This window comes from Accipiter gentilis, chromosome 9 (genome assembly GCF_929443795.1).
Source record: "Accipiter gentilis chromosome 9, bAccGen1.1, whole genome shotgun sequence".
NCBI classification, from domain to species: domain Eukaryota; kingdom Metazoa; phylum Chordata; class Aves; order Accipitriformes; family Accipitridae; genus Astur; species Astur gentilis.
In genome coordinates this window covers 24,793-146,688 of record NC_064888.1, presented here as the reverse complement: position 1 = coordinate 146,688, position 121,896 = coordinate 24,793, and the positions used below count along the sequence as shown (strand labels likewise).

General features: G+C 47.2%; 1 protein-coding gene and 3 long non-coding RNA genes across 4 annotated transcripts; all 4 read left to right on the top strand.

The window, feature by feature from the left end:
- Positions 1 to 19,853: 19,853 nt before the first annotated feature.
- Positions 19,854 to 20,413, top strand: LOC126042794 (uncharacterized). The gene is made up of 3 exons (XR_007507294.1): positions 19,854 to 19,946; positions 20,032 to 20,204; positions 20,337 to 20,413. It is a non-coding gene; the product is annotated as an uncharacterized LOC126042794 (long non-coding RNA).
- Positions 20,414 to 21,568: 1,155 nt separating this feature from the next.
- LOC126042792 (uncharacterized) lies at positions 21,569 to 74,798 on the top strand. Its single transcript, XR_007507292.1, has 3 exons — positions 21,569 to 21,660; positions 47,806 to 48,175; positions 74,762 to 74,798. It is a non-coding gene; the product is annotated as an uncharacterized LOC126042792 (long non-coding RNA).
- On the top strand, positions 26,382 to 30,858 carry LOC126042791 (ribonuclease H-like). The gene is made up of 4 exons (XM_049810466.1): positions 26,382 to 27,454; positions 28,463 to 28,639; positions 29,212 to 29,450; positions 30,795 to 30,858. Exons 1-3 carry the CDS (start codon positions 27,008 to 27,010, stop codon positions 29,275 to 29,277), a joined length of 690 nt encoding a protein of 229 aa, XP_049666423.1. The 5' UTR covers positions 26,382 to 27,007; the 3' UTR covers positions 29,278 to 29,450; positions 30,795 to 30,858.
- LOC126042793 (uncharacterized) lies at positions 52,076 to 54,143 on the top strand. Its single transcript, XR_007507293.1, has 6 exons — positions 52,076 to 52,157; positions 52,246 to 52,301; positions 52,509 to 52,555; positions 52,679 to 52,770; positions 53,955 to 54,014; positions 54,102 to 54,143. It is a non-coding gene; the product is annotated as an uncharacterized LOC126042793 (long non-coding RNA).
- Positions 74,799 to 121,896: the final 47,098 nt, after the last annotated feature.

Genomic DNA, 121,896 nt, shown 5'->3' with positions numbered 1-121,896 from the left:
GTATTGGAGCAGGTTTACTTCTGAAGGGACTATGGCTGTGGGTAAGGCCATGCTGGAGGAGGTATATCTCTGAAGGCATTGTGGCCCATGGATAAGGCCATGCTGGAACAGGCCCACCTCAGGGCGACTGTGGCTGTGGATAAGTCTCTGCCACAGCAGGTATACCCCTGAAGAGGCTGTGGCTCATAGTTAAGGCTCCATGTAGAGCAGGTACACCCCTAAGGGACTGCAGTTTGTGGATAAGTCCAAGCTGGATGTTGTGGTTTAACCCCAGCCAGCAACTAAGCACCACTCAGCTGCTCACTTACTCCCCCCCCTCCCCCCCCCCGCAGTGGGATGGGGAGAAAATCGGGGGGGAAAAAAAAGCAAAACTCGTGGGTTGAGATACGAATGGTTTAATAGAACAGAAAAGAAGAAACTAATAACGATAACACTAATAAAGTGACAACAGCAATAATAAAAGGATTGGAATGTACAAATGACGTGCAGTGCAATTGCTCACCACCTGCCAATCAACACCCAGCTAGTCCCCGAGTGGCGATTCCCTGCCCCCACTTCCCAGTTTCTATACTAGATGGGACGTCACCTGGTCTGGAATACCCTGTTGGCCAGTTTGGGTCAGGTGCCCTGGCTGCGTCCTGTGCCAACTTCTTGTTCCCCTCCAGCTCTCTCACTGGGTGGGCATGAGAAGCTGAAAAATCCTTGACTTTAGTCTAAATGCTACTTAGCAACAACTGAAAACATCAACAAACCAACGGAGGCCGAGCCTTACAAGAAGCAGTGCAAGCGCAGCAGTGACCTGACCTGAGATGCCTTTGGTGCCCAGTAACTCCATGCAACACACCACCTCTGCTGTCCTGAGTGACCACTGTAACAGATGGAGCCCGAAGTCATGGACTAAATGATCTCAATGGACATTCTGTGGACATTTTAGAGGGGTGGTCCATAGACTAAGAGAATGATATCTGTATATTGTATCAAAGGATGGGAAGGGGGTGGTGGTGGTTAGTGAGGATGTGTTGGATAGTGTGAACCTAAGCATGGCGTAAATGGTGTGGAATAAGGTGTGGAGAATGTGCTGGTTTTGGCTGCGATAGAGTTAATTTTCTTCACAGTAGCTGGTATGGAGCTTTGTTTTGGATTTGTCGAAAACAGTGTTGATGATACAGGGATGTGTTAGTTATAGCTGAGCAGTGCTAACAGTGCTGAGGGCTGTTCTGCTCATCACCCTGCTCTGCCAGTGAGCAGCTGGGGATGCACAAGGCATTGGGAGGGGGACACAGTTGGGACAGCTGACCCCAGCTGACCAAAGGGATATTCCATACCATATGATGTGCTCAGCAATAAAACTGGGAGTGGAGGTTGGTTTTATGAAGCTGCCTATTGCTATATTTTAATTATTGTCTGTCTGTCATGTAATTCATTGCTTTTAAAATTTTCTATGTCTACTTTTATCCAGTTCACTGTCTTTATTTTTTCATTTTTTTCTTCTCTATTCTGCACCCCATTGGTTCTAAATTTCTTTTGTATATCTCAGTTTTAGTTGACTGTCACTAGTTTTTAAATTTTTCCTGACTGTCCTGTGCCCATTCGCTTTTAAAATTTTCTTTCTGTCTACTTCTATCAAGCTGCGTACTGCTGTTTTTTAATTCTTTCCTTACTATTGTCTACTGTGTTGCTTTTTACATTTTCTTTCTATGTCTACTTCAACCTAATCACTGCCTTTATTATTTCTTTATTTCTTTGTCGCCTCAGTAAGGCGTGGCGACCTGGTTCAGGAATGGCATGGCGACCACCCCAAGGTCGCTCGGTCCATCAGCTCACAGACACCAATGTGGTAGACGGCAAATGGCGTTTATTGGTGAGTGACACGGCATTATATAGCTTGGGTTTACAACGTCACTTCCGTCCGCTTACATCATAAACTAAGTGCCATTGGCTATCAGGAGAGAGGCCCTGTCTTTCCGTACAGCGCGATATCTTCCGGCCGCCTGGCCCTAACTGCCTACATTTTCCCCCCTCCCTATGCGTATTTAAATTAGCTAAAATATAACAATCTTAAAAGAATATATATATCATAATCTTAGGTAGAAAACAATCTAAAAAGTATATACATCACAAACTTGAATAGAAAATGTAAGGCACACTAAGCAAGAGGTAGCTGGAGGGGGGGTGTGACTGGAAGTAACAGGGTGTAATCGGGGACAGTTAAGGGAAACTTTGAACTAAAGCTTTTTGAAGAAGTTGTCGGCGTTCTACCAACATGATGTTAACCTGCTCTAGCCGGCTCTTAACAAATGACACGAGCTTATTCAATATACAGGGTCCGAAGATCAATGCCACCACGATCATTGTGATTGGCCCTATCAGGGTAGATATCAGAGTGGTCAGCCATGGAGAATGGTTAAACCATGATGTGAACCAACTTTGTTGTGCCTCTCGTTCCCTTTTTTGTTTTTCCACTCCCTCTCGCAATTTGGCCATGGTATCCCTTACTATTCCAGTGTGGTCCGCATACACACAACATTCCTCCCTTAGTGCAGCACACCCTCCCCCTTGCTGTAAGAACATTAGGTCTAATCCTCTTCAATTTTGCAGCACTACTTCAGAAAGTGATCTAATTGATTGTTCTAGTGCACTTATTGATTGTTCAATTCTAGTCAGGTCTTCATCTACTGCCATTCTCAAGGCACTGAATTCTTTATTCTGTTGCACCAGGGATGCTACTCCCGTGCCTATTCCCGCACCCCCTATGATCATTAGTGTAGCTATTGTTAGTGCTGTGTTGTGATATGTGTTGTTGTGGTGCGTGTGGTTGGGATGTGTGTTGTCGGGGTGTGTGTCGTTGTGGTGCGTGTTGTTAGGATGCGTGTTGTCATGTAGTTTTTTGTTGTTACTTCCTGGTTGTCGGTCTTTTTAGTCACATAGTTTTGGTTAGGAGTAATCTGGGCTGCTTCCTTGACAACTATTCGATTGGGACCTACTGGTGGTGGATCGTTTGGGACAACCTCCTTTTTTATGAGGATTAGGCCACCCTTGTCTGATCCCGGTTCTGTATATCTGACTCCCCAAACTTTCCCAAGCAACCAACTATCTTCATGGGGTCTGGTAACATTCAAGAAGAGGTATTGACACTTCCCACGTCCTTGCCATCCTCGCGGTGGGATGCATCCATATGGACCCCACTGAACTTTTAGGTATCTGTCTCTACCGCTACCCGGTATCCAAGCAGGGGCTATGGTCTCACACCCCCAGTAACCACAATAGTACTGGTTGGGAAGGTTACAATACCCCTTCCCGGGATTAGAACCGGGACACATATAAAACCCTAGGTATTCCCAACACCGATCTCTCGGGACTAGCTGACATAAAGAAGCATTGAAACTCGGTGCACCTGATGTTATCTGAGTTGCGATGACTTGGTGACTCTCAAATTGAAGAAGAGACCATTTAAATGGCTGGTGATGAGAGTGGCCTGATTCTACCTGTCCTACAGTGAGAAGTTCTAAGATCAGGATCACACAAAAGCACCGCAGCCCTCCTCCGTGGCGGTCGCGTTGCCGTTGTCCGGTTTCTGCCAGTGTGGAATTCTCAGGCACGGACAGGGTGTTTGTTGGCCTGTCGTCCTGACTTGCCACCGGGGTGTATGGATTACGAGGATGTCCGATGATCTGGTCCTGTGGATAGAAACTCACAGTTTTCATTAGTTTTATTCTGGAGGTCTGGTTTGGTGGATTTAAGCGGGTACCACTTAACTTTTCCATCTTTTTTAACAGCGGCGTACCCTCGTCCTGTAAGAATTAGTCTCCACCCTTGCTTCCATTCTCCCAGCTCATTTCTAATTATGACCAGCGGGCTGCCTTCTAGTGCTCGGGTGGCCCAATGTTTTTGGGTGGGGCTATTCACCTCTTCCCCTCTGGGGAATTGGTTTAGTGCTAAAAGAGCGGTCGCTAGCAGGCGTGTTTGGTCTCCTGGGGGAATGGTGTTGACAAAACCTTCCGTTTTTGCCAACACCTCTAGTTTGGATTTCAGAGTTTGATTTGCCCGTTCAACTATATGGAATGCCACGTGTTGGGTGATACCCCATTTCAAATCGAATGCCTGGACTGATTTAGAGACAAAGTTTGGACCATTGTCTGTTTTGATCTGGTTAGGGATGCCGAGCCACGCCATGACCGTCAACCAATGTTGGATGGTTGCTTTGGAGTCTGTTTTAAGGTGCTGTGTGGCTACAATCACTCCGCTATATGTATCTACAGTCACTGCTAGCCACGCTCAGGGTTTTAACAACTGACAAAGTGTAAAGTCTGTCTGCCACACTTCGGAGGCCTTAAGGCCTCTGGGGTTAACTCCACTGGACCACAATGGTGCTTTCTGACAGTGGGGACACGTGGCTACTATGTGTTTTGTGTCAGTAACTGAAATCCCGCATTTCTTTGCTAGCGCTTTAGCTCCGATGTGTAAAGACTCATGTAGCTGACGGGCGTCCCTTAGCGTCCACAATCCTTTCACAGCGGCGTCTGCTTTGTCGTTGCCGATTTGGAAAAACCCTTTAATTGGGTCGTGGCTGTTGACATGGATGACCGATATGGTACCCTTTCGGGAGAAAAGTGCTTCTTCCAGCATGAGCGCAGTTGTGGATGTAGATACACCGGGTCCTGACATGGCTAAACAAAGTTTGGCCACGAACATCGAATCGGTCACTATGTTAAGGTGATCCATTGGGAACAGTCCACAGGCCAGTACTATGGCCATAGCTTCTAATTGCTGAACTGAAAGCGCATGATCAGTCAATTTAACACAGTGCCATCCCCCTCCCGATTGCCACACTGCCGCCGCAGTTGAAGTCGCCGAGGATGCATCCGTAAAGACTGTTGGTCCCTGTTGGGGTCGATCCATGATCTTTTGTGGGAGATCAATGTTGACAATTGTCAGCATTTGAGTACAAGGGGCTTTTGTGGCATATTGGACTTCCCCACCAAATCCAACAAGGGCTATTGCCAGGTATTCTGATATTGCCACTGATTGTGTTGGGAGCTGTTTACAGAAAGGTAGATATATCCTGGCGGGTTCGATACCTAGGTGTCTTAGGGCGAGTTTTCTGCCCTTCATAATGAGGTTACTCAGGCACTCTACTCCTGGAGAGAATGCACGTGATGGTTTTCCCAGGACTATCCATTGTATTGGCTGAGCTTTTTCAGGGGGCCCCTGGGCTAGTGCCCCTACTCCCCCTCCTTCTGTGAAATGTGCATACAGATCGAGTGGTACGTCTGGATTCCATCTGGCGAGCGTGCTCGACGATACTCGTTGCTCAATAAAGTCAAGAGAGTCCATCGCTTCCGCCGTCAGAGTTTTCTGTTCCCATGGGTTCTTTCCTTTCAGAAGGTCATACAGGGGGGTCATGATTTCGGGAGGGACCAGGACAATGTTACGGAGCCATTGCAAAGACCCCACTAACTGTTGCATATCGTGGAGTGTTCTGATGTCACGACGGATTTTTATTTAGGGGGAGGTTATGTAAGAGCTCGTGATCCCTACTCCCAAAAAGCTTACACATGGTCCTTTTTTAACTTTCGCGCTTGCGATTTCAAACCCGTTTGTTTTTAAAGTTTCTGAAACTGTCAATACCAGTTGGTCTACCTGATTTCCTGACGGCGCAGCGATCAAGATATCGTCCATGTACTGAATTATAGTCGCGGTTGGGTCACTGCGGTGAACTGGTGCCAACGCTCGATCCACTGTAATCTGGCAGATGGTAGGCGAGTTGATCATTCCTTGAGGCAGCACTTTCCACTGGAAATGCAGGTTGGGGCGTTGGCTGTTGGGGAACACAACAGAAAAAGCAAACCGCTCCTTGTCCTCCTCATGCAGGGGTATTGAAAAGAAACAGTCCTTAATATCAAGGACAGCACAAGGTTGTCCCTTTGGTATCATAGAGTTCATGGGTAATAGTGTTTGGACGGGGCCCATTGGTTGAATTCTCTTATTTACTGCGCGCAGGTCATGGAGGAGGCGAAACCCCTCACCAGTTCGTTTGGGTATTATGAAAACCGGGGTGTTCTATGGGCTAGTGGAAGGCTCTATGTGACCTCGTTGTAATTCACGGTCGAGTAGCTCAAGAAGAGCGTCCACTCGAGGCTTTGATAGGGGCCACTGCTCGACCCACACCGGGTCAGACGATTTCCACGTTAATTTAATTGGCGGGAGTGGGTGTACGGCAGTGGCCCTTATGGTAAATTTGTCACCCTGGCTTTTAATAGGGCTGGAGCATCCCTTCCCAACAGGGGTGGGACCTTTGACATAACATATGGGAAGAGAGTAATAGTTTTCTCTGGTCCTTTTTCAGTGTGAAGCGTGACTGCTATTAATTGAGCACTCTTCCGAGCTCGGGATAATCCCCCAACTCCACCCACCAAGGGGGCATCTTCTAATTTCCAACGTGGGGGCCAGATCGTCTCAGGGATAACTGTAATATCTGCTCCGGTATCAATCAAAAAGGGGACGCTAATGGTGATATCATTTAGGGTATTATAGAGGGAGCAAATCCCCCACACCACCGGTGGATCATCACACTTTACTGTCAGGGCCACCCCGGCGTCTCGCCCCCAAAGGGTGGTCCGTGCTGTCCCTGAGGTGATGACATGTTCTGCTGCATTGTCAGTTGAACCATAAAGTTGGTCGCTTCTTGAGGGGGCAGTGGGTTCGGGAGTGCTTTGCCCCATTCGGGGTTGGCATAGTTGGGCCGCCTCGTATCCCAAGTGGGAGAGGGCTGTGTGCGGCCCGGATGCCCCCTCCCCCTCCCATTTCCCTGAGTTTTAGATTTACATTCCTTAGCAAAATGTCCTTTCTTTCCGCAGGCCCAACACGGTCCTCTGGGTCGACTTTGGCCTCGGGGGGGGGGCCGTGTTGGCTGATCCCCCAACTGAGGGCAGTTTGCTACCACATGGCCCGCCTGGCCACATTTAAAACAAGCCATCACACTAGCTATTGCGGTACGAATGGCCGCCTGAATTGGGGCTAACTGCTCTTCCTTTGCGACATGCTTAATCATGTCCGCAATACCTGACCCCACCGGCAATGATCGTAGGATTTCTTTGGTTGCTGAATTACATTGCTGACGTAAACATTCTGCTACGACCGGGCCTTTTGCCCCTGCAGGCAGGGCTGAAGAGTCGACCGCTGCCTGGAGACGATCTACAAATTGCGTAAAGCTCTCACTTTCACTTTGCTTTATTGTGGACCATGGCGATGGCTTGGCAATAACTCTAGAAGCTGTGCGGATGGCTTCTCTGGCCGCATGAGTAGTTGTCATAACTTCATGGGCCCGCAGGCCCTGTGCCTGTGCCTGAGGGGTGATCATTGTTGGGTCTGTACCCATCAGTCGCTGCAGGCTGGAGCCATGTAGCAGGTGATCCGCCCCAGCTACTTGGGCCAGTTTTCCTGCGCAGTTCTCCTCCCATTCTTGTTTAAAAACAATCATACCTGCCCTGTCAAAGATCAGTCTACAAGTTTGCTTTATATCGAACGGGAGCATATCATCTCCCCCAAAAACACCATCTATGAGAGTGGAGACCATAGCAGAATTAAGCCCTTTATCCGCAATTTCCTTAACAATCGCTTGTATATCCTTAGGGTTTATGGGCGAGTGAACCCTTTGTCCTCCATCTGTCACCCTGACCGGGAACACTAATGCAGCTGGTCGACCCAGTCGGCACATGCGCTCTTTATTTTCCTCCAGTCCATGAGAGGGATTTCTCCCCCTCGCGGTTTGTCTTTAATTTGGATTGGGATGCTTTGGCTCTTAACTTTGTCTGTTTCCGTTTCATCTCCCTCTGAGGTTGAGTCAGCTGCGAGCCACTCGTCCGAGCTTGTGCCTGATCCGAAGTCGGAACTCGACTGACTAGTTGCTTCCGGTTCCCAGTACCTTTTTGTCAGGCTCCGGCCCTGCCCGCTTCCCTTGCGGGCGGGCTGTTCCCTCCCTCTTGGCTGGCCCCTCCCTTTTGGTTCGCCCTTCCCTCTAGGTTTACCCCACCCCCTTGGTTCGTCCTTCCCTCTGGGTTCACCCCGCCCTCTGCTTGGTGGGGTGGTTCTTTTCTGATAGCTACTCTGATTGGCTTTCCTTCCTTTGCTCGCGCTCCCCTCCCCCTCCTGGTCACTTTCACTAACTTTCTTGTTCTGACTCTCCTCCCCTTCCCATTTGTGTGTGCTTGTTAGTGCTAGCGCGTCCTCCCTGTTCCCGCCACTGGCATCCTCGCCCCGCCCTTCTTCTTTGTGCTCGGTGCATTTTGGGGTGCGTAAGGCAGTGGTTTAGCCCAGACTTCCCCAGACTTTGCTTTCTCTGCAGCGCCCCTGGCCTCCTCAGCTAACCCACCCCAGAAAGATTCAGCTCGTTTCTGTCCCTCCGTTAGTGGGTCGGGGTTCGGAAGCTGAGGGGACACACCACCCTCTTGTAGATCTTTAGGCTTAACAGAATCATCATTGTCTGGGGGCTGAGAAGTCTGCGTGGCTGCCCCGACTCCCAATTTTGGGGTGACCGGCAAGCAGTTCTTCGCCGCCCTCCAGGTATCTTGTTCTTGTATGGCCTTTCGCAAGGCCTGTATGACTTTCCCCCACGATTTAAGATTTTTTGCACAACCTGAGGACATCGTCTCCTCGGCTAATGCTTTAGTGCATTTATCCCATGTTTCGGGGTGGAGAATATCCACCGGATCATCAATGACCCCAATTTGCACAAGCCTCGCAACTGCGAGAGTGAAATCTTTGGGTTTACAATCGATACCCCACTGCTTATGTAATTGTGATACGACCTGCACAAGGGCTTCCATCGTCCTCGTTGGTCCGGGAGCGTCCTCCCCGCTGGGCTGGTCCTGCCGCTCCAGCCGCCGTTCACCTGTCCAGGCGACGAGTCCCGGGTTTTGGCACCACTTGTCGCCTCAGTAAGGCGTGGCGACCTGGTTCAGGAACGGCACGGCGACCACCCCAAGGTCGCTCGGTCCATCAGCTCGCAGACACCAATGTGGTAGACGGCAAATGGCGTTTATTGGTGAGTGACACGGCATTATATAGCTTGGGTTTACAACGTCACTTCCGTCCGCTTACATCATAAACTAAGTGCCATTGGCTATCAGGAGAGAGGCCCTGTCAATATCTTCCGGCTGCCTGGCCCTAACTGCCTACATTTCTTTAATCACAGTTGCTTTTAAAAATGTGGTCTTTATTTGCCTACCTTTTTTTATTTATTTCTCATCTTTGCTTAGTGCCCTCGCTTTTTTAATGTTCTAAGTGTCTGTTTTAGTTCACTGTTCTTTTTTTTTAATATTTCTTTTATTTCCCTAACCCCCTTTACTTTTTAAACATTCTTTCTGTGCCTGCTTTTATTCCCTTTGCTGGCTTTTTTATAATTATTTCTTGTCTTTCCTTAGTGCCCTCACTCTTTAAATTTTCTTTCTGCATCTATTTTAATTTGCTGTCCCTATTTTTTATTTTATTTCCTTTATTTCCCTAATGCTCAACACTTTATCAATGTTCTTCCTATGCCTACTTTTTTTCCCTTTGATGTCTTTATTTTTAATTATTTCTTGTCTTTCCTTAGTGCCCTCACTTTGTAAATTTTCTTGCTGGATCTATTTTAGTTTGCTGTCCTTATTTCATAATTTTTTCCTTTATTTCCCCAGTTCCTATTGCTTTTAAAATGTTCTTTCTATGCTTACTTTTTCCTGTTGATGTCTTTATTTTTTTAATTATTTGTCATCCTTTAGTGCCCTTGCTTTTTAGATTTTCTTTCTATATCTGCTTTAGTTTGCTGTCCCTATTTTTTAGTTTTTCCTTTTATTTTCCTAATCTCCCTCGCTTTTTGAATGTTCTTTCTATGCCTACTTTTATTCCCTTGGCTGTCTGTTTAAAATCTTATCTTCTCTTTCCTTAGTGCCATCGCTTTTAAATTTTTCCATCTGTTTGCCTTCTATTTTGCTATCTCTATTTTTTAGTTCTTTCTTCTCTCAATCCCTCTGCATTCCATATTTTCTACTCTTATCTCACTCGCTTAAATTTTTTAAATATTTTTTGTGTTTTTTAGTGCCATAACTTTAAAAATTTTTTTGTATGCCTCTGTTTCAGTTCATCGTCGCTTTTTTCCTTATTTTGTTAATCACCATTGCTTTTAAAATGTTCTGTCATCTTTTCTACCACTCACTGTCTTTATTTGCCTACCCTTATTTTTCAATTATTTCTTGTCTTTCTTTAGTGCTCTCACTTCTTAGATATTCTTTCTACACGTTTGTTTTAGTTTGCTGTCCCTATTTTTTAGTTTTTCTCTTTATTTCCCTAATACCCCTTGCTTTTAAAAAGTTCTTTCTATGCCTGGTTTTTTCCTCTTTGCTGTCTTTTAAAATTATTTCTTCTCTTGCTTCTTTCCCATCACTTTTTAGATTTTTTTTCTACGTTTTCATTTTAGTTGTCACTAACTTTAATTTTTTCCTTATTTTTTAATAACTGTTGCTTTCAAAGTTTTCTGTCTACTTTTGTCCTGTTCACTGTCTTTATTTCACTATCTGCTCTTTTAATAATTTCTTGTCTTTCCTCAGTGCCGTTGCTTTTAAAATTTTCTTTCTACATCTGTTTTAGTTCACTGTCCCTATTTCATAATTTTTTCCTTTATTTCCAAAATGCCTTTTGCCTTTTAAAAGTTCTTTCTTTGGCTACTTTTATTCCCTTTGCTGTTTTTTGTAATTATTTCTTGTCTTTTCTTAGTGCCCTCGCTTTTAAATTTTTTTCTATGTCTCCATTTTAGTTTGCTGTCACTCGTTTTTATTTTTTTCTGTTAATTTTCCTAATCCCTTTTGCTTTAAAATTTTGCTACTTTTATTCCATGCACTCTTTACATTGCTGTCTTTTCTTTTAATTTTTTCTTGTCTTTTTGTTGCACTGTTGCTTTTAAAATGTTCTTTCTACATTTCTGTTATAGTCTGCTGTCCATATTTTAGTGTTTCCCTTTATTTCCCTAATGCCCGTTTCTTTTTAAATGTTCTTCCTACACTTACTTTTTTTCTTCCAGGTCTTTATTTTTTAATTATTTCATATCTTTCCTTACTGCTCTTGCTTTTTCTTTCTTTCTTTCTATGTCTCAATTTTACTTGGCTGTCCCTATATTTTAATTTTTTCCCTTTATATCCCTAATCCCTGTCACTTTTAAAATTTTCTACTTTCATCCCATTTTCTGACTTTATTTTGTGGTCCTTTCTTTTAGTTATATCTTGTCTTTCCTTAGTGCCGTTGCTTTTTAAATGTTCTTTCTACATTTCTTTTAGTTTGCTATCCCTGTTTTTTATTTTTTTCCTTTATTTTCCTAATGACTATTGCTTTTTCAATGTTCTTTCTATGCCTACTTTTTTTCCTTTTGGTGTCTTTATTTTTAACTAATTCTTCTTGCCAACGATTTTTAAATTTTCTTTCTACATCTCTGTTTTAGTTCACCATTGTCCTGGTTTTGGCTGGGATAGAGTTGATTTTCTCTCTAGTGGCTGGTATAGTGCTATGTTTTGGATTCAGTATGAGGAGAATGTTGATAACACACTGATGTTTTCAGTTGTTGCCAAATAGCGTTTATACTATACTAAATCAAGGATTTTTCAGCTTCTCGTGCCCAGCCAGGAAGAAGGCTGGATGGGCATGAGAAGTTGGGAGGTGACACGGCTGGGGCAGCTGACCCAAACTGGCCAAAGGGGTATTCCATACAATGTGATGTCATGCCTCGTATATAAACAGGGGGGAGTTGGCCTGGGGGGGCATCTCTGCTCAGGAACTAACTGGGCATCGGTCAGCAAGTGGTAAGCAATTGCATTGTGCATCGCTTGGTTTGTATATTCCAATTCTTTTATTATTATTTTATTGTTGTTACTATTATCATTATTATTTTCTTCCTTTCTGTCCTATTTAAACTGTTCTTATATCAACCCACGAGTTGTACTTTTGTTTCCCCCCCCCCAATTCTCTCCCCTATCCTCCTGGGTAGGGAGGAAAATGTGTGAGCGACTGCACGGTGCTTACTTGCTGGCTGGGGTCAAACCACGACAGTCCTTTTTGGTGCCCAACGTGGGGCACAAAGGGTTGAGATAACCGACCAGAGCATGTTAAAACAAATTTGTTACAAGCAGTCGTTACATTCGTTTAATATTCACCGGTCACAATGTTGATTTATTGGCTCTTAGAGTTGTGGCGCTCATTTTCTAGAGTTTTGTTATGTACCACCTCGCTTGCTGTATATAGTCTCTGTGCTGCTGCATGTCATCTGTGGATTAAGGTTTTTGCTTTGATGTACTATGTAACACTGGCTTACGGTATGATAAAATTATCAGTCATGGGACTAATCCAATATTTGTACTTGGCATGGTTGTCACCTCTATACTTCAGGAGCCATCTGTGGGAAACTGTTAATAATTACACCATTTACCTTTTCTCCTCAGAGAGCCAATCTATGGGTGAGACGCCTTTCTTTCCCCAACCCTTCTCCTCCAGGCTAATTACAACAGTGTTTGAGAATTTTTTAAAATGTCAATATCCTTAGGATATGGTCCTCTTGCTAGGAACTAGCATGTTCCTGAATATGGTTCCAGTCTTGTTTAGGGTTAAACAACTATTTAAGAATATCAGCCAGAGATCTGCCCCAAAGCTGGATAATGATGAGTGGCAGGGTGTGTGGGATAGTATGAGCAAATGCCTAGGGTGGTGGGCAGCTCTAGTGTTTTGGAACTTCATCCTTGAACAAGTGCAGAATTCTGAAAAACTAGTAGAACATTTGGAAAAAGTATGCTGTAACCCCACCAATTCCAGGGAGACACAAATCGCTGCAATGTGTTGGGGCCAGGCCCATGCTTATTGAGCCCTGTTCAACACTCTTCAGTACCCTCAAAGGGAAGAGAAGGTTTCTGGATCTGACAACTGCAGTGAGTGAACAGCGGTGAGGTGCTTAGTTGCTGCCTGGGGTTAAACCATGACAACCATTGCTAATTTTTACTTTTTTCTTATTTTAGTCCCTGTTTCTTTTAAAATTTTCTGTTTACTTTTATCCCATTTGCTCTCTTTATTTTGCTGTCTTTGTTTAATTATTTCTTGTCTTTCCTTAGTGCTGTTGCTTTTTAAATTTTCTTTCTACATCTGTTTTAGATTGCTGTCCCAATTTCCTAAGTTCTTCCTTTATTTCCCCAATCCTATTGCTTTTTAAATGTTGTTTCTATGCCTACTTTTATTCCCTTCACTGTCTTTTAAAAATTATTTCTTGTCTTTTCTTAGCACTGTTGCTTTTTAGATTTCATTTCTATGTCTCTGTTTTAATTTGTCTTTGCTATTTTTCCTCATTTCCTTAAACTTTCTTTCTTTCTATCTTTATCCTGTTGGCTGTTTTAATTTCTTTACTATTTTTTGTCTTTCCTTAGTGCCCTCCTTTTTAAAATTTTCTTTCTATATCTGCATTTTCATTTGCTATCAATATTGTTTAATTCTTTCCTCTCTGAATCCCCTGGCTTTTAAAATGTTGCTTCTATGTATACTTTTATCTAGTTTGTTGTCCCTGGATTTAATTCTTTCCTGTCTGTTCTGTACCTCATTGCTTTAAAAATTATTCTTCTATGCCTACTATGCTCCCTATCCCTATTTTTTAATTGTTTCCTGCCTTTCACGTACCCTGTCACTTAAAATATTTACTTTATATGTCTCTGTTTAGTTTGTCTCTATACCTTAGGATTTTTTTCTTCTCCTAGCCTTCTCACTTTTTAAAGTGTTCTAGGTCTGCTTTCATCCTGTTTGATGTCTTTAGTTTTGAATTATTTCTTGTCCTTTCTTTAGTGCTGTCTCTTTTAAAATTTTTATTTCTACCTTCTAGTTCCTGTCCCTATTTTTTAATCTTTTCATCTCTTAATCCGTTGGCTTTTAAAATTTTGTTTCTATGTCTACTTTAACATATTTTGGTGTCCCTATTTTAATTTTTTTCCTGTCTGTCCTGTACCTCATAGCTTTTTAAAAGTGTTCTTTCCATGACCACTTTTATGAACAGGCTTATGCTTAGTTTTTAATTTTGCTGTCATTTAACGTGTCACTTTTAAATTATCTTTGTGTCTGCTCTTATCCAGTTCACTGTCCTTATTTTTTATTATTTCTTGCATTTCCTTAGTGCCCTCACTTTTTAAATTTTCTGTGTCGTTTTAGTTCGCTCTCCCTATTTTTCATGCTTTTTCTCTTACTCCCTTTTGTTTCTATGTCTACTTTTATCAAGCTCCCTATCTCCATATTTTTTCTTTCCTGTCTGTCATGTACCCTGTTCCTTTTAAAATGTACTTGCTATATCTCCATTTATTTAGTTTGCTGTACCTATTTTTTATTTTTTTTCCTCGCTTAGTCCCATGGCTTTTAAAGCTTTTTTTAATGGCTAGTTTTATTTAGTTTTCTGTCTCTATTTTTCATTTTTTTCCTCTTAATTGCCACCACTTAAAAAATTTACTTTCTATGTTTCTGTTTTAGTTGGCTGTCCTTATTTTTCAATTTTTTCCCTTTATTTTCTTAATCCTTTTTTAAAATCCCCTTTTTATGTCTACTTTTATCCCATTTGCTGTCTTCATTTAAGTGTTTCTTAGTGCCGTCACTTTTAAGATTTTCTTTTTATGTCTACTTTTATCAAGCTCTCTATCCCTGTTTTTGTAATTCTTTTTTGTTTGTCACATGCCCTGTTGCTTTTTAAGTTTTCTTAGTGTCTTTTTTTTCTTTTCTTTTCTCTCCTTTCATCCTAAGTCTTTAGAGGATCTCCTCAGCATGCTTTTACCTCTGGAGTGTCTTTTGCACCCCTCTCATTTTGTCAGAACATCGCCTCTTCCTCAGAGCAGTCTTTTTGTCCTCTCCTCCATCTTGCTTGAATTCAGGGGGTCAGTGTCTCCCTCATGACATCTGTACTCTGTTCAAATCTCCTCCCGAGTACCTTTGTGCCCTCGAGCCTTCTTCTGTGTCTCTGGCCACCTCAGCACCCCTCTATTTCTGTCACAATGCTTCCTGCGAGCGTCCTTGTGTTCCATCACTATCCTTGAGTTCTGCAGCCGGCTTTGTTTCTTTCTTATTCAGAGAAAACTCGTCCTCAAGCTTTCATTGTGCCCCAGAGCACTCTTACCTTATTCAGTGCCATCTTGGATGTCTCCATTCAGTAGCTCATCCCCTGAGGACATCTGTACATTGCTGGGACACCTTCTTGAGTTTTGCATTGTGTCCCAGAGCCACCTTTTGTCTTTCACTCTCAGCACCCTTCTTCCATCATCATGCCTCTTGAGGCCATCCTCATGCCCCACAGTCCTCTTTTGGCTCTGTTGAGCACTTTGCACCCTTCTCCCTCCCCGAGGACCTTTCCTGATGCCATCTTTCATCTCCAGAATGCTCGTGTTCTCTATGCTAGCTAGGATACTTCTGTTCATTCCCTGGTCCCCTGAGGACATCTGTAGTCTGTTCAAATCCTCTCTGGACCGCTTTGTCACGTCCTCAAGCCTTCTTTTGTCCGTCCCTTTCAGAAGCCCTCTGCTACTGTCACAATGTCTCCCAAGGTCCTAGATGTCCTCTGCAGCACACTTTTAGATCTGTAAGCCCCCTTTAGACTAATTTTGTTGCAATTGCACCTCTCCCAAGATCTCTGTTCCCAAAAAAAGAGCATTCTTTTTCTTCTCTATGCCACCTAGGATGCCTGCCAGACCTTCCTTGTGCCACACTGCATTTTGGTAGCACTTCCCTTTCAATCTCTCTCTCTTACCTAACTGTGCCTTTCATGACCCCTCTGCTCCCAGTCATTGTGCCTCCTGAGACCTTCTTTGTGTACTACAGTCCTATTTTCGCTCTGTAGCAGACTTTGATCCTCTCTTGTTCCCTCAGAGACCCATCCTTGGCTCTCTTTGCACTTCAGAGTGCTCTTATCATCCTCTCTGCCATCTAGGGTGCCTCTATTTGGCCCCCAGCCTCCTGAGGACATCTGTATTCTGTTCAAATCCCCTCCAGACTTCCTCCTTGTGTCTCTGAGCCTTCTTTGGTGTGTTTGACCCAATTGGGGCCCTTCTAATGGTGTCACAATGCCTATTGATGCCTTTGAGGTTGCCCTTAGCACACTTTTGGCTCTGTAGGACACCTCACATCCCTCTCATTTACATAATTTTTGTTAACAATATTGTTACTGCATTTAATGAACTACTTACATAACTTAGTAGGACATCTGTATTTCTCTATGTACGCCCCAGAAAAGCTAAATGGAATTACCCACCCAGTTACACTGCAGATGCAATAGATGTAGCTGTAGTACAAGAGCAGGTATCATCATTTCCAGTAAGGGTCACTTTCTCTGTTCAGTGATTTGCACAGTGCAAAATGAAGGCAGAGGAGAAAGCACACAGCTGCTCTTGTGCCTGCCATCATGCCTTATGGTGGTTTGTCCCTCCCCTTTCGCAGGTGATTCAGGGAAGGGTGGTGGGCAGGGGCCTGGGGTATGTGAGCCACAGCCTCTCCTCAGGGAGCTCATGCTCCTGGGCTCTGTTGGTATCAGTGCTCTGCTGCTCCTTCACTACTTTGCAGCTTTTGAGCTGGCTCAGCCCTTTGGGAAACAGAGGTGTCTGTCTGAGGTAAGAGCTTCAGGACTGGTCAAGGTTCAGCAGCATGCGTAGTAGAAGGTAATGCTTTTATGCAGGGTTCCCCCACCCCCGTTTCAGTAATTTTGTATTGAGTGTTCATGGTTGGCAAGATGGTTTAATATTATGCCCCTTTTTTCTTTCTTTCTTTCTTTTTTTTTTTTTTTTTTTAATTCTAGATGTATTGCTTTTTACCGGAATTCCTGGAAAATGGAACCTTGTTTATTTCACCAGTTCTGCTGTACGCTGTGTAAGTTGCTGATATTATCTCTCTTATTAGGACCGATAGTGACATCATTTAGCAGGGGTTAGGGTGAGCATCTTGTATGCATCTGTATATGGAGTTTTAGTTATTTCTCAAGAAAGCAGCAGGGCCATGAGGTGCAGTGTCTTTCAGGGTCTGGGATGCCTCGTCGCCTTTCCTCATTGCCCACAGAATGCCATGTTGTCCCTAGAGCCTTTGCAGCTTGTGGCAGGCCCCTCACAGATTATAAGCCTTGGGACTTGACTGTATTTTGTGGGCATGTAGCAGAGCCCAGAGTCTCTGGGAAGCTGTAGGTTAGGAGGTTTCCCCAGAATTTGGGATGTGGCTCCTGAGGAGTAGCCACTGAAGGGGGTTCAGGGGTGCAAATTGAGGGCAGGAGGTGTCAGGAAGCCATGGCTTTCCTTTCCTGACAGCTGAGAAGAAGAAAAGGGGTTTCTAAAGTTTTGGGACTGCTGGGGAAAGGGAGGAAGGTTCACCAGCTTTTCTCAGATGAGTTTTGCGGCTGGATTTGAATGTCATAGAATCATAGAATGGTTTGGGTTGGAAGGCACCATAAAGATCCTCTAGTTCCAACCCTCCTGCAATGAGTAGGGACACCTTCTGCTAGACCAGGTTGTTCAAAGCCCTGTCCAACCTGGTCCTGAATGCTTCCAGGGAGGGGGCATCTGCAAATACTCTGGGGAACCTGTTCCAGTGTCTTGCCATCCTCATAGTGAGGAACTTCTTCCTTACACCTAAAGTAAATCTACCCTCTTTCAGATGAAAGCCATTACCACCTTGTCCTATCACTATATGCCCTTGTAAAAAGTCCCTCTGCAGGTTTCTTATAGGCCCTCTTTAGGTACTGTAAGGCTGCTGTAAAGTCTCCTGTGAAGCTGTATGCCAATAAGTGGTCCAAAAAGGTGAGGCAGTTGTTGGCTGGGTCAGTGTTGAATAGCAAAGTATTAGGTGGCTGCTCGGTTAAGCATTTACCTTTTGTTTTGCAGGTGCTGTGCAGGCCACCTTGGAATTGGATGAGCATTTGAGGTGAGCTGTGGAGTAGCGAGGAGGAGCATGGGGCCGGTGACTTTTCATGGGTGCCATGCTAATTTGATGTCTCTTGGTGTGTTAGGTACCATGAGCTATGGCAGCCGCAGGGTCTGACTCTGGAATGAGCAGGTAAGTGTAACACGGTGGCGCTTGTGAGGAGCAGGAAGGCCGATGGCTGTTGGCCGATGGGATGCTTACTCCCTTTTCCGGTTTGGTTTGGATTTTTTTGTTTTTATTTTTTCCCTGCAGATGACGAAGAGGAGCCTGGCGACTGCAGGAATATCCCAATTAGCCCGTGTGGTTTTTCTGGATGATGGATTCAGACCCTTGGCCCTCTGAAAGCTAAGTTGAGGGACCAGGGCTGGGGACAGGTGGGAGGAAGGGACACAGCTGGGAATTGCAGGGAGGGGTTTTAAAATTAGTGCAGGAGAGAGGGCTGTCTAGGAGCAGTCCGGTTTGGGCAGATGAAGGGATCGGGTTGCTTTTGAGCCCAAGACCAGCGTGTGCGGGGCAGGGCAGTTCCAGCCTGTGTCCGCGGTGGTGTGCAGTTTGTGTAGTGTGTCTTCTGCGCCTTAGACCTTCCTCAGGTCTCGATGGCCTCGTCACGCTTTGTGCCGGAGGAGCGCGGCATGCGCTTCAGGTGCTGTCCCTAGCATCTCGAATGCCCATACTCATCAGCCCGGTGCCAATCGGGTGCTTCATTTCTTGTGCTCGGAGCTCTAAAGTGTGGATCAGTCTCGGTGGGTTCTGGTCGGTCCTCTTTAGCGGTGTTCTTCTGGGCTGCATCGGCAGCTCTGCTCCCTAGCCATCCATTTTCTCAGACTGGGACTTCTTCCCCGCATCTTGACATGCCTAGGTGTCGATGCCAGGCTTACGGCGCATCCTTCGTCTGGGTTTTGACAGTATCATCTTGTAACAGGCCGTTCCGTTCGACTCCTCGGGGTCTGCCATAGAGCCTCCTGGCCTCATGGTGGTGGTCCTGTAGGTCGTCTTGCCTGATGTGGCCTCCCGTCCGGGGGTCATTCTTCTTGCTGGGAGTTTTCTCTCTCTTTGAATCGCCTTGCTGGTAGCATTCCACGTGGTGAGGTTCTGCGCACGGATGTGTTTTTCTTGGAGCTGCTCTGCCTGGGGATGTAGAGTCAGGGGTAGGTGGAACAGCAATAAGAGTCTATGGGTGAAATGTTGATTTGCCTTGATTGTTTAGGCAAGGGTTGTAAATTAATCTGAGATTGTGTAGCCATTGGTAGGCTTTGTGGACAGCCACATTGATAGTGTTTTATGGAGACGATTGGAGCTGTGTGGCATGGGCTGTTGAGGGGTAAAGAAGGAGATTTGATTCTCTAAGGTGTTAAGGTTTCTGTGTGATGGACTTAGTTTGGCTTTTTTTTTTTTCTCTAAGATGGCAGGCTGTAGTTGGACTCCATATGGTATTCCTAGATGGAATCAAGACCTCTGGAATTGTTAAGCTCTTGCTCTGCATCTTGGTGACTCGTTCAATATGGTATTTTTCAGATGCAGAGGGACAAGTTGCGTGCCACAGAGCGATGGAGGAGGGGAGCGAAGCAGCATAAGAAGATGGGTCCGTGAATGGAATCAGAGGGAAGATGTGGCCGGTGGCTCTATGACTAACTGGTAGGGTTTTTACTTTTATTTTATTTTGAAGGTATGAAGCAAGGAGCGAAGAGGGCTATTGCTACCAGAGCGGACTCAGGCAAGGTGAGTCATGATTACTGGGTTAAAGGAACTGTTCCTTTGGAGTGTTGTATTGTTGGCAAAGTTGAAAGCATCCCCTGTTTGTGTTTTTGCAGACGATACGCATGCCTTGAGGTGGCAAGCTCTTGATGACAGAGCGGGGTAGTTGAGCGGCCAAGAGAAAGGAGAGGGAGTTGCGAATCGGTCCGGCCAGGCTGAGGTTTCGGGCGGCCTCTCAGCATGCGTCTCCTGCTTTGGTTTTTGCAGGTGGCGCACGCAGCCTCGGAGGGGTGAAGCCACAGGCCGATGTGCAGTCTGAGGAGGTGAGGTGGTTGTGGGCTGGGTTGGTGTTGAATATTGAAGTATTAGGTGGTTGCTCAGTTAAACGTTTACCTTTTTGTTTTGCAGGCCCTGCGCGGGCCAGCTTTGGAATGGGATGAGCCTTTGAGGTGAGCTGTGGCTTAGGGAGGAGGAGCATGGGGCCGGTGCCTTCTCGCGAGTGCTGTGCTAATTCTGTGTGCCTTGCTGTGTTGGGTACCCTGAGAGATGATGGCCGCAGGGTGTGACCCTGGAAAGAGCAGGTAAGCATAACGCTGTGGTGTGTGTGATTAAGTAGGCTTTAGGGAAAGTAGCTGGTGTTGGCTGATGGGTTACTTACTGCCTCTTCTGATTCTGTTGGCGGTGTGTTTTTTTTCTTTTTGTCTTCACTGCAGATGATGAAGAGGAACCTGGCGACTGTCGGATCGTCCCAGTTAGCCGATGTGAGTTGTGCGGAGGATGGATTGGTACCCTCGGCCCTCTGAAAGTTAAGTGGAGGGACACGGGCTGGGGAGCAGCTGGGAGGGAGGGACAGAGCTGGGAATTGCAGGGAGGGGTTTTAAAGTTAGAGTAGGAGGGCAGGAGCAGTCCTGTGTGGGCAGGGGAAGGGATCGGGTTGCTTTTCAGCCCGAGACCAGCGCGTGCCGGGCAGGGCAGTTCCAGCCTGTGTCTGCGGTGGTGTGTAGTCTGCGTAGTCTGTCTTGTGTGCCATTGACCTTGTTCGGGTCTTGATGCCATCATCAGTCTTTGCGCTCAGGGAGCATGGCGTGTGCTTCGGCAGCAGTCCATGCCCTTACTCAATGGCACTGTGCCAATCGGGTGCTGCTTTTCTTGAGCTCGGAGGTCTAAAGTGTGGATTGGTGTCGGAAGGCTCCCGCCGGTTCTCTTTTGCGGCACTCTTCTGGGCTGCTTTGGCAGCTCTGCTCTCTAGCCGTGTGTTGTCTTGGAATGGGAGTTCTTCCCTGCCTCTTGATGTTCCTAGGTCTTGATGACAGGCTTCTTACGCGTCCGTGATCTTGGTTGTGACAGTACCATCTTGTAAAGGGCCGTTACTTTTGCCTATTCTTCTTTGGGGCTGTCGTAGAGGGTCCTGGCTTCGTGGTCTTGGACACTGTAGGTCATCTTGCCGGCTGGCAGCTCCCGTCTGGGAGTCATTCTTCTTGCTGAGAGTTTTCTCTCTCTTTGAATCAGCTTGTTGGTACGTTTTGTGTTGTGTGTGTTGTGTGCATGGGTGTGTTTGCTTGGAGCTGCTCTGCCCGGGGATCTAGAGTCAGGGGTAGGTGGAACAGCAATAAGAGTCTATGGGTGAAATGTTGATTTGCCTTGATTGTTTAGGCCAGGGTTGTAAATTAATCTGAGATTGTGTAGCCGTTGGTGGGCTTTGTGGATAGCCACATTGATGGTGTTTTACAGAGGTGATTGGAGCTGTGTGGCATGGGCTGTTGAGGGGTAATGGAGCAGATTTGATTCTCTAAGGTCTTAGGTCTTGTATGGGATGGGCTTAAAGTTTTGGCCTTTTTCTACTTTTTTCGTTTTCTAACATGGCAGGCTGTAGTTGCACTCCAGATGGTCTTCACAGACGGAGTGAAGACCTCTGGAATTGTTTATCTCCTGCTCTGCATCCAGATGACTCATTCAATATGGATTTTTTTTCAGATGCGAAGGGACAAGCTGTGTGCCACAGAGCGACGGGGGAAGGCAGCAGAGCACTGTAAGGAGGTTGGTCCATGAGTGGACTCGGAAGGAAGAGGCATCCGGTGGCTCTATGAGATTGCTTTGCTTTGCTGTGTTTTGCAGTTTTCTTGCATTGTATTGGTCTGTATTTGCCTTTGCCTTGTGTTGTTTTGTTGTGTATTTGTATTGACTGTCATGTTGAGACTGTCTCGCATTGCCTGGCCCTGCATTGTGTTTTGTATTGCAGTGCTCTGTACTTGTATCGATTGCCACCTGAGACTGCCTTGCCTTCTATGGTTCTGTATTGGTTTTGTATTGTTTTGGTCTGTACTTGTATTGACTGTCACGTGAGAGTCTCTTGCATTGGCCCTGTTCTGTTTTGACTGGCATGGCAGTGCTCTGAGTTGTTTTGTCTTGACCGAGGTAAGATTACTGCCTTGTACGGAGTTATATTTGCGTGTGAATTACATGGCTCTTTGTTTGTTTGTGTGTATTGTATGGCATGGTAGAGACAGGCATATAATGTTTAATTTCTTTGGGCTCTTTGCATGCAAAGAGTTGAGGGGATCGCAAATGGACTGTGAACTAGCATTGAGTAAGGCAGGAACTGGGCAATGGTGTTCGTCTTGTTTATGCGGATGCTTTGTGGCAAGTCTCTAGAAATGGTCAAGGTCTCGAGGTCTGAGTAGCAGTGTGATGGGTCTCGGAGTGATCGGTAACTTTGGGATAGCTCTGTGTTGGTGATGCTCTGTTTTATTCAAGTGCCATGGAGGACACTGACTGTGAGGATGTATTATTTTTGGAATAGGTGGGAAGCAGGGTAGGGGAACGGTGGAGGACTTGGCTTCTCTCTCAAGGATGAAGTGTCTATTGACAAGCTTTGTGTGTTATTTTGCAGGTAATGACAGGGCATGAGGTGCTTGAAGGAACCTTGCGTTTAGGTGACATGGCTGCTATGGGGGTTGGACTGTGACATGTGGCACTGTGAAAGCTAAGTATCAGGCTGAAAATGCGCGGATGGTGGAGATGATGGTGTGTGTTGAAACATTGGTGTAACGGAAGGGCAGTTTGTGGGGAGGTTGAAAGGAGGTTGGGCTGGGGCCCGGGTTTTTGCAGATAGGGTGATTTTTGAGGCCCCTGCTGCCGCAGGCACGGGGTGACGGCCTCTTGAGGCCTGTGGGTGGTAGGATGGATGAGTTGAGAGTGAGGGCTGGCGTGCATGTGATCTGAACGAGTGGTGTGTTGTGAATGTGTCTAACCTTGTAGAGTTATGTGGTTTAGACTTTATTTTTTTTTCCTTTCAGGCTGGATGTAGAGTTGAGATGGTTTTTAGGGAATTAGGAAAAAACCCCCAAAAACTTAGAATAAAAAAACCCAGCTGGGATCTGGGTTGGTTTTTGGTGTGTCCTCCCCTGCCCCGGGTTTTTTTTTTCCCTGGTCCCAGCTGCTCCATGAGGCAATGTTGATCGCCTGTGTTTGGACAGTGGTTCGGCTCGGGCCCGGGTTTTCAAAGGCAGGGTGATTTTTTTCAAGGCTCCCGGGAGCGGCATTCCTCTGGAGCGCTCCCCTGGAACCTGGTAATTGCCAGTCGGCACAGGGACATATGTTGTTTGGTGGATGGTCTTTGGAAGACAGTTGAGGATTTTGCGGGCGAAGGGTGGGGGGAGTTGGACTAGATGGCCAGCATGGAGTAGGCCAGGGTTGTGAAGTGCGTGACTGTAACTGTATTTTTCTGTGGTGGGTTTGTAAAACATTTGGGTGGTCTTTGTAGTTTGTGATGTAATGATATTTTTCAATTTCTGGTTTTGTGTCGAGGTGTGGAAGTGGATAGTGTGTCAAGATGAGCGGAGCTCCCTCGTTTGCTGCCTGGGAACAGGGATCGTGCAGGTAATGTCACCTGAGGGAGTAAAACTTCTGGATGTGCAGTGATGGATGTAATGGGAGCGAGGAATTTGGAAAAGACCACTCCGTAGAGCATTGCAGGTACTAAATAGTGGCATTTTTTCTTCAGGTAATGCTAGATTTTTTGGAGTTTACATGTATTTGTAAAAATAATGATTAAAAGAGGACTAGAACTAATAGTGTCAAATATTTGACGAGTGAGGCCATAAGTCTTTTCTGTATATTGTAGAAAAAGTACATTGTAGAATTGGATTGAAACACTGACATAGCTGAAAGTATGTGGAATGAGTAATGGACCAAATGAAGCACTAAAAACAAAATGAAAAAAAGAGAGGTAATTAAGTGTCCTTGTGAGAATCGCAGTACTAATGATAGTCAGAAGAGCAAGTGCAGAGCGAAGCATGTGCGTTTAGTGCCCATAGGTAAACTTAGCTGTTGACGTGAGTGAAAGTGTCTGTTGGAATTAGGCATCCAAGGGCGAGTTGTAGATACCTTGAGGTAAATGTAGCTGCTGCTGGGTTAATGGAAAGGGGGTGCATTCCTGCCTCTAGTGATTGCACAACTTTGAAATTGGAGCTGTAGCTAGAGAACCGTGAAATGGGCTCGGGCGCGGTGCGGCGCCGAAATGGGCTCAGGCGCATGTGTTAATTTTCTTAAAGGGGCTGAGGTACTGTGTAACTCTGAAATGGGCTTGATGAGTGGATAAGATGTGTGTAATATGTGTTTTTTTTTGTATTCTGTATTTCACTGTGCTTGTTGTCCTTCCTGTTCTTCTCTTTCCCTGAGCCTTTCTGGTGCTCCCTACTCTTTTTATTCATGTCTTCTCTCTCTCTCCAACCTCCTGTGCTTGTCATAGTCTCTATCTCTTGTCATTATTCTCATCTGTTGTGCTATCTTACTTCCTGTCCCATCGTATCATGTTGTATCTGTTCCTCTTGCTTTTTTCTCCATCTGTCCAGATCCCTGTCCCTTTTTTCTTCTCTTGCTGTCCCTCTGCCCTGCTTCCTCTTCCCATCTTTTCTGTATTTCTCTCTGTTCCCTTCCCTCTTCCATCTTTTCTAACTGTATCCCCCTCTCCAGCTAGCTGTCCCTTCTCTTTTCTCTTTTCCTCCACATCTCTCTCACAGCGTATCAATCACAGTTGTTTTTTCCTCCAGTGCTGTCCTGCTCTGTCCCTTGTTTCTCACTCTCATTCTGTCATGCTCCCTGTGTCTCTTTTGAACTCCTCCATCTCTGTCCTGTAGCCTATCATTATTTTTTTCTTCTGCCATCCCTTTGTTCTTCTTCCAGTCTTTGTGTCTCTCTCCCTTTGTTCTCCCTCCCTTCCTTTTTTTCCTTTCTTGCTACATCTCTCTTCTGTACCACAAAAGCATGGAGGGTGTTTAGTAACAGAGAAGAAGGATATAGGCAAGGGCAAAGGAAATTAATGGCTGTTATTCGGGAAGAAAGAGGAAGAGGGCCTAGACGAGACTCGCCCCGACTGGGCAAGGATCAATGCGCTTTGTGTAAGAAATTCAGTCATTGGAAAAGGGAATGCCCAAGGAACAAGGAGCATCAGAGGGCTCAAACAGGAAGAACGGTAGCCTCTGTGAAGGGAGACTGACGAGAACCTGGGGAATCTACCCTAGCAGATGCACTGGTTTTAATTAAGCTAGGGAAAACACACCAAGAGGTAGAATTTTTGGTAAATACAGGAGCAACATACTCAGTTTTGAATCAGGCTTTGATGCCCCTGGGAAATGATTATGTCACGGCAAAAGGAGCGACTGGCCAAAGTGAAAAGGCATATTTTTGTAAACCTTTAGAATATAAATTAGGAAAACAGTGGGGCATTCATAAATTTTTATATATGCCCAACTCCCCAAAGGCACTTTTGGGAAGGGACTTGTTGGAACCATTGGGAGCAAAAATTGTATTCAAGAAGGGAGAAATTACTCTGGCGGTAAAAGATCAGCAAAATATTCAAATATTGAGCCTAACCTTAACCAGTCTCCCCCTAGAAGGAAGCATTAATGAGGACATCTTAAAGCAAGTGTACCTGGGGGTATGGGCTACCGATGCACCTGGAAGAGTGAAAAGTGCTCCACCTGTTGAAGTTAGGATCAAGGAAGGCCAAAAGCCGGTAAGAATTAAACAATATCCCCTAAAGAAGGAAGACAGAGAAGGAATCCGGCCGGTGATAGAAAAATTTTTGCAGTTGGGACTATTAAAAGAGTGTGAGTCTGAATTCAGTCCCCCTATATTACCTGTTTGGAAGCCTGATGGGTCATATCGGGTGGCCCAAGACTTACGGGCAGTGAATAAGATAACTGAAGATCTTTACCCGGTAGCGACCAACCCATATACCCTATTAAGCGTACTAACACCTGAATTGACTTGGTTTAGTGTTTTAGATTTGAAGGATGCTTTCGTTTGCCTCCCTCTCCATGAAGCCAGGCAAAACTTATTTGCATTTGAATTGGAAAACCCCAAGAGCGGTCGAAAGACCCAGCTCACTTGGACGGCCTTGCCACAAGGATTTAAGTATAGTCCTACCGTTTTTGGCATTCGGCTTGCGAAAGACTTGGAATCCTGGGAAGCCCCGTCTGAGAAGGGGCAGCTGTTGCAGTATGTGGATGATATCCCGATCGCCACCGAAACAGAGAAAGATTGTATGACGTGAGCGGCGAGTCTGTTGAATTTCCTGGGACTTCAGGGGTACCGGGTATCCAAGAAAAAGGCACAGGTAATGCAAGGCAAAGTGAATTATTTGGGCTATGAAATTAGTGCGGGACAAAGAACTTTGGGACAGGCCCGTAAAGAGGCAATATGTCAAACTGGGAGACCTCAGACAGTAGAAGAGTTATGGACTTTTCTGGGAATGACAGGGTGGTGCTGATCGTGGATCGATAATTATGGATTGCTTGTTAAACCACTGTATGCGTTGACAGCCACTGAGCAGAAACACCTTGAGTGGAATAAGGAGACCGAATGAGCCTTTGAGCTACTGAAAAAGGCTTTAATGTCGGCCCCGGCCTTAGGACTCCGAGATGCGAGTAAGCCGTTTCTTCTTTACTCCCATGAGAAGCAGGGCATTGCCCTGGGAATATTAGCACAAAACCTGGGCCCGTCTCGATGGGCAGTTGCCTATCTCTCTAAGCAGTTAGACATGACTGCAAAAGGTTGGCCTGGACGCCTGCGGGCGGTTGCGGCTGTGATACTAAATACACAGGAAACCCGAAAGTTTACTCTGGGCCAGAAGATGACTGTTCTGGTGTCTCACGCAGTATCAGCAGTACCAGAATCAAAAGGCGGACACTGGCTCTCTCCACAGAGATTCCTGAGATATCAAGCTATATTGGTAGAGCAGGATGACGTGGAGATTGTAGTCGCTAACATTGTCAACCCAGCTTCTTTTCTCAGCGGGAACACAGGAGAACCGGTACATCGTGACTGTTTGGAAACCATCGAAGCAACGTAAGCCAGTCGCCCAGACCTGAAAGACGGCCCCATGGAAAACGGGGAAACTCGCTTCACAGACGGAAGCAGTTACGTCCTAAACGGTAATCGACACGCGGGATACGCCGTCACCGCCAGCCAAGAGGTAACAGAATCGGGGGCTTTGCCCACGAACACCTCCGCACAGAAGGCAGAAATAATTGCTCTAACCCGCGCCCTGAAATTGGCCCAGGGCAAAGTTGTGAACATTTATACAGACTCAAAATATGCCTTTGGAGTTGTACACGCACATGAAGCAATTTGGAAGGAGAGAGGACTAGTGAGTTCTCAAGGGAAAAATATCAAACAAGCAGAAGAAATTCTGAAGTTACTGGAAGCTGTCCAGTTCCCTAAGAAAGTGGCAATTATGCATATTAAGGCACACCAGAAAGTGAGCTCAGATTTGGAAAAAGGGAACGAGCTGGCGGACAGAGAGGCAAAACAAGTGGCCAAAACACAGGTAAAAACAGAAGGGGCCTTAATTCCTGATAGGCAGATTTCCCTAGAAGGTAAGCCAGAATACACTAAGGAAGATCAAAAGCTCATTACAGGTTTAGAAGGGTCATATAATGAAGAGGGGTGGGCTCATACCCCACAGGGAAAGCTAATTGTTCCCTCTTGCTTAGTATGGCATTTGATACGGGAGGAACATAGGAAAAGACATTGGGGAACAGAAGCTCTGCATAATCATTTGATAGGAGAAATTGTGGCTAGGAATTTATACACCACACTGAGACAGTGTGATCACACAACAGTGTGATCCTTGCCTCCAGACTAATCCTAAGAGCACCCCCAAGCTGGAAATGGGCCAGATTGGAAAAGGCAATGGGCCTCGACAACAATGGCAAATTGATTTTACAGACCTTCCAAGAAAAGGGGGGGTATCGATATCTATTGGTATTAACTGATACCTTTTCAGGTTGGCCAGAAGCATTCCCAACAAGAACGGCTAAAGCTCGGGAGGTAACTAAAATACTGGTACAAGAGATAATACCACGTTTTGGGGTTCCAGCAACCATATCCTCTGACAGAGGACCACATTTTGTCTCAAAAATAGTACAACAAATTAGCCGCCACTTGGGTATAGATTGGCAGCTTCATACTCCATATCACCCCCAGTCGAGCGGTCAAGTGGAAAAAAAGAACCCCTTAATCAAACCGCAAATTGTGAAATTAGGACAAGAAGCAAATTTGACATGGCCTCAGTCTCTCCCTTTAAGCCCTTCTGCGTATACGAACGAGACCAAGGGTGAAAGGAGGACTGAGCCCCTTTGAAATTCTGTATGGACAACCCTATGGGATACAGAGAGGGGTGTCTGTACAAGCGGGGGATGAAATTATGACTTCTTACATGGTGGCGTTAGGTAAGCAACTTAATAAAATCAGGAAGCATGCGGTAGGGTCTCGAGGGAGAGGTTTGGATGGGCCTGTGCATAATATACAACCAGGAGATTATGTGTATATAAAGTCTCTTACAGAAAAAACTCTGGAGCTGCCGTGGGAAGGACCATTTCAAGTACTACTTGCCTCCTTCACCACGATTAAGATCAAGGAACGGAACACCTGGATCCATCACGCTAGGGTGAAGAAGGCACCCAAAGGACAATGGACTTCACAAGAAAAAGGACCTTTGAAGCTCAAATTGGTGAGACGTTGATTGTTACGTTCCCGAGTTGGACCTTGTGCAAGGGGCAGGCTTGGGGTCGAAATACTTGTTTAAATATGACAGAGAGTATATTGATGGTACTAAATTGTTGGGAATTGGCTTGATGAAGAAGGACATGGATGTATAGAAAAGTTGTGCGAGCAGAGTTCTGTGTGAAAGAATGTCAGTTTGAGCAACAAGACTAGGCCTTGGCTGAAAATAGCTGGCTTTGCTGATATCAGGAGAAAAACAACAGCTGGTCTCGCTGTTATCAGGAGAAAGACAGGGACGGTGTGACCTTGGCATAACTTCATAAGTAACTTTTGAAGAAGTTCCCATGAGAAAGTTACGGAACATGCATAGCTGCAAATCACAAGTGGGTGTGTTTTAGTAATGAATAAACATTAGCAATGTACCAATCATATTAGGACTAGTAGGCATAATTATTGCAAACTGTATAAATATGAGCTATCTGTGCAAATAAAGTTGAATCACTTCTATCACTCATATTGGGTCGACTTATGTGCATTCCTCTGCTGCTCCAACAAATGGCGCCCGAACGGGGACCGAAGAAAGGGGAATTGGAGCGACGGACACTGAGAAGCACCGGTAGCAGCGGCCGGGGGGCAAAAGATTAACCGAACGCTGATCGTCTTGGTTGGTGTGTTAACTCTTGTGCCTGGACCGTCCAAAAGGGGTTCACCGCCAGTGAGGGCTACTGGAAAAAGGCTGCAAAGACTTTTTAACCGAGGTGTCTTAATCAAGGTAGCACCCAGGAGTATCAAGAAGCCGGCCGGCAATGGATCAAGAGGTAGCCCTAAAATTATTACTGTGCTTTTTAGAAAAGCGGGGGGTAAATTGTGTTAAGCAAGTTTTGGGATTAGTTGCTTTAGGTCGTGTTAAGGGATGCTTTAAGAATCCGGATTTATTATTTGAGGAGACTGAATGGTGTAGATTAGGAGACGTATTATGGGGTATGGTAATTGACGATGATAAATCAGCTAAAAAACTAATGAAGCAAGGACAGAAACCTTTCAATTAGTGTGGGTACAGCTTTTGAGCTTAGTACCTGGAATGCTATCGGAACCTCCCTATGGGATGAAATTAGTGACGGGTCTAAAGAAGTTAAAGGTCTTGCAACTTTATGGAAATCGATTAGGACAACTCTGTAAGAAATGAAAGCAGATCGCAAAGCGTCTGCGTCTGCTTTTGCTGCTCTCTCTCTCTCCAACCGCAAGCCAAAGGGAAAAGCGGGGAGAAAAACATAATGCAGCGAGAGAGACTTTTTGGAGCTTGTTTGCCTGCTCTTGTGCCCTTGACTTCTGCTCCACTCCCTGGGACTGCCGATATTAATCAGCCATCTGACAGTTCCCAAGCCTCCCTAACCGTACTATTAAAGGAAACCCTACAGAATCAGGGAGTGAGTAAAAATCTGCCTACAAAAAAACAGCCCCCGATACCACCGTTCAACGTGAACAAATTATACCTAGCATACACCCTGATTCAAATAATGCAAACAAGGATTTGGTTACTCTAATAATAGAACAAAAAGAGACAATGTTAGAATTGTTAAAGGAAATGCAGAAAAGAGACGGGGAAGCCAACCGCACCCATGATAGACACGGAGCTGCTTGTAATAGCCGCTGCAGAAGAAAGGCAGAGACATTGGAGGGGTGTAATAAAAGATGCCATTATAGAAGGGACTATGCTCCAAGCATTCCCAGTTATTGCATCAAATGGACAGAAAAAATGGGAGGTGTTTGACTGGAAGGTTATTGAGAAATTAAGGAATGCTGTGAGTCAGTACGGAATCAAATCTGTGTTAACTCACCAAATACTGCAATTCATTTTTTCTGCTGATACGCTGATACCTCAAGATATTAAACAGCTAGCACAGTTGATTTTGACACCCACCCAAATGTTAGTGTTTTTCCGGCAGTGGGAGACGTTCTGTGATAGGGAACAAGCAACATCACGACAACAAACAGATCCCCTATGGGGAGTAACCATGCAGATGCCGATGGGTACCGGACCCTTCGCATCAGGGAATGCTCAGTTACAATGTATCACTGAGGTTCATCATCTATCACAGATCTGGGCTTATCAAGCTTTTCTTACCATACCAGACAATATGTACAGCCATGCTTTTACCCAGGTGAAACAGGAGAATACAATTTACGACCACCCTGACATGAACGAGGGCATAAAAGAAAACATGTTCAAAATACTCGCTTTTGAAAATGCTACTGAAAAGACACGCAAAGCATTGTGTAATTTGCTGAAAAATGCAGACGTCGTTGATATGATAGAATACGTGGATCGATCAGTGGACTCACAGAAAGTAGCCTACGCTGCCACAGCTCTCCAAGGAGCTACAAAGAAACACGAGGCCAGTAAGACACCCTTGGTCAAGTGTTCTAACCGTGGCAAACGTGGACACATTAGGAGCAAATGTACAGGTACTGTTAACAGTAAGTGCTGCAACAAGTGTAAGAAAGATAACCATACCACCAAGAATACAGGAAGAGGGGAAACTTTACACCGACCACGGAGACCCCTCGCGCGACGACACGAATGCAAGGGGCTTGAGCTGCCAGCCCTCAGGCAGCCTCGCAACCACCAGATCCGCCACCGCAGGAAGTTCTGGAGTGGATGTGGAAACCGCAGTCAACATAAAGGGACCATTGGGGTTTGGACTTAGTGCATTTTTAATGGGGCAATCTTCAACAGCTCTAGAAGGAATTCTGGTGCTCCCAGGGCTTATTGATGCAGATTATTGTGGGACTGTGAAAATTATGATTCATGTTGTAATCCCTCCTGTTTCTATTCCTAAAGGTACCAGAATAGCACAATTAGTTCCATTCAGGTCGTGCGTTCCGAACCCGGGTGAAGTACAACGTGGAGATGGTGGATTCGGCTCCACAGGGAAACCGCAGGTATACTTTGCCATGGACACAACAAGAGGTAAACCAGAAAAGGTAGTGCAATTGGAAGGGCCCGATGGAGTTGTCATCAAGAAACCGATGACAATCAATACAGGAGCTGATGTTACGATTATTTCACGATGTATTTGGCCTCCATCATGGCCATCGATCAATCCAAATTTTGGTATTGCTGGGATAGAGGGCACACAAGCCACCTTAGTAAGTCAGCTACTGATTACATTTGTGTTCCCCGATGGTGAACACATTACGCTGTGTCCGTATGTCATGACTACCCCAACTGAATTGTTTGGCCTCGTAGGCCGTGATTTATTGAGCCAAATGAAGGCAATGTTAGTGACGCATCCTTTTTAGGAGCGGTCACTGAGGGGTAGCCAATCCTGAAAATTAGCTGGAAAACAGATGAGCCTGTTTGGATTGATCAGTAGCCGCTAAATTCTGAAAGGCTGCTAAAAATACAAGGGTTAGTTGAGGACCAATTGAGAGCGGGACATGTTGTTCCTTCTACTAGTCCATGGAATACATCAATATTTACCATTCCCAAGAAAAGTGGGAAATGGAGACTGTTACATGATCTCAGAGCTGTGAATGCGGTGATGGACAGTATGGGAGCCCTGCAGCCAGGTTTGCCATCTCCAGTTATGCTTCCAGAAGAATGGGATTTGTTAATTAAAAATCTAAAAGATTGCACCCAGATGGCGCTGAACGGTTCGCCTTTTCGGTACCATCGATTAACAAGGCAGAACCCTATAAGAGATACCATTGGGTCGTGTTACCGCAGTGAATGCGCAATTCCCCCACGATGTGTCAGGTGTATGTGGCCTGGGCATCAGAGCCTGTAAGAAAGCAGTTTCCTCAGTAACTTGCACAGGATGAAATTTTAACTCAATTGCAGGACATCTTAAGCCATCGCGGAGTAATAATCACTCCTGAAAAGGTGCAAAAGGCAGCACCTTGGAAGTATTTGGGGTGGCACATAGATGCTAGCAATGTTAAACCTCAGAAGGTTCAAATAACATGAGAAATTTCAACGTTACGTGATGTCCAGAAGCTTGTGGGAGATATCCAGTGGGTGCGGAATCTTTGCGGTATCACTAATGGCGATATGACCCCTCTGGTAGAACTCTTGGGTATGAGAACACTGTGCAGATGAGAAATGGGAAATGACAGAGCTGACCAATTGGTTGCAGCGCCACGGGAGCCTCCTCCAGGGAATCGTTTTCAACAAAGCACGGCAATCATATGCATTCTTGCACCAACCCACTAGGATGTTAGCAAAGCAATTTGACTTACCACTTACTGACGCCCAAGGTATCGTTAAAGCATGTCCTGATTGTCAAAAGGAGGGGCTTGGCTTGGGCTGTGGGGTTAACCGACGAGGTCTTTTGCCATTGCAGTTGTGGCAAATGGATTTCGCCCATGTCACGTGGTTTGGTGCAAAGCGTTCTGTGCATGTGTGTATTGATACCTATCCTGCTGCCATGTGGGCCACGGCATGAACTGGAGAAAAGACCTTACATATTGAATGACATCTTCACGCTTCTTTTGCAGTACTGGGTGTGCCTAAAGAAATTAAGACGGACAACGGCCCAGGCTATGGTTCTACGCGATTTGCTCGATTTTGTAATTTGTGGGGAATTCACCACGGTACCGGTATTCCACATCTTCCCACAGGACAGGCTATTGTCGAATGGGCCAACCAAACCCTAAAAGAACATGCTGCAAAAACAAAAGGGGGGAACCCAGGGCTTACTCCCAGAGGAACGATTGGCCAAAGCCTTATTTGTGCTAAATTATCTTAGATTGACAGGTGATCACAAAGACCCACCAATGGTAGTGCATCATGTTCTTTTACAGGCAGAAAGGACGTGACAAAGTACAGGAATCATGGTAACATATAAGGACCCAGAATCTGGGAAATGGTGCGGATCAGCAGAAGTAAAACTTACTGGGAGATCCCGGCTAAGTGGGTCAAGCCATGGCTTCACACTGATGCTGGACCCGGAATTGTCCCAATGGCAACTGGCACGCACTGGCAGGTGCTGAAGCCACTGATCCGACAGATTCTAACTAATAGAGTATTACTAGCGGACACTGAGTCCTTCAGAGAGGTTTTTAGAACAGCGTGCCTTATTGTATATAGAACTTGCTTTAGGTAAAAAGTGTGTTAAGCATAATTTGATTAAACATAGTGTGATTACGGGAAGACAGTGTGGGGTAAATGTAAAAGTTAGTTAAAGTCAAAATTAGGGGTAAGGTCTATTTCCATTAATAACCTGGGAACGAGGTTGATTGTGTTTCCACAGATACAGGCCCACGACGGAGTCCTGTTCGATTTGCACGACCATCATCATCTGGAGCATCATAGATGATGTGGCAATATGAATACCACCTCAGCCGAAAACTAATGTATAGGTCACCTTGGCTAACATAACAGGTCAAGATTCTCTGTGTATTGCAACTGTATCATAAAGCCCATGAACCAATAGACAAGATGGCTATGACTCGTGCAGCGCGCCTGGCCAGCGAGCGCATGCGTCATAGATTGCAACAGAGGCGGACTTTTGGCACCCGCTGGCCACGTGTGCTAAAACCCGTTCCTCTGCAAATGTATAAATACCAGGATTTTCCGAAGAGCATCGGGCTGGTGTACGGTGAGGCCGTCGTTGCCTCTGTGGGGACGCCCACGGAAAGCTGGCACCTACCGATTGCTGGGCTGAGTTTGTGGAGCAAGATGGCACAAGAATGTATGGATGGTTCATTTTCCTCATAGTCCTCATGGTCTGGGTCATTAGGGGTAACAGGTTGGCTCAAAGAATTATGGGCATTATTGTAGTTACTGTGATTTTAGCTATTGTAATAGTTTTACCTTGTTCAGCTTATTAAGGAAAATGGTATCCCAAGTTATTAAGCAAGCCTGGATTGCTCAAAAACAAAAAGAGGGAGAAAGATTTAAATGGAGACCTACAGTGGATTCGACCTTGTTGTGGTATTACAAATACAGAATTACAGCCGCTGCTGGATTTATTGCGGGGCAGTAATAGCTTAACTTCTACAAGACAACTAAGTGCACCGGGACGGCAAGCCTTGGCATCAATTGGACAAAAAAAAAAATCACATCATCCATGTCTGGCAGATACGTTCCTGATTTACCCACAAATTGGAAACCTTATGCTGAGATTGATATGGAACACACTGACTGTAGTAAGCAGCATGACAGTGACACCGGTGATTGATCCACATCAGTTAATGCCGTGGGACAGTAAGAATGTTTGGGTGTCACTAGCTAAAGCTATTAATCAAATCTCTGTTTGTGTGTCACTGGCATTACCTGAACAGTCTTTTATTCTTATGTATTTTATTAGGTATAATGTTGTTTTTACTGTGTTTAATTAATTGTGTTCATAGATCTTTGCAAAGCGCAATACAGCAGGTGTTAAAATTTTACCTCAATCTATACACAAACAAATAGATTGGCTGAAAAAACATACACAAAAGATCCAGCAAGAAACTAGTTGGTTTGATGGAGTGTTACAGTCAATATTCGGCAGGATAACACCATGGCTAATGGCATGGATTAAGGAAGCCTTATGATGGTTAGGTATATTGATATTAATCTGGCAAATAGTCAGGATTGCATATGGGTACGTGATGAGAGGAGTCTCAAGGCTGACACACCAAGCTCTAATCACACAAAAAGAAAAAGGGGGAATTGTTGGGAATTGGCTTGATGAAGAAGGACATGGGTGTATAGAAAAGTTGTGCGAGCAGAGTTCTGTGTGAAAGAATGTCAGTTTGAGCAACAAGACTAGGCCTTGGCTGAAAATAGCTGGCTTTGCTGATATCAGGAGAAAAACAACAGCTGGTCTCGCTGTTATCAGGAGAAAGACAGGGACGGTGTGACCTTGGCATAACTTCATAAGTAACTTTTGAAGAAGTTCCCATGAGAAAGTTACGGAACATGCATAGCTGCAAATCACAAGTGGGCGTGTTTTAGTAATGAATAAACATTAGCAATGTACCAATCATATTAGGACTAGTAGGCATAATTATTGCAAACTGTATAAATATGAGCTATCTGTGCAAATAAAGTTGAATCACTTCTATCACTCATATTGGGTCGACTTACGTGCATTCCTCCGCTGCTCCAACACTAAATTTATCAGATTGTTGGGTACGTAATCCCCTTCCTTGGGGGAACATGGAACTCCCCTTTTTAGGAATCCCGACCGCAAATTGGATATCTCTTCTTAAAGATGGGCCAGACAGGAATGGATCATGCCCTCATGGAAAAGGAAATACCCAGCGGGGACCCAACTTTGATCTGGAGGTGCCCAACCCTAAAGAGCTCTTACTTACTGTCTGTTGCTTAAATATTACTGATAATATTTGGGGAGACGTGGATAATTGTAGCCTTGCGGAAAATCTGGGAACTTCTGATAAAGGAAAATTAGAATGTCTTGGGCTAAACTTAAGCATCAGTTTCTGTTATATCCGGAAACCAAAGGGTGGGCCAGGGAAGAAGGGGCAAGAGCAAGACAGAAGGGAGACGCATCTCGGTCCAAGATGCAACGCAGGGCCAGGCTACTGGTGGCTCTGTGGGGATGGCAGGGCCAGAAAGAGTTTACCACCCCAGAACTGGAAGGGACACTGCGTTCGAGGATACCTTGCACCTCAGGCCGGTATATTCGAGGGAGCTTCGCCTCCCCGAGGGTTTTTGAGAACGCCTTGGCTCCGTGTAAAACGGGCTGAAAACCCGCTAGTTATTCGAGGTACTGGGTACCATAGTTTTGTCTGATGGTTAATCCCCTCTTTAGGGGTGAGTGAGTTGGAGAAAGCTGTCGTGAATATATCTGCTACGTGAGAGATTGTAGAAAGTGCTACAATTGATGCAATTCGAGGGTTGCAACTGGAAATGCAATTCCCCAAGTAAAGTAGTGCTCCAAGATAGAATGGGATTGCACATGCTTTTAGCAAAAGAAGGGGGCTTATGTATAGTTATCAACCAAACTTGCTGTACCTATATCAATCAAACCGACGAATTGAAACAGATCTTGAGGAGATATGGGAAAGGACTAAAATACTACATGAAGTTTCCCAAGATGACGCTTCTTGGGGCTCGACAGGCATATTAGAAAAACTAACCTCCTGGTTGCCAAATTTGACGTGGTTAAAGCATTTGTTTTGTCACTATAATAATCATCATTCTCTTGTCGGTGGTCCTTTGCATAGTGGTTCGATGTGGCCTCTTGTGCTGTAAGAGTACAGGAGACTCTTACAGTGAATGGAAAAAGAATCAGTTACGACGAGGACTCGAGACCAACAAATACTTTGAGAGGATGCTAGATAGGGAAATAATGTGTTAGAAGTACTAGGATTAAATATAGTAAAAGAATTTACTATTTTCTAGAAAAGGGGGGACTGAGACAAGGGGAGTCAAAAGAATCTTAGTAGACATAATAAAGGGGGGTGAAAGTTAGTGCTTACATCGTTGAAATTAGCTGAGGTAGAGACAGTCCTTGATAAGAAGAGCTGGTCCCAAGAACCAGCCAATGAGATAAAGACAATCCTTGGTAAGAAGCAGGAGCAGGCCCCAAGAGCCAGCTAAGACTGGTCTTGCGGCTTGGGTGAATACCAAGAAATCGCTGAGCCTGCGCAAGGGAAGAGGTTACTAGCGGTGATGAAGAGGAGTCATCCGTCTTCATCTCTGCGACCACCAGATGACCACCATAAAGAGGCCCTGCGCAGGCGCAGTTGGGAGGGGACTATGGAAATGACCTCTCGGAGCTAATTTTAATATGAAGCGGGGATAGGTCATGCATATGTATAAGTGTATTGTAAATATGTAACACCCGACGGTATAAACTTGAGGAAAACCGCCGAGTCGGGCACGCACGACTTTGGTGGGACTACCCCCCGTGCCGCCCAGCGCTGAATGAACATACCTACTTTACAGTCTCGCTGATTGTGGAGTCTGTTTTCCGCACGTCAAACTTACCATTGCGTCTGCTGGCCTCGCCGGTGACCGATGTGATTTTAATAACTACATTGTTATTGCATTTAACGAGCTAATTTCCTACCTAGTTTAGAGACACATGTATCTCTTTCTGTCTACGCCTCAGAAAAATCAAGATTAACTCCTTAGCTGGTCACGTTGCCGATGCAACAGTTGTACCTGTAGTACAGGAGCAGGTATCGTAGTTGCCAGTGAGTGTTACTTTCTCTGTTCAGGGTCTCATTTGCTGTAAATTTAAGGCAGGTGAGAACAGTGCTGATGCCCCTCCAGCTGACTTTATAACTGCTGGTGGTTTGCCCTTTCCCAGGGGATTGTGCTAAGGGTGGTGGACGGGGGCTCAGGGGTATTTGAGCCACAGCCTCTGCTGAGGGAGCTCATTGTGCTCCTGGGTTTCTCTGGTGTTGGTGCTCAGCTCTTCCTTGAGTGCTTTACAGCTTTTGAGCTGGCTCAGCCCTTTGGGAAGAGGTGTCTGCCTGAGGTAAGAGCTTGAGGACCAGTCAAGGTTCAGCAGCATGTGTGGTAGAAAGTAACACTTATATGCAGTGCTTTTTTTTCTTTCTTTCTTTCTTTATTTTCTGGTCAGTAGTTTTGTTTTGAGTGTTCAGGGGTAGAAAGATGGTTTAATAGTATGCATTGTTTGTTTTTTTTTTTTTTAATTCTTCGTGCATTGTTTTTTCCTGGAATTCCCAACTTCATTGAAAAAGGAACATTGGTTTTTTTCACCAGTTCTTCTGTATGCTGTATACGTTGATGGTATCTCTCTTAATGGGGCCGATGGTGACGTTATTTAGCAGGGGTTAGGGTGAGCATCTTGTATGTATTTGTATATGGAGTTTTAGTATTTCTGAAGAAAGCAGAAGGGCCGTGAGGCACAGTGCCCTTCAGGGTTTGGGATGCCTTTCCTCATTGCCCACAGAATGCCACGTTTTCACAAGAATCTTTGCGGCTTGTGGCAGGCCCCTCGTAGATTACAAGGCTTGGGACTTGACTTTATTTTGTGGGCATGGAGCAGAGCTCAGAGTCTCTGGGGAGCTGTAGGTTAGGAGGTTCCCCCAGAGTGGAATTGCTGTTGCAGATGATCCCAGATGAGTTTAACTACTGTGGATAACCTAGTTGGAGCCCCTGGTGAAGGTAAACCTGATGCATGACGCCCATAGCCTGTGCATGTTTTGCGCATGTAGCTTACCACCGGAAACTATCCATCTAACCCACCTTCCCTGTGAGTTTTTTCCCATGCCGATTGCTGGGGGCATCACCCCCTTCCCCCCACTGGCCGTGTATCCCTGAAGTTCCATGTTTTCTTGGTGTCATTTGAGGCCTCCCCTCCCCCCGAACCACGGGGCTGTGGCTTCTGCTGACCCTCAGGACTGCAGGGGCTGTTGTTGCCCCCCCTGCCCTGCCCTGTCCTTGTGGGGCATGGCTGCTGCCTGGTCCCCCCCATGTATTTCCATGGGGTTTTTGTGGTGTTTTTTGTGCTTTGGGGCTCTTGTACCTCTGTTAAGGGAGTCAGCTGGAGACATGCTCAGGGGGACTCTGCATCATTGGCTATTCACAATAAAGGATTTGTTTTGCAACCCAAGATATTTTGGAGATGGAATTCTTAAGGGATGGAATTCTGCTTTTTGATTCATTCCTATCCAGAAGGTAGTTCTGGTAGAAGTAAGGTGGTATGCACAGCCTTGCTAGAAATGAAGCATAATCCCAGAGTGTTTTGGTTTTTTTATAGGAAACTGAAGCACATCAATTTTGGTAACAACAATGTCATTGCATTTAATGAGCTAGTTTCCTACCTAGTTTGGAAGGGCATCTATTGTTTTCTATCTACACCCCAGACAAATTAATTTGAATTCCCTACCTGGTCCTATTGCTGATGCAATAGGTGTAGCTGTAGCACAGGATCAAGCAGTGTCATTTCCTGGGGGGGTTACTTTCTCTGTTCAGGGTCTCATTTGCTGTAAATTTAAGGCAGATGAGGACAGTGCTGATGCCCCTCCAGCTGACTTTATAACTGCTGGTGGTTTGCCCTTCCCCTTTCCCAGGGGATTGTGCTAAGGGTGGTGGGCGGAGGCTCAGAGGTATTTGAGCCACAGCCTCTGCTGAGGGAGCTCATTGTGTTCCTGGGTTACTCTGGTGTTGGTGCTCAGCTCTTCCTTGAGTGCTTTGCAGCTTTTGAGCTGGCTCAGCCCTTTGGGAAGAGGTGTCTGCCTGAGGTAAGAGTTTCAGGACCAGTCAAGGTTCAGCAGCATGCGTGGTAGAAAGTAACACTTTGTCCTGGGTTCAGCTGGGATAGAGTTAATTTTTACAGGAACCTGGGATGTGGGGGGCATAGCTGGGGCAGCTGACCTGAACTAGCCAAGGAGCTATTCCATACCATGTGACATCATGCTCAGTATATAAATGGGGAGTGGGCCCGGGGAGCGCTTGACTTTCGGTGGGGGAAGTGGCGGAGCGTCGGGTTCCGGGTGGTGAGCATTTGCACTGTGCATCACTCTTTTTGTTTAGTCTTTCGTTAGTACCGTTGTTGTTGTTGTTGCAATTTTGTTTTGTGTTGTTCCAGTAAACTGCCTTTATCTCAACCCTTGAGGTTCCTTTTTTTTTTTCCTTTTCTCTCCTCTGTCTCCTCCCTATCCCACCGGAGGGGGGCAGGAGGAGTGAGCGAGCGGCTGCGTGGTCCTTTGTTACCAGCTGGGCTGAAACCACGACACACTTGTATGCAACTTTTTTTTTTTCCCCCTTTCTTTTTTTCAGGTCAGTAATTTTTTTTCGAGTGTTCTGTTTCTCGAAATGAGCATTTGGCGGTGGAGTTAAGTATTCTTTATTGCAGCACTGGAAGCACGGGGGATCACTCCTCCAAACGTGCTTCCTGGGTGGGACTAATTGTATAGGTTAAATACCTGCCTTACATACATATTCCTAAAATTTCCGAGAAATAATACACATATTCATTGATTTTTCCGAGAAGTCATTAGCATATGTAAATGTCCTTTATGCATGCGTGTTGAAGGTCTTCGGTGGTCTTCTGGAGTCCTCTGGTGGTCTTCCATAGTCTTCCTCACTTGTCTGCTGTTTGAACTTTGTTGTACGAGTTTGCGCAGTACGATCCCCTTCTGGGCCCCACAAACAACTTCTCTGCTTATCACCTAGCTTTTGGCTCAGTCATCACAAGAGACAACATATTTTCTTATCAAACAGAATACCTCCTCAAAGAGGGCATGTTATTTTGTCTTATATTACAGACACGGGAATCCTGTGCTTTATGTCCTTGGCTTGTCTACATAAATCAACTTACGGAGGCAGTTGTTAATCTTCTAACAAATTCCTGAGTCTTTTATTTAGCAATACACTGAGTCTAAACATATGTTCTATTTCTACATCTACTAGGCCTAGTGTCAGTCTCTGCATCAGTTCAGGGGTAGAAAGACGGTTTAATAGTATGCATTGTTTTTGTGTTTTGTTTTTTTTTTTTTTTTAATTCTTCATGCATTGTGTTTTCCTGCAATTCCCAACTTTATTGAAGAAGGTTGTTTTTTTCACCAATTCTGCTATGTAAGTTGTTGATATCTCTCTTAACGAGACCGATGGTGATATTGTTTAGCAGGGGTTAGGGTGAGCATCTTGTATGTATTTGTATATGGAGTTTTAGTATTTCAGAAGAAAGCAGAAGGGCCGTGAGGCACAGTGCCCTTCAGGGTTTGGGATGCCTTTCCTCATTGCCCACAGAATGCCACGTTGTCCCTAGAATCTTTGCAGCTGGTGGCACACCCCTCGTAGATTACAAGGCTTGGGACTTGACTTTATTTTGTGGGCATGGAGCAGAGCTCAGAGTCTCTGGGGAGCTGTAGGTTAGGAGGTGCCCCCAGAATTTGGGATGTGTCTCCGAAGAGCGGCTCCTGAGGAGTAGCCACTGAAGGGGGTTCAGGGTTGCAAACTGAGGGCAGGAGGTGTCAGGAAGCAGTGGGGTTCCTTTCCTGACAGTTGAGGAGAAGAAAAGGGGTTTCTTAAGTTTTGGGACTGCTGGGGAAAGGGAGGAAGGTTCACCAGCCCTTCTCAGAGGAGTTTTGCAGTTGGATTTTAATGTCATAGAATCGTAGAATGGTTTGGGTTGGAAGGCACCATAAAGATCCTCTAGTTCCAAGCCCCCCAGAGACGCCTTCTGCGAGACCAGGTTGCTGAAAGCCCCATTTGACTTGGCCTTGAATGCTTCCGGGGAGGGAGCATCCGCAGGTTCTCGGGGCGATGTGTTCCAGTGCCTCGCCATCCCTAGTGAGAAACGTCATCCTAACGCCTAAACGAGATGTACCCTCTTTAGGACTAAAGCCGTTACTGCCTTGTCCTATGGCTGTACACCCTTGTAAAAAGTCCCTCTGCAGGTTTCTTATAGGCACCCTTTATGTACCGTGAAGTCTGCTATAAGGTCTCCCGAAAAGCTGTGTGCCGTTGAGCGGTCCAAAAAGGTGAGGCGGTTGTCGGCCGGGCCAGTGTTGAATAGCGAAGTATTATGGGGCTGCTTAGTTCAGCGTTTACCTTCTGTTGTGGAGGTGCTGTGTGGCCTGTCTTTGAATTGGATGAGCATTTGAGGTGAGCTGTGGATTAGCGAGGAGGAGCATGGGACCGATGGCTTCTCATGAGTGCCACGCTAACGTGGTTTCTCTCGGTACCTTAGATACCACGAGTGACGACGGCTGCAGGGTCTGAGTCTGGAATGAGCGGGGAAGTGAACACGGTGGCACTTGTGAGGAGGGGGGAGTTGGGGAAGTAGTTGGCGTTGGCCAGTGGGATGCCTACTCCCTTTTCTGATTTGTTTGTGTTTGTTTTTTTCATTGCAGATGTTGAAGCGCAATGTGTCCCCTTGAGGAACATCCCAGTTAGCCCGTGTGGTTTTGTGGAGGCTGGATTTGGACCCACGGCCCTCTGAAAGCTAAGTGGAGGGACCAGGCTGGGAGGAGGGGACAAAGCTGGGAATTGCAGGGAGGAGTTTTAAAGTTAGCGCAGGAGAGAGGGCTGTCCCAATGCAGTTGCCTTTGCACAGGCAAAGGGAGCGGGTTGCTTTTCAGCACGAGACCCGTGTGTGCCGGGCAGGGCAGTTCCAGCCCGTGTCCGCGGTGGCGTGTAGTTTGTGTAGTCTTGTCTTGTGCGCTTAGACCTTCCTCGGGTCTCGATGTCATTGTCGTGCTTTGCGCTGGAGGAGCGAGGCATGCGCTTAGGGCGCTGTCCCTAGGGTTTCGAATGCTCTTGCTCATCGGCCCAGTGCCAATCAGGTGCTTCTTTTCTTGTGCTCGGAGCTCTAAAGCGTGGATCGGACTCGGCGGGTTCCGGTCGGTGCTCTATGGCAGCATTGTTTCGGGCTGCATCAGCAGCTCTGCTCTCTTGCCGTCCATTTTCTCGGACTGGGACTTCTTCCCCGCATCCTGACATCCTTGGGTCTCGACGCCAGGCTTCTGGTGCATCTGTCGTCTGGGGTTTGACAGTGCTGTCTTGTAACGGGCCGTTCCGTTTGTCTCCTCTTCTCTGGGTCTGCTGTGGAGCCTCCTGGCCTCGCGGTTGCTGCCCCGTAGGTCATCTTGCCTGACGGCGCCTCCCGTCCGGGGGTCATTCTTCTTGTTGAGAGTTTTCTCTCTCGTTGAATCACCTCGTTGGTAGCGTTCCACGTGGTGACGTTCTGCACACGGTGTGCTTGGCTTGGAGCTGCTCTGCCCGGGGATGTAGAATCAGGGGTAGGTGGAACAGCGGTAAGAGTCTACGGGTGAAACGTTGATGTGCCTAGACCGTTTAGGCGAGGGTTGTACAGTCATCTCGGCTCGAGTAGCCATCAGCGGGCTGCGCGGACAGCCGTGCCGATAGTGTTTCACGGAGACGATTGGAGCTGTGTGGCAGGGGTTGTTGAGGGGCAGTGAAGCGGATTTGACTCTCTAAGGTGTTAAGACTTGCACGTGATGGGCTCCAAGTTTGACCCTGGTTGTTTTTTTTGGTTGGTGGGGTGTAGGGTTTAGGGTTACTCCGTGCGGGGCCCGGACGATAGAACACCAGTATGATGATTAAAGTCGCCCCTTTATTGAGCTTAGCTGATCATTCTTATACAATTCTCTAAGTTGTTTAGAAGCTTTGATTGGCTGCTGCACGCAAGCATGTGGTGTCCACGTGCACAAGCATAAGCGGTGATTGGTTACATCGATACTGTCCACGCATATAAACATAAGATACAGTTAGTTATACTCGCTCTGTACACGCGCATACACACAGGATATAATTGGCGATGTTAGAGCATGCAAAACTTGTTTTAGTCCAATCGGTCGAGATAAGCCCCTGAATTGAGGTTGGTTGTGCCAAGTTCCCTTTATCGCGGAATGTGCACCTGTGTTTTTCTAATTGGGATCTTTCTTCTTCTATCTTCTGTAGACATTCGTCTGATCACCCCGTGGGACTCGGCACAGGGTCCACCATACCCTGGGCCACAGAGCACTGACACCAATATGAGGATGCTGCAAATGGCGTTTATTCAACTGCGTCACGCCCTTATATACTGTCTGTCGGTCATCCCGCCTCCTTTAACCCTTCTCTTTCCGTACATCGCGAGATCTTCCGAGCGCCAATCCCTACAAGTCCCCCCTCACTATGGCGGATGACCGACGGTACAAACTGGCGTTACAGCTATAAGTGATCCCACCACCTCATGGTAATTCGTGTACTGGTGGGTACCCGCACTCTGTATAAAGAGTTTCCGCACGCAAACAGTCAGTGCTGGTATCCCACAACAAACCATAATAACCACCACCAAAAGGATTCCAAATAGGGTCAACGTTTTTCAGTCAATCAAAGACAGGAGCCATTGCCAGGTCGACGAGAGGAGATTGTCAAGCCACTGTCACCTGCCTCCTGTAATTGATTGGCTTTGTCTAAAAGCATATCATAGCCCCCTGCGTATGGGGTACATACAGCGGTTGCTGTAAAGTGGATCTGCGGTGTTCAAAACATCGGTCACACCATTTTGATGTTCGGCTGGTGCGCCTCCAGAGTTGTTGTCCACAGCGGTCATACTTGGTAAGCACCCAAGGGTCACAACGACCACAGTGCAGGTACTCAGATGATCTTCTGAACGGCATCCTGCAAAATAACTCACAACAAATCGTTATTGACTGAGGTCTGGTTTCAACCACCGTGACGGCACCCAGCGCACACGTGAGTCTGGGTGCTCTGATGATTGTACTGCAGTATACCCTCTTCCCTGTGTCACCAAGCGCCTCCCTCCTTCCCACTTTCCTGTTGGGTCTCAACTAGTGCTGCTTGTAATCTGTTTGTCCAAGCTTCCTTCTAAATCAAAAAAAAAATGGGAGTCAAAATCATACTGTAAAACTGTCGCGAATCCCAGGGAGTCAGTGAACCGGAAAAAACCACATCTAAAAGAGAGCCTGTCATAGGATGTCCTAAGCCGTATTCATCCACGGCCTTCTTCACTTGTTGCAAAAGCTTGCTATCTAACGGAGACCACTCCACCCCCACACCACCTGGACCAGCTCGGACTGGGCAAACTAAAGGGGGTCCTTCAAAGCGTATGCCGTCCATAACACATTCCTTTGCTACAATTTTCCAGTCTGGCAACGTGATCTTCGGTGAATCGGGAACTCCTTTCTGTTCCCCAGCTGCTTGTAGCAGCTGCCGCTGTTGCTTCACCTGCTCCTGTATCTCCTCTACTACTCGCTGCAACATCTGCAGCGGATCTGCAGCTGGGCCGGACACAGGTATTAAAGACATAGGCGTTGCCGTTTCACTGGCTGCTGCCGACTGCGCCTTACAGCCGGAGATAGCCTTTTGTTTTACCGCTGCGTGCGGCGGACGACAGCGGTGTCCGCCCACCAGTTGCCACGCCTCCTCTAACCGTTGAGCCGACCCCTCGATTGAGTCCGGACCACTCTCTTCCTCTTCCGCTACGCGCGTAAGAGGGGGTGTCCTGACTTTCCTTCCTCCTTCCTTTGGCCGTGCTCCGCCTCTCCCGACCTCCGGAGAGACATCCGGGGAGAAGGCGGATGTCGGCGCCATCTTAGGGTGAGCTTGTGGCGCGGTTCGCAAAACACGTCCCGGCACCCAATCCTCCGGATCATACAGGGGAACCGCTCCCTCCTCTACCTGCTCCTTTTCTGATCCCTCCATCACAGCCCTCTCCGCCTCCTCTAGTCTCTGCCTCTCCTTCTCCCGTCTCCTTTGCTCAGCTACGGGTTCCTCTGCCTCCTGAATTAACTGTCGCTCTTTCTCCCGCTCCCCCTCTCTCGCCCGTTCACGCTCCCGTTCAAACTCCTCCCAAGGGTATCCCGGTGGTTCGGCCGGTGCCGACGGCTGCACTGGGAGCACCAGAGGCGTCTGCTCCGCTACCTCCGTCAGCCCTTCTGTCCGCGCCTCCCCATCCGCCTGCACGCCCCGCTCCGCCTGCGCGTGCATCAATCTCTTTGCTTCCTTCCATGTTAAGCCCTCCTCCCGCACTTTCCTGAAAATCGCCCTAATCCACCCCCACGTCTTTAACTCCGGACCATGCTGCGTCGCCATAGCCCGTTCCGCTAAAGCCGCGGTGCATTTCGGCCAGCACTCAGGAGACAATATGTCCCCCGGGCGCTCTATCGCTTCCTCTTTCAGGAGCCGCTCTAGGCAAGCTTTCGCTTCTTTTTGTCCCATAGGGATTTTTACCTCTCTAGAGCACGAGTCCAACACCTTAAGGACTCCTTCCATGCCTGGCCAGGCCTTCGATTACGCCCCGCGTAATCCGCCGATGTCCAATCACGTCGGGGTCACCACTTGTAGACATTCGTCTGATCACCCCGTGGGACTCGGCACAGGGTCCACCATACCCTGGGCCACAGAGCACTGACACCAATATGAGGATGCTGCAAATGGCGTTTATTCAACTGCGTCACGCCCTTATATACTGTCTGTCGGTCATCCCGCCTCCTTTAACCCTTCTCTTTCCGTACATCGCGAGATCTTCCGAGCGCCAATCCCTACAATCTTCTTGTTTGTTCTGTTCAGGCCCTTCAAAGGTGTCTGGAAGGCTCTTGTGACCATGAGCTACTTTCAGGCCCAGTAACTAAGTTCCATATAATTGAACCCTACAGTGTGTGTGTGTGTGTGTGTTTTGTTCTTTGTTTGTCGGGGTTTTTGTGCGTGTTTTTTTTTTTTTTTTTTTTTTAATGACAGGCTGTAGCTGGACTCCAGATGGACTTTGTCGATGGAATCAAGACCTCTGGAGTTGTGATGCTCTTGCTCTGCATCCAGGTGACTCGTTCCATATGTTTGTGGGGTTTACTTTCAGATGTGGAGGGACAGGATGCGTCCCACAGAGCGATGGGGGAAGGCAGCAGAGTGCTGTAAGGAGGTGGGCCCGTGAGTGGGGTCGGAAGGAAGATGCGGCCAGTGGCTCTATGAGATTGCTTTGCTGTGTTTTGCAGTTTTCTTGCATTGTATTGGTCTGTATTTGCCTTTGCCTTGTGTTGTTTTGTTGTGTATTTGTATCGACTGTCATGTGAGACTGTCTCGTATTGTCTGGCCCTGCATTGTGTTTTGTATTGCAGTGCTCTGTACTTGTATCGATTGCCACCTGAGGCTGCCTTGCCTTCTATGGTTCTGTATTGGTTTTGTATTGTTTTGGTCTGTACTTGTATTGACTGTCACGTGAGAGTCTCTTGCATTGGCCCTGTTCTGTTTTGACTGGCATGGCAGTGCTCTGAGTTGTTTTGCCTTGACCGAGGTAAGAGTACTGCCTTGTATGGCATTACATTTGCATGTGAATTACATGGCTCTACGTTCGTGTGTGTCTTGTATGGCATTGTAGAGGCAGCGTAGAAGGTTTAATGACTTTGGGCTCTTTGCATGCAAAGAGTTGAGGGGATCGCAATTGGGCTGTGAACTAGCATTGAGTAAGGCAGGAACTGGGCAATGGTGTTCGTCTTGTTTATGCGGATGCTTTGTGGCAGGTCTCTAGAACTGGTCAGGGCCTTGAGGTCTGAGTAGCAGCGTGATGGGTCTTGGAGCGATCGGTAACTTTGGGAGAGCTCTGTGTTTGTGATGCTCTGTTTTTTTTTTTTCAAGTGCCATGGAGGACACTGGCTGTGATGGTGTGTTATTTTTGGAATAGGTGGGAAGCAGGGTAGGCCAGCGGTGGAGGACTTGACTTCTCTCTCAAGGATGAAGTGTCTGTTGACAAGCTTTGTGTGTTGTTTTTGCAGGTGATGACAGGGCACGAGAGGTGCTTGAAGAAACCTTGCGTTTAGGTGACATGGCTGCTACGGAGGTTGGGCTGTGACATGTGGCACTGTGAAAGCTCAGTATCAGGTTGAAAATGCGAGGATGGTGGAGATGATGGTGCGTGTTGAAACATTGGTGTAACAGAAGGGCAGTTTGTGGGGAGGTTGGAAGGAGGTTGGGCTGGGGCCCGGGTTTTTGCAGGTAGGGCAATTTTTGAGGCCCCTGCTGCCGCAGGCACGGGGTGACGGCCTCTTGAGGCCTGTGGGTGGTAGGATGGATGAGTTGAGAGTGAGGGCTGGCGTGCATGTGATCTGAACGAGTGGTGTGTTGTGAATGTGTCTAACCTTGTAGGTTTATGTGTTTAGACTTTTTGGTTTTTTTTTCCTTTCAGGTTGGATGTAGAGCTGAGATGTTTTTCAGGGAATTAGGAAAAAACCCCAAAAACTTAGAATAAAAAACCGCAGCTGGGATCTGGGTTGGTTTTTGGTGTGTCCTCCCCTGCCCCAATATTTTTCTTTTCCCTGGTCCCAGCTGCTCCACGAGGCAATGTTTATTGCCAATGTTTGGACAGGGCTTTGGCTCGTGCCTGGGTTTTCACTGGCAGGGTGATTTTTTTTTTTTTCAAGGTTCCCAGGAACGGCATTCCCGTGGAGCGCACCCCTGGAACCTGGTAATTGCCAGTCAGCGCAGGGAAATATGTTGTCCGGTGGATGGTCTTTGGAAGACAGTTGAGGATTTTGTGGGCAAAGGGTGGGGGGAGTTGGACTAGATGGCCAGCATGGAGTAGGCCAGGGTTGTGAAGTGCGTGACTGTAACTGTATTTTTCTGTGGTGGGTTTGTAAAATATTTGGGTGCTCTTTGTAGTTTGTGATGTAATGATATTTTTCAATTTCTGGTTTTGTGTCGAGGTGTGGAAGTGGATGCTCTGTCAAGATGATTGGAGCTCCCTTGTTTGCTGCCCGGGAACGGGGATCGTGCAGGTAATGTCACCTCAGGGAGTAAAGCTTCTGGATGTGCAGCGATGGATGTAATGGGAGCGAGGAATGTGGAAAAGACCACTCCGTAGAGAATTGCAGGTACTGAATAGCGGCATTTCTTCTTCAGGTAATGCTAGATTTTTTGGAGTTTACATGTATTTGTAAAAATAATGATTAAAAGAGGACTAAAACTAAGAGCGTCAAACATTTAACGAGTGAGGCCATAAGTCTTTTCTGTATATTGTAGAAAAAGTACATTGTAGAATTGGATTGAAATACTGACATAGCTGAAAGTATGTGGAATGAGTAATGGACCGAACGAAGCACTAAAAATGAAATGAAAAAAAGACAGGTAATCATGTGTCCTTGTGGGAATCACAGTACTAATGGCAATCACCAAGGGAAGCGTAGAGGAAAGCATGGGCGTTTAGTGCCCATAGGTAAACTTTGCTGTTGAAGTGAGTGAAAGTGTCTGTTGGAATTAGGCATCCAAGGGCGAGTTGTAGATACCTTGAGGAAAATGTAGCTGCTGCTGGGTTAATGGGAAGGGGGTGCATTCCTGGCTCTAGTGATTGCACAACTTTGAAATTGGTTCTGTAGCTAGAGAACCGTGAAATGGGCTCGGGCGCGGTGCGGCGCCGAAATGGGCTCGGGCGCGGTGCGGCGCCGAAATGGGCTCGGGCGCGGTGCGGCGCCGAAATGGGCTCGGGCGCGGTGCGGCGCCGAAATGGGCTCGGGCGCGGTGCGGCGCCGAAATGGGCTCGGGCGCGGTGCGGCGCCGAAATGGGCTCGGGCGCGGTGCGGCGCCGAAATGGGCTCGGGCGCGGTGCGGCGCCGAAATGGGCTCGGGCGCGGTGCGGCGCCGAAATGGGCTCGGGCGCGGTGCGGCGCCGAAATGGGCTCGGGCGCGGTGCGGCGCCGAAATGGGCTCGGGCGCGGTGCGGCGCCGAAATGGGCTCGGGCGCGGTGCGGCGCCGAAATGGGCTCGGGCGCGGTGCGGCGCCGAAATGGGCTCGGGCGCGGTGCGCCGCCGAAATGGGCTCGGGCGCGGTGCGCCGCCGAAATGGGCTCGGGCGCGGTGTTACTTTTCTTAAAGGGGCTGAGGTACTGTGTAACTCTGAAATGGGCTTGATGAGAGGATAAGATGTGTGTAATAGGTGAGGTTTTTTAATTCTGTATTTCACTGTCCCTGTTGTCCTTCCTCTTATTATCTTTCCCTGACCCTTTGTGGTGCTCCGTATTCTTTTTATTCATGTCTCCTCTCTCTCTTCAACCTCCTGTGCTTTTCATAGTCTCTCTCGCCATTATTCTCATCTGTCGCGCTATCTTACTTCCTGGCCCATCATATCATGTTGTATCTATTCCTCCTGCTTTTTTCTCCATCTGTCCAGATCCCTGTCCCTTTTTTCTTCTATTGCTGTCCCTCTGCCCTGCTTCCTCTTGCAATCTTTTCTGTATTTCTCTCTGTTCCATACCCTCCTCCATCCTTTCTAACTGTATCCCCCCTCTTGAGCTAGCTGTCCCTTCTCTTTTCTCTCTTTCTCCATCTCTCTTTCACAGCCTATCAGTCAGAATTGTGTTTTCCTCCAGTGCTGTCCTGCTCTGTCCCTTGTTTCTCACTCTCATTCTGTCATGCTCCCTGTGTCTTTTTTGAACTCCTCCATCTCTCTCCTGCAGCCTATCACTTTTTTTTTCTTCTGCCATCCCTTTGTCCTTCTTCCAGTCTTTGTGTCTCGCTCCCTTTGTTCTCCCTCCCTGCCTTTTTTTCCTTTCTTGCTACATCTCTGTTCTGCTCCCTAGAACAGAATCAAATTGCATTGAATCAAATCGTGAAATTTGGAAAGGACCTCTAAGATCATTAAGTCTAACCATCAACCCAACAGCACCATGCCTGCTAAATCATGTCCCAAAGTACCACAGGTACGTGTGTTTTGAACACCTCCAGGGATGGTGACTCCATCACTACCGTGGGCAGCCTGTTCCAATGCCTGACAATCCTCTCAGTAAATGATTTTTTTCCTGATATCCAATCTAAACCTTCTCTGGCGCAACTTCAGGCCATTTTCTCTCGTCCTATTTCTAGTTACTTAATAGAAGAGACCAGTACCCACCTCGCTACAATCTCCTTTCAGGTAGTTGTAGAGAGCGATAAAGTCTCCCCTCAGGCTCCTTTTCTCCAGACTAAACCACCCCAGTTCCCTCAGCCGTTCCTCTTACGACAGCAGACAGGGTTCGTTTTACCTGAGCTTTTGTCTTTCCAATTTCCTTTCTCTATGATCTAACAAGATCCCTGCACTCCTCCCAGGTTGCCCACCCTTTCTTCCAGAGATGATAAACTCTCCTTTTGTTTCCTGACTCCTAGCAAAAGCCCCCCATTCAGCCAGGCTGGTCGTTTTCCTCGGCAATTCGACATTGTGGCACGGGGGAATAGCCTGGTCCCGAGCTGTTAAGATTTCCTTCTTAAAGAACATCCGTCCCTCCTGGACTGTCTCCCAAAGGACTGTCTCAACCAGTGTCTCAACGAGGCCAAAGTTTGCCCTCTAGAAGTCCAGAGCGCTGGTTTTGCTAACCCCCTTCCTTGCCTCACCAAGAATTGAGAATTCTGTCATTTCACGGTTGCTAAGCCCAAGACGGCCTGTGACCATCACACCTCCCACCGGTCCTTCTGTGTTCGTAAACAATAGATTTAGTAGGCATTGGTGGGCTGTGTGGACAGTAACGTTGAGTTTTTTTATGGAAATGATTGTAGGCTTGTGGCAGAGGCTGTTGAGGGGTGGTGAAGTGGATTTGAGTCTCTAAGCTGTTGAGCCTTGCATGTGATGGGCTTAAAGTTTGGCCCTGGGTTTTTTGGTGGGGTTTTTTTGGTGTTTTTTTTTTTTTTAAATGGCTGGTTGTAGCTGGAGTACTGGTATTCCTAGATGGATTCAAGATCTCTGGAGTTGTTAAGCTCTTGCTCTGCATCCAGGCCGATTAGTTCAATATGGGGTTTTATTCAGATGCTGAGAGACGAGATGCATGCCCCTGAGCAACAGAGGAGGGGAGGGGAGTGCTGTAAGGAGGTGGATCTGTGAGTGGAGTTGGAGGGAAGATTCGGCCGGTGGCTCTCTGACTAGCTGATAGGGGTTTTTTTTTCTTTTATTGTTTTGAAGGTGCGAAGCAAGGAGTGAAGCGGGCCATGAGTGCTGGAGGTGTCTCTGGCAAGGTGAGCTCTGACTACTGGCTTAAAGGAACTGTTCCTTTGGAGGTGTTGCATTGTTGGCAAAGTTGGAATCATCCCTTGTTTGTCTTTGCAGGCAGTGCGCATGCTTTGATGTGGCAAGCTCTTGATGACAGAGTGGGGTAGTTGAGCGGCCAAGGTAGAGGAGAGGGAGTTGGGAATCCGTGCGGGTGGGCTGAGGTTTTGGGCGGCCTCTCAGCATGCATCTTCTGCTTTGGTTTTTGCAGGTGGGGCATGCAGCCTTAGAGGAGCCATGCCTCAGGCCAATGAGGAGTTTGAGAAGGTGAGGTGGTTGTGGGCTGAGTTGGTGTTGAATATCAAATATTACATGGTTGCTTCATTAAGCATTTATTTTTGTTTTGCAAGCGCAGTGCGGGCCACCTTTGGATTTGGATGAGTGTTCAAGGTGACCTGTGGATTAGGGAGGAGGAGAATGGGCCTGGTGAGTCTCACAACTACTATGCTAATTTTTTGTGTCTTGCTGTCTCAGGTACCATGAGTGATGATGGCCACAGGGTCTGACTCTGGAATGAATAGGTAAGCATAATGCTGTGTTGTGTGTGATTAAGAGTGGGGGGTGGGAAAGTAGTTGGTGTTGGCTGATGGGTTACTTCCTGCCTCTTCTGATTTTGAGAGGGTTTTTTTTTGTCTTGACTGCAGACAATGAAGAGGAACCTGGCGACTGCAGGATTGTCCCAGTTAGCCCATGTGACTTTTGCGGAGGATGGATTCGTACCCTTGGCCCTCTGAAAGTTAAGTTGAGGGACAGGGGCTGGGGAGCGGCTGGGAGGGAGGGACAAAGCTGGGAAGTGCCGGGAGGGGTTTTAAAGTGAGAGTAGAAGGGCAGGAGCCGTCCTGTTTGGGCAGGTGAAGGGCGCGGGTTGCTTTTCAGCCCAAGACCAGCGTGTGCCGGGCAGGGCAGTTCCGGCTTGTGTCTGTGGTGGTGTGTAGTATGTGTAGTCTGTCTTGTGTGCCTTTGACCTTCTTCGGGTCTCGACACCATCATCGGTCTTTGTGCTCGGGGAGCCTGGCGTGTGCTTTGGGAGCAGTCCCTAGGGTCTCGAATGCCCTTACTCATCGGCACTGTGCAATCTGGTGCCGCTTGTCTTGCGCTCGGAGGTCTGAAGCGTCGATCGGCGTTGGAAGGTTCCCGCTGGTTCTCTTTTGTGGCACTCTTCTGGGCTGCTTTGGCAGCTTTCCTCCCTAGCTGTGTGTTGTCTTGGACTGGGAGTTCTTCCCTGCCTCTTGATGTTCCTAGGTCTTGATGACAGGGTTCTTGCGCGTCCATGATCTTGGTTTAGACAGTACCATCTTGTAACGGGCCGTTACTTTTGCCTCTTCTTCTTTGGGGTTGTTGTAGAGCCTCCTGGCTTTGTGGTCTTGGCCACTGTAGGTCATCTTGCCGGCTGCCAACTCCCGTCTGGGAGTCATTCTTCTTGCTGAGAGGTTTCTTTCTCTTTGAATCACCCTGTTGGTACCGTTCTGTGTTGTGCGTATTGTGTGCATGGGTGCGTTTGGTTTGGAGCTGCTCCGTCCAGGGATCTAGCGTTGGGTAGGTGGAACAGCAATAGGAGCCTATGGGTGAAATGTTGATTTGCCTTGATGGTTTAGGCAAGGGTTGTAAAGTCATCTGAGATTGTGTAGCCATCGGTGGGCTTTGTGGACAGCCACATTGATAGTGTTTTACTGAGGTGATTGGAGCTGTGTGGCATGGGCTGTTGAGGGGCAGTGAAGCAGATTTGAGTCTCTAAGGTCTTAGGTCTTGCATGGGAAGGGCTTGAAGTTAGGGCCTTCTTCTATTTTTTTTTTTCCTTTTTCTAACATGGTAGGCTGTAGTTTCACTCCAGATGGTCTTTGTAGATGGAATCAAGACCTCTGGAATTGTGAAGCTCTTGCTCTGCAGCCAGGTGACTTGTTCAATATGATTTATTTTCAGATGCAGAGGGACAAGCTGCGTGCCCCAGAGTGATGGAGGAGGGGAGCGGAGCGTAAGAAGGTGGGTCCGTGAGAGGAATCGGAGGGAAGATGTGGCTGGTGGCACTAGGACTAGCTGAGCGGGTTCTTTTTTCCTTGTATTTGGAAGGTCGCAAGCAAGGAGCAAAGCGGGCCATGGGTAGCGGAGGTGACTTGGGAAAGGTGAGTCGTGACTACTGGGTTAAAGAAACTGTTCCTTTGGAGTGTTGTATTGTTGGCAGAGTTGAAAGCATCCCTTGTTTGTGTTTTTGCAGACGATACGCATGCCTTGAGGTGGCAAGCTCTTGATGACAGAGCGGGGTAGTTGAGCGGCCAAGGGAAAGGAGAGGGAGTTGCGAATCGGTCCGGGCAGGCTGCGGTTTCGGGCGGTCTCTCGGCATGCGTCTCTTGCTTTGGTTTTTGCAGGTGGTGCACGCGGCCTCGGAGGGGTGAAGCTGCACGGCGATGTGCAGTCTGAGGAGGTGAGGTGGTTGTGGGCTGGGTCAGTGTTGAATATCGAAGTATTAGGTAGTTGCTTGGTTAAGCGTTTACCTTTAGTTTTGCAGGTGCTGCGCGGGCCAGCTTTGGAATAGGATGAGACTTTGAGTTGAGCTGTGGCTGAGGGAGGAGGAGCATGGGGCCGGTGACTTCTCGCGAGTGCTGTGCTAATTCTGTGAGTCTTGCTGTCTGAGGTACCCTGAGAGATGATGGCCGCAGGGTGTGACCCTGGAAAGAGCAGGTAAGCATAACACTGTGGTGTGTGTGTGTGATTAAGTGGGCTTTTGGGAAAGCAGCTGGTGTTGGCTGAGGGGTTACTGCATCTACTGATTTTGCTGGTGGTGTTTTTTTATTTTTTTTTTGTCTTGACTGCAAGCGATTAAGAGGAACCTGGCGACTGCCGGACGGTCCCAGTTAGCCCATGTGATTTTTGCAGAGGCTGGATTCATACCCTTGCCCCTCTGAAAGTTAGGTTGAGGGACCCGGGCTGGGGAGTGGCTGGGAGGGAGGGACAGATCTGGGAATTGCCAGGAGGGGTTTTAAAGTGAGAGTAGGAGGGCAGGAGTCCTGTTTGGGAAGATGAAGGGCATGGGTTGCTTTTCAGCCCGAGACCAGCGCGTGCTGGGCAGGGCAGTTCCGGCCTGTGTCTGTGGTGGTGTGTAGTTTGTGAAGTGTGTCTTGTGTGCCTTTGACCTTCTTCGGTGGGGGGGCAGGGAATCGCCTCTCGGGGACTAGCTGGGTGTCGGTCGGCAGGTGGTGAGCAATTGCTCTGTGCATCATTTGTACATTCCAATCCTTTTATTACTACTGTTGTCATTTTATTAGTGTTATCATTATCATTATTAGTTTCTTCTTTTCTGTTCTATTAAACCGTTGTTATCTCAACCCAGGAGTTTTACTTCTTTTGCTGATTTCCTCCCCCATCCCACTGGATGGGGGGGGAGAGAGTGAGTGAGCGGCTGCGTGGTGCTTAGTTGCTGGCTGGGGTTAAACCACAACAGTCCATGTTGGTGCCCAATGTGGGGCACGAAGGGTTGAGATAACGACAAACCTGACCAGTGCTTGTTAAAACAAATTTGGTCCAAGCGTTCATTATGTTGATTTAGGTGTTCTTAGAGTTGTTGCTCTGGCTTTTAAAGCTCTGTTATCTATCACCTCGCTTGCTGTATATAGTTCCTCTTTTACTGCTTATCCGTGGGAGGTGGATTAAGGTTTTCGCTTTGATGTATGGTATGACACTGGTTTATGGTATGATAAAGTCATCGGCTGTGGGATTAATCCGGTATTTGCACTTAGCATTGTCACCTTTATATGATGGGAGCCACCTGTGGGAAACTATTACTAATTATACCTTTTACCTTTCCTCCATGGAAAACCAGTCTATGGGTGGGGTACCTTTCTTCCCCTCTCCTTTCTCCTTCAGTCCGGTTACTATGGTGTTTGAGAATTTTGAAAAATTGGAATACTCCTGGGGTGTTGGGACTAGCACGGTCCTAGCCCTACTGCTAGGAATTAGCATACTTCTGAATGTGGTTCAGCTCTCGTTTAAGGTTAAACAGCTATTTAAGAAGATCACCCAGAGATGTGCCCCCAGGCTAGATAATTATGAGTGGCAGGGTGTGTAGGGTAGTATGGGCAAGTACCTAGAAAAGTGGGCACCTCCAATGTTTTGGAAATTCACCCCTGAACAAGTGCAGGATCCAGAAGAACTAGTAAAATATTTGGAAAAGGTATGCTGCCACCCCGGCAGCTCCAGAGAGATACAAATCACTGCAACATGCTGGGGCCTCGCCCATGCCTATCGAGCCCTGTTCGACACTACTCGGTACCCTCAAGGGGAAGAGAAAGTCTCTAGGCCTAACAACAAAACGATGAGCACCGTGGCCACCCAAACCTCGGCAATGGGCGCTGCGGCCCCTCTAGGCCTGGCAAGGAGCATTGCAGGCACCCAGACCTTGGCGACAGGCACTGTGACCCCTCCAGCCCCGGCGACGAGAACTCGGGCTACCCAAACCTCAACAACAGGCACTGCAGCCCCTCCAGCCCCGGCAATGAGCACAGCAGCTACCCAAACCTTGGCAACAAGCCCTCCAGCCCCACGGATGAGCACTGCTGCTACCCAAACCTCGGTGACAGACACTGCGGTTATCCAGAACCCGGCGAGCGATACTGCAACTGAACCAGAGGACCAACCTGGACCAGTATCAGTTGCCCCCGTACAGAAAAGGAAATATACAAAAAAATCAGTTCGCTTAGCGAAGGATGAAGATGAACCAAGGCCATCACGGGAACCGGAGGAAGAGGCAGAACCAGAGGTAATAACCCGGTCCCTATCCTTGAGTAAGTCGCAGGATTTGCGAAAAGATTTTGGCCGCCATATAGGTGAGCATATTATCACCTGGCTCCTCCAATGCTGGGACAATGGGGCTAATAGCTTGGAATTAGAAGGTAGGGAAGCCAAGCAGCTGGGATCGCTTGCCAGGGAAGGTGGCATTGACAAGGCAATTGGAAAAGGGACACAGGCCATCAGCCTCTGGAGATGACTACTGTCAAGTGTGAAGGAGAGGTACCCCTTTAAGGAAGATGTTATATGTCAATCAAGCAAGTGGACCACCATGGAAAAAGAGCATTCAATATCTGAGGGAATTAGCTGCGCTAGAGACAATTCATCGTGACCCAGACAACCCACAATTACCCAAAGATCCAGATGAAGTTCAATGCACACGACCCTTGTGGTGGAAGTTTGTATGGAGCGCACCATTGTCCTATGCCAACTCACTGGCAATAATGGCCTGGAAAGACGAAGAGGCACCGACAGTGCATGAAGTGGCTTGCCAACTCCGTCGATATGAAGAAAATCTCTCCTCCTCCCTACATGCCTGCATTTCGGCTGTGGAGAATCTGTCTGAGGATTTCCAGCAATTCAAAGACGATATGTCCTACTCCACACTTGTAAGGACCAATGTCTCAGCTATTAGGAGTGAGCGTTCTTCTGCCCAAGAGAGAGAATATAGAAGATGCACACCACGAGGTGCCCTGTGGTTTTACCGATGTGATCATAGAGAGGACATGAGGAAATGGGACGGAAAACCTACCTCGGTCCTAAATGCACGGGTACGTGAGCTGCGAGGAAAAAACACCACAAAAGGGGATTCTACCAGGAAAAATGCCACTCCAGTTTCCAAACAGAGTAGAAGGGCTGATTTTATTTCCGATCCTCTTGAAGGGAATTCTGAGCCAATTTTACGAGAAGTGAATACTGAATACTCTGACCACAATTAGAGGGGCCCTGCCTTCAGCCAGGTGGAGGAAAGGGATAACTGGGTCTATTGGACTGTGTGGATTCGATGGCCTGGCACGTCAGACCCACAGGAGTATAAGGCTCTAGTAGACACTGGCGCACAGTGCACTCTAATGCCATCAAGTTATAAAGGGACAGAACCCATTTGTATTTCTGGTGTGACAGGGGGATCCCAAGAGTTAACTGTATTGGAAGCTGAAGTAAGCCTGACTGGAAATGAATGGCAGAAACACCCCATTGTGACTGGTCCAGAGGCTCCGTGCATCCTTGGCATAGACTATCTCAGGAGGGGGTATTTTAAGGACCCGAAGGGGTATCGATGGGCTTTCGGTGTAGCTGCCTTGGAGACGGAGGGCACTGAACAGTTGTCTACCCTGCCTGGTCTCTCTCAAGACCCTTCGATTGTGGGGTTGCTGAAGGTTGAAGAACAACAAGTGCCAATTGCTACCATGACGGTGCACCGGCGGCAATATCGCACCAACTGAGACTCTCCGATTCCCATCCACAAATTGATTCGCCAACTGGAGGGCCAAGGAGTGATCAGCAAAACTCGCTCACCCTTTAATAGTCCTATATGGCCAGTGCGGAAGTCTAATGGGGAATGGAGATTAACAGTTGACTATCGCGGCCTGAATGAAGTTACCCCGCCGCTGAGCGCTGCCGTTCCAGATATGCTAGAACTTCAATACGAGCTAGAGTCAAAGGCAGCCAAGTGGTATGTCACAATTGACATTGCTAATGCATTTTTCTCAACCCCTCTGGCAGCAGAGTGTCGCCCACAATTTGCCTTTACTTGGAGGGGTGTCCAGTACACTTGGAATTGATTGCCCCAGGGGTGGAAACACAGCCCCACCATTTGCCATGGACTAATCCCGACTGCACTGGAAAAAGGTGAAGCTCCAGAACACCTGCAATACATTGATGACATCATTGTATGGGGCAACACAGCAGAAGAAGTCTTTGAGAAAGGGAAGAAAATAATCCAAATCCTTCTGAAAGCCGGTTTCGCCATAAAAGAAAGTAAAGTCAAGGGACCTGCACAGGAGATCCAGTTTTTGGGAATAAAATGGCAAGATGGATGTCGTCAGCTCCCAATGGACGTGATTAACAAAATAGCAGCTATGTCTCCCCCAACTAACAAAAAGGACACACAGGCCTTCTTAGGTGTCGTGGGGTTTTGGAGAATGCATATTCCAAATTACAGTTTGATTGTAAGCCCTCTCTATCAAGCGACCAGGAAGAAGAATGATTTTAAATGGGGCCCCGAACAACAACAAGCCTTCGAACAAATTAAATGGGAGATTGTTCAGCCATAGCTCTTGGACCAGTCCGGACAGGACAAGATGTTAAAAATGTGCTCTCCACTGCAGCTGGGGTGAATGGCCCTACCTGGAGCCTTTGGCAGAAAGCACCTGGGGAAACCCGAGGCCGACCCCTGGGGTTTTGGAGTTGAGGATATCGAGGATCCGAGGCTCGCTCTACTCCGACTGAAAAAGAGATACTGGCAGTGTATGAAGGAGTTCGAGCTGCCTTGGAAGTGGTTGGTACTGAGACACAGCTCCCCTTAGCACCTCGACTGCCAGTGCTGGGCTGGATGTTCAAAGGGAGGGTCTCTACACATCACGCAACTGACGCCACGTGGAGTAAGTGGATCGCACTGATCACACAGCGGGCTCGCATAGGAAACCCCAGTCGCCCAGGAATTTTAGAAGTGATCACGGAGTGGCCAGAAGGCAAAGATTTTGGGATGTCACCAGAGGAGGAGGTGGCACATGCTGAAGAGGCCCCGCTGTATAAAAAACTGTCAGAAAATGAGAGGCAATATGCCCTGTTCACTGATGGGTCCTGTCGCATTGTGGGAAAGCATCGAAGGTGGAAGGCTGCTGTATGGAGTCCTACACGACAAGTTGCAGAAACTGCTGAAGGAGAAGGTGAATCGAGTCACTTTGCAGAGGTGAAAGCCATCCAGCTAGCATTCTAGCGTTAGACATTGCTGAAAGAGAAAAGTGGCCAGTGCTCTATCTCTATACTGACTCATGGATGGTGGCAAATGCCCTGTGGGGGTGGCTACAGCAACGGAAGCAGAGCAACTGGCAGCGCAGAGGTAAACCCATTTGGGCTGCCGCACTGTGGCAAGATATTGCGTCCTGGCTAGAGAATCTGGTTGTAAAAGTACGTCATGTAGATGCTCATGTACCCAAGGGTCGGGCTGCTGAGGAACATCGAAACAACGAACAGGTGGATCAGGCTGCCAAGATTGAAGTGGCTCAGGTGGACCTAGACTGGCAACATAAGGGTGAGCTATTTATGGCTCGGTGGGCCCATGATACTTCAGGCCATCAGGGCAGAGATGCAACATATAGATGGGCTCGAGGTCGAGGGGCGGACCTGACCATGGACACTATCGCGCAGGTTATCCATGAATGCGAAACATGTGCTGCAATTCAGCGAGCCAAGCGGTTAAAGCCCCAGTGCTATGGAGGGCGATGGCTGAAATATAAATTTGGGGAAGCCTGGCAGATTGACTGTATCACACTCCCACAAACTCGCCAAGGCAAGCGCTATGTGCTGACAATGGTGGAAGCAACCACCGGATGGCTGGAAACGTATTCTGTACCTGATGCCACTGCCTGGAACACTATCCTGGGCCTTGAGAAGCAGGTCTTGTGGCGACATGGCACCCCAGAAAGAGTTGAGTCAGACAACGGGACTCATTTCCAAAACAACCTCATAGACACCTGGGCCAAAGAGCATGGCATTGAGTGGGTGTATCATATTCCCTATCATGCACCGGCCTCTGGGAAAATCCAGTGATACAATGGACTGTTAAAGACTACATTGAGAGCAATGGGGGGTGGAACCTTCAAACATTGGGATATACACACTTAGCAAAAGCCGCCTGGTTAGTCAACACCAGAGGATCTGCCACTCGGAGTGGCCCTGCCCAATCAGAATTTTTACATACTGTAGAAGGGGATAAAGTCCTTTGTCGTGGTTTAACCCCAGGCAGCAACTAAGTACCACGCAGCCGCTCACTCACTTCCCCCCCCCATCCAGTGGGATGGGGGAGGAAATCAGGAGAAAAAGTAAAACTTCTGGGTTGAGATAAGAACGGTTTAATAGAACAGAAAAGAAGAAACTAATAATGATTATAACACTAATAAAATTACAACAGTAGTAATAAAAGGATTGGAATGTACAAATGATGCACAGGGCAATAGCTCACCACCTGCCAACTGACACCCCGCCAGTCCCTGAGCAGCCATTCCCTGCCCTCCCCCACTTCCCAGTTCCTAAACTAGATGGGACGTCACATGGTATGGAATACACCGTTGGCCAGTTTGGGTCAGGTGCCTTGGTTGTGTCCTGTGCCAACTTCTTGTGCCCTGGCTGGCCATGAGAAGCTGAAAAATCCTTGACTATAGTCTAAACAATACTGAGCAACAACTGAAAACATCAGTGTTATCAACATTCTTTGCATGCTGAACTCAAAACATAGCCCTGTACCAGCTACTAGGAAGACAGTTAGCTCTATCCCTGCTGAAACCAGGACATCCCTGTAGTGCACATGAAAAATATGTTCGGGAAAACAGTCTGGGTTACTCCTGCCTCAGGCAAAGGTAAACCCATTCGTGGGATTGCTTTTGCTCAAGGGCCTGGGTGCACTTGGTGGGTGATGCGAAAAGATGGAGAAGTCCGATGTGTGCCTCAAGGGGATTTGATTTTAGGTGAAAATAGCCAGAATTAAACTGTATGATATTAGTTGCTATATAACCCTGCTACTGTATGTTATCATTACGATAATTGTTATATGCTATACCCATAGTACTATAGTAAGACTCACTTGGATCAAGCAAGAAAGAACTGCGATAAAACTGAGCAAAATGCAGTAGTGATGGAACCAGAACTGACTCCAGCATGCAACAATCCAACGGTGCACACCATCCTCCTGCTGCGTCAAATGTCAGCTGCTCGTCCCACCGCACTGAAGCCCAATTCTGCTCTACTGACTGAGAGGACGTTGCACCATTCCTCCTGCCTAGACAGACTGGTATGACAGATGGAGCCCAGAGTCAGAAACTAATTGAACTCAACAAATGTTTTATGAACATAACTCATGAACTAAAGGAATGATATCACTCTTTGTGTATACATATATATGTCTCATTGTTCATATGTCTTAAAGGGACGGAAAGGTGGTGATGATTAATCAGGATGTAACTAAAGGTATGGTAACTGAGCATGACGTCAATGGTATAGAATAAGGGGTGGATACTGTCCTGGTTTCAGCTGGGATAGAGTTAACTGTCTTCCTAGTAGCTGGTACAGGGCTATGTTTTGAGTTCAGCATGTGAAGAATGTTGATAACACTGATGTTTTCAGTTGTTGTTGCGCAGTAGTGTTTAGACTAAAGTCAAGGATTTTTCAGCTTCTCATGCCCAGCCAGGGCACAAGAAGTTGGCACAGGACACAGCCAGGGCACCTGACCCAAACACCCAATACACCTGACCAACGGTGTATTCCATACCATGTGACGTCCCATCTAGTTTTAGGAACTGGGAAGTGGGGGGGCAGGGAATCACTGCTCGGGGACTAGCTGGGTGTCAGTCGGCGGGTGGTGAGCAATTGCCCTGTGCATCATTTGTACATTCCAATCCTTTTATTACTACTGTTGTAATTTTATTAGTGTTATAATCATTATTAGTTTCTTCTTTTCTGTTCTATTAAACCGTTCTTATCTCAACCCAGAAGTTTTACTTTTTCTCCTGATTTCCTCCCCCATCCCACTGGATGGGGGGCGGGGGGAAAGTGAGTGAGCGGCTGCGTGGTGCTTAGTTGCTGGCTGGGGTTAAACCATGACACACCTCCAGGGATGGTGACTCCATCACTACCCTGGGCAGCCTGTTCCAATGCCTGACAACCCTGTCAGTAAATTATTTTTTTCTGATATCCAATCTAAACCTTCTCTGGCGCAACTTCAGGCCATTTTCTCTCATCCTATTTCTAGTTACTTGATAGAAGAGACCAGTACCCACCTCGCTACACTCTCCTTTCAGGTAGTTGTAGAGAGCGATAAGGTCTCCCCTCAGCCTCCTTTTCTCCAGACTAAACCACCCCAGTTCCCTCAGCCGTTCCTCATCAAACTTACGCTCCAGGCCCCTCACCAACTCGGTTGCCCTTCTCCGGACGCGTTCCAGCAACTCACCATCTTTCCCGTAGCAAGGGGCCCAAAACTCAACGCAGTACTCGAGGTGTGGCGTCACCAGTGCCGAATACAGGGGAACAATTACCTCCCTGCTCCCGCCGGCCACACTATTTCCGATACAGGCCAGGATGCCACTGGCCTTCCTGGCCACCTGGGCACACTGCTGCCTCATATTCAGCTGGCTGTCAACCAGCACCCCCAGGTCTTTCCCTGCCGGGCAGCTTTCCAGCCACTCTTCCCCAAGCCCATAGCGCTGCACGGGGTCGCCGCGACTGAAGCGTAGGACCCGGCACTCTGCCTCGCTGACCTTCATACAGCTGGCCTCGGCTCATCGATCCAGACTGTCCAGATATCTGCATAGAGCCTTCCTACCCTCAAGGAGATCGACCCTGCCTCTCAAGTTGGTGTCGTCTGCAAACTTGCTGAGGAGGCACTCGGTCTCCTCGTCCAAATCGTCGATAAAGGCGTTAAGCAGAACCGGGCCCAACACCGAGCCCTGGGGAACACCACTAGCGACCTGCCGCCAACCGGATTTAACCCCATTCCCCGCAACCCTCTGGGCTCGTCCATCCAGCCAGTTTTTCACCCAGCAAAGAGTACGCTTGTCTAAGCCAGGAGACGACAGCTTCTCGAGGAGTATGCCATGAGAGACGGTATGAAAGGCCTTGCTGCAGTCAAGGTAGGTGACATCCACAGCCTTTCCCTCATCCACTAGGTGAGTCACCTGGTCATAGAAGGAGATCGGGTTGGTCAAGCAGAACCTGTCTTTCGTAAACCCACGCTGAGCAGGCCCAATCCCCTGCTTGTCCCAGACTTGCCATGTGAGCGATCTCAAGGCAAACCGTTCCATAATCTTCCCCAGTACCGAGGTCAGGCTGACAGGCCCATAGTTCCCCGGATCCTCCCTCCGACCCTTCTCGTAAATGGGCATCAGACCGGCAAGCCTCCAGTCCTCTGGGACCTCCCCTGTTGACCAGGATCGCCAAGAGATGATGGAGAGCAGCTTGGGAAGCACCTCTGCCAGTTCCCTCTGCCCTCTTAGATGGATTCCATCTGGTCCCATAGATTTGTGAGCATCCGCATGGCGTAGTAGGTCACTATTTCCTCCCGGATTAATGGATTAAGGGGTGTGTGTGTGTGTATTCTGCTCTTCATCCTCACCTTCCAGCTCAGGAGGCAAGAGTACCCTGAGGATAACTGGTCTCCCTCTTAAAGACTAAGGCAAAGAAGGCATTAAGTACCTCAGCCTTTTCCTCATCTCTGGTGGCAACGTTCCCTTCTGTATCCCTTAAAGGATAGATATGCTCCTTGGGATTCTTTTGACCGTTAATGTATTTGTAAAAACATTTTTTGTCGTCTCTTACGACAGCGTACAGGGTTCGTTCTAGCTGAGCTTTTGTCTTTCTAATTTCCTTTCTCTATGACCTAACAAGATCCCTGCACTCCTCCCAGGTTGCCCGCCCTTTCTTCCAGAGATGATAAACTCTCCTTTTGATTCCCGACTCCTAGCAAAAGCCCCCCATTCATCCAGGCCAGTCGTTTTCCTCGGCAATTCGACTTGCGGCACGGGGGAATAGCCTGGTCCCGAGCTGTTAAGATTTCCTTCTTAATGAATGTCCGTCCCTCCTGGACCCCTTTGCCCTTCAGGACCGTCTCCCAAGGGACTCTCTCAACCAGTGCCTCAACGAGGCCAAAGTTTGCCCTCTGGAAGTCCAGAGCGCTGGTTTTGCTAACCCCCTTCCTTGCCTCACCAAGAACTGAGAATTCTGTCATTTCACGGTCGCTAAGCCCAAGACGGCCTGTGACCATCACACCTCCCACCAGTCCTTCCCTGTTTGTAAACAATAGATCTAGCAAGGCTCCTCCCCTGGTCGGCTCACCTACCACCTGTGTCGGGAAGTTATCTTCCACACGCTCCAGGAACCTCCTAGACTGTTTACTCTCAGCTGTGGCATATTTCCAGCAGACGTCTGGACACTTGAAGTCCCCCACGAGAACAAGGGCACGTGATTCTAAGACTACTGCCAGCCGCTTGTAGAACGATTCATCTGTCACTTCGACCCGGTCGGGCGGTCTGTAACAGACTCCCAGCACAATATCTGCCTTATCGGCCTTCCCTCTCATCCTCACCCATAAGCACTCCGCCTTGTCATCACACTCGGGTAGCTCTGTACAGTCCAAACCCTGCCTAACATAGAGAGCCACCCCGCCACCTCTTCTACCTTGCCAATCCCTTCTGAAGAGCTCGTAGCCATCCGTCACAGCACTCCGCTCACGGGAGGCGTCCCACCGTGTTTCTGTGATGGGGACTAAGTCATATGTATCGTGCCGCACGATGGCTTCCAGCTCCTCCCGTTTATCGCCCACGCTGCGTGCGTTGGCATAGATGCATTCGAGCTGGCCTATCGAATCCACCCCTAACGTCGGAACAACGCTGCCCCCAGGCTCATCTCTGGTGCACCTAGTGTTATCCCTTACCCCCTTCAACCCTAGTTTAAAGCCCTCTCTATGAGCCCCGCCATCTCACGAGTGAGGATTCTTTTACCCCTTTCAGATAGCCAGATACCATCTGTCGCTAGCAAGCCCGGTGCCGTGTAAACCTCCCCATGATCAAAAAACCCCAAATGCCACTGATGGCACCAGCCTCTGAGCCACGTCATCACCAGGTGTGGTTTCCTGTTCCTTTCAGTATATTTCCCTGCCACTAAGGGATTGAGGAAAACACTACCTGTGCTCCTTCCACTAATTGCCCCAGTGCCCTGCCAGCCGCTTGTAGAATGATTCATTCGTCTCTTCGACCTGGTCAGGCGGTCTATTACAGACTCTCAGCACCATATCCGCCTTCCCTCTCCTCCTCATCCTGTGGGATGGGTCAGGACTGCATATTGGGCCCTCTGTCCCCCTCAGAAGGGACTCGCCTATGACAATTACCCTCCTTTTTCTTTTTTTCGGGGGCTTTGGGAATGCGTGGGGCTGCCTGACTGAGCCTAGGCGCCTCCCTGGATAGGGCTTCACCTACACCCTGATCTTCATTGACCTGGTCCTCAAGTTCCAGAGCCACGCTTCTGTTGCGTAGGGGCAACTGGGAAGGTGAGGGAGACCGGGAGGGGACTTGCCTGCCTCCCCGAGCAGGGACCTGTGTCCGGTCCCTTCCTGCCTGGTGGCGAGGGGGCAGGGGAACCTCCACTTCTCGCGGAGCCTCCATCTGCTGCCTCTGCCCCAGGGATGGTAGGGTGTGGGTCCACCAATCTATCTCCCTCTCACACTCCCTGATACTCCTCAACCTTTTCACTTCCTCCTTCAGCTCTGCCACCAGGCTGAGCAGATCATCTACCTGGTCACATCTCACACAAGAGGTGTCCCCACTGCCCTCCGGCATCACTGATAGACTTGGGCACTCCTCGCAGCCAGATACCCGGACAGCTGCACCTTTACATGGGAGCTCAGTCTGCGTCACCACATTTTTCTTAGCGATGGCTTTCACCTCAGTGGCAGCGATACCGGGGTCTCCTCCTGAGGACGATGCCCACCGCTTCAGTAGCCTGCTTGAGCTGGGAGGGGGCTGCACCCTGCCCACACGAACTGCCGCACAAACCGCCACACCACGGCACACCTTTCTGACGCACCACGCCCTGCTTGCCACGCTCCTGGTCGCTGGCACTCCTTGGGGCCATTTAAATCTCCCACAGTTGCCGCTGGCAATGCTCACGCCGCGTCAGCCTCTCTCGCGAGAGCTGCCGGCTCTACACGGTCCCTCTGCTCTTCCCCGGGGCTCCTGGGCCACGGGAACCTCCCGGTCTGCCTCAATCTAGCGCTTAGCCGCCAACTTACCATTGCGTCTGCTGGTCTCACCGTTGACCGATGTGATTTTAATAACTACATTGTTATTGCATTTAACGAGCTAATTTCCTACCTAGTTTAGCAACACATGTGTCTTTTTCTGTCTATGCCTCAGAAAAATTAAGATTAACTCCTTAGCTGGTCATGTTGCCGATGCAATAGTTGTAGCTGTAGCACAGGAGCAAGTAGTGTCATTTCCTGAGGGGGGTTACTTTCTCTGTTCAGGGTCTCATTTGCTGTAAATTTAAGGCAGGTGAGAACAGTGCTGCTGCCCCTCCAGCTGACTTTATAACTGCTGGTGTTTTGCCCTTCCCCTTTCCCAGGTGATTGTGCTAAGGGTGGTGGGCGGGGTCTCGGGGGTATTTGAGCCGCAGCCTCTGCTGAGGGAGCTCATTGTGCTCCTGGGTTTCTCTGGTGTTGGTGCTCAGCTCTTCCTTGAGTGCTTTGCAGCTTTTGAGCTGGCTCAGCCCTTTGGGAGGAGGTGTTTGCCTGAGGTGTGAGCTTCAGGACCAGTCAAGTTTCAGCAGCATGTGTGGTAGAAAGTATTGTTTGTATGCAGCTGCTTTTTTTTCTTTCCCCTTTCTTTTTTTTCAGGTCAGTAGTTTTGTTTTGAGTGTTCAGGGGTAGAAAGATAGTTTAATAGTATGCATTGTTTGTTTTGGTTTGTTTTTAATTCTTCATGTGTTTTGTTTCCCTGGAATCCCCAACTTCTTTGAAAATGGAACCTTGGTTTTTTCACCAGTTCTGCTGTATGCTGTGTATGTTGATGGTATCTCTCTTAACGGGACCGATGGTGACATTGTTTAGCAGGGCTTAGGGTGAGCATCTTGAATGCATTTGTATATGGAGTTTTAGTACTACTGATGAAAGCAGAAGGCCAGTGAGGCACAGTGCTTTCAGGGTTTGGGATGCCTTTCCTCCTTGCCCACAGAATGCCACATTGTCCCAAGAATCTTTGCAGCTTGTGGCAGGCCCCTTGTAGATTACAAGCCTTGGGACTTGACTTTATTTTGTGGGCATGGAGCAGAGCTCAGAGTCTCTGGGGAGCTGTAGGTTACGAGGTTTCCCCAGAGTGGAATTGCTGTTGCAGATGATCCCAGGTGAGTTTACCTACTGTGGATTACCTAGTTGGAGCCCCTGGTGAAGTTAAACCTCATGCATGACCCCCCCAGCCTGTGCATGTTCTTGTGCATGTATCTTACCACCGCGAATTATCCATCTAACCCACCTTCCCTGTGAGTTTTTTCCCATGCTGATTGCTGGGGGTGTCACCCCCTTCCCCCCACCCGCCGTGTATCCCTGAAGTTCCATGTTTTCTTGGTGTCATTGGTGGTTGCTCCCCCCGCAAACTGCGGTGGTGTGGCTTCAGCTGACCCTGTCCTGCATGACTGCAGGGGCTGTTGTTGCCCCCCTGCCCTTCTGGGGCATGGCTGCTGCCTCTTTCACCCATGTATTTCCATGGGTTTTTGTGGTGTCTTTTGTGCTTTGGGGCCCTTGTACCTTGGTTAAGAGAGTCAGCTGGAGACATGCTCAGGGGGACACTGAATCATTGGCTATTCAGAGGAAAGAATTTGTTTTGCAAAGAGAGATATTTTGGAGATGGAATTCTTAAGGGATCAAATTCTGTTTTTTGATTCATTCCAATTCAGAAGGTAGTTCTCATAGAAGTAAGGTGGTATGCACAGCCTTGCTAGAAATGAAGCATAACCCCAGAGCATTTTGGCTTTTTTATAGGAAACTGAAGCACATCAATTTTGGTAACAACAACAATGTCATTGCATTTAATGAGCTAGTTTCCTACCTAGTTTAGAAGGGCATCTATTGTTTTCTATCTACACCCCAGACAAATTAAGTTGAATTCCCTACCTGGTCCCATTGCTGATGCAATAGGTGTAGCTGTAGCACAGGAGCAAGTAGTGTCATTTCCTGAGGGGGGTTACTTTCTCTGTTCAGGGTCTCATTTGCTGTAAATTTAAGGCAGGTGAGAACAGTGCTGCTGCCCCTCCAGCTGACTGTATATCTGCTGGTGGTTTGCCCTTCCCCTTTCCCAGGTGATTGTGCTAAGGGTGGTGGGCGGAGGCTCAGGCTATTTGAGCCGCAGCCTCTGCTGAGGGAGCTCATTGTGCCTCTGGATTTCTCTGGTGTTGGTGCTCAGCTCTTCCTTGAGTGCTTTGCAGCTTTTGAGCTGGCTCAGCCCTTTGGGAAGAGGTGTCTGCCTGAGGTAAGAGCTTGAGGACCAGTCAAGGTTCAGCAGCATGTGTGGTAGAAAGTAACACTTTGTCCTGGGTTCAGCTGGGATAGAGTTAATTTTTACAGGAACCTGGGATGTGGGGGGCATAGCTGGGGCAGCTGACCTGAACTAGCCAAGGAGTTATTCCATACCATGTGACATCATGCTCAGTATCTAAATGGGGAGCGGGCCCGGGGAGCGCTCGACTTTTGGTGGGGGAAGTGGCAAAGCGTCGGGTTCCGGGTGGTGAGCAGTTGCACTGTGCATCACTCTTTTTGTTTAGTCTTTCGTTAGTACCGTTGTTGTTGTTGCAATTTTGTTTTGTGTTGTCCCAGTAAACTGCCTTTATCTCAACCTTCGAGGTTCCATTTTTTTTTTCCTTTTCTCTCCTCTGTCTCCTCCCTATCCCACTGGAGGAGGGCAGGAGAAGTGAGCGAGCAGCTGCGTGGTCCTTTGTTACCGGCTGGGCTGGAACCACGACACACTTGTATGCAGCTTTTTTTTCCCTTTCTTTTTTCAGATCAGTAATTTTGTTTTGAGTGTTCTGTTTCTCGAAATGAGCATTCGGTGATGGAGTTAAGTATTCTTTATTGCAGTGCTGGAAGCACGGGGGATCGCTCCTCCAAACGTGCTTCCTGGCTGGGACTAATTGTATAGGTTAAATACCTGCCTTGCATACATATTCATAAAATTTCCGAGAAATAATATACATATTCATTGATTTTTTCCGAGAAGTCATTAGCATATGTAAGTGTCCTTTATGCATGTGTGTTGAAGGTCTTCAGTGGTCTTCTGGAGTCCTCTGGTGGTCTTCCATAGTCTTCCTCACTTGTCCGCTGTTTGAACTTTGTTGTACGAGTTTGCGCAGTATGATCCCCTTCTGGGCCCCACAAACAACTTCTCTGCTTATCACCTAGCTTTTGGCTCAGTCATCACAAGAGACAACATATTTTCTTATCAAACAGAATACCTCCTCAAAGAGGGCATGTTATTTTGTCTTATATTACAGACACGGGAATCCTGTGCTTTATGTCCTTGGCTTGTCTACGTAAATCAATTTAAGGAGGTGGTTGTTAACCTTCTAACAAATTCCTGAGTCTCTTATTTAGCAATACACTGAGTCTAAACATACGTTTTATTTCTACATCTACTAGGCCTAGTGTCAATCTCTGCATCAGTTCAGGGGTAGTAAGATGGTTTAATAGTATGCATTGTTTGGGGATTTTTTTGGTTTTGGTTTTGTTTTTTTTTATTCTTCATGCATTGTGTTTTCCTGCAATTCCCAACTTTATTGAAGAAGGAACATTGGGTTTTTAACAGTTCTGCTGTGTAAGTTGTTGATATCTCTCTTAACGGGACTGATGGTGATATTGTTTAGCAGGGGTTAGGGTGAGCATCTTGTATGTATTTGTATATGGAGTTTTAGTATTTCTGAAGAAAGCAGAAGGGCCGTGAGGCACAGTGCCCTTCAGGGTTTGGGATGCCTTTCCTCATTGCCCACGGAATGCCACGTTGTCCCTAGAATCTTTGCAGCTGGTGGCAGGCCCCTCGTAGATTACAAGCCTTGGGACTTGACTTTATTTTGTGGGCATGGAGCAGAGCTTAGTCTCTGGGAGCTGTAGGTTAGGAGGTGCTCCCAGAATTTGGGATGTGTCTCCAAAGAGCAGCCCTTGAGGAGTAGCCACTGAAGGGGGTTCAGGAGTGCAGTTTGAGGGCAGGAGGTGTCAGGAAGCAGTGGGGTTCGTTTCCTGACAGTTGAGGAGAAGAAAAGGGGTTTCTTAAGTTTTGGGACTGCTGGGGAAAGGGAGGAGGGTTCACCAGCCCTTCTCAGAGGAGTTTTGCAGTTGGATTTGAATGTCATAGAATTGTAGAATGGTTTGGGTTGGAAGGCACCATAAAGATCCTCTAGTTCCACCCCCCCTCCCAGGGACGCCTTCCACGAGACCAGGTTGCTGAAAGCCCCATCTGACTTGGCCTTGAATGCTTCCAGGGAGGGAGCATCCGCAGGTTCTCTGGGCAACGCGTTCCAGTGCCTCGCCACCCCTAGTGAGAAACATCTTCCTAACGCCTAAACGAAGTGTACCCTCTTTAGGACTAAAGCTGTTACTGCCTTGTCCTATGGCTGTACACCCTCGTAAAAAGTCCCTCTGCAGGTTTCTTATAGGCACCCTTTATGTACCGTGAAGTCTGCTATAAGGTCTCCCGAAAAGCTGCATGCCGGTGAGCGGTCCGAGAAGGTGAGGCGGTCGTCGTCCGGGTCGGTGTTGAATAGCAAAGTATTATGGGGCCGCTCAGTTCAGCGTTTACCTTCTGTTGTGGAGGTGCTGTGTGGGCTATCTTTGAATTGGATGAGCGTTTGAGGCGAGCTGTGGATTAGTGAGGAGGAGCATGGGGCCGATGGCTTCTCACGAGTGCCATGCTAACTTGGTGTTTCTTGGTACCTTAGGTACCAGGAGTGACTACGGATGCAGGGTCTGACTCTGGAATGAGCGGGGAAGCGAACACGGTGGCACTTGTGAGGAGGGTGGAGTTGGGGAAGTAGTTCTCATTGGCCAGCGGGATGCTTACTCCCTTTTCTGGTTTGTTTGTGTTTGTTTTTTTCATTGCAGATGTTGAAGAGCAATGTGTCCCCTTGAGGACCATCCCAGTTAGCCCGTGTGGTTTTGTGGAGGATGGATTTGGACTCATGACCCTCTGAAAGCTAAGTTGAGGGACCAGGCTGGGAGGAAGGGACAAAGCTGGGAATAGCAGGGAGGAGTTTTAAAGTTAGTGCCGGAGAGAGGGCTGTCCCAAAGCAGTCGCCTTTGCGCAGGCAAAGGGAGCGGGTTGCTTTTCAGCTCGAGACCCGTGTGTGCCAGACAGGGCAGTTCCAGCCCGTGTCCGCGGTGGCGTGTAGTTTGTGTAGTCTGTCTTGTGCGCCTAGACCTTCCTCGGGTCTCGATGTCCTTGTCGCGCTTTGCACCAGAGGAGTGAGGCATGCACTTCGGGTGCTGTCGCTAGGGTTTCGAATGCTCTTGCTCATCGGCCCGGTGCCAATCGGGTGCTGCTTTTCTTGTGCTCGGTGCTCTAAAGCATGGGTAGGTCTCGGCAGGTTCCGGTCGGTGCTCTATGGCAGCATTTTTTCGGGCTTCATCGGGAGCTCTGCTCTCCAGCTGTCCATTTTCTCGGACTGGGACTTCTTCCCCGCATCCTGACATCCTTAGGTCTCGACGCCAGGCTTCTGGCACATCTGTCGTCTGGGTTTTGACAGTGCTGTCTTGTAATGGGCCGCTCCATTTGACTCCTCTGGGTCTGCCGTGGAGCCTCCTGGCCTCACGGTTGCGGCCCCCTAGGTCATCTTGCCCGACGGCGCCTCCCGTCTGGGGGTCATTCTTCTTGCTGAGAGTTTTTTCTCTCGTTGAATCACCTCGGCGGTAGCGTTCCACGTGGTGACATTCTGCACACGGTGTGCTTGGCTTGGAGCTGCTCTGTCTGGGGATCTAGAGTCAGGGGTAGGTGGAAGAGCGATAAGAGTCTACGGGTGAAACGTTGATGTGCCTAGACCGTTTAGGTGAGGGTTGTACAGTCATCTGGGCTCCAGTAGCCATCAGCGGGCTGCGCGGACAGCCGTGCTAGTAGTGTTTCATAGAGATGATTGGAGCCATGTGGCAGGGGTTGTTGAGGGGCAGTGAAGTGGATTTGACTCTCCAAGGTGTTAAGACTTGCATGTGATGGGCTCCAAGTTTGGCCCTGGTTTTTTTGGTTGGTGGAGTGTAGGGTTTAGGGTTACTCCATGCGGGGCCCGGATGATAGAACACCAGTATGATGATTAAAGTCGCCCCTTTAGTGAGCTTAGCTGATCATTCTTATACAATTCTCTAAGTTGTTTAGAAGCTTTGATTGGCTGCTGCGTGCAAGCATAAGTGGTGATTGGTTACATCGATACTGTCCACGCGTATAAACATAAGATACAGTTAGTTATACTTGCTCTGTACACACGCATACACACCGGATATAATTGGCAATGGTAGAGCATGCAAAACTTGTCTTAGTCCAATCGGTCGAGATAAGCCCCTGAATTGAGGTTGGTTGTGTCAAGTTCCCTTTATTGTGGAATGTGCACCTGTGTTTTTCTAATTGGGATCTTTCTTCTTCTGTCTTCTTGTTTGTTCTGTTCAGGGCCTTCAAAGGTGTCTGGAAGGCTCTTGCGACCATGAGCTACTTTCAGGCCCAGTAACTAAGTTCCATATATTTGAACACTACAGTGGGGGGTGGGGTGTGTGTGGCAGTGGTGGGGTTTTTTGTTGTTTTTTATTTGGTTGGTTTTCGGGGTTTTTGTTTTTTTTTTTTTAAATGACAGGCTGTAGCTGGACTCCAGATGGACTTTGTAGATGGAATCAAGACCTCTGGAGTTGTGAAGCTCTTGTTCTGTATCTAGGTGACTTGTTCAATATGTTTGTGGGGGTTTTTTTCAGATGTGGAGGGACAGGATGTGTCCCACAGAGCGATGGGGGAAGGCAGCAGAGCGCTGTAAGGAGGTGGGTCCGTGAGTGGGGTCAGAAGGAAGATGCGGCTATGAGACTGCTTTGCTTTGCTGTGTTTTGCAGTTTTCTTGCATTGTATTGGTCTGTATTTGCCTTTGCCTTGTGTGGTTTTGTTGTGTATTTGTATTGACTGTCATGTGAGACTGTCTTGCAATGCCTGGCCCTGCATTGTGTTTTGTATTGCAGTGCTCTGTACGTGTATCGATTGCCACCTGAGGCTGCCTTGCCTTCTATGGTTCTGTATTGGTTTGGTATTGTTTTGGTCTGTACTTGTACTGACTGTCACGTGAGAGTCTCTTGCATTGGCCCTGTTCTGTTTTGACTGGTATGGCAGTGCTCTGAGTTGTTTTGCCTTGACCGAGGTAAGAATACTGCCTTGTATGGCATTACATTTGCATGTGAATTACATGGTTCTATGTTCGTGTGTGTCTTGTATGGCATTGTAGAGGCAGCGTAGAAGGTTTAATGACTTTGGGCTCTTTGCATGCAAAAGAGTAAGGCATCATCCTTCCTGAGTAAGGCAGGAACTGGGCAATGGTGTTCATCTTGTTTATGCGGATGCTTTGTGGCAAGTCTCTAGAACTGGTCAAGGCCTTGGAGGTCTGAGTAGCAGCGTGATGGGTCTTGGAGTGATTGGTAACTTTGGGAGAGCTCTGTGTTTGTGATGCTCTGGTTTTTTTCAAGTGCCATGGAGGACACTGGCTGTGAGGATGTGTTATTTTTGGAATAGGTGGGAAGCAGGGTAGGCCAGCGGTGGAGGACTTGACTTCTCTCTCAAGGATGAAGTGTCTGTTGACAAGCTTTGTGTGTTGTTTTTGCAGGTGATGACAGGGCACAAGAGGTGCTTGAAGGAACCTTGCCTTTAGGTGACATGGCTGCTACGGCGGTTGGGCTGTGACACGTGGCACTGCGAAAGCTCAGTATCGGGTTGAAAGTGCGCGGATGGTGGAGATGATGGTGCGTGTTGAAACGTTGGTGTAACAGAAGGGCAGTTTGTGGGGAGGTTGGAAGGAGGTTGGGCTGGGGCCTGGGTTTTTGCAGGTAGGGTGATTTTTTGAGGCCCCTGCTGCTGCAGGCACGGGGTGTTGGCCTCTCCCGGCCTGTGGGCGGTAGGATGGATGAGTTGAGAGTGAGGGCTGGCGTGCATGTTGTCTGAATGAGTGATGTGTTGTGAATGTGTCTAACCCTGTAGGGTTATGTGGTTTAGACTTTTGGGGTTTTTTTTCCTTTCAGGCTGGATGTAGAGCTGAGATTTTTTTTCAGGGAATTAGGAAAAACCCCCAAAAACTTAGAATAAAAAACCCCAGCTGGGATATAGGTTGGTTTTTGGTGTGTCCTCCCCTGCCCCAATGTTTTTCTTTTCTCTGGTGCCAGCTGCTCCATGAGGCAATGCTTATTACCAGTGTTTGGACAGGGGTTTGGCTCGGGCCTGGGTTTTCACTGGGAGGGTGATTTTTTTTCCAAGGCTCCTGGGAACGGTGTTCCCATGGAGCGCTCCCCTGGAACCTGGTAATTGCCAGTCAGCACAGGGAAATATGTTGTCCGGTTGATGGTCTTTGGAAGACAGTTGAGGATTTTGCAGGCGAAGGGTGGGGGGAATTGGACTAGATGGCCAGCATGGAGTAGGCCAGGGTTGTGAAGTGCGTGAGTGTAACTCTATTTGTCTGTGGTGGGTTTGTAAAAAAAATATTTGGGTGCTTTTTGTAGCTTGTGATGTAATGATATTTTTCAGTTTCTGTTTTTTTATTGAGGTTTGGAGGTGGATGGTCTGTCAAGATGAGTGGAGCTCCCTCGTTTGCTGCCCGGGAACAGGGATCGTGCAGGTAATGTCACCTGAGGGAGTAAAACTTCTGGATGTGCAGTGACGGATGTAATGGGAGCGAGGAATGTGGAAAAGACCACTCTGTAGAGCTTTGCAGGTACTAAATAGTGGCATTTCTTCTTCAGGTAATGCTAGTTTTTTGGAGTTTACATGTATTTGTAAAAATAATGTTTAAAAGAGGACTAGAACTAATAGTGTCAAACATTTAATGAGTGAGGCCGTAAATCTTTTCTATATATTATAGAAAAAGTACATTGTAGAATTGGATTGAAACACTGACATAGCTTAAAGTATGTGGAATGTGTAATGGACCGAATGAAGCACTAAATACAAAATGACAAAAAGACAGGTGTCCTTGTGGGAATCACAGTACTAATGGCAATCACAAAGGGAAGCATAGAGGGAAGCATGGGTGTTTAGTGTCCATAGGTAAACTTATATGTTGAAGTAAGTGAAAGTGTCTCTTGGAATTAGGCATCGAGTTGTAGATACCTTGAGGTAAATGTAGCTGCTGCTGGGCACATGGAAAGGGGGTGCATTCCTGGCTCTAGTGATTGCACAACTTTGAAATTGGAGCTGTAGCTCCATAAATGTGAAATGGGCTCGGGCGCGGTGCGGCGCCGAAATGGGCTCGGGCGCGGTGCGGCGCCGAAATGGGCTCGGGCGCGGTGCGGCGCCGAAATGGGCTCGGGCGCGGTGCGGCGCCGAAATGGGCTCGGGCGCGGTGCGGCGCCGAAATGGGCTCGGGCGCGGTGCGGCGCCGAAATGGGCTCGGGCGCCGAAATGGGCTCGGGCGCGGTGCGGCGCCGAAATGGGCTCGGGCGCCGAAATGGGCTCGGGCGCGGTGCGGCGCCGAAATGGGCTCGGGCGCCGAAATGGGCTCGGGCGCGGTGCGGCGCCGAAATGGGCTCGGGCGCCGAAATGGGCTCGGGCGCGGTGCGGCGCCGAAATGGGCTCGGGCGCCGAAATGGGCTCGGGCGCGGTGCGGCGCCGAAATGGGCTCGGGCGCCGAAATGGGCTCGGGCGCGGTGCGGCGCCGAAATGGGCTCGGGCGCGGTGCGGCGCCGAAATGGGCTCGGGCGCGGTGCGGCGCCGAAATGGGCTCGGGCGCGGTGCGGCGCCGAAATGGGCTCGGGCGCGGTGCGGCGCCGAAATGGGCTCGGGCGCGGTGCGGCGCCGAAATGGGCTCGGGCGCGGTGCGCCGCCGAAATGGGCTCGGGCGCGGTGCGCCGCCGAAATGGGCTCGGGCGCGGTGCGCCGCCGAAATGGGCTCGGGCGCGGTGCGCCGCCGAAATGGGCTCGGGCGCGGTGCGCCGCCGAAATGGGCTCGGGCGCGGTGCGGCGCCGAAATGGGCTCGGGCGCGGTGCGCCGCCGAAATGGGCTCGGGCGCGGTGCGCCGCCGAAATGGGCTCGGGCGCGGTGCGCCGCCGAAATGGGCTCGGGCGCGGTGCGCCGCCGAAATGGGCTCGGGCGCGGTGCGCCGCCGAAATGGGCTCGGGCGCGGTGCGCCGCCGAAATGGGCTCGGGCGCGGTGTTACTTTTCTTAAAGGGGCTGAGGTACTGTGTAACTCTGAAATGGGCTTGATGAGAGGATAAGATGTGTGTAATAGGTGAGGTTTTTTAATTCTGTATTTCACTGTCCCTGTTGTCCTTCCTCTTATTATCTTTCCCTGACCCTTTGTGGTGCTCCGTATTCTTTTTATTCATGTCTCCTCTCTCTCTTCAACCTCCTGTGCTTTTCATAGTCTCTCTCGCCATTATTCTCATCTGTCGCGCTATCTTACTTCCTGGCCCATCATATCATGTTGTATCTATTCCTCCTGCTTTTTTCTCCATCTGTCCAGATCCCTGTCCCTTTTTTCTTCTATTGCTGTCCCTCTGCCCTGCTTCCTCTTGCAATCTTTTCTGTATTTCTCTCTGTTCCATACCCTCCTCCATCCTTTCTAACTGTATCCCCCCTCTTGAGCTAGCTGTCCCTTCTCTTTTCTCTCTTTCTCCATCTCTCTTTCACAGCCTATCAGTCAGAATTGTGTTTTCCTCCAGTGCTGTCCTGCTCTGTCCCTTGTTTCTCACTCTCATTCTGTCATGCTCCCTGTGTCTTTTTTGAACTCCTCCATCTCTCTCCTGCAGCCTATCACTTTTTTTTTCCTCTGCCATCCCTTTGTCCTTCTTCCAGTCTTTGTGTCTCGCTCCCTTTGTTCTCCCTCCCTGCCTTTTTTTCCTTTCTTGCTACATCTCTGTTCTGCTCCCTAGAATAGAATGAAATCGCATTGAACTAAATAATGAAATTTGGAAAGGACCTCTAAGATCGATAAGTCCAACCATCAACCCAACAGCACCATGCCTGCTAAATCATGTCCCAAAGTGCCACATCTACGTGTGTTTTGAACACCTCCAGGGATGGTGACTCCATCACTACCCTGGGCAGCCTGTTCCAATGCCTGAGAATCCTCTCAGTAAATAAATTTTTTTTTTTCTGATATCCAATCTAAACGTTCTCCAGCACAACTTCAGGCCATTTTCTCTCGTCCTATTTCTAGTTACTTGATAGAAGAGACCAGTACCCACCTCGCTACACTCTCCTTTCAGGTAGTTGTAGAGAGCGATAAGGTCTCCTCTCAGCCTCCTTTTCTCCAGACTAAGCCACCCCAGTTCCCTCAGCCATTCCTCATCAGACTTACGCTCCAGGCCCCCCCACCAAATTGGTTGCCCTTCTCCGGACATGTTCCAGCAACTCAACGTCTTTCCCGTAGCAAGGGGCCCAAAACTGAACGCAGTACTCAAGGTGTGGCGTCACCAGTGCCGAATACAGGGGAACAATTACCTCCCTGCTCCCGCCGGCCACACTATTTCCGATACAGGCCAGGATGCCACTGGCCTTCCTGGCCACCTGGGCACACTGCTGCCTCATATTCAGCCGGCTGTCAACCAGCACCCCCAGGTCTTTCCCTGCCGGGCAGCTTTCCAGCCACTCTTCCCCAAGCCCATAGCGCTGCATGGGGTCGTCACAACTGAAGCGTAGGACCCGGCACTCAGCCTCGCTGAACTTCATACAGTTGGCCTCGGCTCATTGATCCAGACTGTCCAGATATCTGTGTAGAGCCTCCTTCCTACCCTCAAGGAGATTGACCCTGCCTTTCAAGTTGGTGTCGTGTGCAAACTTGCTGAGGAGGCACTCGGTCTCCTCGTCCAAATCGTTAATAAAGGTGTTAAGTGGAACTGGGCCCAACACTGAGCCCTGGGGAACGCCACTAGCGACCCGCCGCCAACCGGATTTAACCCCATTCATCGCAACCCTCTGGGCTCGTCCATCCAGCCAGTTTTTCACCCAGCAAAGAGTATGCTTGTCTAAGCCAGGAGATGACAGCTTCTCGAGGAGTATGTGTCGGGGGATGCAACAAGTCTACGGCATTCCTGACAGTTCGAGAACAGCGCGATCTTGAGCAGCTTGTAGTATATCCTTGAGAAGTCTGGAAAGATCCGAGAAGACCAGTACAAAACCAAGATAGTGATAAGAAGAACCGTCCTGACAAACTCGCCAATCGTGAATTGTCAGTTACTAACTAAGCCAATCATATACTAACACACACTCTGAAGGAGGGGATAAAACGTGTGTTAGAACAACAAAGTAGCCATTTTGCGTGATCTATTACTTGTCGTGTCCGTCTCTACCGTGGCAAATGGTGACCCTGATGCGCGTGAGCGAACAGATCATCTAACGGCGATAAATCCAGCACTAGAGAGAAGTATACCAGTGGCGACGAGAGCTGTGAAAGAGTATACCGGCAGCGAGAAAAGCTGCGGAGACGGAGCCTGGTGAAGCTGAGAGCAGTGGAATCTGCCTGGTCCAGACCTGAGCCTAGACACCTAATAAGGTGAGCCACCGGGGACTAAACTGTTAGAATGGGGCAGCAATTAACAAAAGAAAAGGAGATGATTTTGTCTACCTGGAAAGCCCTATTAAAAAGAAAAGGGGTTAAAACCCCAGAAAAAAGCCTGAAACGGATTTTAATACGGTGTAAGGTGCAAGGCTTTACAGCCACAACAGTTACTGCATTCAGTGTGGATGCATGGCAAGCGGTGGGCTGGAAAATGTTTGATGAGATCTCTAAAGGACAGAAAGAGGTCTGTAAGTTGGTGATCGTATGGCGTCTATTACGTGAGACCCTGAAGGAATGGAAAGCAGAATGTGATGCGAAAGATCGGCAAAAGAAAGATGAGAAATCAGAAAATGTTATCAATGAAAAAGTTTCTGCTCAAGTAACAGCTGCGACTGATGCTGCAATATCAGCAGTTGCGGGCAGAAAACCCCTCATGAGCAAAATTGGATCATACCCTTATTTACCTCCTCCTCCTCCGCCATTAATTACTTTACCGGGCGATGAGGGGCCCTCCTCACCTACTGGTGCGGCAGCGGAAGGGGTGACTCCATCACCCACCCCCCCCCACCCCGAGGAAAAAAATGCGGTGACTAACACCGAGCCGGAAAGTGTGGGCCGTAATGAAATTGAGGGCCGAAAGGACGGTGAGAGTCAAACTGAATATGAGGGCCGAACGGAAAGTGAGAGCCAAAATGAAACTGAGGCAGAAAAAGCTCTAATTGACGCTATGCGATCTCTGCAGCTCGCAGATAAAACCATACCGAAAGAACCCCTGCCATGGACTCTCTCTCCATCCACAGTAACTGTGGTCCCGAGATCCCCTGATCAATTTTGGGAGGGAGTTAGAAGATATGCTGCCGACTCCGGCAACTGGGATCTAGTAGAACGCCTCAGCCCGTGCTCTCTAACACCTGCATTTCTAAAGCCTCTAGATAACGCAGCAGAGGCTCCTGTTACATTTCCTGTTTTCAAAGCTGCTGCAGGCACAAACCGGCACGATGAGCACAATCCCATAGGCTGGAGAGTAGTGCAGGATTTGCAGAATAAAGTACAAAAATTTGGAATCAATTCTCCTGAGGTAATGCAACTTATTCGTATAATTAGCACAGATCTGCTGTGTCCATATGATATTATGCATCTAGCACAAGTGCTGTTTCAGCCCGTACAATTGCAAGTATTTCAAGCCACCTGGAGGCAGATGGCATGCGCGGTGGCGCTGCATAATTCACAACTGCCCCAGGGTGACCTGAGATTAGGCCTTGGAGAGGATGCTTTGCTTGGTGAAGGGCAGTATAGTAACCCTCAGCTACAGGCTACATGGCCTCCACTGGCTCTCGAACAAGCACAAAATATAGGCCTTATGTCAATAAAGCGAACCATGGATATGGCAGCTCCAAAGCAAAAATACATCACTATCCGCCAAGGCCCCACAGAATCCTTTTTACGATTTGTAGAAAAAATATCTGCTGCCCTGGAAAAACAGGTAGAAGATGAGGTCTTAAGACATATGCTATGCAAACAGTTGGTAAAAGATAATGCTAATGAGGCCTGTCAAAAGATCATACAGGCTTTACCAGGAGATCCTTCTGTTCCCGACACGGTAGCTGCATGTTCTAAAGTTGGGACACTGGAACACGCAGTGGCCACCCTAGCCAATGCTATGAGAAATTCTGGAAAGTGCTTTGGGTGTGGCAGTGAAGGGCACATCATGGTAACTTCTCCACACAAAACATCACCAGGTGAACAACCGGTGCACCACTCACCAGAGATTACCTGCAAGAAATGTGGAAAATTAGGACATTTTGCAAAACAATGTCATTCCAAATTTCATGCTAATGGACAGCCGCTACAGCAAAACCACAAAACGAGTGCGAGAGGGCGCGCGAGGAGAACAAATCCCCTCCCGACAGCCGGCCAATTCCTCTCTGCGAACAATTGTCAGCTGCGACAGCTGGCTCAGCAGGGTTGGATGTATCCACCGCCGACACAGTAACTCTAGCCACGAAAGACATCGTTAAGTTCCCTCTTAATGCAAGGGGTCCTATAGGACGGGGACTGAGTGCATTGCTACCGGGAAGATCAGGTAGCACGTTGAATGGAATAATCGTGCATGTGGGAGTTATTGATGCTGCTTTAACAGGTCAAATTTGCACGATGATTTCGACCCCCTACCCACCAGTAACAATCCCTAAAGGTACTCGCATTGCTCAACTTGTTCCTTTTTCGAGTTCTATTTCAAAAGCAGAACAGCGACTGCGATGCGATGGAGGCTTCAGCTCCACGGGACCCCCTCAGGTCTGCTGGTCTCAAACTGTCTCATCATCCCGACCACATATGACATGCACACTGTCAAATCACGGAAGATCTCCGACTACAGTAAGGCTTGCAGGGCTCCTGGACACCGGAGCTGATGTGACTATTATTGCCGATTATCTGTGGCCATCTACCTGGCCAACAGAGGAGGGCTGGTATGGGAGTAGTGGGGCTGGGAGGATCCACACGTGCAAAGATAGCAGCCACTCCAGTTCTGATTACCAATCCTGAGGGCCAACAGGCAGTTATTAAACCATATGTGATGGCAGCTCCCCTCGATTTATGGGGGACGGATTGCTTGTCGCAGTGGGGGGTAAGAATTATCACAGATTTTTAACGGGGGCCACTGTGCTGCAGGGTGTTAGACAACCCATGCTTGTTTTAACTTGGTTAACAAATAACCCTGTGTGGGTGGATCAGTGGCCCCTACCAACTGAAAAAAATAAAGGACCTGCAAGAATTGGTAGCAGAACAACGAGCTGCCGGACACATTGAACCATCTCACAGTCTGTGGAATGCTCCAGTGTTTGTGGAAAAAAAAGAAATCAGGAAAATGGCAATTTTTGCATGACCTGTGGCAAGTCAATGCTGTCATGGCCACGATGGGGGCTCTGCAACCAGGCATGCCTTCATCTGCCATGATCCCTCAAGACTGGGAAATCATTGTCATGGACCTTAAGCGTTGGGGTTTTTCTACAATTCCATTAGCCTCCCAAGAGAAAAAAAAAATAAAAAAAAAATTAAAAGAATTTTTTTGCATTCTCTGTGCCTTCTATCAATCATGCAGAACCGGCAAAAAGATATCAATGGAGAGTTCTGCCGCAGGGCATGAAACATTCACCAACCACTTGTCAATTGTTTGTTGCACAAGGTCTGTCACCTGTATGGGAAAGATTCCCTACTGGTTATAGTTATCACTATATGGATGACATTCTGTTAGCGTCAGACAACAAGGAGCAGTTGAATGGCATGAAAAATTTGGCCACAAATTTGCTACAACAATATGAGTTAGTTATTGCCCCTGAAAAAGAGCAAAAAATAGCACCCTGGAAATATTTGGGAATGATAATTACAAATAAGCAGGTTGTGCCCCAACCTGTGAAACTTAACCCTGCAGTTAAGAGACTCAGTGATGTACAGAAATTAATGGGATCCTTGAACTGGATCAGGCCCTATCTTGGACTGACCAATTTGCAGTTACAACCTCTATTAGACTTATTAAAAAATTCCAACGATCCAACAGAACCCAGAATATCGAATAAGGAAGCCTTAAATGTAATTCACAGGGTGGAACAATGTATACACAAGAAATTTGTTTCTCAAATTGATCTGTCTCAATTGGTACAATTCTTTGTACTAATTGACAAAACTGTGACATTTGGTGCTTTGGTGCAGTGGAATTCTGAGTGGGATGACCCATTACATATTTTAGAATGGATGTTTTTGTCATTTCTGGCCACAAAAAACTGCTCCTGGCTTGTTTGAACTTATTGCTGATGTAATCGTAAAAGCCAGAAAACGATGTGTAGAACTAACATGACGTGATCCAGCTACTATTGTTTTACCTGTTCAAAATTGGTACTTTGAATGGTGTCTGGCAAACAATTACAAGCTGCAAGTGGCTATGGTGGGTTTTCAAGGACAGATCTCGTATCATCTACCGTCGCACCTGCTCCTGAAATTTGCTTGAGAAATAACATTTGGTCAGAAAAGCTTAAGCCAGCCGGAACCTGTGAGAGGCTCTACTGTCTTCACAGATGGTTCTGGAAAAACAGGTAAAGCAGCAGTAGTATGGTATGAAAACAGCAAGTGGAACAGCAAAGTAGTGTATCAAAATGGTTCTCCACAAACAGTAGAGCTGCGTGCACATGGCACACTGAAGCAGCAGCTTCAAAAACAAAAAGGGGGAATGATTGGGGAGCCACCACAGGCATGTTTAGATAACGTAGTTTATGTTCTTAGCTTTCTCCATTATGGGGATAATTCTCCTCTACCTCCTTTTTTCAACACTTCTCTTTTTTCAACACAGAATTTACAAAGAGGCATCAAAGTACATGTTAAAGATTTAGTTACTGGTCAGTGGAGTGGACCATGTGAGCTATTAACCTGGGGGCGAGGTTATGCTTGTGTTTCTACAGATAGAGGCCCACAATGGACTCCCGCTTGATTTGTATGACCATCATCAGCTGGAACATCCCAGAGGGTGCGGCAATATGAATACCACCTCAAACAAAAACTAAGTGTAGGTCACCTTGACCAATATAACAGGGCAAGATTCTCTGTGCATTGCAACCGCATCACAAAGTCCATGAACTAATAGACAAGATGACTGTGACTCATGCAGCGTGCCTGGCCAGCGAGCGCATGCGTCATAGGTTGCAAATGAGGCAGATTTTTGGCACCCGCTGGCCACGTGTGCTGAAATCCGTTCCTCTACAAATGTATAAATACCAGGATTTTCCGAAGAGCATCGGACTGGTGTACGGCAAGGCCCTCGTTGCCTCCGTGGGGACGCCCACATAAAGCTGGCACCTACCGATTGCTGGGCTGAATTTGCGGAGCAAGACAGCACAAGAATGTACAGATGGTTCATCTACCTCACAGTCCTCGGATGGACGTAGTCATGGATACCACTGCAAACCAAAGAAAACATCTGGATGACCCTGGCTGACGTGACCGGACAAGATATCTTATACCCTAGTACAGCAACACCAAGCAGTGCCTTTTTCAGAGGTTTAATAGGGGGTTACACTGACATCAACAAAGTTTAAGAACTTATTGATGGAGACCCCTGTGCAGCAGGTGATGGACTCAATGGATGGGAATGCCTGGTTTTCACGGATCGGGCATTAACCCTCATTGCCACCCCAAGAATCACAAATTCTGGGGTCCCTGAATACAGACTGGTGTAGTATTATCAGATTTACTGCTAGACATTGACAGTGTCAGACATGCTATGCTATAAAATAGAGCTGTAATTGATTTCTTGCTTTTAGCACAAGGACAAAGATATTTGAGGGTTGGGGATTGTCTGGATGGTTGATATCTCTGCTCAAGACTGTGGGGGTAGTGATCTTGATTGTGATAACTATGCTTCTAATGTTGCCCTGTCTTTTCGGCCTTCTGCAAAGGGCCCTGCAGAGGGCAGCCGGGATGATATTTTTAGCACAAATACAAAAAGGGGGAATTGTCGGGGGGTGCAACAAGTCTACGGCATTCCTGACAGTTCGAGAACAGCGCGACCTTGAGCAGCTTGTAGTATATCCTTGAGAAGTCTGGAAAGATCCGAGAAGACCAGTACGAAAACAAGACAGTGATAAGAAGAACCATCCTGACAAACTCACCAATCATGAATTGTTAGTTACTAACTAAGTCAATCATATGCTAACACATACTCTGAAGAAGGGGATAAAAAGGTGTGTTAGAACAACAAAGTAGTCATTTTGCGTGATCTATTACTTGTCGTGTCCGTCTCTACCGCGACAAGTATGCCGTGAGAGACGGTATCAAAGGCCTTGCTGCAGTCAAGGTAGGTAACATCCACAGCCTTTCCCTCATCCACTAGGTGGGTCACCTGGTCATAGAAGGAGATCGTGTTGGTCAAGCAGAACCTGTCTTTCGTAAACCCACGCTGACTAGGCCCAATCCCCTGCTTGTCCCAGACTTGCCATGTGAGCGATCTCAAGGCAAACCGTTCCATAATCTTCCCCAGTACCGAGGTCAGGCTGACAGGCCCGTAGTTCCCCGGATCCTCCCTCCGACCCTTCTTGTAAATGGGCATCACACCGGCAAGCCTCCAGTCCTCTGGGACCTCCCCCGTTGACCAGGATTGCCAATAGGTGATGGAGAGCAGCTTGGGAAGCACCTCTGCCAGTTCCCTCTGTCCTCTTAGATGGATTCCATCTGGTCCCATAGATTTGTGAGCATCCGCATGGCGTAGTAGGTCACTATTTCCTCCCGGATTAATGGATTAGGGGGGGGTGTGTGTGTATATTCTGCTCTTCATCCTCACCTTCCAGCTCAGGAGGCAAGAGTACCCTGAGGATAACTGGTCTCCCTATTTAAGACTAAGGTGAAGAAGGCATTAAGTACCTCAGCCTTTTCCTCATCTCTGGTGGCAACGTTCCCTTCTGTATCCCTTAAAAGATAGATATGCTCCTTGGGATTCTTTTGACCGTTAATGTATTTGTAAAAACATTTTTTGTCATCTCTTACGACAGCGGACAGATTTTGTTCTAGCTGAGCTTTTGTCTTTCTAATTTCCTTTCTCTATGACCTAACGAGATCCCTGCTCTCCTCCCAGGTTGCCCGCCCTTTCTTCCAGAGATGATAAACACTCCTTTTGTTTCCTGACTCTTAGCAAAAGCTCCCCGTTCAGCCAGGCCGGTCGTTTTCCTCAGCGATTCGACATTGCGGCATGGGGGAATAGCCTGGTCCCGAGCTGTTAAGATTTCCTTCTTAAAGAACGTCCGTCCCTCCTGGACCCCTTTGCCCTTCAGGACCATCTCCCAAGGGACTCTCTCAACCAGTGCCTCAACGAGGCCAAAGTTTGCCCTCCAGAAGTCCAGAGCGCTGGTTTTGCTAACCCCCTTCCTTGCCTCACCAAGAATTGAGAATTCTGTCATTTCACGGATCAAGTGCAACTGTAGCAAATACTGACCTTCCTGAAACTATTTAGAGTTTTCATGTGTTGATACTCCTTAGAAAAAAACAAAACCTGAAAAAAATCCTATAAGGATTAAGCTATAAGATTGTTTTCAGGGGGGGAAAAAAAAAAAAAAAAAAGGAAAATAAATGGAAGATAGTTTTAGAGAAAGTAACTTTCATAGCACTTTGAGGTAACATAGCTGTCTGTAAACAGGATGTTTAAGGAAAAGATACTTGGTCTCTTTATGATTCTTTCTGTGGCCTTCTAACTGATGAAAAGTCTGACTATGTGAACCCTGGTTATCTGTGTTACAGAAAACTGATCTGCTTTGCAAGCTGAGATTATTCTGAAAAAGAGCAAAGTAGCAGAGACATGGTCTTGGGGTTTGGGTTAGTATCCTGTGACGTGCCAAAAGAGGTCAGAAACGGTTTTAAGAGACTCTGGTGTCAGGGCAGAGGTTTCTGGGGAGACTGGAGCTCAGCCCATCAGCTCAGCTCCCCCCGGGGGTGCGGATCTGTGTGGAGGCGGCGGGAGGCAAGGGAGGGTGAGCGGCTGGATGGGGCGAGGGGGGCCGGTGGGCAGGGGCTGGGCCACTGGGCCGGGCTGGGCCGGCGGGCAGGGGCCGGGCCGGCGGTCAGGGGCCGGGCGGCCCCGCGCCACGCTCCCGTGTTGGCGTGGTGGCGGGCGGTGAAGCCCGTCGCCTTCGCAGCCGCGGTGAGGTGCGCGGGTCTGGCCGCAGCGTGCGGCGTTCTTGGCCGGTGAGGGAAAAATCCTCGCCGGGCCGGGGCTGCGGGCGCGGTGGTCCTCCGGCCTTGTCAGTCAGGCATCCGCCTGAGGCCGCGGGGCTTCTCGCCGCGCGGGAGCCGTGGCTGGGCCTGTCAGCGGCATAGACCCTGCCCGCGGTGGCGGAGAGGCGCTGTGTGTCCCGGTCTCCGGCGCGTGCAGCGAGCGGCGGGGGTGGCTCCGGGCAAAGGAGGTTTGCAAAGGCCGGCTGGGGATGAGCGTTGGCGCTCGGCAGACCTGCGGTGATGTGCTGCGGCCCGGCGGCACCGAGGTGGAGGGAGGTTCTCGGTGGAGGGAACGTGTTCCTGCGGCCGCAGGAACTTGTGGAGGTACCTACCGGCAGCAGTTAAGCGTGCGAGGGAGCGGGTTTTTTACTGTGGTTTTTTTTTCCGGTCTCTTTTTTTCCCCTTCATTCTGTGCTTTTTACCAGTGCCCGCGACAATGACTTTTTTTGCCGCCACAACGTTAAGGTTTCTGCTGGAAAAAATGTATGTTCTACAAAGCAATCTCTTGTGCCTGTCAATCTACAGAACTTGCGGACAAATGCGTAGGTCCACGCACGTGTACATGTTAGTGATGAAGAGTGATCAGAAATTGTGGGACCGCTTCTAGGACTTGATGACTTTGTCCGTATCCTTTGATGGAGGTGTTTAAGGCCGTCCAGTTTATGCTCCAGCTCAGTGATATTACTGCTTTTGAGAGGTTTGGGTTCACTGGATAGGAGAGCCTTTTTTGTATGGATCAGTTGTCTTGTTCTGATTTTTTTGTTTTACAGGTAAAATCACAGCTCAGTGTGACATGGAAATAACTGGAAATAGTTTTATTTTTAAATTTGGGGCCTTATTTTCCTTGAAACTGGATTTTCAGATACGGTGCTAGAAGACGTTACAGAGTTGTAAGTGTTGTTTCTGCCTCCTGTTCCTATTGAACATTTGGTTTCCTGGGGAAAAATACTGTGTAAGCTCTGTAAGCAAAGAGGTTTTATATTTTTGGAATACTTGCCAGCTGAAGGGTTTGTACCTTGGACTGAAACTGTAGAGGATGATCTGTTCAGGACATCCGTGTCATAGAGTAGCTGTTGCATGACTTATACTTGTAATCAGGTTCCTACTTTATAGCCTTAACTTTGCGTGGATTGTGTGTTGAACTTTCCAGTAGTTAGTTTGTTTTTACAATAGGCAAAGGTTTAGAAAGTTAGCAGACTTAAGGATAAGTATTTATTACTTTGTCCTGCCATGTTGCTATTTGAAACCTGTTGTGAGTATTGGTGGTATTCAAGAAATTGCCGAGATTTCGAGGGTGAATCTGTATCTTTACGTGTACTGAGCAGAAAAGGACAATGGATCTTTTTAGTTGCCAGATAGCTTTCTTTATCTAGGCGGTCAATTTGTCAAGATCGGGCTGCAGCGTGGTCAATTTATTTCTTAGTTCCAACATCTGCCATCTTAATGTAGAGATTTATTCTGTAATCAAAACTGGAATTGTTGTCCCTGGTTATGTGTGCTTACTTATTTTTTTTTAACGCTGCTTTGGTGAGATTCCGTCTGAGGGCAGAAGAATCACAAAGCTAGACCAGATTTTGCTAAATGGAAATAACATAACACTGGTAAGTCATCTTTGTTAAAATGCTGCATGCATTTATTTTCTGTACCTGAGCTCAACTACTTTAAGCTGAGCTTTCCAGACAATTCCATTACACAAGGTAATTTCAAGTAGCTTCTGGGGCATATGTGTGTATGAATGATGCTGGAAAAGTGATCTTGCTGTCTTGGTACATGTTACAGTTTAAAAAAAAAAAAAAGGAAAAAAAAAAAAAAAAAAAGAGCATGTCCTTAACTTTATTTTGGTGAATGTTTTTCTGGTCTTCAGGTGTGCAAGGGAATCACTGGTGTTGTTAAGCGCTCCGTAAGCTGGTTCATACAGTGGCTTTTAAGTCATGAGTGTTTGCCTGCATAAGCGTGTAGGTGGAATGCATCTACATTTTATCCATCGTTGTATGTATAGATGTGTTTGCAGCAGTTTGAATGTTTACAAGCTTGTCAAGTCGTTTGGCAGTTATGATTACCATGTGATGCCCAGAGAGCTGTACCTTTATGTGCCCTGAAAAAAATCTGGAGGTCTGTTGGCTTATACCAAATCAGAAGCACTGTGATTTTTAGTTTATTATCTGCTGGTGTAGGTAGGTCAGTACTGCAACAGTAATTGAATACTGTGATTATGCATCCCTAAGCTGAATTCTGCAACTTCCTAAATACCACAAGAGCAGACCTAGAATAGTTTTTTGTTTGTCGGCATAGATGGCTACAAAGTCAGGACTTCCTATGTAAAAGCATTCCTAATTTTGTGGGAAGAGGAGAGGACGACCAACTCGAGTCGAAATCAGCTCTGTGTGAATGAGGAACAATCTCCATTTTGCTGTCTTACCCACCTTGCACCTCCTCACTGTGTGTCTGAGCAAGTGCCATCTTGCCTTAATTTCTAAGCCTTTTTCTGCTTTGGTTACTGTTCTGCCTCCTTAAAGGATAGTGGATGTTCTGACTTCTTGTATGGGGTAAAATTACTACCATCCGGTTAAGCTAGTGGTATACTGCGCTTGAAGCAGAAGCTGGTGATGCTTAGAGTGCAAATTTTCAGCGAGACGTAGGTACATTTCTGTATCGGATCTTGTGCCTCTCTTGCGGACGCGTCTTCCCATGTCAGGAAGACTATGCTTTAGACTTTTTCTTGCTTCGGTCCTGAAAGCAGCAAAGTTCTTCCTCTTTAGAAGTGCTCAGCTAACTATTAAGAATGTATCAGTAAAAGCAATGGTTATCCTCTTCTTTTTCCCCTTATTAATGTTTTTCCTTTTGTATTTCTTTTTCTGTTGTTCAGTTCTTTACTTTCTTCCCTGGAAAATTACTCCCTGCTGCCTGTAGAAGGGTTCAGGCTCTTTATCAGTTTTTGAGCTCTGCTTACTGATAGAAGTTGGAAAGAGGAAACCAACTTCCCAGTATCGTGACAGTCTGGGGAGGAATCAGCAATTGGAGAAATTATTCACGAAAGGAAGGGTGTTCTTTGTCCTTTTAAAAATGAGCTGTAGTGTTTTAAGACAGAATCATTTCCTTGAGGTGAATACCAAAGACAAAAACCAAAATGTTTGCTATCTAGGAACTCCTTTGTGTTTTGTTAAACATTCTTTGTGTTTTGGAGGTTCTGTCCTGTGCTTCTCTGGCAATAACTGGCTTCCACTGTTGGGAGAGGAAGATAATATTGAATCGAAAAAACGCTTTTGTGGTCTACCAGTGAAGTCTCCACCTGCTAAACTGTTGTAAAGCAAGAACTGTTGTGTATGGGTTTGTAAACCTCAGATCTATGGCACAAACACAAAACTGTCGTTGTCTTTTATAGGTGGTTCCTGGAGGAGAAGGACCTGAAGTATAAATTGATACAGTTGTCATCTGTGAAGACATGGTTTATATATATATATATATATATATATATGTATGTATGTATATATGTGTGTGTGTGTATGTAATCTAAACAGAGCTTTTGGGGTAATGGTGTGGGTTGCTTGTTTGTTTTGTTTACAGACTCTTGGAATTGGCATTTGATAAAAGAGAAGGATTTCCCCTTCAGGAAAGGTGCACCACTAATGATGATGCTGGTTTTGTAAGTTGAAACCGTTACTTTCCTGTAAAGACACACTAATTTGTTCTGAATAAAAGCCTTTCTTTTTGTTTTCTTTGTGCTCAGTTACGTGAGTGCACGAGTGAGTTAGTTTTCCAACCGGTTGATGGAGTGGAGAAATAATAGTTACGTTCCAGTTGCTGTCGGTCTTCAGTTTTTCTACATCTGTTGCATTTGTTTATGGCCCAAGTCTATATAAAACCCAAATCGTGAGCCAGGAGATTGCTATTCTTTGCACTACAGGCAGATACTAAGCTGGATCATTTGTTTAAACCCTGCTTCAGGCTGTGTTGCCAGAAACCATGTGGTAGAGTGCTGTAGAATTCTGAAAGCCCTTCAAAGTGGATGCATCTGTTTGATGCTCAGCAGCCGTTGGTTCTGCTGGCCTTGAGGTTCAGCACTCTTGGACTTGTTTTGCTTGGCAGATGTACTCTCTTGTAGTAAAGGCATTGTAGTGGTATTTCGCGAGTGAGGACAGACAGACCAGGCATCGTTCATGTCCAGGGGGCCGGGGCGGGAAAGTTGGTGTTCAAACTTCTCATTCCCATCAGCGGTGACTCCGCTTGCACCACTAAGTGGTGCTGTGTACATATGCTTAATTAAATTGGGAGCTGCTTGTGCCTGCCTGCCCGCTTGTGTAGTTCGGAGTGGTCCTTTTAGAGAAAATGTTCTTTTGGCTGCATTTGTTCTCCTGTGATACAAAAACTTGACAGCTATTGGGGGCTACTACTACTTTAGGAGAATTTCTATAAAGTAAGAAATTGCTGGTTTTATTTTGTCGTGATGGGCAAAAAAATAACTGATTCAAAATCACGTCCACTGCAGCTTATGCTTCTGTAACACACCACTCAACTGATTTCTGTGTGTAAATGGCTTTGGAGAGGAATCACAGGTGCCTGCTGTGACTATAGGGACAAGCAGTATGGGCTCACAGGAACAGAACATGCTTTGCCTTCCCATCACCAGAAGAAAGAAAGAGAGAAAGAAATAAAGAGTTGAAGAAGGGTGCTCAGGAGCAAGAGGCTGCAAAGAAGTTGCTGTACATGATCCTTTTGCCTTGCTTTATCTGACAGAAAAGCTGCCTTCTGCTAGTTGGGTCTTGGCTTGAAATACAGGGGGAGAGAGACTCCCGCCCCTCTCCCAGGGAGTGTGCTACTTTTGACTGGCTTGTTCTGACTATGTGATCTGCAATTACAATATTTAGATTGCATGGTGACAATCTATACCACTGACTCCCTGAGTGGTTTTTCATTTCTGTCCCAACTTCCTTCCCCAGTTTTTTTCAATATATCAATTTAAAAAAAAAAATAAAAATTTTTAACCTTACATGAACATCATCTGTTGGCTTTGGCCCCCAACACTTTATTTCCTAGAAATAAGTTGAGTCTTTTCATCAGAATATGTAAAAGATTTCTAGCCACTGTAGTACTATTGTATTGTTTGTTTTTTTTAAATAAGTTTCTATCCAGGTTCCAGCATGTGCACTAAATTTCTACTGCAGTAGAAGACAGTCTTAAGCTGAAGAGAGATTTCATGCTTGGGAGAGAAAAAGAGCAGATCTTGACTCAAAGGTAACTTTTCCAAGGGAAAGGTAAACTCTTTTGTTTCTTTGGGGATTTTTATTCTGATAGCACAAACATCTTGTTCTCTCAGGATTTTGTTATCTCTGGAAAAAAACCTTGGTGTTGTGTCACTTCCTCCTTCCCTGGTTGTGGTTTTTTTTCACTCCTTTCAGAGGAAGTGCTAAAACTGTTATATTTTAGGAAGACGTTTTAACTTTTGACTCGGAGGTCTGCAGACATCACTGTAAAGACAGTTTCTGTGCATCCAAATGCTGTTAATCCCTTAAAATACGAAATGAAAGATGTGTAACTTGGAGCTGAGACGTCAGAGTATTCCAGATGGGTCTGGTTTACTTTGCATTCAGTGTTCCTGTAGCCTGTTGCTTTGGAAGTGCAGGTAATAAGCTTTTCAATTGAATAAATGAGTGGTAGTGTTTTTTTGTTTTCCTCCCCTAGAAACGTAGTGCTTAATCATACTGCACTGACCTGTAGAAGTTGTGGACACTGTGGTGTTCTCCAGAATGCTACCTGGGCTGCCACTACAAGTAGGTCATTTAAAATAATAACCTTAGACTTTAGAAACACATAAAAACTTAATGATGCTTAAAGTATAGAGCAGGATAGTCACCAGGTTAAAATAACTTCATGCTTATGACATTGCACAGTGATGGTTTCTTTCAGGTGTTTTGGTTGGGTTGTGGGGTTTTTTGTTTTTTTTTTTTCCCTTCCTTAGGATGCAACTGGTTGCAGTGATCTTCAGTTTTACGACACAGCTAAGTGTCTTAGTATGGATATGCTTCCTTTCTGCCTACTATTTCCGTTTACTTGTAGACAAAGTTAAGATAGCTCTTTGGAGTTGTGGAGTGTGCGTGTGTATATAGATATACGTGTGTGTGTGTGAATGTGTATGAAAATAATAAGACCTAAAGTCCCCTCCCCACATCATTAGTTTTTGCTGACCTGTATTTCAGTGTTACCAAGATTTTAAAGTGACCCAAGTATTGCTGTTGCAAATGTTTCCATGTTTGTCTAACTATTGTGATGACATAAATAATAATAATAAAAAAAATCAAAACACTAAATGTTTTATTACTTGCGTTCCCTGCCTAATATCGATTTCTTTTTTCAGGATTCACTGTATTTTTTTTTTTTTTTACCCTATGAAATGGAAAGAGATTTCTGGCTTACTGTTGGCTTTTGATAGATGTTTTATCCTATCCTTGGGGAATTGCCCACCAATTAATTCATAGAGGTTGGAATTTAACTGAAGGACATTTTGCATGCCCGTGTTCCAATATTGATGCTAACAAGCCACCATACAGTTCATGTTGATAGCTTTATGGATACTTAGAGGTAGGCAATAGTCTTATTTTTCAATAATGCTTAACCTTTTTCTCTCTGGCAAGAACAAGCAAGTCTGCCTGGTTTTGCAGGACTTGCAGCTTTCCCTTAACATCAGACTTTAAAAAGGGGAGAACCAGTAGTATCAGCTACACAGTTAGGATGGTGATTTTTAAAATACGAAGCTGCGTAACAGTCTCAGGAAGAACATGTGTGACTGGGCATGAGAGTCTGTGGTACAGCATTACTAACATTTGCTAAAAAAAGGTTTGAAGAATGAAGCATTTGCTTTATGAACGGTACTTGAGGACGAATTCTGATGCTGCTAAAGTTTATTGAAAAATAGGCACTGATTTCAGTGATGATGCAGGTGTGGTTTCTGTTCATGCCTTAAATCTGAAAAGAAGAGAAACCTCCATTTGAAGGAGGATTTTGTATGAAGGGTAATCAAACCAGTAACCTACTTTAAGAATGACTTTAAAATATTTGGAGCATCGGTTAAAAGCAAATAAGTAAAGTTTACCATATCCTCCTGCATAAGCTGTGACTATTGAATACAGTCAGCAGTCCACCTCAGAACTTTTTGGTGTGCAACTGGAATGTGTTAAGTTGTAAGACTTCACAGCCACGAGCTGAGGGGCCACATTTCTCTCCGAGCATAAAGCGCTGTAAGTTTTAGTTTCTTGCACAGCAGTGACTCTTTTCAACATTAGTAACTATACAACAGGGTAAAAGGCAAATTTAGTGAATAATAATGTGTCATTATCAGAGTAGCTGTTTGCATTTCACCATGATGCAGATGCTTTCTATAGCAGTTGTGTTGGCACATGTCTTAGAATTCGGTTAATCCTCTCCTGAACTCATTTAAACTTTTGGCTTCAACTGCATCACTGACAATATGTTTCACAATAGAAAAATGATTTCCTTTAAAAAAAAAAGGGGGGGGGGGGGTGTGGAGAAGAAGAAGGGGTGGAGGAAGTGGGGATAAAAAAATCTGTTGTCTGCCAGTGCTGTGGGCTGCTCACTCATTTTTCTGTAGAACTCCTGGGGTTTGTTGTGGTTGTTGTTGTTGTTGTTGTTGTTGTTGTTGTTGTTGTTGTTGTTTTCTGCCTTAGCCTATTAGCCTCTCCTCTGCACCTTTGGTCATTTCCTGAAGTTTGTCTGTAGTTTCCTACCTTAGTAGGTAAATGTATCTATTTTACTTTACAGAGCTTGGCTAGTTTCTTAAATTATACAAGTAATTTAAATCTTGGAACAAATGTCTTTGCTTATTGATTTTTGTGAGTAGCTGCAAAAATCTTATTTATTAGTTGCCCCTTTTAAAATTAAAATAAAAATTAATGCTATGCAAGAAATATGTTGCAAGTAAATGCTAGGGTCTTACTACTGCTCGCTGTTGAGAGATCGTGGGAAGTGCAGAGAATTTGTGTTAAAAGTTATGGGCATTTGTCAAGATAGTTTTCCAGGTCTGAGGCGTGCTGAAATATCTGTTTCCTGTGATAGTGTGTTTAGTTTCATTGACTTCAGCGGAACAGACAGAATACATTGACTTAAACTAGCTGAGAATCTGATGATAAGGTTTTATACTCTACCTAACATAGTGTTGGGACGACTTGTCCTCTGAACTCAAAATTATGTTTGATGATCTTAACAGGAGGCCGGATCTTTGATCTGGAAATTATGCTGATAGTGACCTTACAGAATCCAGGCTTGTAACTTCACTGGTTTCTTGCAGCCCCTCAAGTTCATGAAGGCCAATAAAGACCCATTCTCTTTTGTTCTTGTGCTATAATCAGTGATGGAAGTATGACATTGTCAGTTGTAAGAAGTGGCTTAACTGCTGTTGGAGTCTGCTTTTATGCCTGAAAAACCTGTTGATTTGCATGGGTTTGCACAGCTTCTGCTAATGATATGGCTGGAATGAGAGAGGACCTTGTGTAGTCTGCAAGGGCTGTATATGGTCCTGGTTTATAGCTGGGTGGGAGGGATTGGTTCAAGTTACTTCTTATATGCACTGTTTAATATCTTAAATAGGAGTGAACAGGGTAATTGGAACAGTTTCATTTTTACAAGAGGCAATTTATAAATCAGTTTTTATCCTGTGTTAGAACTAAGATATGTATTTACTGGAGACAATGAGTCTAGCCTGAACACTGAAACACCTCCGTTTTGGGCACACTATTAGAACTTTTTTAAAATTTTCAAATCATAACAGTCTGTCAGTTTATGCTTGTTGAGCCTGAGACATTACATGACGCCCTTTGAACAGGTAAACATTGCTAATAATTGATATTTGCTTTGTAGACCATACCTTTTGTATGCTCCATAGTCACATATAAATAACTTCTGTTGTTTCCCTTTCATTTATAGAAGCTCTGTTCATCAAACCATATAAGCACATACCTAAATTCAGTGTTAAACTTCCTGAATTGCTATAAACTATTGTGTTGCTGTAAACTGTTTTGGCTGATAAACCTAAGCGGTCAGCTTGGTATTCCTACGTGTATATGTGATTAAGATGCAATAGCTCGGAACAAGTTACCAGGCAACTGCATGCTCCAGCTGCATAGGAGGCCCGTTCCTTGTAATTAGTGGAAAAGTACAGATTCTCCTGTGACCTTGGTCACTCTTGTCTATAACATATTAGATAAGAGTATTTTTATACTCCTCCCGCAGTGGGAGAAACACTGCTTGTGTCTGTGCAGTGTGTGAAAATCACTTTACCAAGATGCTTTTATTTCTAAAACCCTTGGGAAAAAACCTCAAAACAAAGCGGAATTTTAAAACTTTTTTAATCCAAGGCAAACTTCAGGATTCTCATTCTTACAAAGTATTTTACAATTGTGTAATCTTGTAGACGGTACGGAGAATGAGGATCTTGCATGTGACATATTCAAAAGTTTCATTTTTGGTGTTCTACACGCTTCTACTGATCGCAGTGCCTTTGTTTCCTAATGGCAACTGGCAGCAGACAATGCGTATTGGTTTCAAGGCCCTGTGGAAGAGAGAAGGTAGTTTGCCAGTGTTCTTACTGCTGTTGCAGACATTGTTTCAGTGGATTGAAAGTGGCACGTTCCAAGTACCTTTTCCTACCGTTGCTGCGTATTTTTTTTTTTTTTTAATCCAGAAGAATGTTTCTGTACTTCCCTTCCCTATAGGTGCATGTTGATTTACATTGCATGCTATTGCAGCGTTCTTAGTCTACCAGTTACAGATTACTCCTTTCAGTTCTTGTGCATTTCTGAATGTGTATCTACCTATATACCTACTAAACTCACATTTATTCAGACATGATATGCAACTGCTATGGAAGTCAGCTATTGTGCTAGTTACGGTGTTTGCCCCGTCAGTTGTTTTACTATCTAATAAGTACCTGATGACAGAGAAGGGGAGTGTCAGAAAATGGACAAGTCAGGCTTTATATTAGAGATGGTTTTCCTAAGATTTAAGAGAACGCAGTTTTGGAATAAGGATTTACATACCGCTCCCGGTGTTCTGTTGGGCTAACGTTTTGCAAGAAGCTGAGGTGTTTAACTTTCAAAAGCTGTTTATGTAAATTGGCTTACCTATGAGTACTCTCCTTCAGCTGTGTGTAACGAAGGAATAAATGTGCATCTCTAGACATGTGCATATGCAGATATAATTGTAAGTGCACAGCTGGGGATGATGCTTGTGTTTGAGGGTAGAAATACGGAGAGGGACAGCAGTGGGGAAAGAAGAACCTTTAAATATAGTCTAGTGTTGCTCTCATTCTAGAGGTGAATGATCAACTTTCTGTACCATTCTTGACAAATGCTTGCCTAATTTATTCTTAAACGTTTCCTGTAATTGTTACTACTGTTGTAAAGATTGCCACATACCCTAAGTTTTTCAGGTTGTAATTTAAGCCCCATGATTCCGTGTAACTGTGTGCAGTGGATGTACACAAAAGTTCTTGCTTATAGCTACCTTTTAGAGTTTAAACATTGTTAGTTCTCTTCAGTATTGCCCTTTCCAGGTTAAGCAGCTGTTTTTCAATTTATACTTTGTAGTCAGACTCCTGTACATCATTGAGCACCCTCTTGGATTTACTGTAGACCCTCGCCAGTTATACTACACCCTTCTTGAAAAGCAGTACATCATCTGGAGGGTTCAGCAGCTAATCCGTGCAAATGTAGCGCTGCAGAAATAATGCTTGGATGTACTAACTCAAGTGTGATGTGTGACGAGGAATCACTGGGCCTTTTGATTAGCAAGAAACGGCACATAAAAACTAGGTGACAGAAATAGGACATGAAGCTGGCATCCTGGTCTTCAAGCTTACAGTGCAGCTCTGTGGGCTTCGGATGACTACAGAAGAGCATGAGGCACAGGAGAGAACTGCTGCTGGATCTTAGTGAAAGATGGTAAGTCATTTGGAGAGAGGTTTTCAAAGCCAGGAATTCAAGTCAGGTGCCCAGTTCCAGATTGCCTGTGAAATCACTGTGTACTTCCCTCGCTTTGTGTTGTATATTGTCTAGCAGCTTTTATTTCAAAGTTAACAAAGTTACACTTGTGTGATAGGTGATGTAATGATCTCATACTAATAGGCAAAATCCAAGTCACAGAAAATGCCAGCATTTGAAAGAGAGCCCTGATAAATTGCTAGTGCCTTGTACCACTGCCACTTACCATGCCTTCCATGTTAGAGCTGTCTTAATCATTGATGCTGTTTCCTCAGACTTGGAGCTGTAATATCTGCTTCTTGTTTCAGGTATGTTATGAAGTTGCTGATGGCACTGCCTTAGCCCTTTGGCTAAGAAGAAGAGCAAATGATTTGTGGATTATGCGTATAAGCAGCAGCCAAACAGCATTCTCTTCGAATCGGTAGGGAAGAAAGCTGCACCGGTTTGTCTGGGTTCCCTAATACCAAAGGTCTTTCTCACATTTATTGATCCTTTTATATTTTCCAACTTGTTCAGGGTCAGTTGATGACCGGAGCGAACTGTCATGTCTTTGAAAAGTGCTTGTAACTGTGAAAAGAGTTTTGTTGACTTCCTCATGTGATAAGTAGACATTGAAGAAATCGCATGTTGCTCATCTCTTAAGTCAGAGACTGGAATTGGACAGATACTGTGTTACTAGAAAATAAAATACAGCTGGGCCCCTTGAGACAGAAATGTCTCGATGAAATCGTGTAATATATTATCATAGAGACCTAGTGACTGTTTTCTCAACTAACAAACAGATCGTAGGCAAAAATAATGTTTGTTCCAGGTAATTCTGGTCAGTCTCCCAAGGCAGTGGATCTACTTTGCAAATGAGAAAAAGTGGACCTAAATATTGAAACAAGAAGGGCTATTTTTCTTCCCCAGTTCAAAATGGGCACAGCAGAGCCTATATAGTTTTCAAATCGGTAGCAGCTCCTTTGCCTCCTTGTTAGCAGACAGAGCAGAATCTGTACTTTCTCCTGTATGGCTCTTGAAAGAAACTCGGTTGAACTCGTTTCCTTGTTGGAAAAAAAAGTGGGATGTTGGATCAAGTGCAACTGTAGCAAATACTGACCTTCCTGAAACTATTTAGAGTTTTCATGTGTTGATACTCCTTAGAAAAAAAACAAAACTTGAAAAAAATCCTATAAGGATTAAGCTATAAGATTGTTTTTGGGGGGGGGGGAGAAGGCAAAAAAAAGGAAGATAGTTTTAGAGAAAGTAACTTTCATAGCACTTTGAGGTAACATAGCTGTCTGTAAACAGGATGTTTAAGGAAAAGATACTTGGTCTCTGTATGATTCTTTCTGTGGCCTTCTAACTGATGAAAAGTCTGACTGTGTGAACCCTGGTTATCTGTGTTACAGAAAACTGATCTGCTTTGCAAGCTGAGATTATTCTGAAACAGAGCAAAGTAGGAGAGACATGGTCTTGGGGTTTGGGTTACTATCCTGTAATTTACACAGACTGTGTAACAGCCAAATCTTTTTGTGATTTAAAAACTTCATTTAACTGCATAAAGGATGAATGTGCCCCATGAATAGTTTCTTGTGTTCATGCACATTGCCAGTGATTTACTACCGAGAGAAGTCCTAGCAATTGTAAACAACTAGATAATTCATCAGAACATCACACATAAATATATCTCAAATAATTTTTATATCACAGCTAGTTTAATGCATTAACTTTTTATCTTAGGAGCTCTTCCATAATAATCTATTTCTCATTTTATGGGATAGATAATGAAAGAATTTCTTGAAATAAACAAAACATTGGATGAGAAAAGAGGAGAGACAGAGTGGGTTTTGAAGTGTTGATACAATATTACAGATTGTGTTGCAGTTCAAAGAGGAGAAGACTACTTTGGTTATGATACCAAAATATTTCTCTTCCACATCTGTAAGCTACACTAATTATTTTATGCTTAGAAGCTTAAAAGATCCTGAGAAGTTAATTTCAAGCTCTTAGTAAAGTCTACATGGCGAACATGATATTATTCCCCTTGTGTTGTTTAGATTAACACGTATCTTTCTCAGTGACAACTATTAAACTGAAAGATTTATTTTCACATATCCTGGATATCAGAAATGATAAGACTACGTAAATTGTCGGAGGTTTGGACTTACAAGTCTACTGAAGCTTTTAAGTGCCTGATTAATGTTTAAGAGCAGAAGAAACTGTACTGAATTCTGGTGGGACCATGTTTTTGTGAAGCAGCACAACTTGTTTTAGTACACCCCGTGCACCTTTGTACCCACACATGCCCTACCCCCTGTGTCTGTGTCTCCCCCATATGCCCCCCCCCCCCTCCTGCTCCAGCCCATCCCCTTCACCCACACGAGTTTTTAACAAACGCGAGTTTTTTCCCCCTGCACCCCCTGCTCTCCTATCTCCTGCCCTGCCTCCCTCCTTTCCCTCCTCCATATTCCACACCACCACCCTCCATCATCCATCAGGCTCCAGACCCCTGGTGTGCTGCCTGCACCCTGTTCTCTGTCATTTTTTTCCTTCTTTTCCTTACAAGTTGTTGTTGTAGTTCCTTTTTAATGATTAAACTTTTCATTTCAAGCCACGAGTTTTCTCACTTTCGCCCTTCCAATTGTCTCCCCGTCCCGCTGGGGGTGGGGGAGCGAGTGAGCGGTCGCGTGGGCCTTCGTTGCCGGCTGGCGTTAAACCACAACACGAGGTGAGTTGCAAGCCCTGCCTGGCTAATGCTGGAGGCTCTCTATGTTCCTCCTGCCATCTCGATGGGCCGTCCTTGTTCTTCATCGCCGTTTTATAGCGAGCGCCTCCCGCTCTGTAAGCGGCAGTACTGGGGCCGTGCAGGTACTGCGTGATGCAGGCAGCAAAGGGCAATTGTGATGCTTGCTGGCAGGAGTGGCAAGGAGTGCGGAGCCACGCTCCTGTGGGGAGCAAAGATGGAATCTCGAGGGCTCTATGGTCCTCTGCTGAGGACATCTAATATCCCGACACACCTCTTTGCTTTCCCTGCCTCAACATCGAATTACTTTGCACGCCGGAGAGCAGGGCGGTAAGTAGTAGCGTCTCTTCAATAAGAGACAAGCCCCGTGCAAGAAGCCTTGCGTGTGTGCAGGATTAGGAGAGCAGAGTTCTGATAGCACGGCGGTGCCCACCCCAACTGAGCCCCAGGGTCGCCGGGGTATCGCTCGCTTGCAGGTGGGCCGCTTGCATCTGGTGCGCTGGGCCGTGGCGTTTCCTGCCGAACAGAGCTGCCCCTCTGGCACGAAGCAGCTTTGGGTCTCTTGTGGCCTGCCTTCAGGCTCTTACCTGAACCAGGTGTTATTTTTTGTTATAAATCTCTTGCCAGCATCTGTTGACTGGCTGCTGTCACTCCCGCAACCCTGATGCCACATGCAGATGGCTACAGCAGACCCTGGGGCTTGCCGAGGTGCACCGCAGGGTCCGTATGCAGCACGGCCACGTAGCGTGCGAGCAAGGCTCCGTGCCTAGGAAGCCTCGTCTTGCGAGACCTACGAGACGCGTGTTACTCCTAGGGGGAGGTTGGCCGTGCCACCGGAGTTACGGAAGAGGAGGGGAGCGGGAGAGGAGCAGAAAGAAGCGTCTGAACTGGCAAATTCTCCTGGCAGCGCCAAGAACAAGAGCTGTGGTGAGCCCCGGGCCCTCAGGGCCCTGTCTCCCCTCTTTGGCGTTCTGGTCCCTCCCTGCCCCTCCCTCCCCCTCCCTCCCCTGGTCCCCTCTCTTTCCCACACCCCTGCCTATTTTTTCCTTTTTTTTTTTTTTTTTCTTTCCTCCCTTGTGCCTCTGATACTGAAAAGCCGGTCGAAGAAACTCCCTAAGACTCGTTTTGGAGTTTTAGAAAGCAGGCATTCTTCATTGCAGCGCTGGATGCACGGGGGATAGTTCCACCTAGCGTGTATGCCACAGCTTTAGCACAAACAGGTTATATAGAATAACTAATTGCTTATTAATCAGATTAGTATACATATACATAAAACCAACGACAACCGATTATCATAGCACTGCCTACATCCGATCACGCGCAATGAAGGATCCATTTGAGACGAAGGGATGCTTTTGCGACCACCGACCCATTTGAAGTTCTTGCTGGCTGTCCTCAAAGTCTTTATTCTTCTCCTTGTTCTTTGATCTTGAAGCTTAATGCAGTTTCTTTCAATCACATGTGGTCAGTTTCAGCATTGTTCTCATTTAGCGCACAGGAACATCTAGTCATAAGAGCAAAGAACTGCAAAACTTATGAATAATTACTAGTTAATCACTTGACTACACTTTCGTAATTATGTCCCCAGGTCCCCTTTGTCTACTGTTTCAACAATAATGTTAATATATGATCATTTATCAAATCTCACTTATACAGTTATCTAACAGCAAACCAGTTTTCATCGGTCTACGTTCTAAAGGATGTGTTGTATTGTGAGCTGACCTGTTTAGCTCGAGTCCTAATTAGGGCACCTGCTAGCCTCTCCCTTTGCTGGAATTCCTCTACTCATTTGGTGTTATTTTCTTAATATGCTGAAATACAGTTTGTGATTTTAATTTTTCAGATGTGTTGTCCTAAGGGTGTGGTGATGCTCAACAGATGCCCCATCCTGTGGGAAGCACCCCCTCCGTGGGGCAGGCAGTGTGGATTATCTGGTGTTGGGTCAAGAACCCAGAGTGGAATTGCTGTTGCAGATTATCCCAGATGAGGTTACCTACTCTGGATTACCTGGGTGGAGACCCTGGTGAAGGTAAACCTCATGCATGACCCCCCCCAGCCTGTGCATGTTTTTGCGCACATATCTTTCCACTGCAAACTATCCATCTAACAGACCTTCCCTGTGAGTTTTTTTCCCATGCCGATTGGTGGGGGCATCACCCCCTTCCCCCCACCCGCTGTGTATCCCTGAAGTTCCGTGTTTTCTTGGTGTCATTTGTGGCTGCAGCCCCCCCTCCCCCAAACCGCGGGGGTGTGGCTTCTGCTGACCCTTTCCTGCATGACTGCAGGGGGTGTTGTTGCCCCCCCTGCCCTGCCCTGGCCTGTCCTTGTGGGGCATGGCTGCTCCCTGGTCCCCCCCATGTATTTCCATGGGGGTTTTTTGGTGTCTTTTGTGCTTTGGGGCTCTTGTACCTCTGTTAAGGGAGTCAGCTGGAGACATGCTCAGGGGGACTCTGCATCATTGGCTATTCACAGGAAATAATTTGTTTTGCAACCCGAGATATTTTGGAGATGGAATTCTTAAGGGATCAAATTCTGCTCTTTGATTCATTCCTATCCAGAAGGTAGTTCTGGTAGAAGTAAGGTGGTATGCACAGTCTTGCTAGAAATGAAGCATAACCCCAGAGTGTTTTGGCTTTTTTATAGGAAACTGAAGCACATCAATTTTGATAACAACATTGTCATTGCATTTGATGAGCTAGTTTCCTACCTAGTTTAGAAGGGCATCTATTGTTTTCTATCTAGGCCCCAGAAAAATGAAGTTGAATTCCCTACCTGGTCCCATTGCTGATGCAATAGGTGTAGTTGTAGTACAGGATCAGGTATCATCGTTGTTAGTAAGGGTCGCTTTCTCTGTTCAGGGTCTCATTTGCTGTAAATTTAAGGCAGGTGAGAACAGTGCTGCTGCCCCTCCAGCTGACTTTATAACTGCTGATGGTTTGCCCTCCCCCTTTCCCAGGGGATTGCGCTAAGGGTGGTGGGCGGGAGCTCGGGCTATTTGAGCCACAGCCTCTGCTGAGGGAGCTTATTGTGCTCCTGGGTTTCTCTGGTGTTGGTGCTCAGCTCTTCCTTGAGTGCTTTGCAGCTTTTGAGCTGGCTCAGCCCTTTGGGAAGAGGTGTCTGCCTGAGGTAAGAGCTTCAGGACTAGTCCAGGTTCAGCAGCATGTGTGGTAGAAAGTAACGTTTGTATGCAGCTGTGCTTTTTTTTTTTTTTTTTTTTCTTTCTTTTTTTTTGCTTTCTTTCTTTTTTCAGGTCAGTAGTTTTGTTTTGAGTGTTCAGGGGTAGAAAGATGGTTTAACAGTATGCACTGTTTGGTTTTTTTCCTAATTCTTCATGTGTTGTGTTTTCCTGGAATTCTCAACTTTTTTGAAAAAGTAACCTTGTTTTTTTCACCAGTTCTGCTGTATGCTGTGTACATTGCTGATATTTCTCTTAATGGGACTGATGGTGACGTTGTTTAGCAGGTGTTAGGGTGAATGTCTTGTATGTATTTGTATATGGAGTTTTAGTATTTCTGAAGAAAGCAGAAGGGCTGTGAGGCACAATGCCTTTCAGGGTCTGGGATGCCTCGTCGCCTTTCCTCATTGCCCACGGAATGCCATGTTGTCCCTAGAATCTTTGCAGCTTGTGGCAGGCCCCTCGTAGATTACAAGGCTTGGCACTTGACTTTATTTTATGGGCATGTAGCAGAGCTCAGAGTCTCTGGGAAGCTGTAGGTTAGGAGGTGCCCCCAGAATTTGGGATGTGGCTTGGAAGAGTGGCTCCTGAGGAGTAGCCACTGAAGGGGGTTCAGGGGTGCAAACCGAGGGCAGGAGGTGTCAGGAAGCAGTGGGGTTCCTTTCCTGAGTGTTGAGGAGAAGAAAAGGGGTTTCTTAAGTTTTGGGACTGCTGGGGAAAGGGAGGAGGGTTCACCAGCCCTTCTCAGAGGGGTTTTGCACTTGGATTTGAATGTCATAGAATCGTAGAATGGTTTGGGTTGGAAGGCACCATAAAGATCCTCTAGTTCCAACCCCCCCAGGGACACCTTCCGTGAGACCAGGTTGCTCAAAGCCCATCTGACCTGGCCTTGAATGCTTCCAGGGAGGGGAGCATCCGCAGGTTCTCTGGGCAATGCGTTCCAGTGCCTTGTTACCTCTAGTGAGAAACGTCTTCCTAACGCCTAAACTGAATGTACCCTCTTTAGGACCAAAGCCGTTACCGCCTTGTCCTATGGCTGTACACCCTTGTAAAAAGCCCCTCTGCAGGTTTCTTATAGGCACCCTTTATGTACCATGAAGTCTGCTATAAGGTCTCCTGAAAAGCTGCATGCCGGTGAGCAGTCTGAGGTGAGGCGGTTGTCGGCCGGGTCAGTGTTGAATAGCAAAGTATTATGGGGCTGCTTGGATAAGCATCTACCTTCTGTTCTGGAGGTGCTGTGCGGGCCACCTTTGGAATTGGATGAGCGTTTGAGGTGAGCTGTGGATTAGTGAGGAGGAGCATGGGGCCGATGACCTCTCATGAGTGCCATGCTAACTTGGTGTCTCTTGGTACCTTAGGTAGCATGAGTGACGATGGCTGCAGGGTATGAGTCTGCAATGAGCGGGGAAATGAACACGGCGGCCCTTGTGAGGAGGGGGGCGTTGGGGAAGTAGTTGGCATTGGCCAGCGGGATGCTTACTCCCTTTTCTGGTTTGTTTGTTTATTTGTTTGTTTTTTCATTGCAGATGTTGAAGAGCAATGTGTCCCCTTGAGGACCATCCCAGTTAGCCCGTGTGGTTTTGTGGAGGATGGCTTTGGACACTCGGCCCTCTGAAAGCTAAGTTGAGGGACCCAGGCTGGGGAGAGGCTGGGAGGAAGGGACAAAGCTGGGAATTGCAGGGAGGGGTTTTAAAGTTAGTGCGGGAGAGAGGGCTGTCCCAAAGCAGTCAGTCGCCTTTGCGCAGGCGAAGGGAGAGGGTTGCTTTTCAGCACAAGACCCGTGCGTGCTGGGCAGGGCAGTTCCAGCCCATGTCTGCGGTGGCGTGTAGTTTGTGTAGGCTGTCTTGTGCGCTTAGACCTTCCTCGAATTTTGATGTCTTGCCGAGACAACTTGCCGAGAGTTTTCTCTCTGAATCATGTTGTCTGTAGTGTTCTGTCTTGTGGTGTTTTGTGCACAGGTGTGTTTGGCTTGGAGCTGCCCTGCCCAGTGCTATAGAGTCAGGGGTAGGTGGAACAGCGATAAGAGTCTATGGGTGAAATGTTGTTTTGCCTTAATTGTTTAGGCAAGGGTTGTAAAGTCATCTGGGATCGAGTAGGCATTCGTGGGCTGTGTGGACAGCCATGTTGAGATTTTTTTATGGAAATGATTGTAGGCTTGTGGCAGAGGCTGTTGAGGGGTGGTGAAGCGGATTTGAGTCTCTAAGGTGTTGAGGCTTGCATGTGATGGGCTTAAAGTTTGTCCCTGATTTTTTTGTTTGTTTTTTGTTTTTTTTTTTTAAAAATGGCTGGTTGTAGCTGGAGTACTGGTATTCCTAGATGGAATGAAGGTCTCTGGAGTTGTTAGGCTCTTAGTCTGCGTGCAGGCTGACTCGTTCAATATGGGGTTTTATTCAGATGCGGAGTGACAAGATGAGTGCCCCAGAGCGACGGAGGAGGGGAGCGGAGCGGAGTGCTGTAAAGAGGTGGATCTGTGAGTGGAGTCAGAGGGAAGATGTGGCTGGTGGCTCTATGACTAGCTGATACGGTTCTTTTTTCTTTTATTTTGAAGGTGCGAAGCAAGGAGCGAAGCGGGCCATCGGTACTGGAGGTGTCTTGTGCAAGGTGAGCTGTGACTGGCTGGGTTAAAGGAACTGTTCCTTTGGAGGCGTCGCATTGTTGGTAAACTTGGAAGCATCCCTTGTCGTTTGTTTTTTGCAGGCGGTACGTGTGCCTTGATGTGGCAAGCTCTTGACGACAGAGTGGGGTGGTCGAGCGGCCAAGGGAAAGGAGAGCGAGTTGGGAATTGGTGCGGGCAGGCTGAGGTTTCGGGTGGCCTCTCAGTATGCGTCTTCTGCTTTGGTTTCTGCAGGTGGCGCACGCACCTTCAGAGGGGTGAAGTCGCAGGCCAACGAGCAGTCTGAGAAGGTGAGGTGGGTGGTTGTGGGCTGGACCAGTGTTGAATATCAAAGTATTAGGTGGTTGCTCGGTTAAGCATTTACCTTCTGTTTTGCAGGCGCTGTGCGGGCCACCTTTGGAATGGGATGAGCGTTTGAGGTAAGCTGTGGATTAGGGAGGAGAATAGGACTGGTAACTTCTCGTGAGTGCCATGCTAATTTTGTGTGTCTTGCTACCTTCGGTACCATGAGTGATGACGGCTGCAGGGTCTCAGTCTGGAATGAGCAGGTAAGCATAATGCTGTGGTGTGTGTGATGAAGTGGGGTTTTGGGAAAGTAGCTGGTGTTGGCTGATGGGTTACTTACTGCCTCTTCTGATTGTGTTGTTGGTGGGTTTTTTTTTTTACTGTGTTCACTGCAGACGATGAAGAGGAACCTGGTGACTGCTGGATGGTCCCAGTTAGCCCATGTGAGTTGTGCGGAGGCTGGATTCGTACCCTCGGCCCTCTGAAAGTTAAGTTGAGGGATGTGGGCTGGGGAGCGGCTGGGAGGGAGGGACAAAGCTGGGAAGTGCCGGGCGGGGGTTTAAAGTGAGAGTAGGAGGGCAGGAGCTGTCCTGTGTGGGCAGGGGAAGGGAGGGGGTTGCTTTTCAGCCCGACACCAGCGCGTGCCGGGCTGGGCAGTTCTGGCCTGTGTCTGTGGTGGTGTGTAGTTTGTGTAGTCTGTCTCGTGTGCCTTGGACCTTGTTCGGGTCTCGACGCCATCATCAGTCTTTGCGATCGGCGAGCGTGGTGTGTGCTTTGGGAGCAGTCCCTAGGGTCTCGAATGGCCTTACTCATCGGCACTGTGCCAATCGGGTGCCGCTTTTCTTGCGCTTGGAGGTCTGAAGCGTGGATCGGTGTCGGAAGGTTCCCGCTGGTTCTCTTTTGCGGCACTCTTGTGGGCTGCTTTGGCATCTCTGCTCTCTAGGCATGTGTTGTCTCGGAATGGGAGTTCTTCCCCGCACCTTGACATTCCTAGGTCTTGATGACAGGCTTCTTGCGTGTCCCTGATCTTGGTTTTGATGGTACTACCTTGTAACGGGCCGTTCCTTTTGCCTCTTCTTCTTTGGGGCTGTCGTAGAGCCTCCTGGCTTTGTGGTCTTGGACGCTGTAGGTCATCTTGCTGGCTGGCAACTCCCATCCGGGAATCATTCTTCTTGCTGAGATATTTCTCTCTCTTTGAATCACCTTGTTGGTACCGTTCTGTGTTGTGCGTATGGGTGTGTTTGGCTTGGAGCTGCTCTGCCTGGGGATCTAAAGTCAGGGGTAGATGGAACAGCAATAGGAGCCTATGGGTGAAATGTTGATTTGCCTTGATTGTTTAGGCAAGGGTTGTGAAGTCATCTGAGATTGTGTAGACATCGCTGGGCTTTGTGGACAGCCACGTTGATAGTGTTGTACAGAGGTGATTGGAGCTGTGTGGCATGGGCTGCTGAGGGGTAGTGAAGCAGATTTGAGTCTCTAAGGTCTTAGGTCTCGCATGGGATGGGCTTAATGTTTTGGCCTTTTCCTATTTTTTTCTTTTTCTAACATGGCAGGCTATAGTTGCACTGCAGATGGTCTTTGTAGATGGAGTCAAGACCTCTGGAATTGTTCATCTCCTGCTCTGCATCCAGGTGAGTCGTTCGATATGGGTTTTTTTGGTTTTGGTTTTTTCAGATGCGAAGGGACGTGCTGTGTGCCACCGAGCGATGGGGGAAGGCAGCAGAGCGCTGTAAGGAGGTTGGTCTGTGAGTGGACTCAGAAGGAAGATGTGGCCGGTGGCTCTATGAGACTGCTTTGCTTTTGCTGTTTTTTTGCAGTTTTCTTGCATTGTATTGGTCTGTATTGCCTTTGCCTTGTGTTGTTTTGTTGTGTATTTGTATTGACTGTCATGTGAGACTGTCTCGCATTGCCTGGCCCTGCATTGTGTTTTGTATTGCAGTGCTCTGTACTTGTATGGATTGCCACCTGAGACTGCCTTGCCTTCTGTGGTTCTGTATTGGTTTTGTATTGTTTTGGTCTGTACTTGTATTGACTGTCACATGAGAGTCTCTTGCATTGGCCGTGTTCCGTTTTGTCTGGTATGGCAGTGCTCTGAGTTGTTTTGCCTTGACCGAGGTAAGAATACTGCCTTGTATGGCATTACATTTGCATGTGAATTACATGGCTCTATGTTAGTGTGTGTCTTGTATGGCATTGTAGAGGCAGCGTAGAAGGTTTAATGACTTTGGGCTCTTTGCATGCAGAGTTGAGGGGATTGCAATTGGACTGTGAACTAGCATTGAGTAAGGCAGGAACTGGGCAATGGTGTTCATCTTGTTTATGCGGATGCTTTGTGGCAAGTATCTAGAAATGGTCAAGGCCTTGAGGTCTGAGTAGCAGCATGATGGGTCTTGGAGTGATTGGTAACTTTGGGAGAGCTCTGTGTTTGTGATGCTCTGGTTTTTTTCAAGTGCCACGGAGGACACTGGCTGTGAGGATGTGTTATTATTGGAATAGGTGGGAAGCAGGGTAGGCCAGCGGTGGAGGACTTGACTTCTCTCTCAAGGATGAAGTGTCTGTTGACAAGCTTTGTGTGTTGTTTTTGCAGGTGATGACAGGGCACAAGAGGTGCTTGAAGGAACCTTGCGTTTAGGTGACGTGGCTGCTATGGAGGTTGGACTGTGACACGTGGTACTGTGAAAGCTCAGTATCGGGTTGAAAATGCACGGATGGTGGAGATGATGGTGCGTGTTGAAACGTTGGTGTAACGGAAGGGCAGTTTGTGGGGAGGTTGGAAGGAGGTTGGGCTGGGGCCTGGGTTTTTGCAGGTACGGCGATTTTTGAAGCCCCCGCTGCCGCAAGCACGGGGTGATGGCCTCTCAAGGCCTGTGGGTGGTAGGATGGATGAGTTGAGAGTGAGGGCTGGTGTGCATGTGATCTGAACGAGTGGCATGTTGTGAATGTGCCTAACGTTGTAGGGTTCTGTGGTTTAGCCTTTTTGTTTTTTTCCTTTCAGGCTGGATGTAGAGTTGAGATGTTTTTCAGGGAATTAGGAAGAACCCCCAAAAACTTAGAATAAAAAACACCAGCTGGGATCTGGTTTGGTGTTTGGTGTGTCCTCCCCTGCCCTGGGTTTCTTTTTCTCCCCTGGTCCCAGCTGCTCCATGAGGCAATGTTGATTGCCAAAGTTTGGAGAGGAGTTCGGCTTGGGCCCAGGTTTTCACAGGCAGGGTGATTTTTTTTTTTTTTTTTTTTTTTTTTTAAAGGCTCCTGGGAGCAGCGTTTCTCTGGAGCGCTCCCCTGGAACCTGGTAATTGCCAGTCAGCACAGGGACATATGTTGTCCGGTGGATGGTCTTTGGAAGACAGTTGAGGATTTTGTGGGTGATGGCCGGGGGGAGTTGGACTAGATGGCCAGCAGGGAGTAGGCCAGGGTTGTGAAGTGCGTGAGTGTAACTGTATTTTTCTGTGGTGGGTTTGTAAAATATTTGGGTGCTCTTTGTAGCTTGTGATGTAATGGTATTTTTCAATTTCTGGTTTTGTGTCGAGGTGTGGAAGTGGACAGTCTGTCAGGATGAGAGGAGCTCGCTCGTTTGCTGCCCGGGAACCGGGATCGTGCAGGTAATGTCACCTGAGGGAGTAAAACTTCGGGATGTGCAGCGACGGATGTAACGGGAGTGAGGAATGTGGAAAAGACAACTCCGTAGAGAATTGCAGGTACTAAATAGCGGCATTTCTTCAGGTAATGCTAGATTTTTGGAGTTTACATGTATTTGTAAAAATAACGATTAAAAGATGACTGGAACTAATACTGTCAAGTATTTGATGAGTGAGGCCATAAGTCTTTTCTATATATTGTAGAAAAAGTACATTGTAGAATTGGATTGAAATACTGACATAGCCGAAATGGGCTCGGGCGCGGTGCGGCGCCGAAATGGGCTCGGGCGCGGTGCGGCGCCGAAATGGGCTCGGGCGCGGTGCGGCGCCGAAATGGGCTCGGGCGCGGTGCGGCGCCGAAATGGGCTCGGGCGCGGTGCGGCGCCGAAATGGGCTCGGGCGCGGTGCGGCGCCGAAATGGGCTCGGGCGCGGTGCGGCGCCGAAATGGGCTCGGGCGCGGTGCGGCGCCGAAATGGGCTCGGGCGCGGTGCGGCGCCGAAATGGGCTCGGGCGCGGTGCGGCGCCGAAATGGGCTCGGGCGCGGTGCGGCGCCGAAATGGGCTCGGGCGCGGTGCGGCGCCGAAATGGGCTCGGGCGCGGTGCGGCGCCGAAATGGGCTCGGGCGCGGTGCGGCGCCGAAATGGGCTCGGGCGCGGTGCGGCGCCGAAATGGGCTCGGGCGCGGTGCGGCGCCGAAATGGGCTCGGGCGCGGTGCGGCGCCGAAATGGGCTCGGGCGCGGTGCGCCGCCGAAATGGGCTCGGGCGCGGTGCGCCGCCGAAATGGGCTCGGGCGCGGTGCGCCGCCGAAATGGGCTCGGGCGCGGTGCGCCGCCGAAATGGGCTCGGGCGCGGGGCGCCGCCGAAATGGGCTCGGGCGCGGTGCGCCGCCGAAATGGGCTCGGGCGCGGTGCGCCGCCGAAATGGGCTCGGGCGCGGTGCGCCGCCGAAATGGGCTCGGGCGCGGTGCGGCGCCGAAATGGGCTCGGGCGCGGTGCGCCGCCGAAATGGGCTCGGGCGCGGTGCGCCGCCGAAATGGGCTCGGGCGCGGTGCGACTTTTCTTAAAGGGGCTGAGGTACTGTGTAACTCTGAAATGGGCTTGAGGAGTGGATAAGATGTGTGTAATATGTGAGGGTTTTTTTTATTCTGTATTTCACTGTCCCTGTTGTCCTTCCTCTTTTTCTCTTTCCCTGACCCTTTGTGGTGCTCCCTACTCTTTTTATTCATGTCTTCTCTTTCTCTCTCCCATCTCCTGTGCTTTTCATAGTCTCTCTCTGTCTCTTGTCATTATTCTCATGTGTCATGCTATCTTACTTCCTGTCCCATCGTATCACGTTGTATCTTTCTCCTGCTTTTTTCTCCACCTGTCCAGATCCCTGTCCCTTTTTTCTTCTATTGCTGTCCCTCTGCCCTGGTTCCTTTTGCCATCTTTTCTGTATTTCTCTGTTTCCTTCCCTCTTCCATCCTTTCTAACTGCATCCCCCTCTCGAGCTAGCTGTCCCTTCTCTTTTCTCTCTTCCTCCATATCTCTCTCACAGCCTATCAGTCAGAATTGTGTTTTTCTCCAGTGCTGTCCTGCTCTGTCCCTTGTTTCTCACTCTCATTCTGTCATACTTCCTGTGTCTTTTTTGAACTCCTCCATCTCTCTCCTGCAGCCTATCGCTATTTTTTCCCTCTGTCATCCCTTTGTCCTTCTTCCAGTCTTTATGTCTCTCTCCCTTTGTTCTCCCTCCCTTCCTTTTTTTCCTTTCTTGCTACATCTCTGTTCTGCTCCCTAGAATGGAATCAAATCCAGCCAGTTTTTCACCCAGCAAAGAGTACGCTTGTCTAAGCCAGGAGATGACAGCTTCTCGAGGAGTATGCCATGAGAGACGGTATCAAAGGCCTTGCTGCAGTCAAGGTAGGTAACATCCACAGCCTTTCCCTCATCCACTAGGTGAGTCACCTGGTCATAGAAGGAGATGAGGTTGGTCAAGCAGAACCTGTCTTTCATAAACCCACGCTGACGAGGCCCAATCCTCTGCTTGTCCCAGACTTGCCATGTGAGCGCTCTAGGCAAACTGTTCCATAATCTTCCCCGGTACCGAGGTCAGGCTGACAGGCCCGTAGTTCCCCGGATCCTCCCTCCAACCCTTCTTGTAAATGGGCATCACACCAGCAAGCCTCCAGTCCTCTGGGACCTCCCCCGTTGACCAGGATCACCAATAGATGACGGAGAGCAGCTTGGGAAGCACCTCTGCCAGTTCCCTCTGCCCTCTTGGATGGATTCCATCTGGTCCCATGGATTTGTGAGCATCTGGATAGCGTAGTAGTTCACTAACTATTTCCTCCTGGATTAAAGGGGGGGGGGGGGGGGGGAGATATATTCTGCTCTTCATCCTCACCTTCCAGCTCAGGAGGCAGAGTACGCTGAGGACAACTGGTCTCCCTGTTAAAGACTAAGGCAAAGAAGGCATTAAGTACCTCAGCCTTTTCCTCATTTCTGGTGGCAACGTTCCCTTCTGTATCCCTTAAAGTTTAGATATGCTCCTTGGGATTCTTTTGACCGTTAATGTATTTGTAAAAACATTTTTTGTCGTCTCTTATGACAGCGGACATTTCCTTCTAGCTGAGCTTTTGTCTTTCTAATTTCCTTTCTCTATGACCTAACAGGATCCCTGCACTCCTCCCAGGTTGCCCGCCCTTTCTTCCAGAGATGATAAACTCTCCTTTTGTTTCCCGACTCTTAGCAAAAGCCCCCTGTTCAGCCAGGCCCGTCGTTTTCCTCGGCGGTTCGACATTGTGGCACAGGGCAATAGCCTGGTCCTGAGCTGTTAAGATTTCCTTCTAAAAGAACGTCCGTCCTTCCTGGACCCCTTTGCCCTTCAGGACCATCTCCCAAGGGACTCTCTCAACCAGTGCCTCAACGAGGCCAAAGTTTGCCCTCCGCAAGTCCAGAGCGCTGGTTTTGCTACCTCCCTTCCTTGCCTCACGAAGAACTGAGAATTCTGTCATTTCACGGTTGCTAAGCCCAAGACGGCCTGTGACCATCACACCTCCCACCAGTCCTTCCCTGTTCGTAAACAATAGATCTAGCAAGGCTTCTCCTCTGGTCGGCTCACCTACCGCCTGTGTCAGGAAGTTATCTTCCACACGCTCCAGGAACCTCCTAGACTGTTTACTCTCAGCTGTGGCATATTTCCAGCAGACGTCTGGACAGTTGAAGTCCCCCATGAAAACAAGGGCACGCGATTCTAAGACTACTGCCAGCCACTTTTAGAACAATTCATCCATCACTTCGACCCGGTCGGGCGGTCTATAACAGACTCCCAGCACAATATCTGCCTTATTGGCCTTCCCTCTCATCCTTACCCATAAGCACTCTGTCTTGTCATCACACTCGGGTAGCTCTGTACTGTCCAAACCCTGCCTAACATAGAGAGCCACCCCGCCACCTCTTCTACCTTGCCAATCCCTTCTGAAGAGCTCGTAGCCATCTGTCGCAGCACTCCGCTCACGGGAGGCGTCCCACCGTGTTTCTGTGATGGGGAGTAAGTCATATGTATCCTGCCGCGCGATGGCTTCCAGCTCCTCCTGTTTATCGCCTGTGCTGCGTGCGTTGGCATAGATGCATTCGAGCTGGCCTATCGAATCCACCCCTAACATCGGTACACGCTGCCCCCAGGCTCATCTCTGGTGCACCTAGTCTTATCCCTTACCTGCGGAGAGTTTCGAGCAGGGAAGACACAGAACACTCAATATGAGATCCTGCAAGCGTCTTCAATCTTTATTTCTAACACGGTTCTTTTATATGATTTCTATAACATATGCCTACTACTCATTCTCTTATTGGTTACATGATAAAATGTTACACTCACATACTGTACGTACTTGCGGTTACAGGCTACTTATTTTTACATTTCTTCAACCCCAACTTCTCTTCGCAAAGTTCCTTGCTTTTGCCACTGTCTTGTCGAAGCAGAAATCTTCTTGCTTGCACAACGCCTCTGCAGACTTGTGACCCTGTTCCATTAACCATTCCTCAACAATTCCCCCTTTTTCTTTTTGTTGAACAATCCAAACTGGATTCACAACTGATTCTAGACCCTTCTTCACACAAGAAAAAGTACAACAAATAATAACAAGTACAATAATGATAATAACAAAAAACCGAATGTCTACCTTCATCAAGGTTTTTAACCAACCGGTAATTCCCCATTTTCAAGTCAGTCATCAACAGGATTTATAACAACAGTAAGCTTTTTCATGTTATCTTGCAATTGGGAAAGTGTCTTATGAATAGATTCAGAGTGATCAGAAAGATTCATACAACACATTCCTTCAAACTCTCCAGAACCGTGTCCGTGTGCTAACAACAAAAAAATCAATGGCAGCTCGATTTTGCAATAAGGTATGCCGTATAACATTGACATCAGTGATGAGTTCATCTACTATTCTGGAGGTAATATTAATTTGTTTTCCTGTCCAACAAGCTAGCCGTTTTAATTGGGTTAGTGCTTTGGCAGAGGCAGCTTGGGGTGTAAAAAGAGATGCTAAAATAACAGTCGGGCGTTCACACAATTCCACATTATCTTTACATTCAGGTCCCAATTGATATGTATCACATCTAGCACGTTTAGATTTGTGACTTATATTACTCATATTCAACAATTGATGAATGCTGGGGGCAAACAACTTTAATTTGCCAAGATAACACGGTCCTCCTTGCGCTTTTGTAGGTATAGCTGGCCAAGCACGATCCCCACAAGTAAGAAATAGTCCTGGTGGTAACATTTTTGCCTTTTTTTACTTTGCCATACCCGGTTACGGGCCAATTCCAACCATTACAATAACCAGTAATGTTATAGTACCAAAAAAATTTAGGGGTAATCCAGATACTATCATTTCTTGGCTTTTCAGGTCTAAAGTTCTTAATTTTAACTAAATCTTTACCTTGATAATCCCCCAAAGTTAAACAATAATCTCCAGGTACAGACCCCAAAATATTAAGTTCCTGAGGCTCTATACCAGTAACATTCAATTTCTTAATAATGCTATGTGTTTGGGGTCCCAAAGGATTTATGGAGATATTTAATGTGTCACACCAATTGTTTGTGGTTAATCCAGGCCGAATGGTACAGAAATCAGTCTTTGCTTGATTTAGATCATCATAAACTTTGGCTGTCGTCCAAGGCCCAAATCCTCTCATGTTTTTTAAAGGGACCCCAATTAAGCATGTACGAAACGGATCAGATGGGGTAGCTAATGATGGACAAAATGAATCCTGTCCTGTCTCGTTAGCCCAAGTAATCCACATATTCTGTCGAAGATCAATCTTGTGAAGGTTTCCCAATCCCTTTCCTAAGATAACAGACAATGTGATTAAAATCTTCATCCCAGTTATAATTCTATCCATTTTCTGTTATAAAGCAAGCGAAGGTTCAAAATTGTTAGTAATGATTAAACAGTCTATAGTTCTATTTACAAACCAGGCGTCTCAGTAGAAACATCGTTTACAGCTGGTCTAGTCCACCTGGACGGAATCCATTGTAACCCTGTTGGGGTAAGTACACACGTGACCTCTTCCCTGATAAACAACTTCAGCTGGTTCTTGCCAAATCCCAGTTTTCAAATCTCTATACTTAACCCTAATTTTTGGCGACTCAGCAGACTTTGGTTTTGGCTTTATATCATGAACCCAGGCTGCAGGCTGATCTTGCCCCAGAATACAAAGATGACTTAAAGTAAACAATGTACGAGCTAGACGTTCTTGTATATCCACAGTATCATCATTCTTTACTAAATATCGTTTTAATACTTGATGTGTTCTTTCTATAATAGCTTGACCAGCGGGTGAGTGTGGTATACCTGTTACATGTTTCACCCCCCCACATTTGCACAAACTTTTGAACTTTTGTACTGATATATGCTGGACCATTATCAGTCTTAATCTCTTGAGGCACCCCCATAACAGCAAAACATGTAGCAAGATGTCTAACTACATGGAGTGCCTTTTCTCCAGCATGAGCTGTTGCCCATATATATTTACTGTAAGTATCAATGGTTACACGAACATATTTTAAACGCCCAAATCCATTTACATGGGTTACATCCATTTGCCATAGTTCATTCGGACCAAGACCCCTGGGATTTACTCCTATTCCCGGACCAAAACGGCTACATTTTGGACAGCTTCGTACAATACCTTTAGCCTCATCTATGGTAATTCTGAATTGTTTGAACAGTCCCTTGGCATTTTGGCAAAAGGCTTCATGTGCCTCATGAGCTTTCACAAACTCACTTAGAGGTACAGTCAAAGATACCAATTGATCAGCCTTCTGATTACCTTCACCCAAACCTTCTGACCATTTATGACTTCTAATATGAATCACGCAATATGGTTCTGACCGTTGATGTACGGCAGATTGAAGTTGCCGTAATAACTCAATCTAGGATTGTTAACCTCTTTTATCCTTGCTCCTTCTATTCGGTATACTATTCCAGCCACATATAACGAATCAGAAACAACATTAATTGGTTCATCTATCCACTTAACAAAAGTCCATACGACTGCTGACAATTCTAACAATTGCAGCGAATCTCCTTTTTCTGCTGCAATTATCTGATGACTCCACTGTCCATTCACTTCCCAGGTGACAGCTGCTGTCTGCGATTTTCTACCCGCATCTGTATAAACAGTTAATGCATTCTAAATAGGAGCTTCACTTCTCTTTGGTTTTTCAATCCATCCTGTTCCAGACATCCATTTTAGCACTGGACTTTTTAAAGGGCTTAAACTGATAGACACACCCTGGGTCAATAAACTCAATTGCAACATTTCCGAATGTTGTAACCACCAGTCCAAATCTTCTCGCCGAATTGGGAGATAAATTGTTCCCGGTTCTTTACCCAAAATCTGTAACAATCGCATTCTACCTTTACGAATTAACTCTGCCAAATTTTCATCTTTTTGTCGTATCGTCTTTTTTGGTCGCAAAGACATAAAGAGCCACTCTAAAACCCGAGGCTCCCCTTTTTTCTTTTTACATTGGGTTAATGTACCTATGAACCGATTCTTGGAGTGTAAGATAGCGAGATCGACAGGTAAATCTGGATCAAAGCGGTCCACCATACGAGATGTAATGACAGTGGAGATGTTTTTTATTGTCTCTTCTTGCAGACTTGATAATTTCACGGGTAAGGACGGATCAGTTCCCTTTAACAAAGGTCGTAAAACTTCTAACTCCTCATTGGTAATTCCCACTATTGGTGTCAGCCACTGTAAGTCTCCTAGCAGCTTTTGTGCATCGTTCAAAGTCTTGACATCAGTCTGTATTTCTAGGTTTTGTGACCGTACCTGGGAGTCTGTAATAAGCCATCCCAAATATTTCCACACTGGTTGACATTGTATCTTTTCTGTTGCAATTTTCAAACCATGCTTATATAATGTCTCTTCAAGATATTGTTCCTGGTTTGCAGAAAATGGTTGTTGTTGGGCCAACAAAATATCATCCATATAGCGATATATTATCATCTTGTCCCAGGTTGATCGGATTTCTCTCAGGGCATTGTCCACAAAAAGCTGACATAAAGTAGGACTGTTTTTCATGCCTTGTGGAAGTACAATCCATTCAAATCTGCGAGCTGAGCCAGCTCGATTAACCGATGGTAACGTAAAAGCAAAGCGTTCAGTATCTCTGGGATGTAAAAAGATGGTGAAAAGACAGTCTTTTAAGTCAATAATTAATAAATGCCAGCCTATCGGTAACATAGCTGGGCTAGGCATTCCCGGTTGAAGTGCTCCCGTGGCTTGCATCTGTTTATTGACTGCTCTGAGATCATGTAATAGCTGATATTTGCCCGATTTTTTTCTTGATAACAAAAATGGGTGTATTCCACGGGCTAGTTGAAGGTTTAATATGTCCCAACGCTAATTGTTCATCTACCAATATTTCTGCTTGTTCCAGACTTTCCTTCCTTAGCGGCCACTGTTCGATCCAGGCAGGTTCATCATTTGTCCAAACTAAAGGAATCGGGAAAGTCCAATCGGTGACCGCTCCTAAAAAGGCGACTCAGTTGTCAATCTTACTCCTAACTGGAGAAGAAGATCTCATCCAATCAAGGCTGAAACTCCATGAGGGAAGGGCATTACAGTAATTGTGGCATTGGTTCTTTGTCCATCTAGATAAACTACAATTCTATCCTGACATTGTTGAACACTAGCTGTTCCCCCAACTCCTTCCACGCCTCCAGCAACAGTCCTTGTTGGCCACGATTCTGGCCAAAAATGTTTGCCGATGATAGAAATATCAGTTTTGGTGTCCAACAAGGCTTGTGAAATAACTCTCTCCCCTTTATTTTCCAGAGTGACTGTTGTTGTTGGTCTTTCTGTGAGAGGCATGGATAACATCACTAATCCTCCTGTCGAGCCGAATCCTCTATCACCTCTAATTTGCTGATTTCCAGTTGTCATTCCCTTGGTTAATTGTAACAATGGCACCAACAGTGCTATCTTGCTTCCCTTCGGTATAACAATTGGAGGAAACAAAGTTTGTGCTACAATATAGATTTCACCTTCAAAGTCACTGTCTATTACTCCAGGCAGCACAAATATTCTTTTTATTCCACTTGATGAACGTCCCAACAGCAATGCCCCTTGTCTCTCACCATTTATAATTATTTTTCCGCATATTCCTGTAGCAATCTTTTGTGGTTTAGGGTCAATAAGTGTAACATCTACTGCTGTTGCCAAGTCCAATCCGAGGCTGCCAAGCGTTGCTGGAGATGGTTGTCCCGCTGGGGTGAGTTGAGATGTGGCTCTGGAGCTGGCGTAAGGTCGTCCCTCAATGATACCGGAGCCGCGATTGGTGTCCTCGCGCTGCGACCCCTAGCGCTCGACATCCCGTTTCCCGATCGACGGCACGCAGTGGTACTGTGGGTGTCTTGCCGGCAGTTCTGGCACCAAACTCCTGGCTCCCTACACTGTTGTCTCTTGTGACCTAGCTTTCCACATCTATAACACTTAAACTTTCCACCCCTACTGTCATTAAAGCCTCTATTGCCCCCTGCTGGTTTTAAAGGTGCAAGGGCGGCTGCAAAGGCTTGTTGTTGCTGTTGTTGACCTTCAATTAACTTTTCCCCTAGTTTCTCTAATGATTCCACTAACATTGCTTGTGGACCTACAGGGACCTTGCTCATACGTTCTAACATTAGTTCAATTGATGCATCAGCTGGCAAAGTAACCAATACAGCTCTGGTGGCAGCGTTACCGTTTTCCAAAGCACATTGTCGCAACAGTGCAGCTTTTAGAGCCGGAGGCATATTTGCCTTATTCGAGGCTGCTGTGAGCCTATCCACAAAGGCTCTTGGGTTCCCTGTTTGATTGACATATATGATGGAGTGGCTGGAGCTTGCCTTACGTTTGACAGGCCTTCCCGAGCCAAACGCATGGACTCCAGACATTTCTCGGGACCCATTTCCATCTGCATTATCACATGTGCAAAGGCTCCTGCTGGCTGCACGGCAGGACTTTTCCATTGATCTGCTCCTCTCCACTGGTTTCCACAGGGAAAGTGTAAGTCCCTGTCGGTCCCTGTTTGGGCACCACTTGCGGAGATTTTCGAGCAGGGAAGACACAGAACACTCAATATGAGATCCTGCAAGCGTCTTCAATGTTTATTTCTAACAGGGTTCTTTTATATGATTTCTATAACATATGCCTACTACTCATTCTCTTATTGGTTACATGATAAAAAAGTTACACTCACATACTGTACGTACTTGCGGTTACAGGCTACTTATTTTTACATTTCTTCAACCACAACTTCTCTTCACAAAGTTCCTTACTTTCACCACTGTCTTGTCTCAGCAGAAATCTTCTTGCTTGCACAATGCCTCTGCAGACTTGTGACCCTGTTCCATTAACCATTCCTCAACACTTACCCCCTTCAACCCTAGTTTAAAGCCCTCTCTCTGAGGCCCACCATCTCACGAGCGAGGATTCTTTTACCCCTTTGAGATAGCCGAATACCATCTGTCACTAGCAAGCCCGGTGCCGTATAAACCTCCCCGTGATCAAAAAACCCCAAACGCCACCGATGGCACCAGCCTCTGAGCCACGTCATCACCAGGTGTGATTTCCTGTTCCTTTCAGTATATTTCCCTGCCACTAAGGGATTGAGGAAAACACTACTTGTGCTCCTTCCACTAATCGCCCCAGTGCCCTGCCAGTCACTTGTAGAATGATTCATCCGTCTCTTCAACCCGGTCAGGCGGTCTGTTACAGACTCTCAGCACAATATCTGCCTTATCGGCCTTCCCTCTCCTCCTCAACCTGTGGGATGGGTCAGGACTGCATATTGGGCCCTCTGTCCCCCTCAGAAGGGAGTCGCCTATGACAATTACCCTCCTTTTTCTTTTTTTCGGGGGCTTTGGGAACGCGTGGGGCTGCCCGACTGAGCCTGGGCACCTCCCTGGATAGGGCTTCACCTACACCCTGATCTTCATTGACCTGGTCCTCAAGTTCCAGAGCCACGTTCCTGTTCCGTAGGGGCAACTGGGAAGGTGAGGGAGACCGGGAGGGGACTCGCCGAGCAGGGACCTGTATCCATTCCCCTGCATCTCTTAGGTCCCCTCATGCCCAGTGGCGATGGGGCAGGGGAACCTCCGCTTCTCGCGGAGCCTCCATCTGCTGCCTCTGCCCCAGGGATGGTAGGGTTTGGGTCCACCAATCTACCTCCCTCTCATGCTCCCTGATACTCCTCAACCTTTCCACTTCCTCCTTCAGCTCTGCCACCAGGCTGAGCAGATCATCTACCTGGGCACATCTCACACAAGAGGTGTCCCCGCTGCCCTCCGTTATCAGTGATAGAATCAGGCACTCCCCGCAGCCAGATACCCGGACAGCTGCACGTTTACATGGGAGCTCAGTCTGCGTCACCACATTTTTCCTAGCGATGGCTTTCACCTCAGTGGCAGCGATACTGGGGTCGTCTCCTGAGGACGATGCCCACCGCTTCAGTAGCCTGCTTGAGCTGGGGGGGGGGGGGGGGGGGGGGGCCGCGCCCTGCCCTCACGAACTGCCACGCAAACTGCCGCACCACGACACACCTTTCTGACGCACCACGCCCTGCTTCCTGTGCTCCTCAGGGCCATTTAAATCTCCCACAGTTGCCCCTGGCAATGCCCACGCCGCAGCAGCCTGTCTCGTGAGAGCTGCCTACTCTGCACGGTCCCTCTGCTCTTCCCCGGGGCTCCTGGACCTCGGGAACCTCCCGGTCTGCCTCAATCTAGCGCTTAGCCGCCAACTTACCATTGTGTCTGCTGGCCTCGCCGTTGACCGATGTGATTTTAATAACTACATTGTTACTGCATTTAATGAGCTAATTTCCTACCTAGTTTAAAGACACACGTGTCTTTTTCTGTCTATGCCTCAGAAAAATTAAAATTAACTCCTTACCTGGTCACATTGCCGA

Coding starts and splice junctions, on each gene's coding strand:
- LOC126042791 (XM_049810466.1), top strand. CDS start 27,008: ATGGAAAACGGGGAAACTCGCTTCACAGACGGAAGCAGTTACGTCCTA. Junction 27,455..28,462: donor AACAAGTGGCCAAAACACAG/GTAAAAACAGAA, acceptor GTGTATATAAAG/TCTCTTACAGAAAAAACTCT. Junction 28,640..29,211: donor GACCTTTGAAGCTCAAATTG/GTGAGACGTTGA, acceptor CGGGGACCGAAG/AAAGGGGAATTGGAGCGACG.